General features: G+C 35.8%; 1 protein-coding gene across 3 annotated transcripts; it reads right to left on the bottom strand.

Annotated features, from left to right (window-relative positions):
• Positions 1-14,607: 14,607 nt before the first annotated feature.
• Positions 14,608-88,962, bottom strand: LOC136031667 (zinc transporter ZIP13-like). Of its 3 annotated transcripts, none has more exons than XM_065711346.1 (7): positions 88,826-88,962; positions 49,235-49,415; positions 36,286-36,393; positions 23,253-23,428; positions 22,000-22,175; positions 19,112-19,218; positions 14,608-17,579 (listed from the first exon to the last, which is right to left on the bottom strand). In XM_065711346.1, the coding sequence occupies exons 2-7, from the start codon at positions 49,359-49,361 to the stop codon at positions 17,404-17,406; spliced, it is 870 nt and encodes a 289-aa protein (XP_065567418.1). In that variant the 5' UTR covers positions 49,362-49,415; positions 88,826-88,962; the 3' UTR covers positions 14,608-17,403. The 3 variants fall into 3 exon arrangements, with proteins under 3 accessions (XP_065567418.1, XP_065567425.1, XP_065567433.1); XM_065711353.1 differs by lacking the exon at positions 88,826-88,962 and adding an exon at positions 57,920-57,943; XM_065711361.1 differs by lacking the exon at positions 36,286-36,393 and having other exon boundaries at positions 17,169-17,579.
• Between the last annotated feature and the right edge of the window lie 21,191 nt (positions 88,963-110,153).

The raw sequence follows: 110,153 nt of genomic DNA, 5'->3' as shown, positions 1-110,153 counted from the left end.
CAGCCAGCAAAGACATTTTATTTATTCTTCTTATGTTTCTTTTGACAGGCTTCTGCTGACGTTTCAATTGACGCGTGTTTGGATTTCTTCCCAGAACTCTTAATAACGGATTCTCTTGGGAAGAAAGCTAGAGTTAGTTAAAGGAAAGATTAATTTCTATTTGTAATTTTGTATAATAGAATTATCAATCAATAAATGAAAACATTTTAAGCGAAATGAAAATGGAAGATAAATATAATCGAAATATTAGGAAAGAATATTTAGATATTGGAATGGAAAACACGATTACAGGAATGAAATGTGTTACTACTAAATATGGAAATAAACTCGCTATTACGAGTGTTGCATAAACTCGTTATGAAGTGTGTTACAACTAAATATGGAAATAAACTCGTTATTACAATTGATTTTAAAGGTAAAATGGTTGATTTATTTGCAACTAAGAGCTTTGATTCTAAAGCAATGGATCATCTAAAGATATTTTAACGATTAGATAAAGAATTGATTTTAAAGGCTATTGAAAAAAAATAAAGAAAAAATTAATTATTTGGATATTGATTTTAAACTATCTACTAAATATTAGATTATCATCGGTAGTATAGGAAAAATGGAGTGTAATTAAATCCTTATTTCATAAGACCTGTTTTGATTTTAAAGCTCAGGATGAAAAATTATAAAAATGTCAAAAAATTTAATTTAAAATCGTTAGAATTTGATTGAAAAGGGTAAATTAATAGGGTGATGTAGAACCCATATTCACATTGTGAAAAGTATAATAAGACCAAATTTGATTACCAGGAACCTATATAACAAATGAAAAATTTGATTACCAACATCCTATATAACAAAAAAAATACCATCTAATAAACAATCACAAATTCTTCTTATAAAACACAAATAATTCTTACAAAACAAAAACTAATTCAAAAAGTTTAGATATTTTTCATACAAAATACTTCTCCTAAAATAAAAAAATATTTTTAGAAAACAATAATACATCCTAAGAAATCACAAATTCTTCTTACGAAGGAGAAAAAAATTCCTACAAAACGAAAATACATTCAAAACAATCACAAATGGTTCTTACAAAATACATTCTGTACAAAATACATGTTGAAAAATCAGAGATTATTCTTACAAGATGAAAAATATTTTTTTCAAAATAGAAATACATCCTAAGAAATCATAAATTCTTCTTACAAAACAAAAAATGCTTACCAAACAAAAATACACCCTAAACAATCATAAACTATTTTTACAATCAAAAAGAATGCGTAAAAAACAAAAATAAATTCTAAGCATTCACAAACTATTCCTATAAAATAAAAAATTCTTCTTACATCATACAAAATACTTCTTACAGAACAAAAACAATTCTTACAAAAATACTTATAAAGCAAAAAGCTTAGCGGGTTAGGCTAATTAAACTTAAATGATCCAAACTAGAATCCAATTATTTCAATTTTGATATTTTCCCACTTCATAAGTCTCTAACTCTGTACACTTGAGATAGCCAAAACTTGTCGTCATCTATGAGTGAAAATGAATTGATTGCATCGGTAGGAATGTGATATTGTGCAAGAACAATCTCGTATTATTTAGGATCTTTTTTTTATAGGATTTATTTTTCTTTTTTATGAAGTATTCCGTTTTGTAATTAGGATTTGTGACTGTTTAGGGTGTATTTTTTTTTGTGTGAATTAGTTTGTATTTTGTAAGAAGAATTCGCGATTTCTTAGGATATATTTCTGTTTTGTAAGAATTTTTGTTTTGTAGGAAGCATTTTATATTTTGAAGAAGAATTTGTAATCCTTTGAGATATATGTTTGTTTTGTAAAATTTTTTTGTGTCGTAAGAAGTATTTAGTGTGATGTAAGAACAATTTGTGATTTCTTATGATTTAGTTTCGTTTTGCAAGAACCATTTTTTACTATACAAGAAGTATTTTTTCTTTTTTAACAAGTATTTTGTATTTTGCAAGAACTGTTTGTGATTGTTTAGGATTTATTTTGTATTTCCTAAGAATCGTTTGTGATTGCTTAGGATGTATTTTCGTTTTGTAAGAATTGTTTTAGCTTCGTGTTTTGTAACAATTATTATTTTGCTTTATAAGAAATATTCTGTATGATGTAAGAAACATTTTGATTTTTATAGGAATACGTTTAGGATGTTTTTTTTGTAAGAATTATTTTTTCTTTGTAAGAATAATTTGTCATTGTTTAGGGTGTAGTTTTGTTTTGTAAGAATTTTTGTTTCGTAGGAAGAATTTGTGATTTCTTAGGATGTATTTGTGTAAGAATCATTTTTTTATGCAAGAACAATCTTTGATTTTTTTGGATTGATTTTGTAAGAACCATTTGTAATTGCTTAAGACGTGTTTTGGTTTTTTAGGAATTATTTTTGTTTCTTACAAAGAATTTGCGATTTCTTAGGATGTATTTTTGTTTTGTGAAAACTATTTTTTGTTTTGTTCGAATTTTCCTTTTTCACACGGTTTTCCACAATTGGCTATATATATCCTGTAAAAAGATATCAACAATAAACATTGATCTTTCCCAACTAGTTAAATCATTTGTATGTTATAAGGTATTAACGTAAAGATGCTACTCCTTCTTGGTTTTCGCCCGTAAGAATGTGATAATGATATTTTTCACAACAGTACATTATCATGCATAACATTCTGAATATCTAGAATAATAGAAACTAATAAATAAGATGGTAATAGATGGTAATAGATTAATAGATGGTAATAAATAATAAAAGAGGGTTACCATTTACATTCTCTTGTTCACTGATATTCAAGAAGATTCGGATGATTTACCATCCTAAATTTGTACTATTGCGAAAAACTGCAAATTATGCATCGAATTACAGAAAGCTTTGTATCATGCTTTACTAAATTTAAATTAATTCCTTCCGAAACTTAATGCTGGATTTATTACATAACTAGGAATGGCAATTTCGTTTTTTTTATTTTTATTACTCTAGACTGCAGTACGACCTTTACTAGAATGCGCTATCGCTACAATCATGATTTTCGACTAAGGCCAATTTTTTTTGTTGATATTGTTTTTACCGAATGTATGTAGCAGGTTATACCAAAGACGAAAAACCGTGTGAAAAAGAAAAGGTCAGAATATAGGAAACTAGTAAACTTGGAGCCCCGTTTAAAATCTTACTTACCCTTGTACAAATGAAATGAGCGAACGTGACGAATTTGCGTATAGTCACTTGGAAGAGGGCGAATTTAGCATGTCCGTTCGGGGTCTCAATTTTTTCTATTTTTCGAATCGGTTCTTATATTTTTTTAATATTATTACATCTTTTCTCGTCTTCTTGAGCACACTCCCCCTCTCAAAATAATTCATGTAAATGTGTCTACATCTAATATAATTTAATTCCGAGGCATTGATTTTAACCTGACTGTGTAGCAGGTAAAAAAGGGCCTAAAATAAATTTATACAAATATAATAATATTAATAACATACTCCACATTAGTAGTATCCCTGTCCGCAGTTAAAGCGCCTAGGTAACCCCCACTCTTTTCTTCCTTAGATCATGAGGATCACACGGAATAGAGGCTTAATGTCATGAAAAAGATTCAACAGCCATTCCTTCGATGCTGCTATCTGCGGGACCAAATTCATAGAGGGCGTTATTGTTAACTACGGCTAAAGGTGGTGACATGTTTTTTCTAACAATACATATTTTAGCTTCGAAGCAGTTTTGCATTGATTTTAAGTAATTTATATCCAATGTAAAATTCGTAGGTGAGACCCATGCTTTCCTTTGGTAAAAGAACGACATTTTACTTGACTGAGCTAGTAAGTCATTGATGATATTATGTTCTTAAAATACATTCTAAGCAATCAATGAATAGTTTCTGGGACACTGGCCAACTGATGTTAAACGTCACAATATCAAAACAAGCTATTCGCGCAATCAATTTCTCAATTCGATTTTTGGTAAGTGTTATCTTTAATTGGTTTCCAGGCACCATTTTTGGCATCACTCCAATGAATTCGCATACCAGAGTAATGTGATCTCCCTTCCAGGGACCCAGGATGCCCTCCAGGGATCCAGGTTTCCCTTGAAACCTCCAAAGGTTTTTGCCCTCCCCACTGTGAAATTTTACAACTTTTTTTTCAACACAATTTTTATACTTAGAATTTTTGGGGACTTTGAATTTGAAATTTTTGGGGACTTACTCAGAGTTGTTTGGGACACTGACAATTTCCTGATTCGTTTCTGAGAATTTCAAGAATAATGCGTTGTCCAGTATTGTTTAATTGGTCATGTTGTCATTAAAACGATAGCATACGTCCTGTGAAAGCCTTCACATCTGGTTTTCTTAGATACAGATGCTGTTGCAGCCCGTACCTTGGTGTATTATTGGAGCTAACAGCATCTTGTTTGACATCATTCCGAGAACATGCATCGTGGTTTCCGAGAATTTCCTGGCATCTTTCAGAGAATTTCGAGAATTATACGTTATCTGGTATTGTGTAATCATTCATGCTGTTAGTGAAACAATACAAAGTATACTGTGACAGCCCTCACATTTGGTCGTCTGAGATAACAACTGAGTCAACAACATTTTTACCTTCCAATCATTTTCCCATTGATTTTATGAAATCTGTGCGTTTTTTCAGGACTTATTTTGGGACACTGAGAATTTCTTGTTATGTTCCGAGAAGTTCAAGAATGATGCGTTATCTGATATTGCGTAATGATTCATGTTGTCAGTAAAACAAAAATACACATCCTGTGACAGCTCTCGCATTAGGTTATTTGAGACACGGATACTGTGGCAGGCCATACTCTGATATGATGCGTTATCTGATATTGCCCAAGATGTTCTACGTCCAAAAAAGAATTCTAAGTCTGAAAAAAACCCTAAATTCCAATAAATCAGTAGAAAACTGTTTAGAAGGTTAAAATTTTGTTGACTTAGTTCTTATATCAAAGACCGGATGTGAGGGCTATCACAGGATGTATTGTACTGTTTCACTGACAACTTGAATGATTACACAATACTAGATAACGTATCATTCTTGAAATTCTCAGAAATATGCCAAAAAATTCTCAGAAACTAGGATGGATATTCTTTGAATGATGTTCAAAAAGATGCTAGCAACTCCAATAATGCATCGGAGCATGGGCTGCAACAGTATCTGTTCCAGCCCACAGTATCTGTATCTCAAAAGACAAGATGCGAGGGCTGTCACAGGGTGCATTCTATTGTTTCACTGACAACATGAATAATCCCATGAATATTTCCCAAAAAACATGAATTTTATAAAATAAATGTAAAACTGTTTAAAAGGTAAAAATGTTTGGTAAAAAAACTTAAAAAAAAACTGACTAAAATAGAACACAAGTTAGCATAAGCACGTCAGAACAGTTACAATGATAGAACAGATACTAGGGGAAAAACATAAAACAAAAAGTTAAATCAATTATTAAAATACTAAACAAAATTGGGAACAAAAGAGTTTTTGTACCTCATGGTCAACATTTGGGGACACAAGTCAAGTTGAGCCTTTGGAGCTCAGCGAGCATTAAGTCTTGTTCTAGGAAGGATTGAGGGATTTTCTGTGAAGGGGGAATAATACGTCAATGATAGTCAGAACTAAGGCACTTGTAACCAAAGTTCATGGTAAGGATATGACGTCGTGATTATAATGTAGTAAGTTCAAGTCTAGCCAAACCTTTATCGTATGTAGAAAAGGACATCCTCTGTGTAATCTCTGTTGCTCTTCTTTGAATGCTTTCAATTTTAGAACATTGGTCTTTGATCAACCCAGGGTGCAAGACTGGGGAAGCATATTCAAGACAGGGTTTTATGCAAGAACAATAAATTATTTTAAGATCCTGGATTGACGCGGAGAACCATTTGGGAAGGGAGAAAGATTTAAAGAGAAAATTACCTGATTTAGATAAGTAAGAAATGTGGGACTTCCTATTAAGGTCATTCACCAACTGCAAACCAAGCAGTTTAACCGTATTTAAGTTTCGTATGCAAAGGTAATTATTGATAGGGGGTATATTTTTTTTTAAAAGAGAATAGTGTTATTAAAGAAGAAAAAGATAAAAAGAGTATTAAACTGCTTTTGGGTATGCTTAGGTTGAGTTTAACATTGACAAGACCATTCTTTAAGTTGTTAATGAGTGAGTCAATGTTAACGTCCGAAATATTAGAGATTTGACGAAGGCTAAGTAATGTCAAATCATCCGCAAATTTAAAACCGTTGTCAAAAGTTGGTAAAACATTATTGAAAACAATTAAAATTGTCAAAGACCCTTATTTGAGGTGTGTCACAGGAAATCGAGGTAAAACCTGATGAATCTCCGTTAGGGAGGACTACATACTGCTCACGACTTGACAAAAGTAGCTACCATACGTAAAGTAAATTCTCTGGCACCCAAAGCCCTTGCATTATCAATAACTGTCTAAAGATCCAAGTTTTCAAAATCTTTGCTAGTATGAGCAAAAACAGCCTCAACATAAGAACTATTTAACTTACAATGTTTGAAAACAACATCAAATGTATAAATTTAGCAATACGTGGTGCTATGATTCATTCTAAAGCCAAACTGATTTGGGTTGATTTTATCTTGAATATCATCAAAGGGGAAATTGTGAAAGAAGTACTTTCAAAAATATTAGAGAAAAATAGAGGTTTTCATGCCAATAACATAATTTCAAGAATGATAAAGTATCATTCTTGAAATTCTTAGGAACATGGCAAGAAATTCTCGAAAACCAGGATGCAATTTCTTGGGATATGTCAAAAAAGATGTTAGCAACTCCAATAATGCATCGGAGTATTGGCGGCAACAGTATCTTTGTCTCAAAAGACCGGATGTGAGGGCTGTCACAGGATGCATTCTATTGTTTCACTGATAACATAAATAATAATGAAATATGGGACATGTCCTAGAAAAATTCTGTAAAAAAAGTATTGAAAAAATTGAAAAACTTCGAAGTTCAAAAAATTGGGGGGAGGAATTGGGGATCTGGTAGGGACATGAAACCCTGGAGCGGAACTCGGGGGCCCAAACTCATGCTTAAGTCCCAATAATGAAAGACTGATGTGCTCAAGACCATCACATAATAAAATGAATACCTAGCCGGTTGTAGTCGAAACAATTTTTAGAGATAAAAAAAAGATTTACTTACCATCAAAAATAATTGTCTGTCCAGCAAGCATCTCAAATTACTGTGGCATGCAAATTCATTGGAGTGATGTCAAAAATGGTACCTGAAAACCAATCACTGATAAAACTTAGCAACGATCTAATTGATAAAAGAAATTACGCAAATAACTTGCTACGGTATTGTGACACTTAACATCAGCTGACTAGTGTCCTGGCTTGTTGGATCAGTCGAGCAACGTGATGTTCTTTTACCATAGGAAATCATGGGTCTTCACATCAGAATTTCAAGAATTTCTTAGGATGATAACATATCATTCTTGAAATTTTTGGGAACATGGCAAAAAATTCTCGGAAACCAGTATGTATTTTCTTGGAATGTGTCAAAAAAGATGTTAGCAACTCCAATAATACATCAGAGGATGGGTGGCAACAGTATCTTTGTCTCAAAAGACCAGATGTGAGGACTGTCACAGGATGTACTCTATTGTTTCGCTCACAACACAAATAATTACGAAGTACGAGACAAGTCCCAAACAAATTCTGTAAACAAATTGTATTGAAAAAAGCCGAAACATTCTAAAGTTCAAAAAAGGACATGTATCCTTGGAGGAGAACTTGGAGACCCAAACTCATACTTAAGTCCTCGTAATGAAAAACTGGTGTGCTCAAGACCATCACATTATGAAATGAGTGCGTATTATGAAATGCAGTCATTACAATTTTTGGAGATCCAAACTAGATTTATTTACCATCAGAAGAATATGTCTGTCCAACAAGACTCTAAAGTTACAGTGGTATGCAAATTCATTGCAGTGATGCCAAAAATGGTACCTGGAAACCAATCACTGATAAAACTTGGCGACAATCTAATTGATGAATCAATTACACAAATAACTTGTTACGATATTGTGACGCTTAACATCAGCTGACCAGTGTCCCAGAAACAATACATTGATTGCCTGTAATGTCTTTCTAAGAGCATAACATTATCAATGACTTGTAGGTAAAGTCGAGCAACGCGATGTTCTTTTACCATAGAAAATCATGGGTCTCGCGTTCGATTCATGCATCAGACACAAATTTCATAAAATCAATAGAAAACTGCTTAGAGCCTCAATAATATGTCGTTAGAAAAGAAAACATGTCACATTCTATAACTGTAGTTAACAACAACACCATCTATGACTTTGGTCATGCGGATGGCAGCATTAAGGGAATCACCTTTAAGCCTTCTTCATGATCTTAGGCCACTAAGAAAGAAAAGAGTAGGAGGTACCTGGGCACTTAAACTGTTTACAGGGATACTACTCACATTAAGGATTTGGAAATGCGATTTAGATGAAATCTTATTCGCCTTTTATTTTCAAATGGCCAAACTGAGTTCAACCATAGACAACTTGAAAAACAAAGAGGAAAATATGCAACAAATAGAATGTATAGTAGCATAAAACCTTTTACAATACGGGCAAACGGTGTTTGATTTTAAAAAGGTAAAAAATATCCCAAAAGTGAATGCTGGAACTGACCTGAATATCAACATCAAGGTTGAGATAATTCTGAGGACAGTATCAACACTGCGTGATTCGCAAACAGCAAAAGTGAACAAGTTGATTCGGACATGGAATGTGTCAAGAACGAAATGAGCCTGGAAGAAGAAAATGATACCTAAGAAAAGCAGAATACTGATGAAGTCCTTAAAAAGAACGGTAGAAACTCAAAGATGAAAAAAAAATTGAACTGGACCAAAGGTTACGATTTCTACGATAATTTCACCGAAAATGAGGCTCAACAAGATGGTTTGTATTTAAGCGAAAATAAAAGTGAGCCCATGGATGAGAAAAAGTGAGCCGGGATAGAGAAGCACCTTCAAATAATTGGTTGCAGCATGGTAAAAAACTGAGTTCAAGGAAAGAGCTTCCTTTTAGTGTTTAAGAGGATGAGAACGGCATCACCTTAAATCAAAAAAAGAAACAAAGAATAAATATTTCAGCAAAAACGTAAAATAATTCTGTCCAAGGTTCGTCGTCAGATAGTTGGTGGAGGCGCGGTTCAAGCCTAGCTCAGAAATAGATGCTCCTTCGTGTGATAAAAAAGGTGCCGGAGCCAAAAGTCTAGATGCAAAAAACCTGGGAAAGATAGATGATGCCACAAAAAAAAGACACTTTAATGGGACACTTTAATGCAATAACTTTAAAGTTATTGCAAATAGGCAGCAAAAGAGGGCCGGAAGGAAACAAAGGTTTTAAAAGAGTATTTTCATAGCTTTCAGCAAACACGTGATGGTGTGATGACGTGAGCTGGTTTCCGGAACAAAATTCTGTTAGATGAATTAGTTTGAATTAAATTTTCTGTTATTTTGTTTCTGTTGAAGTGGGTTTAAAAAATATATAAAAAACCCAAATGCTGTATATTATACAAATAATGAGTGGTAGAAACAGCAAGACTCATAAGAGTTAGAAGGTCAGATGTCACATATTTGAAAGAACCAAGCTTCTCGGTAAAACTTATGTCAGTTCGTCGGTTCTTAGGTTGGGCCCCTTATAAGTGGTGTCAATTGGAACAAAATTAGTAAAGAGCACAAAAATGTTCAAAATTAGGGGGTGGGTAAACTTGTTGTTTTTTCCAAGTTTTTCAGTGAAAATATCAGAAAAAAAGTTTTTAAATGAAAACACCGAAAAGAGGTATTTTTCAAAATCTATGGGGGGGAGGTAAAAAAATCTTGGAGGATGGTAACACCCTCTTTCTTCACCGACAAATTGATGCCATTGACTAGCTTGATATCAGGGCGATATCGATCGTTAGAGGCAAAACATTTAACGGGATTAAATTGCCACCTCGTACTTCATCTATTTATGGTAAGGCGAGATGACAACAGAGTGTCAGAAATTGAATTAGCTCTACTGATACAGATTGATGATACGATAACTATGATGATATGTAAGCAGGATTTCTCTTTCAGGAATAAAGACAGAGGAAGGAGCTTATTGTGGAACGGAAACGCCGATCCATTTTGCAATACCAGATGCAGCTCCAACCTTTTATACCCAGCTTATTTTTGGCAGAGCGATTAGTCTCATTTTAATTTTTTCATTACGGAAGAGAAGGCCAGAGGCAAATATAATAGAACTTAAGCTGGATTATCGGACTCCTTTATGATCTCGGTAGAGAATATTGTGAAAGTCCTGGAAACAATACAGTCCATCGATGAGAAGAGTGACGTGTTTAAGCATAATGTTGGACTAATTAGTACAACTTGTTTTTTCTGCGGTGATCGATGTTTGACAGAAAATAAAAATAATTGCTGGAAAATCAAGTGAAATCGATGAACATTGAAATTGCAATTGCTAGTTTTGAAGAATATTTTAGTGGACAAATGGGAGCTGCTGAATGTGAAGATAAGATGGATTAAGCGGTCAGTCAATCGTCCTGTTTAGGAAAACAGCGATAAGACGCACAACTTATTATTTTGGATTCTGAATAAGATACCTATTACGGATACTGAGTTTCTAATTTCGGACGTTTTGTGAATGGATTGTCATTCGATACCAAAACTTGGTCATATGTTATTGTTACTCACTGCTTGAAAAAGTGACTGAACTCCGATCGATTTTTATTTTAAGCAAAAAAAAGAGAGAGAGAAAAAAAGAAAAGAGCTTTCTATGTTTAAGTTTATTTTTAAAGTTGATGATGCTAAATCACGTTTGGGCAAGGCCCTCCTTGGTATCTAGTGGTAAAATGAGTTAAAGAATGGGTAACCCCAAACTTACCCCATTAAATTTACGAAGTAAGACAATACTCTTACTATGGTGTCTTGGTATGCTGCAGAGGATTTCTAGAAGAATTTCTGAAGTGGAATAAAGTGGTGTCATAACTTTGAATTTCTAAAGAGTAATAAATCGGTGCTCTAAATTAGAACTCTTCCTTATCGCTCAACGCATTATACGCAACTTCAACTAAAAATGATTCAACATATTAAATTGTTAAACCGATAGTTAATTCCAATGAGCCCGAATCACAAACACCCTTTAGGTTAGCTGCAAAGGCGGACAAGGAGCAAAAAGCTAAGAGGGCATTTTGGTTTGGAGATTCTACCTATGGGCCACCTTATAGAAGGAATTTGTGTTTTTTTTTTCATGTTGAATCAGAAAGGGAGTTCAACAATGAGAGAAAATTTCTCTCCGCGTCATTCACGGATTATAAATACCGGCCCACAAATATAAAAGACTGGCCAGAAGGGGCACAAAACCGACCAGTCCAGAGGTCAGTTCTCCGCTTGCCATCCCTTTCCAGCCCAGTCTACCTCTGGTTAGCTGCCGTTAAAGCAAGAATCACATTAAAAACCAGTTCCTCATTGTTTTTATCTGAATGAACTGCCTTGTTTCGGGTTTGTTTTTCAGTCCTGGTTGGACTTCCTTGAAGTTATGATGCTGGGACTGTTTTAATTTTGATTTTCCTTTTTAGTCTTAATGGTCGTGTATTTTTTGTAAGTCTTATTTTATATTTATATGTGATTTACTCTCAGTGGCTCTTAGATACAGAGCTGAAATAATCATTTATAAAAATATTCACTATCTTAGAATAATTCCTTATATTTACTGATTTTCTCCTGAAATGTAATGGCTGTATGTGATTATAATGGCAATTACCGCTGTACTAGCCGTCTTAAAAACCAGGAAGCTTCAAACGGAGTTTTTGGACGTTTGTCTACGGAGCGCCTTCGTTGGAGTAATGATCCTGGGATAGCTGGTCCGAATTATTTGCTTGAAGGTAGGACCCAATCTGAGCATGGAAATGGTGATCCGGGAGGCTTCATAGATTTCCACCGTAATAGCCAAGGCTATAAATTCTTCTTTTAATTTCGTAAATCAGATACGTGAATTTTCCATCTCTTCAGTCTTGCTGACAATTGGCTAAATGACCACAGCTCAGCTAAATGGGGACTGAGTTGAATGAGGTTCGAGCTGAATACGGTTGAGTTGCACGGACAAAGTTTTGAGCAAGGAATGAGTTGAATAAGGGTTGAGTCACAGGAGGGTTCAGTTGCACAAGGGCTCAATTAAAGTTGCACGAGGTTTCGGTTGCATGGGGGTTGAATTACACGGAGGTTCAGTAACACGAGGGTTCAGTTGCACCTGGGGCTAGGTTCACGAGGATTCAGTAGCAAGGGGTTCAGTTTCACGAGAGTTAGGTTGCAGTGGAAGCCATAAAAAGTGTTGTGTTAAGACAATATTTTTCACTAATATAAAAGAAGCCTAGAGGACGACCCAAAGGTACATACCAAGTTAATGGCCTTTTAAGCTTTCTTCAGATGAACAAACGTCAAATTTTGAACAACAAAATTTAAATATCACGACGAGGGCATCAGGATTTTAGAAATGTCTTGGTGGGACATGTCCCAAAATCGGTTATAACCACTGGGTTAGGGTGTTAAGTTCAAAATTTCCCGATAGGCTAAGGGGGATGTTTGAAATAGGCAAAATGTACATACTACTACAAATGCTAATACTGCTACTGCTACTATAATTGCAACTGCTACAACTACTGCCACGACGATTACTACTGAAGCTAAAGGTATTATAATGGAAATTTCAGGGGATGTTGAAGAGAACAGAGAACTAAAGTGAAACGCACTATCTGGATCCAAGTTATTAAAAGGCCGTAACAGTAATATATCAGAAATTCCTTAGAGTGCTACTATTATGGCTAATGATATTAAGGAGACATTTTCAGATAACGTTGGAAACACAATGTATGCACGTAGGCTGTCAAATGCCCGTATTAGCAATACATCGAGAACAGCTTGGAGTACTAGCTTGAAACTATCAGAGCATGCTGAGGGGTATATGGAGCTAATAAAAAAAAAATACTAGGAGGATACTATCAATATTAGTAGAAGTACGACTACTTCACTTTTAGGGACTGGTGAGGGAGATGTTGGGATAAATAAAAAAATAGTATAACTCCATTTACGTTGTCAAAATAGCGTAGATACAATTTTCTGGAAATGGTATTATGTTTAATTTTTCAGGAAAACTTGATGATGTATAAAATAAATTACACAGCCCCGTGTATCTCTGGATTTCAAAAGGTTGTATGTTAAAAAAATTGTTGAAAAAGTCTTTCCAGTATACAACTAGTGAGCCAAACAATGGATTTTTTTAGAACTAACCGAAAAAATTAAAAATATTCTTTTGTTTTCCAATGATAAAGCCTGTCAATAAAAAAGAGCAGAAATTAATTTGAAAAACATTTTCGCTAAATAAGTTGTTCAAAGAAAAACAAAGAGGTACATTAAATCAAAAATGATCTGTAATAAAATCAAATAATTTTCCAAGCATAAAACTACCAAAAAATAGCCATCATTATATAAATTACACCAAAAACGAAAAAAATCACTATAAATAACTGATTCAAAATAAAAAAAAGCCAAACTAAGATGATTGAGGCTGAACTCCCCCCCCCCCAGCCTTCTGAAGGCAAGAACATAATTTGCAGTTTAATGAAAACAAAATACATTTTAAACGTTTTCAGCTTTTTAACTTTAATAAATCCATAATATTTAAGACTTTAAGTAATAAATATAAGTATATGTAGCCTATATTAAACTGCCAATCCAACTCCATTTGTTTCGTTGAATAATCTTGGCATGATGTTTTTTTCGAAATTATGACAAATAGGAAAATTCAGCTTGAAATAAGAATAGTTTCCAGTAAAGTGCAAAGTATAGTCTGGTCTTTAGATAGCACGAGGGGCGTCACCAATACTCATCGTAGTTCCAGCTCATTTTGTATTTAACTTGGTTATTTTATGTAATTTCTGTTTCATTTATTTATTAATAGTAATTTGTTTTAATTTTATGGCGGGAAACTTTATTTTTGAATTTATTTCTGCTCTCGTTTGGTTGAAGTAGCTCTTCACTTTTCTTTTAAAAAAAAATTTCATGGAAGAAGTTTTTTTTTTAATTAATCAGCATAAAAACTCGATTCTTTTGATGTATCTAAAATTCAGTTTTTTAAGGGTTTTGTTTACTATTGAGCCAACTCACTCCTTGCTTACAGTTCGTTACCATGAGGTGTTAGATACTCTTAGCATTATCCATTTGTATGGTTCATCCCTTAACTTTTCTTGGACTTGCGGCCCATCAAGATTATTTTGTTACTGTATACACTATGACCAATCTGAGAGGTCAGGCGTTTGAGCGATAAACCTAAATTACAACTAAATCAAACTATTATTGACGCTAACTTGATCTTATTCTCTGCTCACAGCTTTGCTCTTAGGCTGTTAGCCAGTTCGACTGTATTTGTTTTCACTTTATTGACTTTGTTTTCTTTTAGTTTTTTTCTTTTGCTTTCTTTTTGAATTCGTAGAAGAATTTTTTTTTTCTTCAGACATAACTTTTTCTTACCATTGCTAACAACTAAGCCAAAACAAGAGAACGCAGACTTCCTTAAAAAATTGCTTAGGTTTATTTCGGATAGCAAAAGTAATACACTCCACGACAAAATTAAAAATGGAGGCAGTTAAGAGGCACAATGAATTAAGCAGCACGTTGTTCTTTATCGAAATTGATTCACAGCCTACATTTGCTTAATTACCATGGTAGAACACAGAACGAAATCAGAAAAACCTTACTCAACCTTACTTCAAAAATTTTACGAAGCCTCTTTACGATCGATTCTAGAGCCTTCAGCTTGGCAAAAGCGACTAAGGTGAGTTTACCCAAAATTATCGCGATAAAAAGGGGAAGAAAATCTTTAAAAAAAAAAAAAAAATAATGTATTCAAAATTTTGGCATTGATATTTATGCATTAAACCAGATGCGTACACAGAGATTTGCTGTTGCAGGTTTTTTGGAAGGGCGGGAATAATTGCAAAAAAAGTTGATAGTTGGAATAAATATTTTTAGGGAGGAAAGAGCGGCTGGCCAGCCCCCCCCCCCCCTGCCAATGTGCCTCTAAGAGACAGTTTACATACAATTTTCTTTCTTATCATCCCAAGACAAACATTTCAAAACATTCCACTTTAAAAAAAAGGCAAGGTCCTCACCCTAGTATGACCATAACTCAAAGCTTATGTTTTTTGTAAACATGTAATTTTGCAACATTCCATATAAATATATGGATCCCTGAAGGATCCATATATTTATACAATTGGATTTATTAATCTCGGCCGATCCTTCACCGGGCCCAAATTGTGATAATACTAAGTTACTTATACTGTCCTATTGAACAGTCTGGATCTACGTCATAAAAAGAAAATTTTCCTTTTTTGATTTGTTTTCGCAACCTTTTAATCATATTTTTAAATCTAAAACCAATGACAAACAAATAATTAAAATTTGGGATGAATAAGGCTGGATTTCACTTCTCTAAGGACAGAAAAACATAGGACCGGAGAAATATAATATACCAAAACCTTGCAAAGGGATATAAAACCTTTAAAAAAAATATTAAAAAAGGTATTTAAACAGAAAGAAGATGAAAAAAGAAAGAAAAATGCAATTTAAAATTGAAATTAAAGAGGGTTTCAACCCAAACCTTCTGATGCAACTGATTTTAAGAGAATGCGATAAAAACGAGGTGAATAAACCGAGCCATTTAAATTAAAAGAGAAAATCCAGCGATGTTTGAAAGCATTAAATTGTTATGCCCAACAACTTATTCTTTGCGTAGTACGACACGCAACATCTGATTAAAACATATCTACGAACTTCAGACGAGAAAAATATTCAGATATTTGCTATTGCCCTGGGATATCGTGCCAAGGCAAGATATCAGAAGGAACTAACTTGATTTAAAAATTGAATTGCCAAAAAAATAATCTGCAATATAGAAGATTATATTATCTAAAATGAATTCAGGAGACATATTTAAAACATACAAAAAAAGACAGGGAGGATGAGAACTCGACCTTAGGAGGAAAGAATTCGGCTTTGTTTAAACTAATACAAATATCTTGAAGTTCTCAAATTATGAAAGTGATAGTACTTTACATAAGTGCTTTGATTTTAAGAATAAACAAAATTTAGAAATCTGCATTTTTTCCAGTGATTATTTAATTTTGACTAGTCCTTCAAGTTATTTTGCGTGATGTACCTTATTAATGCAAATATTAAAAATTATGACTAACTGATTTTTCAACTATTTTGGCTGACTATACATTTATATGCAGAACTATTCTCAAATTCCTACATCACTTCATAGCTACTAAAACTAAACTGCTCCCAATGGATATCACATAAGAAACAGCGTACACATTTCAACAAGGAAGAAAAGTAAAAAAAATAGAATAAACAAAATTCCCAACATTGGTCAAAAATAACTTACAATATACAGTATAAGCAAGCAATATCAACTCTGAAAGTAAAAGACAACTGAACAAAAATACTAGTTGAAAAATATATTCGAAACAATGTAAAAAAAGGTTCGTACAATAGTTTTTGTGCAATAAAAATACTTCCTAAAGTATGCGTGTTATCAAATACAAGTTAAAATCCTTTTCTTAATATGCTATTATTTCATTTTTTAGTAGGGTAATGAAAGTCAATTTCAACAAAAATTTTGCTATTCCAATTTTAGCTTTTGTTTAACATATATTTTCAAATTTAAATATGAATTTTAAAATGTTTGATCAATTCTTTCTTCTGCTTCGATTACATCCCTAGTAATAGCAGGCTGAAAAAGAAATTTAATATCCAAAAACGTGCTAAACTTGAAAAAAGAATTGAGGTTAAATTGACAAGTAGATGCATTATTCCAAACTCTGCTGATCTCCTAAGGACTGAAGAAGGTTCCCATATAAAATGGGGCACATAATTTGTGCTATTGGAGTACTTTTGTGAACTCTGCTGATGTCCTAATGGCTAAAGAAGGTGACATAAGATCAGTGTTCTCGAGCAGGGCGCATAATTTGTGTTATTTGCGCGCCTCTGTGAGGTGGCTGCGCATTGAACTCAGCAAATTAGCGCATTTCTAAGAGAAATTTGTTTGAAAAATTGTGCTTTGACACATCGTCGGTGAGAAAATTACTGATAACAGCACATTTTCACTTAAACGATTATGCTATCTCTTATCAGGCATCTGGTAATACTATCTACTTGAAAATAAGTTCCATGTTAATATCAATTAAAACAATTCTTAATTAAGTGTCAGTATTCGTGTTTTGTCGAGATTTCTTTACTTTACCCTATTTCTTTTTATTGATAATGCGTGACTTAAAAACACTTTAAACTGAATCATACTATTCTAAAAAATAGGACACAGCTGCCATCACACTTAAACCTGAAATAAAACTAGATACGTCTGAGATAAGAGTGTTAGGATGAATTGTTTCAATCAATTCTGGCAGAACGTTAAATAAGGCTATATTCAAAAATCCACCAGCTGTAAACGGCAGAATCCAAGCTGTTCTTTCGCCTGAAAAAAAATTGATACAAGTATCAAAGATAAAGTTCAGGTACTTGGGTATAAAAAAAAGTCATAAAAAAACTGCAGCTATAAGGATGAAATATTAAATATCGGCAACGGAGCCAAGTGCATTCTCCTTTGCGGGAATGATTCTTAACATCCTTAAGAAGTTTACACCCACCTCGTGAGATACTTCGTAGTTGAAATATTTACTTAAGAAAAGAAAGGTAAAACAATAAAAAAACGGTCAGCTAGACCTTTTCTTTGCTTAAAGAAAAATTATGGAGGCTGGTCCACACCGCTTCACACGTAAAGACAAAGTGTCCTGATGAAAGTAAAGATCGTTTTAGTAAGCCAGTAGCTTGTAGAATAGATACGGTAAAATAAGCAGCCTACTAAATGCAAAAAAAAATATAGCATATAATAAGAATTTTCCACACAAAACAGGTAACATAAAACTACAGTGAATTCAACTACAAAAAAGAGAATTGTTTAAAATTGACAAAGTTTGCTGGCTGGAATAAAAAAGAACTAAAGAGTTGCAGTAAGGCCACTCTTTAGGTATTTTTCGTATTTTCGTATTTTAGGTATAGGTATTTTTCGTGACAATTACCGTGCTAATAGTGAGCATCGGAGCGGCTGAGCATCTTCTAGAGTTTAAGAGAAAGTTAAAAGATTATTTAATAAGGAATGGTTGAATTTTATTTATTTACGAGGAGATAGGAGGTTGTAGGGAGGTCTGGTTGATTGGGGGTAGTAAGGAGGAGTGGGTGGATGTGAGGGAGTAGGGTTGTTGGGAGTTTTTTTTTTTTTTTTTTTTTTTTAGGGGATATTGTGATGGAGATTGATCTTTTTTAGTAGTATGTTTTTTCTTTTTTTTTGTATATTTTTTTTCTTTTTTTTTAGTTATTTATCATGTTATTTTTTGGTGTATTTAGAAAATGGTTGATTTTTACTACTGCACGTCAACAAAAACGTATGTTTCTCTATCAATGCAATAGATGTAAAAAGTAAAGAGTTATAATTGTGTTTATTAATAGAGTATCGTGTTGTAAATGTGCTCACTTGAACCTGGAGGTGATATAGCTTATTATAAAACATGTTACCCAAAAATTGAATTTTTAAAATCTTACTAAAGGTTCACCAAATTATCTTTTCTTCTTCATTAGCGGTGATTTTTGTTGCTTTTGAACAACGCCAAGATACATTTTGCTTAAAAAAAAATTTCCCTTGCCAGTTTTTAGTCGATTAGGACGATTTTAAAGCTACATTCAGATGAAACAAGCTAAACGTAGATGTGTATGTTATTTTTTATTATCTGCATCTAAATTACAGTAAAAAATAGCGGAAAAATGGCTTTTGTTGTGATGACAGTAAAAGATGTCAGCTCTAAAATTTAATCTTACACAATTATCCTTTCTTAATTTTTTATTTCGAGAAGAGGTAGAAGATTGATGGAGAAAAGAAAATCTATTTGATATCCTCTCTAATGTTTATGATTGCGACTTCGAACCAACTAAAACTAAGAAGAATTCTTATACCTAATTTATCCCCCAAGTCAACTCCTAGAGCTGTTAGGGATCCAGCTAAACCAATCAAAGCTGTCGAGAACTGTGCTTGAGCTGCTTCCCACCTTGTGAAACCGGACCTAAAGAGAAAAATGAACAGAATTATAACCTGAAACGGGAGATTTAACAACAATATCAGTAAACTGAAACAGAAAAGTGGGATGAATAAAAGTGGATTTGACTACTTATACTTTAATCCTTTATTTTTCCGATGTTCAGGAAAATATCTCAAAAGTAAATTACGCTAAGATGAAAAACTTAATTGAACTTAAACAGTCTTTTTATCAATTTTCTTTTTTCTTCTTTTTCAGAATTAGCACGCATATTATAATGTTAAGATCAAAAATGCACTTGAAACGAAACATTTTTTTTACCTATTTTGATTTTAACTAATCCTTCTGGAGGAGGTAACCTTTAGTTAGCTTATTCAACCAGTTATTGAGCACCCCCGAAATATCAATGCGTGGAGACATGAATGCTTCGACCGGCACCTTCCTGACAGTATCTCGGCACCAATTCTGATTAAAAACTGTTAACATATTTCAAAATTGTAATATTTAATCAATCTTTACAGTTCAAAGCCACCTATCATTTGGTTTGTTTCCTTGAGGCAGACACATCAGAATTCTGTCACTAAATACAGCCACAGAAAAAAACAGAGAGTTTAATTGCAAAAGATGTTTTAATTCCCAAGTCGTTTTTTTTTATATTTACTGGCTAAATATGTTGTACAAAAATAAGCGGGGAGGGGAGTGTTCTTTTTACTGGTTCGAAATTTGAAATAGCAACAATAGATAACTCTAACAGGGGATTAATAAATTGGGTTATGTGGATTCCCTATTGAACTTTAACAAGAGGAATTATGTGACTGATTAAAGAAAAGACGTTACAAAAATAAACCATTGGGAGTTAAAGCACATTACATTAACGCAGACAATAGTCAGTCTTTTCCAGGGCCAGATTTAAAGCTTTAATGCTTCTAGGCCCAAGCGATTTTGCTCCTACGTTTTTGTGACTTTTCAGGGAAATCCCCAAAGATTCGGGGATAGTGGGGAAAATGAACAGAACGTAACTGATGAGCCAAAAGTAATGAAAGAGACTAAAGAGTGAGGTGATACCGAACTCTCGGCTGCCATTCTTGGGAGACATCTGACGATTTACAATTGGCCACGAAATTCCTGTGTTGTTTTAAAATCACTTTTCCGTGAGTAGGCAGTGCGGCGGCAGAGTAAACCTGGAACTTTGACGATAGATCGTATCAGTCCAATTTTTGTTAAGAAAAAAAAAATCATTCCATGATAATTTATCGCACCCCTGGCATTGGGCATCCCGAGGCCCGGGCCTATTGGGTCTATTAGTAAATCTGGGACAGCTCTTATTTTATTTGTTATAGCCCATCAAGTCCATTCCCAAACACCAATATGCTTACAATTTCTTTTAAGCGCTCCTCTCACAAATGTTAAGTGCTGAACAGACTTTTCCACCAGTGTTTTAAGAGCATATGTGTGAATGCAGCAATATGGGTAAAATACGGCTATTTTTAGTTTAAAAACGCTATGTATATCACCCCCCCCCCAAGCTGTTCAAAGGATGTATGTTTACACAGTCCTATTATATTGGCAGTGCTAAAGGTATTGCCCTAAAAAAATTACCCCTACAAGCAAAATTCAGCAACCAAAAACAATACATGACAAACAAAAATAATCAAGAAAAGAAGGAACTTTGGAATATTCTACCTATATTCCAAAATATAGACAGAATGTACATTGTATAATATCTTATAGTATTTATTTTTACATTTTCATTTGTTTTACTTTTTTCATGTTTTCGGGGGGGGGGGGGGGGAGGAGAGGCGACTTATCAAAATAGGGTAAAATAAAGGTTAAAGTAATAATTTGAAGTATGGAATTAGAGGTAACTGTAAAAGAGTTGTCTTATGATGGAAGTGCAAAGAGATAGCAGGCTGGAACAAAGAACTACGAGTAATTAATTCCCGAGGTCTAGTATCAAACCCGAGGCATCACTAGCCAAAATGTTTGGAGGGAGGGGCAATGAATTTCACCGACTGATTTGGGTGACATTGCTGTTATTACTTTGGATGAAATTGCTGCTAATTAACATTACATTACTGCTACTACAAATAACTCACTGCAGCAGAGAGCCACATGAGGTCAACAACGTTACGCCGCTTCTCCTCTATCCCAACCTATTCAAAGCCTTTCTCACTATACTCTTCCAAGAACTCCCATTTCCCATAAATCTTTCCGACACTCACCCATCCCATTTGCGGACGACCTACTTTTGATTCGGCCCTAGACCGTTGGCTGACAAGAACAATCTTTGGCAATCTGCTTTATGAAATGGCAATAGCATTGCTATTGCATAAAAACACACGTACTAGCTATCTTTCTTCTGAGAAAACAAAAAACAAAAACAGAGAGTTCTGCATTTTTGTAGACAGGAGCTTGAAACCTCAACAGCAATACTAACGTTCTGCACCTAATGGTGTTATTATCCTTTTTTGAGAAATTTTGTTACTATTGACCCGAATCACTCCTTACAGCGAACTGTTTGATTATGCACCATATATTCTACATGCATTTTAGAATATAAATATAATCCCCAAAATTTCTTAATTTCTTCATTCCATTTATTTGTCTTAATTTCCTTTGATTGCTCAGTTTTACATAAGAGGAGGATTTTATAGGGATAAATTTTAGGGGGGGATGGGATTTTTCACTGGGGGGGGAATGTTACGAGGGAATGCGCCGGACCCCATATTGATATAGTAGTCAGAAAAGAAAGGCAGGGTGAGAAATTTAAAATAAGCTATAATCATTTCTATTGAAAAGTTCGGATACCTTAAGAGAATTGCAAAGTCAGCAACTTCATGAGGAACTTCATGGAGAAGTATAGCTAGAGTTGTTAAACAGCCTACACGGGTGGACACGAGAAAACTACCTCCAACAGCCAATCCATGAGTGAAATTATCAATGCTATTTGCCACGAGGTTCAAGTAGCCAGCAACACGAGCTTTCTAAAAAAGAGCCAATATTACTTTAAGTCTCAGGTAAAGGGACAAAAAAAGAAAAAAAAAAGATGAAAATGGGACACACAACCAATGCATGCCTTATACGAAAAATAAAGGTGCAATAATAGAGAAATTTTAATCAGTCTTCATGAGAAAAGACGGTGAGTTAGGTAAGTAAACAGACTGTGTACCTCCAATCTTAGTTTGTTTACATTTTATTACACTTTTTATTGTTCGCCTTTCACTATTTACACAAACTTTGAATATAAAGTACTTTCTTTTTTACTAGTTAATAAGTCACGGCCTTTGGGTGCACTATTTTAATGTCTCTGGGCAGTTTAAATAAGCATTTAAGAAAAAAAAAATGTTAAAAAGTTATCTACAGGAGGAGTGGAATGTTTATAAAACAGACATCCTATGATGTAAGAAGTAATGGGTGCATTCACTAATAAATATTCAACATACACAGCGAAAATGAACTAACGAAAAAATAATGAACACATAATGAGACACTTCAATAGCTTAGGGCCTTCTTGGACTAATTAGAACTTGATTTCTAACTCTTTAACCTCGTATAAGTATTGTGAAAAACTAACTAAACTGTTCTTGTTTAAGGGTAGCATACGTGCATTTTCAAGCTCACGAGCAAGTCGATGTGACATCACGAAAAGCTTATACAAGGAACCATGTATTTTCTGCATCATGAATGTCAGATGCATAAATTTACGAACACATCGGAATTTCCCCAAGTGTAAAAAAAAGCTTTTCACACGCTGTGAAAAATAAGAAAAGTATCAAATTATCTTTTTCTTGTTGAACTTAGATTAAAAAGTTTAACGAGCACTAATCTAATATGAGCAGCTAAACGTTGATCACTTTTTACAAAGCTCCTTCACTGTTTGACTTCATTTAAAGGGTTAAAATATACATTGCGAAACAATAATTTGTCAGACAACATATTGCTACAGTAAAGACGCCACAAAGAAAGTGTCAGAACTAAAAATGACCAGGCAGTTAGTTTTTACCAATAAGCTTTAATTATATTTTGATGAAAATTTTTGGAAATTTAGAAAAAAAACAAACCTTGGAAATTGAATCAACTGCCAGTTTTTCTCCACTGTTATTATTTACACTTACATCCTCCTCAATTTTTTTCGAATCATACATATTTTCAGTGGAAGACAACATTTTTTCAATAATGCCAAAGGCTGTTAGTCCAACGAGGACCCAAAAAAGTATTTCATAACCGCCATTTTGACCTGAAAAAAAAAGAATTTTTTTTTTTTTAGCAATATAGCATATGTACTCAGATGCAGAAGAAAGTACAGACTCAAACTCGAGTCCAGCAATATCGACGAATCAGAAGGATTAATCAACAACACGATATTCATAAGACTTCACAAATAAAATAGCACTAGTTTTTATCTGAGTCAAAGTTGATGATGCCTGTGCAAAACTATATAAGGTTATTCATTTAAAGTGATGAAAAAGGTTATACAAGCAGGATGGGCCAAAAGTACGGTTAAGACAGATAATTGATCATCTACTTTACCTTCACAGTCAATGTAATTCAATATATTACCAGAATATTATCTAAATTAGAACCAGTCCCCCTTCCGCAAAAAAAACAACAAAAAACAACAAAGTTACAAAAACATTTATAGATGGCTGTCACCTTAAAGTCACGTTATATATACATACATGCAGACACACACACACACGTATATATGTCATATATATATATATATATATATATATATATATATATATATATATATATATATATATATATATATATATATATATATATACATAAACTTTAGAAAAAAAAATACTAAGCTTTAAATTGTTCGGGACATGTGAACAGGCATTATTGGGTGTATCGGAGTGATAAGTACCAACAGTTTACTTTTGAGTAACAACTCAACCTACCTGGCGTTACGGAGTGGGGTGCATTGTCCAGCAAAGGTGTTACTGGACGACTGTTCTTGATAGATCAGTCTTCATCTAGCCTCCAACGTGTGAGGATCTAGTGTTGTTAACTGTTGAGCCAAGTTTTTTCAGCTGGACCATTAACCTCTTAAAAAACAATGGTCAGACAAAGACTAGTTTGTCTTTTCAAACTCTGTGAAGTGTGGAGGGTGCAATCGCTCTTTTCACACAGGAGCGGAAAAATGTGCCAGAATTGATACAGCTAATTGGAGTGAGAGCTGGTGTTGTCCTGACTGCTCCTCTAAGAAAATGCCAATCAATAAGGTAAATTCTTTAAATTCACCTGTTTTACCTTCACCTCGCACCCCTTGTTCTCCAAATTCAAGAGCTAAGATGCTTAATATCTTAAAAGAGCTCAAATCGCCGGTGCTCCCCCCTTCGCAGAAGCCAACTCTAGCCTCTCCCTATTTACAACATAAAGTGACGTCCCCCCTCTTGAAGTTTCTTGTCAGACTGAGTGCCAGACCTTTTCTTCCGTCGACCCATCCTATACTCTGAACACCACCATTGGAAAATTACGCACCTGCTCACGTGAGGTATCAGTTCAGACCGAACCTTACTCTTATGTTACCAGAGAAAATTTAACGTATCCAAATCCCTGCGTTAAAGATTTTGCTTGCCAGACAAATCTTGATATTCTTAAACCATTAAAAGACAGACTAGAAGAGTTATTAAGCTACATTTTGACCGTAATTTCTGAACCCCTATCTGTAACTCAAAACAGTGATATAACAAAGAATAATGAAGTCAATCAAGTGAAATCAAAAAATTCAGAAAATGCTATATTTCCCTTCGTAAATTCATTTGAGAGGTCAAGGGCGTTTGAACCAGTGACAAACCAGGTGATTAGCAATGACATTGACCGGAACGGTCAAGTTAATAATGTTGAAATGAAATCAATTATTCATGAACGTAATCCTACTGACAAATCTTCTATTAGTATGGTGGAGGATCAGGCTCCTGAATACAGGAATAACTTAACGGCTTCCGGTTGTATGCTGAATTTGAAAGAGGATAATGACACCTTTGTTTTAAAGACTAATAAGGTTACTACGAAATCCGATGCAGATATTGAAATTGTTTATGAGAAACTTGTGGCATATGAAAGTGAAGGAAACAGAAGAATTAGCTGGAAAAAAAATGGTGGTCAGCGTGTAATTGAAAATAAAGAAAAAACGAAATCAGTTTGCAAGGATTTTTTACGTGCAAAATGTAACCACGGAAAAAGATGTAATCGGCTCCATATTTGCAAATATTTTTTTACGGGTTCTTGCAATAAAAGTTCGTGCTCGTTTGACCATGTTTCAATTTGTTCTGTTTTTATGTCGGGTCGTTGTTTCGGTTGTGACAAGTATCATGTTTTTATACCAAAGTCGTTTAGTAGGTTATTCTCTAAGCCACAAGCTATACCTTCGCATGTTTATGATGTTAGTTCTAAGAATTTGACAAAAAAACGGAGATGGATTTCGGAGGGAGGCCCCACCCTTTATAGGCCAGCGTCGAAAGCACTCACAACCCCATCCTCCCCTTGGTCAGGTTCCTGTCGACATCCATTCTTATCCCCCTGCATTTCCAGCTAAACAATTAATAAACTCTTCCCGATTACATACTCCCCCGCCTTACCCCTTGTTATCTCCTCCTCCTCTCCGTATACAGAAGTCCTATTTCCTTCCCCCTTACAGTATGCTGCCCCATACCCTCCCTACTCCGCTGCAAACCAGCAATTCCTTGACGGACATGACTCGCTATTCCCACCCAGCCCCCCTTTCCCGGCACCTTACGAAACCCCAGCCCATTCGTTTTATCCCTTGTGCCTACCCAGTAAACGTGACTCAGGTCTGAGACTTTTTGCGTTCAATAATTGTCATATAATAAGTCCTCGTGCTTCGTCCATATCCTTGCCCGTCCCCCCACATCCAAATCCCCAAAGCAAACCCTTCTCTTACCCCTCTTCTCCAAAGCATAATAAAATTAAATTAAAACCCAACCCCCCAGGAAATTCTCAAACCCATCAAGTTTCCCTGTCGCGATTCCCCAATCGGTTTGTTTTTCCTAAACTTTTAGTTACTAATGCTGAAAGTCTTAATTTTGAAAAGCTTGCTGAACTCGAGGTGGTTTCAGAATCACATTTGATAGATATTATAGCTGTTACTGAAGTTTAATCCCATGACCCAGGGTCCCTACACCTGACAAATTATTCAGAGTTTATTAAACTCCGTCCTTCAGACCACCCACTCGGGAAAAAAGGTGGCGGAGTTCTGTTTTTTACTAAGAGTCACCTTTACCCAAAGGTTATTCAAGTCCCTAACTTATCCGAGTATGATGAAATCCTCTGGCTAAGTGTTAGACCAAAAGTACTCCCTCGTCCATTTAGTATTATTGCAATATCTGTTTTCTATTACTCCCCAAATCAAAATATCGAGTCAAAACGTAATTTTATCCAGCAATTACAGGCAAGTGCTGATTTTGTTATTTCTAAGTACCCCAATGCTGGCCTTTTTTTTAGTTGGCAATGCCAACGACCTTAAAATGGATTCCTTTTGTGCTTCACTTAAAGTAAAGCAAATTGTTATAACACCGACGACTCTGGGAAATACCTCTCTTGATGTTATTTTAACTAATATGCATAATTTTTACAGCCCTCCCTCAACTTTGCCCCCATTAGGTGGGAGTTATCATCTTTCCATTCTTTTGTCCCCCTCCTCAACTTTTAAGCATACTTTCTCAAAGACTTATAGCACTTACCGCCCTCTTCAAAATTCTGGTCTTCTTTCTTTTGGTATGTGGCTGAGTACTGAAGATTGGTCCGACATTTATAGTTTACAAAACCTTGATGAGAAAACAGCCACGTTTCATAAAAAGCTAATTGATAAATATCAAATTTGTTTCCCAGAAAAAAGGTTTAAAAGGTGCTCAAGTGACAAACCCTTTATTAATCAAACAATAAAAACACTAATTAGAACCAAATTGAAGCTGTTTAAGAATGGTAAACTCGATCAAGCCAATATATTAAGAAAATCAATTAAAAGAGAAATTCGTAAATTGGCACGATCATACTACAAAAATAAGATCGAAGAATTGTTCACTAATAAGCCAACAAAACTGGTATTCCGAGGTTAAAAAGCTATGTGGCAGGAGTCTTGACCAGCTTAATTTCAACTTACCAGAGCCCCCTGATGTTACTGCAAATAGTCTAAATAAATTTCTCGCTTCCATTGTTCAGAGCCTTCCAGATTGCCAATCCAATTATCAACAGGAGCCCCATCCCCATTTTTCCCGACTGTTTCCCCGTCTGAGATCGAAAGAAGAATTGATAAACTAAGAAATACAAGTGTTTGTCCTTTGGATATCCCATTTCCTCTTATTCGAGCCTTCGGTGACTTCCTGTCTAAGCCCTTGTCTGTCCTGTTTAACGAAATTACTAAGTCTGGGCAAATTCCAACAATTTGGAAACAGGGTTTCATTACCCCTTTGAAAAAGAAAAAAGGAAAGCCTGGCTTTGATGGCGTTCGACCTATTAGGCTTACTCCCATTTTTTTCAAAATTGTATGAAGAATTCCTTGCGGATTTGCTAAAGGAAAAAATCCTACCTCTTACTGACCTGAAACAATTCGGAAACCTAAAATCAACTTCTACTTCCCACTACCTCGTTTCTCTTATTGACCACATCGGGAAAATCCTCGAAAAACCTGATTCCTGGCTAAACTTAATTTCTATCGACCTTCAGAAAGCCTTTGACCTTGTTAACCACAATATTTTAATTGAGAAACTAGAAAGCGAGTTCAATATCGATCCCTTGCTGGTAAAATTGGTTGCCTCATTTTTAACAAATAGATCACAGGTGGTTAAATACCAGAACCATTACTCAAATCCTCTCCCTATCTACAATGGCATACCCCAAGGAACTCTCCTAGGCCCCCTCCTTTTTTCAGTCATGGTTAACAGCCTTGCGAAGGAATTTCCTGACCGTTGGAAATTTGTTGATGACCTAACGATTGTTGAAAGTTGCTTCAGAAATTTAATAAGCGACCCTATGAGTATTCTCAATGATATTGGAAGTGAGGCTTTGGACCTAGATATGACCGTAAACCCCTCTAAGTCCATGATAATGCCGATTTGTTTCCTCAAATCCTCGCCCGGTTTTCTTAATCCTATTCCTCCTGAAATTTATGCATCCTCGGTTAAATTACTTGGAGTCACAATTTCTTCAAATTTAAAGTGGGATATCCACGTTAAAGATATCATCCATAAAGCTAATGCGTCTATCGCCCTCCTTAAGCTCCTAAATAAATATAGCGTCCCCCCTTCTCACTCCTTAAGGTTGTACACGTCTTTTGTCCGTCCGCATCTTGAATTTGTTTGTCCAGTTTGGCACCCTGGCATCTCCCGTGAAGAATCAGACAAAATTGAGTCAATCCAAAAAAGAGCCTTGCGAATAATTTTCAAAGAAGGCAAGGTGCCTTACTCTCTGCTCCTAAAAAAAGCTAGTTTGGAAACCCTTGAGCGAAGGAGGTCGTCGTTGTGCCTCCGTTTTTCAAAAAATGCAATAACGAACCCTCGGACGGCAAGTATTTTCCCCAAACGTCACTCACCATCCAGATTACGACAGCCTCGAGCTCTTTCTGAGCCTATCCCAGTTTTGTCCCCCATTCGCTGCGTTACTTCCAGATATGAAAAAACCTTTGTCCCCTTCATCACAGAAAAAATAAATAAAATAGCCAACTAGTTTCTCCTCCCCCCTCTTTTTTCATGTGAGGTGCTTTAGGTCGTTACACTAATTTGCTTGCCCCCGCTGTTTTGGTTTAGTTTCCCTTTTAATTCATATGTGTTTTTCGTGTGTTTTATGCTTCGTTCTTTTTTTTTGTGAGTTTTTGGACTTTTTTTTGTGTCCCTTTTAATTTGTAGTTATATATGTTTATTTCTTGTTCTTTTCTGTATTATTAGACTTTTTTTGTCCCCTTCCCTTTTTTTTCTGACTTATATATTTTTTTTGACTCATAATTTGATTATTCATTATTATTAGTGTTTTTTGCTTTGTTTGTTTTATTAGTCGACTCCGAAGTCCGAATTCGGCCCTTTGAGGGCTTGTGATAGTGATTTTTTTGAAATAAATATCTTATCTTATCTAAGAGGTTTTTGGCGGTATTTAAAAACCAGGTTTGTGAGAATAAAAATTCTCACATTATGTACGAACTGAAAGATTCCATTTCTCCTGTAATAGCTGACATTGTCTATCACTGTCAACTAAAAAAAGCAGAAGTGCAATCTTTTTGTTTGGAATTTGCGTCATGATGTATATCAGAGTGCTCTGGTCAGACTTGAAAATTGTTGCAAGTTTGAAATGAACACATTGAGTGCTTGAAAGATTGCAATAACAGGTCTGCATATATTTTAGGCAATACATTATTATAATGCAATTAGTTGTGTTCCAATAAATCGAATTTTTGGTGTTAGGTTGCCGGAATTAAGGATATGCTACTTGTTTTAAATGTATTTGTTGATTTTTCTCTATTTTAATATTTTTGGCACATGGTGAATTTACTAACATTTGTCTATTTTCCTATTTTGCCATAGTTAAGTCTCTTCAAGGGATAAAGACCTTCCCTTGAAGGCATTTTTGTTTGACTAAGTGTAATTCCTGATGCTGCAATTTCCTCCCCAAATGTAAGTAAAATCAGCCCTACATATATTAGCCAACAGTGCCTTCAGGAGATTTCATTCTAAGCTTTTTGTAACTTTGAGGCTGAATTTGAATATGGAATCAAACTTGTCCAGTAATCCACAGTTTTCGTGCACTAAAGCTTAAAGTTTGCTGTTTCGTGATTTTCGCACGCTACACCACTTTCCTCATATATGGAGGATGTGTGTGCGCGGGGGGGGGGCAAGGGTGTGTTTAAAACCTTATAATTTATTGCCCTTAGGAACGAAGCTATTTCTATGTTGTCGCCACAAAGTTAAGAACTGATGCCAAACACTCACCATCTCTCCTACTCAGTTTAGAGCATGTGCGTTGGCTACCTTCCAAGAAATTACCAAAGGCTTCTTACCACTTTTTATATCATCGTCGTGGTCTAATCTTGGGCATCTTACATCTTTCTAACACACTGACGGCAATATATTGGCATTAAATACATGTTTTTTTTTGTTTTTTTGTTTTTTTTTGTTTTTAGCTGAAAGCACGGAGTAAAATCAAAACTTCAAACGAACAAAACTTATCAAACAGACCCGGCTAAAGAGCTACCCGGCTCACTAGTAACCAAAACTCTAAAAAACCGAATTTTGATACCAATAGCTACATCAAAAGAATTACATTTTCATGCTAATTTCAAATATGTAAGTTTAATCAAGTTTAGTCTTACCCATCAAAAGTTACGAGCCTGAGAAAATTTGCCTTATTTTAGAAAATAGGGGGAAACTACAATTTAGTTATTATTGAAGATTTGTGCTTATGTATGGCAAACACACCTCTTCAGGATTTGGGAATGCCTTCACCTAATCGTAACGCTGCTGTTTCGACATGTGTAGAATTGGATCGTGAACAAAGTTACAACACGAGTGATCTATTATCGTATGTACAAAATAATATTTCTAAGTTAACGTCTGAGCAAAAGGACATTTATGATCATAACATAATGATATGATTATGACACAATGCATTGTGTCAATAACAATGTTGGAGAAATCTTCTTTTTGGATGCGCCAGTAGGTACTGGTAAAACATTTGTGATAAAATTGATTTTGGCATCAATTCGATTATTTGGGACGAGTGCAAAATGGCACACAAAAAATTGCTCGAGGCTCTGGATCAATCATTGAGAGATTTGCGAGGGAATTCGAAACCCTTTGGCAGCACATTAATATTGCTTGCGGGAGATTTCAGGCAAACATTACCTATAATACCTAGATCAACCCCTGCAGACGAAATGAATGCTTGCCTGAAAAATTCTAATTTATGGGCACACGTAAAGACATTAAAATTAATTATAAATATGTGTGTCCGATTGCAAAACGATGACTCTGGTCAAACATTTTCAGATCAATTGCTGGCAATTGGAAACGGAAAGCTCCCAGAAGACTCAATTTCAGGACGTATACAACTACCTGCTGAATTCTGTAATTTAGTGACGTCCAAAAATGAATCGGTTGAAAAGGTATTTCCGAATATTCTAACCAATTATAGAAATCATAAACAGCTAAGTGAACGAGCGATTCTGGCAGCCAAGAAAAAAGACGTCCACGAAATCAATAATATTATTTTGACCAAAATTCGAGACCAGGCAGTCCTTTAAAAGTCAGTCGACACAGTTCTGGAACAAAATGAAGCGGTTAATTATCCATCTAAATTTTTAAATTCCCTGGATCTCCCAGGGTTTCCATCACACGTGCTACAACTAAAAATGGACTTAGCAATAATACTTTTACGAAATATCAACCCAACAAAGCTTTGCAATGGCACGCGAGTTGCCGTAAAAAAAAAAACAGCGGAAAACGTAATAGAGGCAACAATCTTGACAGGGCCTTTTGAGGGCGAGGCAGTTCTTATTCCTCGCATTCCCATGATTTCAACGGATCTGCCTTTTCAATTTAAAAGATTGCAATTCCCAATTCGATTAGCATTTGCAATGACCATCAACAAAGCTCAAGGGCAATCATTAGAAAAATGCGGTATAGATCTTAATACAGATTGTTTTTCCCATGGACAATTGTACATTGCATGTTCGAGGGTCGGTAAACCTGCTAATCTATTTATATGCACAGACAATGGGACAGCGAAGAATGTTGTATATTCGCAATTTTTACGTAGTTTATTCGTATTGTATATGTATATCTATCTATCTATCTATCTATATAAAAATGATTTGTATGTATACATATTTGTTTGTAAAAAGAGTGTTTGCATATGTCGTCATTATAAGGCTTTGTATATGCACAGACAATGGGACAGCGAAGAATGTTGTATATTCGCAAGTTTTACGTAGTTAAAACCATATATATATATATATATATATATATATATATATATATATATATATATATATATATCTAAATTCAAAAGTGGGACACAGGGACACAACTACAATGGCACGTAACGACTTACGCGCGGGGGGGGGGCGAAGTGCCCCCCCCCCCCACTAGGGGTTAGTGCGAGGTACGACACCCCATACTAGGTGTTGGCGTGGCGCGAAGCGCCACACCAACAGCTAGTACGTAATAAAAACATACAAATATAGAAGTTCGTTACGTAAGCTAATTCGTAAGTTACGTATAAAACGTTCGTAAAAAATTAAAAGTTCTGGTTGCCTTTTTACGAAACCCAAAATTTGGAGGACAACTAGGCCTCCTCCCCCGCTTCTTTTTATCAAAATCATTCGATCAAAACTATGAGAAAGCCATTTAGCAAAAAAGTAAATATGCAAATTTCATTTTAATCATTCATCTGCGGAGAGCCAAAATCAAAACATGCATTAATTCAAAACGTTCAGAAATTAATTAAAAAACAAGCTTTTTTTACTGAAAGTAAGGAGCGACATTAAAACTTTAAACGAACAGAAATTACTTCGCGTATGAAAGGGACAGTTCCCTCCTCAACGCCCCACTCTTTACGCTAAAGTTTTTTACTGTTATAAAAAGTAGAGTTGAGAGAGAGTCAAACTTTAGCGTAAAGAGCGGGGTGTTGAGGAGGGAGCTGCCTCTTTCATATACGAAGTAATTTCTCTTCGTTTTAAGTTTTAATGTCGCTCCCTACTTTCATTTAAAAATTATTATTTTTTTAAAATTAATTCCGTAAATGAGGAGCGCTGCTCTTTTCTAAACCCTCGCGCCTTACGATAAGTCTTAGCGTTCTTTAAGAATTAAATAAAAAAAACAAGTTTTTTCAACTGAAAGTAAGGAGTGACATCAAAACTTAAAACGCACAGAAATTACTTCGTATATGAAAGAGGCTGCTTCCTCATCAACGCCCCGCTCTTTACGCTAAAGTTTGACTCTTTCTCTCAATTCTTCTTTCTAAAACAGTAAAAAACTTTAGCGTAAAGAGCGGGGCGTTTATGAGGAAGCAGCCTCTTTCATATACGAAGTAATTTCTGTGCGTTTTAAGTTTTGATGTCACTCCTTACTTTCAGTTGAAAAAACTTGTTTTTTTTATTTAATTTCTGAACGTTTTTGAATCAATGCATGTTTTGATTTTGGCTCTCCGCAGAGGAATAATCAAAACGAAATTTGCATATTTTTTTTTTGGCTCAATGGCTTTCTCATAACTTTGATCGAATGATTTTGAGAAAAAAAGAGCGGGGGACGAACCCTAGTTGCCCCCCGATTTTTTTGGTTAATTAAAAAGGCAACTAGAACTTTTAATTTTTTACGAATCTTTTTATTGGTAAAAGATTTACGTAACTTATAAATTAGCTTGCGTAAAGAACTTTTGTATTCTCATGTTTTTATTACATATATGAGGGTATTCGCCCCATCGTCAGTACCTCGCTCTTTACACTAAAGCTTAAATTTTATCCCAATTCATTAAGAATGACCCCCTGAATCACAAAAGCCGTAGAATAAGTAGTTGAAATTACCGAAAATACTTTAGCGTAAAGAGCGAGGTATTAGAAGGAGGTGAGCCCCTCATATGGGTAATAATTTCTGTTTGTTTTAAGTTTTATTGCTGTTCCTTACTTCCAGCTGAAAAAGCTTTTTCACTTTTATTTTTTAAATGTTTTTTTTTTAAATAATGCTAGTAAATCCTGCTCTCCCTTCATGGAAATTTTCTTCTCCCATTACAAATTCTCGAAGGAAAGTTCCCCCAGCATATCCCCCCCTTCTCAACCCCTCCCCCAAACCAAAAAAATCCTCCTGAAAACGCCTGTATACTTCCCAATAACCATTACTATATGTAAGCAGAGGTCAAAGTTTGTAACTTGTTGCCCCTCCCACGGGGACTGTGGGGGAGTAAGTCGTCCCCAAAGACATAGTTATAAGGTTTTTCGACTACGCTGAATAAAATGGCTATCTCAGAATTTTGATCCGTTGACTTTGGGAAAATAATTAGCGTGGGAGGGGGCCTAGGTGCCCTCCAATTTTTTTGGTCACTTAAAAAGGGCACTAGAACTTTTCATTTCCGTTAGAATGAGCCCTCTTACAACATTCTAGGACAACTGGGTCGATACGATCACCCCTGGGAAAAAAAAACAAAAAAAACAAAAAAACAAATAAACACGCATCCGTGATCTGCCTTCTGGCAAAAAATGCAAAATTCCACATTTTTGTAGATAGGAGCTCGAAACTTCTACAGTAGGGTTCTCTGATACGCTAAATCTGATGGTGTGATTTTCGTTAAGATTCTATGACTTTTAGGGGGCGTTTCCCCCTATTTTCTAAAATAACGCAAATTTTCTCAGGCTCGTAACTTTTGATGGGTAAGACTAAACTTGGTGAAACTTATATATTTAAAACCAGCATTAAAATGCGATTCTTTTGATGTAGCTATTGGTATCAAAATTCCATTTTTTAGAATTTTGGTTACTATTGAGCCGGGTCGCTCCTTACTACAGTTCGTTACCACGAACTGTTTGACACTTCTCATTCAAATGCAATGTATTTCAGGAGTCGTTCTTAAAGAATTGGGACATAAAGGCAAACTTTAGCGAAAAGAGCGAGGTATGAGGAAGGGGCGACCCCCCTCATATACGTAATCATTTATGTTCGTTTAAAGTTCTAATATTTCTCCTTACTTTAAGTTAAAAAAATGTATTTATATTTGACTTCTGAATGTCTTTCCAATCATACCAGGAGTCCCCCCCCCCCGTGTAGAATTTCCACTGAAAAATTACTCCACAAATTTTCGTTCCACGAGGAATTATCCCCACAGAAATCCCCCCGCCCCCAAAAAGGAAAACTTCCGTCTATTTCCCAGTGACAAAAATTATATGACAGAAACAATGGATCAATTGCATATCTTAAAGTCCTTTCCCAAGGGGGACCTTTCAACTTTGCTAAACCATATGGCTATCTCCAAATTTTGATTGGGTATTTTTAGGGGGAAAAGGGTATGGGAGGGGGACTAGCTACCATCCGATCTTTTTGGTCACTTAAAAAGGAAACTAGAGTCTTTGATTTTTTGTTGGAAAAAGACATCTTTCGATCTTCTTGAACCACTGATGCAATACGATCAAATTTTCGTTCCACGGAAAATGTTTTTTCCTGCAAATAATACAAAATTCCGCATTTTGTGAAAAGGAGCTTGAAACGTCTACAGTAGGATTGTCTGATATGCTGGATATGGTTGTGTGATTTTCATTAATAGCATTTGACTTTTGGGAGCGTTTCTCCCATATTCCAAAAATCAGGCTCATAGCTTTTGATGGGTAACATTAAACTTTATGAATTTTATATAGCTGAAATCAGAACAAAAAGCCAATTCTTTTGACGTATCAAAGGGCATGGAAACTTCTTGTTTTTAGAGTTTCAGTTACCATTGGGACGAGTCACTCTTTACTTATAGTTTTTTACAAAAAACTGTTTCACTAATAGAGAAATAAAGAACTACTGGGGAAATTTTTAAGCAATTCTCACAAAGGAGCGCTTTTCTATGACACACATATGGGGTGGGACGTCGTTAAAAAAGAGCAGTATTTTGAATCTTATCAAAAATATTCATACTTACTTCTCCTTCAGAGAATTACCTGAAAGATGGCAAGCATATTTACTCATGATGTTCATCGTCATCATCTAATTTTACCAAAAACTTTTTACCAGCTCGGGATCCACGTCCCAGGCTTTTGCGCAAGACGTATGTACACTCTTCAGAGCTGCATATGACATAAGCTTCATCTTCATTCAGCTCTTCTTTTTATCCATGCAGTTATTCATTGAACAAATCTCAAATCATACCTCAAATTTTTTGCTTCCCTTTGTTTTATAAAGTTGGCTTATCATACTTTAACAGATGCTTATGCAAAAAAAAAAAAAAAAAAAAAAAAAAAAAAAAAAAAAAAAAAAAAAAAAAAAAAAAAAAAAAACAAACACAAAACAAAACACTGCAGAATCTTCCCACCCACGATGAGAGTACCACTCAAGTGTCTCTCCAAAAATAACAGATGAGTAAATAAGAAAATGACCAAATGAAGCTTACGATATTGAGCTTTTTCCCAAGCTTCTGGGAGCAAATGAAGAAACACATCTCCAAGTAGCCCGCCTACGGCAAAACTTAAAAGCCGCCTCATCTTACGGCTATTATTACCTGAAAAAAATACGTTCAGAAATAAGGTACATTACCGTATTGGCTAGATTCCTCATAACTACAAACATATATATATCTGCAAAATATAGCAAACAAGCAATGAAAAGGCGGAGACAAACAAGAAGTACAGTTTGTCGGACAACTTTATAGCTGAGTCTTTAACTTGCATCCAGAATTGATTTAATTCTTCCTTCGAGGACTGTTTTGCCTTTGAGGGGAGAACTCAACAATTAAATATTCGACTGCGTAATAGTTTCCTTAGCCATAGGTACCAGTTGCACAGTTGCCAGTTGCATAGGTGCCAATAACTCCCATTTTCAAAATTGATATAAAGATTTCACTTGGTGTAATCAATAATTAAATGGACATATGAAGAAGAATTAATTTTTGCCAAATTAAATAGCAGGAGTTTTTTGTAAAAAATCAATGTGTAGGGAAGTATCCCTCACTTTTGAGAGCAAAAGTACCTTAAATGCTACTAGTGGAAGATCTTTTGAAGGAATCTCAAATAGGCGTTTTCTTCTCTAGTCTATTGGAATTGACAGCCTATAAGAACATGGTTGAATAAAAATTTTGTGGTTAAACTGCAATTATTCAACTTGGGATTAATGATACAAGTTCAAAATAAGCCATTTAAGTGCTGTTAAAAGCAGCTTGGCAATAATTCAAGTAGTAGAAAACAGTAATACATGAAGATTTTGATTGGTTGAAAAACAAACAATAACAAATTAATGTGAAGGAGAAAAAAGTGCTTATTGAATTTTGGTAAATGCAAAACAGTGAAGGGACTGTATGGTTGATATTCAGACCACCTTTTAGGCTCTTTTATCTCCTTGAGATCTTGTCCTTTAAGAAATATTGCTTACTTGTATGTATGTGCTGTATATAGTGCCCTTATCTGCTTGTATTTTTGCCTCTCTTTTTACTTTACTGGGGTCTGTTTAATAGTATTTGTGCATTCACTTTTTTTTTTCTCTGCAAAGTAAGCTTGTCACGTGAAAGACGTAATGGTTCCTGGTAGTCCTGGGAAGGGTGGAGGTTGTGGGGGAGTTAGAGGTGGACCCACTGTACCAAATTTGTTGGCTAAAGGTCATGATATGACAAAAACTACTGACACAAATGACAAGGGTAAGCTAGTCCCTCTATCAAAGACTTCTGCTGGATATCTAGGGCGTCGATTGGCTGTAGCTCTAAAAAATGACTATGGGAAAATACTCCCACGATTAGGTCCTGGAGGCTCACTTGAAGTTGTTCTAAAAAATCTAGACATAGCTAATAAGATCTTAGGCATAAGGGATCTCACATTGAATAATATAGTGATCAAATTTGAAATGAAGCCAGCAAATATGCTATACTCAAGCAGAAAAGGAGTACTATACGTTCCCAGGGATTTAGCTACTCCTGAAGAACTCTGTAAGGAGATTCAGCAAGTAGAACAGGTTACAAAGGCAACTGTACTAAACCCTCATCCCACATCTAGAGATGGTAAACCATACACTAGCTACACTATACATGTTGACTTCTCTCAAGAAATAGATTTTCCTACAATAATTCCTATATGGAGTGCCCTCACTGTGGTGAAACAGTTCATACCAAAACCGTTGAGATTTTTCAAGTGCCAGAAATTTGGCCATAACTCTCTAAACTGTTGGGGTAAAGATACTTGTGGTATTTGTGGAGATAATCACCCCATGATAGCTTGCCCTGAGATAAACAAAAACAGAAATGAACAAAAAGTAAGATGTGCAAACTGTAATGGACAGCACACTGCCCTCAGTAAAGAGTGCCAGGATTACAAGTTTAGAGCTGCAATACTGAAAACGTCAGTTACAAAAGGTATATCATTCAAAGATGCAGTTCAAGCTTTTACTGACACCAAAGGGAAGACTCTGCACACACCACGACCAGCTTTAAACTTTGAAAATTTTCCAGTCCTTGTTCACCCTTCAATCCCACCAGAAGCAAAAATACAGGAACCAATTAACAAGGAAGTTGTCTTACTGAGAGAAAAAATAGACCAACTAACCACAGTAGTGTCATCATTGTGCTCACTGATTGCTTCCAGTGTAAAGTTAAGCAAAAGCTCGAAGTCAGAGGTACAGAAGATCCTGTCTTCACTGAAGAAATCTGAATCCTTTGTTTCTAGAAATGAAACAGACTCAGAGGATGGTATGGATGAAGATAACTTTGTTCCAAAGAACATTTTGTCCTCTCCAGGGAAAAAGACAATAAATAAGCGTGTTCATAAACAAAAAATCCAAGAATGACTACAAGGGTAATCCAAATAAACATCAGGGGAATGGGAAAATCAAAGGTAGTAGAATTGAAAAACCTTCTAGTGAGGAGTAAGCCATATATTCTACTGATTCAGGAAACTTTATTGAATGAACAGAAAACTTCCCCAAATTTTAAGGGCTATAGCATGGCTAGATGGGATAGGATGACAGGACCAGGGGGAGGACTTATGACTTTAGTTAAGGATAATATCCCGTTTAAAATAGTAGATGCTTTTATCCCAGGAAAAAATGAAATTGGGATTATATCTATCAAAGAAGATGGAACGGACAACTGGATATCCGTTATCAACTATTATAACAGGACTGCAACTGACTTTGATTTTAAGCAGTTCAAAGATGCTTTTCAGAAATGTAAAGAGAGGAAAATAATTGCTGGTGACTTCAACCTTCACAACCCAATGTGGGACTCAACATCATCTCCAAATCATAATTCTAATTTACTGGCAGATTTTATTACTGATCCTCAAAATATGGTTTGTCTTATCACTCCAATAGATCTAGGTACCAGGCTAAACGCCTTAAATGGGAAGACTTCTACTATAGATTTAACAATTGCTTCTTTAGACCTTTCAGTTGACTTTGAGGTTGTTATACCGTCACCCTTTGACTCTGATCATTTCCCAATAATGTCAATGCTTAATTTTTCTGCTTATAGACTTCAGTTAATGAAGTCTGTGAGTTGGAAGTTCCGCAAGGAGTCCTGGCCTGAATGGCAGAGAGAGGTAGACTCGGATCTGACGGATGTTGAACTACCTACCTCTGTTGAGGAGCTTAATGAGAAGTTAACTCAAGTTATGGTGAATGCTAGTGAAAGGGTATTTGGGTATGTAAAACTTAAAAGAAAATCTAGAAACTCCACACCAGGGTGGAATGCTGCATGCCAAAAAGCTTATAAGGAAAGAAACACGGCGAGAACCAAGTTTAGAAGAAATCCTACAGTTACAAACAAAATTGAAATGAATGCAAAACAAGCCATCTTTAGGAAAATTGTTCCCCAAGAAATCAAGAATGGATGGAAGACTCTAATTGAGACAAAGTTTACGAAGACTACATCAATCAAAGAGTTGTGGAGGAACTGGAAAGTCTACACTGGACAAAGGTCTTCCCCAATATCTGGCATCACGATACACTACGGAACCACTGCCGCCACAACACCCGAGAAAATAAAACTTCTGAAAGAGTATCTAATTGCAAACATTCCTCCACAACTTTCTACTCAAAACCGACCCACTATGCAACCTACACAGGTCTTCCCTAAGAATGATATTGAACTTGTAGAACAGGATCTTGATACGATTATTAAAAATTTAAAACCAGGGGCTATGGGCCCAGACAGGATTCACAATGAGATGCTGTCCAACATGTCCCCCCTGCTAAAGGCTTCTGTCTTAACTTTGTTTAATAGGTCCATCAAGGAAGGTTATGTCCCATCGCTTTGGAAAAAAGCTGCAATAATACCAATCCTGAAACCCCAAAAGGACCCTACATCCCCAAAATCATATCGCCCAATTGCCTTGACTTCATGCCTCTGCAAGCTAATGGAGAGACTGATAAAAAAGATAGTTCTACCAGAAATTGAGAAAGTAGTTCAGCCAGAACAACTAGGCTTTCTGCCCCAACGCAGTACAATAGACTGTCTTGTGAGGCTTGAAAATCAAATAAAACAGGGATTCCGCCTAGGAAAAGAAACTCTAGCTGTTTTCCTTGATATGACTTCAGCATTTGACAGAGTGAATATCCCTACTCTAATGGCAAAACTAAAGAAGCTAAATATTAGCCCTCAAATCGTGGGATGGATTGGTAATTTCTTGACAGAGAGGAAAATAGAAATAACTTTAGAAAATCATTCGTCTGGCTTTTTTAGTACTCCAAATAATGTGGGTCTCCCCCAAGGAGGGGTACTAAGTCCTTTATTATTTTTAGTGTATTGTCACGATATAAACTTAGATACGATACTGGGTTGTAAACTATACTTATATGCTGATGACATTGCAGTAGCTGCCTCCTCTCGAGATAGGGGATGCCTTAAGGCTTCAGTCCAAAAAGCTCTGTATTACTTAGAAAATTGGACAATGGAAAACTACATGTCATTTTCAACAGAGAAGTCAGTAAGTGTTCTTTTCTCAAGGAAAAATCGAACAAATGTTCAACCCCCCATTGTGTCTTTAGCAGGAGTGGACATCCAACATGCAGAGAAATTTTGCTATCTAGGAGTCTTACTGGATTCAAAGTTGCTATGGACTAACCACATTGACTATCTTGTTGGTAACCTGAGGAGTAGGGCAAACTTTCTCAATGCAATCTGCCTCTCTAAAAGAGGAGCCCCATATTCTTGTGATTCAAAACTATTTGGAGCAACAATCACCAGCAAACTGGACTATGGTAGCATGTTCTATAGGGAAGCAACAAAGCACAACCTCCAGAAACTTGATTCAGCTTTTAATCAAGTTCTCCGACGAGCTCTAGACTGCTTAAAAACCACCCCCATCCCAGCCCTCTACTGTGAGCTTGGCGTCACATCACTTCAGAGGAGAAGAAATAATCTTCAAGCCCGTTACTTTCTAAAAAAAATGGGATCAACAAATCACATTGTGTATAAAGAATGCATTGCTACATGGAATCAAGATCTCCAGTTTAGACCAAGGTTTTCCCCTACAGTCTATAGATATTCTTGTCTGATGAGTAATGCTGGCTTTCCAGGCCTAGTTCCAACCCCAAACATAGATGACCTTTCCTCACGCTTCAACGGAATAGGTAATGTAATTAATTTAGCTCTAGATAATAGAAATAAGGATTTAGGAACAATAATTTTAAAATTAGAGTGGTATAGGCTGACTCTACAATGGACTGACTTTACTCACATATACACTGACGGATCTAAGTCGGAAATGGGTACAGGCTGCGCTTTTGTAGTCCCGTCAACTGGTACTTCTTGCGGATTTAAGCTACCTGACAAGCTTACTGTTTTTTCTGCAGAAATGATTGCTATTTATCATGCACTTCTTTATATTAAGTCAAACGGTATAGTTGGTAGCTTTTTGATTTGTTCTGATTCTCTATCTGTGTTAAATTACTTAGCTATGAAACAAAATGATGCCAAAGAAACTGCTGCACAAATTGAAAAAATAGTTGACGACCTTCTAAAACATGGTTATGATCTACAACTTACATGGGTCCCAGCACATGCAGGTATTCCTGGGAACGAGTCAGCTGATAAAATGGCAAAATGGGCTTGCAGAAATGGTGAATTGTTGGATGTAAACTTGTCCCTGAGTGAATATATTCAGAGTTATGAGGCCCAATCCGCAATTGATGAGAAAGCTGATTTCACAAGAAAGTCCACTAATACAATCTTGGATCTATATGATTTTAAGCCTCCTCCATTGGACTTAATTCACAGTGAGACGAAAATTGCCACAAGAATATTTCGAATCAGATCTGGCCATGCTAAAGTGAATTCTGTTCTCTTTAAATGGAATTTGGTTGACTCCCCAAACTGCAATGTACGTAATGTATATGAAGATATCCGCCATGTTATAATGTCGTGTATAAAGTATTATATCCAGCGTGAAATATTAAAAAGAAAAGTTCTAAAGCTCTTTGGTGCCTTTACTTTCCGTGCGGTGGTGGGTCATTCATCCGCCCCTCCATGGGCTCGTAGGGTATCTGTTTCTGCACTGGGTTGTTTTATTAGAAGTTCAAGTTTCTTTGATGTGCTTTAGTAGTCTTGGGTAATGTTGTATCAAGTCAAATGTTTATTAATGTATTTAATATATTGTATAAGTTTAATGTGTTTCCCACGAAATTTAATGTAAATTGTAATTTATGGCTGTAAATGCTTTAGAATTAATTAAGGTGGTCTGATGTAGGTGGCTATACTAGTGGAAAAAATGGTTTGCCACCAACAAAGAATCTGCCAATAACGATTCTAAGTGATTCACTAATCTGAAAGTAGTCATCGTTTCTTAAAAATTCTCCGTACACATTGTCTGGACAAGATTGATACGTACGTGACGGAGCTGATTCATGCTCCAAAAACGTTGGAATCAACAACAACAACAACAACAACAAGATTTCACTTGCAGCATCATAACCATAAAACTGAATCGAAATAAATATGGAAAAGCACTTAGTTTGACATCATAAAGTTTATATTGGCAAATTTAGTAGTTCGTCGAGTGTGGAATCAAGGGTTGAACATAGTTGTACCCAATCCCCGATTGAATAGAATATTTGAATAAACTTTTCCCTAAGAAGCAGGGTAAGGGCTATGGGAGAACATTGTGTCAAATGGAAAGGTATAACTCATAGACTTAAGGTTATTCAGAAATTTGGGTATTCAGATAATAATGGCAGTAAAAAACAACAAATCTTCGGGGTTTTGGGAGTTCAGTGTACAACAATAAGTTCAACAATGAGATTAAGTATACTCAAGAGGATATATTCATCTATATTTTCAGGGTGACCTTTACATTCCTGTCAAATTAGTGATACTCAACAGAGTAGTCTTTCTCCGAACTACTTTTGTTTTACGAAAATATTATTAAATTTAAAGCCGGTTTCGCTAAGAAAGCCATACTTTTTGCAATTTCATATTTTTGAAAGCATGAAACATTTTTGAAAAAAAAAATATGAAAAAGCCTGTGAATTTCCGTAAAAATGTCGACTACTGTATCTTCAATACAATAGTCAATGGAAATATCAGTAGCTCCTAACCAATCGCTTATTTGGAAACAATCGTCAATCTGTGATGTTACACAGCACGTACTCAAAGCGATTATTTCGCCATTGTATAGCCCGATTCAGTCCGTTTTCAATCCTCACAATAGTATTAATCCCTTTCCTGCATGTGATTTGACGGGTTTCTGCTGTTAGTTACAAATAACTATTAGCTCTTAAAAGAACAAACGAAATTACTCTTGCGCAAAGATTACAAATTTTACAAAAAAGCTCCATTAACCACAGCTAAATCTAGTAGTAAATAAATATAATTCAATGCCATGTATGCATTGCTAAATCTCTACAGCAAACACACAGATAAAAGTTTCAAGTTGGCAACGGGATTTACTAACCAAAAACCAATAATGTTCTTTGCCTAAATCGATGTAATGCGCACATGAGCAATTACTTGTTTCTTTGTGTTTTTACGGAATGAATTAACGTTTGTCATTCAGCAAACAAAACATTAGAAAACACTCTTTCCTTTCTAAGCACTAAAAATCATATCATCTACAACACAACAAAGGAAAAAAAAACCCATTCCAAATGCAAAAAACAAAAAACAACTTACATTAAATGTATGGAGGGTTTTTCTGAGTGTATAACCTCCTTTTATAGTACTATCTCATTACAGTATAATATTTGGTAGTAAATTGTACTACTAACAACCCACCACAACATCAAGCCAGCTGAGGCCCACATAGCTACGCACGCTCCTTGTCCACCCAAATTTATTCAAAGCCTCCCTCTTTACATCATCCCACGAAACTTCCATTTTACTTAAATCTTTCCTTACAACTTCCTTTCACCACAACCGAGGTTGACTTCTTTTTTGGTTAGCCCTGGACGGTTGGCCGAAAAGGACCATCTTAGGCAATCGTCATCCTCTATTCGCAGAACGTATCCTAGCCATCTTACCCTAGAAAGCAGCCCTAGAAACGTAAAAGTAAGCAGTAATGAAAGTAAGCAGTAAGCATGTAAAAGAAAGAAAGCAGCCCTCGTTATAGCCATAGAAAGCAGAATTGAACCACACTTTTTGTACAGCCTACTAATTGAAATACGGTCAGTCAGGTGAACAACCAAAACGTCCGTAGGCAATTTCTCAGGAAAACATCTAGCAAATCTTCTACCGTCTTTAAGAGCACTCATACTTTAGAAACGTACTTGACCGTTGTCATTACTATAGGCTCCAATGTTCTAACCTTGATTTGTAGAGTTCTTCCTATTCTTCCAAACGTTTTCTAACTGTGAAAAAAGCAAAAAACACTGGAATTTGGCTATTTTACTATTAACATTTTCACATCAACAAAAACCTTTACTAATAATTTGCCATAAGTAATTGAAGCTGTCCACTTGATCAATAGTTTCGTTACCCAACTTCACCTATTTCTAGCCTCAGCGACTTAGATTCTTTATATTATTTTTCAAACCTATTCTAGCACCCTGAAGTTTCATAACCTACAAAAGTTCATTTATTTTGCTCTTACTTTCATCTAAGATACTTAAATAATCAATCAGCATAATCAAAGTCCAAGAAAGTTTTACTTCTTCATTTGATTCCGTAGTCTCTAATTGTCAGTCCACAAAAATGATCCATGTAAATAGGGATGGAACGCAGCCTTCCTTAACTCCTGATTTAATATGAAACAAGCTACTAACCTCATTTCCAACCTTACCCGCAGCAGTGTTATTCTCGTACATAGCACTAATCACTTCAATGGAGTTGTCTGGTATACCATCAAAGGAATACCACAAAATTTAGAAAGTTCCTTTCCCTTTCTCGTAGAGATAACTGATTATATCTGTACACCTTAAGAACGAACCGAGGTGTTTATTTGTAACTTCCCTAAAAGTATAAAAACCTTCGCTAAAGTTCTTCTATCAGCTGAATCAGCCACTTGCTCGGAATCTATAGACCTGAGGACTAAAGGAACTCTCCCCCTAATTAGATTGGTTAATGCGTAAACTCTTAATAAAATAGAACTTTTACTAAACACAATGTTTATTGGTTAGTCTTACTAACACCCTCTGCACACAATGATCAGATTGGGCATGGATACCAAACAGCGCAGCTAGGGCACTTATTTTTACTTCCAACAACGATTGGTTGAAATCTGACGGCCCCTTCTGCTAAATGTCACGACGATATGAATTTAAATATCTTTTCATCGCAATACTTAAGGAGAGCTACAAGATTTATTCTTACATCTCATGAAGTTATACATATTCCGAAGTCAAAATTTAGAAAGTTCCTTTCCCTTTCTCTTAGAGATAACTGATTATATCTGTACACCTTGAGGACGAACCGGGGTGTTTATTTGTAACTTCCCTAAAAGTATAAAAAAAGATACCGACGACCTCTATCACTAGACATTCAAACGAATAATTTAGGGACCTATATACCCCCTTCCCAAACCCACACACACACACAGAGTTCGTATCGCATACAAGCCTGCAATTGATACAACTACAACACTTCCTCTAACTTACTACCTCCTGCGGTCAAGATCTGACGATTCTTTTGGTAGATTTGCTGATTAAAAAAAAGTCTCCCCTCCCCGTCTTTTGACTTCAAGTGCTAAATAAGAGATTATGTCTGGACAGAAATGTAGATATGTATGGAGAAGACTGTGGACCACTCCCATCCTTCCCTCCGACTCCAAGTCGTACCGCATGAGAGATTCGTTTTACTTCGCTTATGGATTCAAGCCTAAGAATTTTGGATTTCTAAATTTACCTTTTCGTAAAACCCCCAAAGAGTCACAGAATCTTCAATCCTGGGGATTGAAAAAATTATTTCATGTTTTACATGTATCTGACACTTAAAGAGTACCTAGGAAGCTTATTTTCGAATTTAAAGTAGTTTTGTTTATTCTTTACACATTTTCTTAGACTGGAAAAATACTTCAAATTCTATTTCTGAGGTAGTACTGGACATATTACAAACTTCAAGGGAGCCTTTATTCTCCGCTTCCCCATCTTCTGCCGAAAAAAAAAGAACTTTCCTCTCCAATAGCCACTGAGCTAAAGACCGATTATAAAGACACATAAGGAAAAAAGAGTAAAAACAGCACAAGCTTCAGCATTGTTCCACAACGGAACTGACAAGAAAAACAATGAAAATTTAAATTTTAGAATAAAGTTACTACAGTCTTACGTTCAATCAGACAAAAGTATAAGAATTCAATCAATATAAGGTACAACTCTGTTTATCTTTGAAATAATTTTATTTTCGAAAAATTTCTGACGCCAAGAAAATTTTCAATTATCTTTTCATACAAAGTTTGTTTATCGTCATTATACCAACCGGTATCGCACATTTTTCTAGTCCAGATTACTTATCTTCTGTAGAATTAAGGCAAAAATTAGTCCTTGATTCAGCAATTGTGTTTCAACTTAAATTTGTATGACGTTGGACTACGTTGTTAATTGTGCTGTGAGGTTTTGCTAAGGGTGTGATACTTTCTCCGCGACTAAGTTCAAGTAATATGGCATCTCATGATAATAGCAATCTGAAATCAAAACTTAATTTAACCTTCTAGAAACAAAAGACTAATAGCTACTTAATTTTTTGAGGAGCTAAGAGGACTTTGATGTTCGCTTTCAAACAAACAAAGATTATTCAAAAAAACAAAAATCAAGCAAGGTCATTCTACAATTTATCATATTCTCAGTTAGTTATGTATTTTGGCTGACCCTCCTCCCCTTTCCCTATTGCCTAACAAAAAAAAAAACTGTGTCCATTTCCTACATAGTTGTTAAGGTTGCAAATATCATATATTCATATCACGCATTTTCCTCATGCCAGAGCTTCGATTTCATTTGTCTTTGCTGATAACCAAACTTTAACAACGGACTTTGGATTTCCGCAAAACTAAATACATTGATTGGAATCGACGCACCCAATAGCCGAAATCCGTGTCCTTTAGAACTCTTGAAGTTCAATTAAATTTTTCCGAAACAGAAAACATATTTCTTGGATGTCGTCAAAATCATTAGAGTGTGAAGTACAAGGTCAACTCGGACCAACTCAATTCAACACGTATCACAACTCCGTACCCTTCATCCTTCTTAAATCTACTCCCAACTAAAGGTTAATTGAAAAATGTCTCATATTTTGCATTTATCCGTACTTAAATGATAAGGGAGCACCCCTCCCTCCAACAACACCATTCATCTCTCTAGGACTTCTCCAGCTTATGGAAAGAAAAAATGAGTGCCAATAAAAAAAAAAAATAATAATTTTTAAGATGTACTTTGTCAAAAACTACCCCCCCCCCAAAATGATCGATTTCGACAAAAATACCACTATTAATTTTTTAGAAAAAAAAAAAACAACAAAGGCTATGCCTTTTTTTAAATCTTGAGATAGAACGTACATTTTTCAATCATTATATCACACACAGGAAATTTAGGAATCTACAGATCTTCGTTGGAATCTAGTAAAGAAAAAATCAAGGAGAGAAAGACAGCAGAATAACTCGAATATGGCATCATATTCTTATTCAAAAGTTACGTGTTATATCATTTCTTGTCAAAAGAAACATGTGTTATATCATCTTTTAAATGAGGAAACAAATCGTTGTGTAAAATTGCATTACATTTTAAATACCAAGCTTTGTTAAGTACAAAAAGGCTGTAGATATAGTACTTTCCTTTCAAATGAACACTTAAACAGCTCTCCATGTTGCCTCAGTGCAGGGGCTAGCCTTAAAGAAGGTGAAAAAAAAGAGATAATTCAGCAATTTTTTCCCTTCATTTAGCTACTGCCTAAGGAATGTTAGCTATAATCTGGATTAATATTAATAGTAGTATGTTATTTTGAAAACCAATATATGGAAATTTAAAAAAAGCGTGATACCCCTAAGAAATTGCGTCAGATTGAAACAAAAAAGTACATCTTTGGAGTGTGTCACCCATAGAAAACACCAGGGGCATAGCTCCAGCAGGTTTAATTGGGGGAGAAGGGGTCCATATCCAGATAGTCAAGGGGTATGAGCTATATAATAGAATTTTACCTCTAAATTAATTGGGGGGGGGGCAACTACCCTCTTCCCCAAACGACGCCCCTAGAAAACAGCTGTTTTCCTTTTTGTTCAAGCCATTGGAGTTTAAGTTTCCTGCATATAAATTTTGGCAATGGCGATACCAATGGTGAGCTTTTTGTTTCGATCCGATGTCATTTTAAGGCGTTTCAGGCTAATTTTCGAAATTCCGTGTATTTGTTTTCGCAACAACCTTTTACTACTAAGATTACTCGAGATAATAGTTATCATTATTTAGTAAGCCACAAATGCTAATTTTGTCTCACTACATAGTTTGTTTGTTTTTTAAATTCATTTTTGGGCTTTTGGTTACTATGAGCCGTGGTGAGTTCTTTAATAGCTTAATTCGTTAATTACTAAATAATTATTTAGTAAGCCACAAATGCTAATTTTGTCTCACTACATAGTTTGTTTGTTTTTTAAATTCATTTTTGGGCTTTTGGTTACTATGGGCCGTGGTGAGTTCTTTAATAGCTTGCTGCTACCACTTCAACAATGAAAAGAACAAATGTGTATTCTGTCAAGAACTTCAGAGTATTTGGTTTTGTTTTAACTTGTTTTTTCACCTAAAAATTACTGAACTACAAACAAACTACGTTGATGATACCTATTACTAATTTAGCTCAATAATAAGAAACAGGAAAGACACAAATAGCCGAAGATAGCTTTGACAAAAATTTGGTATAAAATCAAAATTTTGAATCGAGAAAACTTATTCACTGGAAGAAAACTGAACTTCCGTTCAAAAACAAAAACTAAAAAAAAACTTGAAATATTCACCAGGATTTTTCAATTTCACTCCACTTTCCATTGGAATGACTAGCATAGGTAAAACTCCACTCAATCCAACAATTAAACTTGCAGCTATAGAGAAAATCCAAGGCTGGTAATAGCTCATTTCGTCCATTTTGAGCTTTCCTTACTATAGAGATGAAATCGCAGACTGAATACAGGGCATTATCTAAAAAAATACATAAGAAAATATCATCGGTATCTATATGGAAGTGAAAATATTTTGGAAGAAAGTTTGGAACAATAGCTGCTTTGTATTTAGTTTGGCCCTTATCAGATTTATCTTGTAAGCTTTCCATTAGTTAGTCACTTTTTTTAAATAAAGATTTTTGTTCAGTAGTAAAATAAACGAAAGGCAAATATGATGAAAAAAGTAGCAGAGATTAGAAACCAGAAAGCTGAATTTTCAAAGACTACAATAATTGCACAATTTGCGTAACAATTATTGGGCCCCATGAGAAGAAGAAAAAAAAAACAACCTGAAAACAGTGCGCGTTCACCGTACAAAAATCATCAACCGTTTTCGAAAGCCAAGTTTCATGTAGCTTGGAAAAATTTAATTGAAGACTTCCTGCTTTGAGAGGGTCATGAGGTAGATTACATCGTCCTGATAGGGCCTATAAACTTGGTATCTTACCTACAATTTTAATAGGCATTTAAGTCCATAACTAATTAGCATCTATGCAAAAACAACATTTTATTCTCTTTTTCGTGCCTTTTCCAATTGAGCCATTTCTGTCTGAGGCTTGACAGATCTTCATAAAAAGAACAAATACCAAAGTCAAGGTTTTCTTTACGCGAAAAGGGTTTTTCATGAATAGCTCATTATCACAAAAACAGACTGAATTAAAATCGAGACATAATTGTGATTAATTTCTGCAATAAAACAAAATCAGGCTAAAATTATCTTGCTTAATTGATATATTAGCGCAGAATTGTCATGTAATTTAAAATGTGTTAGCTTTCTTAGAACAAGATGTCGTCTTCTGTAAATTCAGCAATAACATTTCCCCTTAATTGAAAAATATTAGATTGTGGACATGGGATGATACCACATCAAACAGTTCGTGATAACGAACTGTAAGTAAGGAGCGACCCGGCTCAATAGTAACCGAAACTCTAAAAAACTGAAAATTGATACCAGTAGATATCAAACAGTTCGTGGTACATCAAAAGAATCGAATTTTAATGCTAATTTTAAATATATAAGTTTCATCAAGTTTAGTCTTACCCATTAGAAGTTACGAGCCTCAGAAAATTTGCGTTATTTTAGAAAATAGGGGGAAACACCCCCTAAAAGTCATAGAATCTTAACGAAAATCACACCATCAGATTCAGCGTATCAGAGAACCCTACTGTAGAAGTTTCAAGCTCCTATCTACAAAAATGTGGAATTTTATATTTTTTGCCAGAAGGCAGATCACGGATGCGTGTTTATTTGTTTTTTTGTTTTTTTTTCCCCAGGGGTGATCGTATCGACCTAGTTGTCTTAGAATGTTGCGAGAGGGCTCATTCTAACGGAAATGAAAAGTTCTAGTGCCCTTTTTAAGTGACCAAAACAAATAGAGGGCACCTAGGCCCCCTCCCACGCTAATTATTTTCCCAAGGTCAACGAATCAAAATTCTGAGATAGCCATTTTATTCAACGTAGTCGAAAAACCTTATAACTATGTCTTTGGGGATGACTTACTCCCCCACAGTCCCCGTAGGAGGGGTTACAAGTTCAAAACTTTGACCAGTGCTTACATATAGTAATGGTTATTGGGAAGTGCAGAAGAGGGGGATATGCTGAGGGAACTTTCTATCGAGGAATTTGTCATGGGGAAGAAAATTTCCATGAAGGGAGCGCGGGATTTACTATCATTACTTAAAAAAAAACAATGAAAAAATAAATATGAAGTTTTTTTTCAGCTGGAAGTAAGCAGCAGCATTAAAACTTAAAACGAACATAAATTATTACCCATATGAGGGGCTCACCTCCTCCTAATACCTTGCTCTTTACGCTAAAGTATTTTTAGTAATTTCAACTATTTATTCTGCGGCTTTTGTGATTCAGGGGTCATTCTTAATGAATTGGGACAAAATTTAAGCTTTAGTGTAAAGAGCGAGGTACTGAAGAGGGGGTGAACCCCCTCATATATGTAATAAAAACATGAGAATACAAAAGTTCTTTACGTAAGCTAATTTATAGGTTACTTTTATCTTTTACTTATAAAAAGATTCGTAAAAAATTAAAAGTTCTAGTTGCCTTTTTAATTAACCGAAAATCGGAGGGCAACTAGGCTTCCTCCCCCGCTCTTTTTTTCTCAAAATCATTCGATCAAAATTATGAGAAAGCCATTTAGCCAAAAAAACAAATGTATAAATTTCGTTTTAATTATTCCTCTGCGGAGAGCCAAAATCAAAACATGCATTGATTCAAAAACGTACAGAAATTAAATAAAAAAAACAAGTTTTTTAAATGAAAGTAAGGAGCGACATTAAAACTTAAAACGAACAGAAATTACTCCGTATATGAAAGGGGCTTTTCCTTCTCAACGCCCCGCTCTTTATGCTAAAGTTTTTTACTGTTTTAAAATGTAGAGTTAAGAGAAAGAGTCAAACTTTAGCGTAAAGAGCGGGGCGTTTAGAAGGAAAAGTCCCTTTCATATACGGAGTAATTTCTGTTCGTTCTAAGTTTTAATGTCGCTCCTTACTTTCATTTAAAAAACTTGTTTTTTTTTTTATTTAATATCACAAGAATCGGCTTGTTATGCTGGTTCCAGATTTATAAGTTTAATTAAGTTTAGTCTTACCCATCAAAGGCTATGAGCCTGAAAAAAATTACCAGATTTTCGAATAAAAGGGGGACACACCCCCTAAAAGTCATTGAATTTTGATGAAAATCACATCATCAGATTCAGCGTTCTAATGCCCAATTTAAGAGACCAAAAATATTGGAGGGCAAGTAAGCCCCTACAACGTCCCTTTTTTCTTAAAATCGCTCAATCAAAATTTTGAGATAGCCATTTTGTTCAGCAGAGTTGAAAGGCTGAATAAGTATGTCTTTGGAGATGACACAACCCTCCCGCAACCCCTGAGAAAATATTCCCATTTTTGACGTATAATATTTGTTATTGGGAAGTATGCATACATTTTTCGGTTGGGGGGGGGGGGGGGGCGAATTTTCGGCTGAGGGATTTTTCACGGGGAAATTTTCCACGGGGAAGGAAGTTTCCTTCCCCATGGAAGGAAACTTCCGAGGGTAAATTTCTAAGGGGAAATTTTAAACTGAGGGAATCTGCTGGAATTCCTGTACGAAATTCTTCTTATAACTTGTTTTCTCTTTGCCGACGCAATTTTACACGTAGAGATGTTAAGGGTAATTGACCGGAGTAAATTTTCACCGAAATTGAATTGTCTAGAGTATATATCTATTGGGAGGTGGGATTTTTCCGTGGAGGCGGAGCAAGATTTACTGGCATTATTTAAAACACGATCAGAAGTTAAACAAAAAAGAAAAAATTCCAACTGAAAGTAAGGAGCAACATTAAACTTAAAACAAACAGAAATTATTGGAAAAGAGAGGTGGTGAGGAGGGGGAATTCCCCCTCACATATGTAACAATTTCCTCTGGTTTTAAGTATAATGTTACTCCTTACTTTTAGCTGGAAACTTTTTTTTTTTAAATTTTCTACTCGAATTCCAAGACTGCTTCCATTCCTTAGTTCAGATTAAAACTGCCTTTGCAATTTAAATTCCGATTCTTGATAAATTTTAATTTAGTAAACTATATCTTTAATACGAAACATCAATAAAATTATTCACAAAAAAATACTGAAGATAACTCAAGGCTTATATAACTTCTAATTACATATAATTGAGCAAATACTACTCCATTATTCAATTTCCTATCATATATTTCCCTGTCATACAGTTTTGCGTCACGTGGTTCCCATTAAGTGTCCGAAAGGTCACCAACTTTAAGAAATCACGAATACAAGGTGAGGCGTGCCAAGTGTGGCAAAAATGTACCAAATGTCGCAGAGCCGTACGGCACATGGCGTTCCGAGATGTACACTAGGTGGCGGAAAGTAGACTACCCCTTGTATGTACCTTACGATTTGAACAAGCATCAAAATAACCAATCAACCTTGCTTTTTGTGAGATCGAGGTCAGGGGGATTATGTTCATCATACGTTTCTTCCATCGGTCGCCAAGACAGAAAAACATTGCACTTGAAATCACAATCTTTCAAATTTCTGCTAGAAAATTGTGGACAGGAGCATCCATTGTTTGTTAAGGCAGTGATAAGTTCCAAAATTTAATTTACAACTTAAAGAATTTGATTTGGAATGAGGAATTGTCCCCTTTTCTGGTACTATATATATATATATATATATATATATATATATATATATATATATATATATATATATATATATATATATATATATATATATATATATATATATATATATATAGTACTAATAATTTATTTATAACCCATAAAATACATTAAACTGTGGAGTAGACACACAAAAAAAGAAAAAAAAAATAACTACATAAATAACATAACAGCATGCAACATAAGTAAATTACCTCAATTCAAAAAATGGCCAAAGAGGGTCAAAAACACCAATCAGTTGCCGAGTTTTAAGAGATTAAATAAAAAAAAATTAATTTTTTTAGCTGAAAGTAAGGAGCGACATTAAAACTTAAAACGAACAGAAATTAATCCGTATATGAAATGGGTTGTCCCCTCCGCAATCCCTCGCTCTTTAGGCTAAAGCTTTTAATTGTTTTAAAAAGTAGAATTGTGGCAAAGAGTCAAACTTTAGCGTAAAGAGCGAGGGATTGCGGATGAGACAACCCATTTCATATACAGAGTAATTTCTGTTCGTTTTAAGTTTTAATGTCGCTCCTTACTTTCAGCTAAAAAAATTAGTTTTTTATTATTTAATTTCTGAACGTTTTTGAATTAACGCATGTTTGGTTTTGGCTCTCCGCACATAAATTATTAATAGAATTTGTATATTAATTCTTTTTTGGCTAAATGGCTTTCTCTTAGTTTTGATCAGACGATTTTGAGAAATAAGGGGTGGAGAAGGAGGCCTAGTTGCCCTCCAGTTTTTCGGTTACTTAAAAAGGCAACTAGAACTTTTAATTTTTAACGAACGTTTTTATTAGTAAAAAATATACGTAACTTAAGAATTAACTTACGTAACAAACTTTCATAACCTTATATTTTTATTATGTATACGAGGGGGTTTGTACCCTCGTTAATACCTCGCTCTTTACACTAAATCGTAAGTTTTGTCCCAATTCTTTAAGAATGACCCCTGAATCAGAAAGGCCGTAGAATAAATAGTTGAAATTACTAAAAATACTTTAGCATAAAGAGCGAGGTATTTATCTCCTCCTAAATACCTCGCTCTTTATGCTAAAGTATTATTAGAACCCCTCATATTCGTAATAATATCTGTTCGTTTTAAGTTTCAATGCTACTCCTTCCTTTCATTTGAAAAAAGTTTTCATGTTTATTTTTCATTGTTTTCTTATAGTAATGCTAGAAAATCCTGCGCCCTTTTCATTGAATTTTTCTTCCCCCATGACAGATTCCTCCAAGGAAAGATCCTCCAACATAGCCCCCTCTCCTCAGCCCCAACCCCAAACAAAATAAAATCCCCCTGAAAACGTCTGTACACTTCCCAATAACCATTATTATATGTAAACACTGGTCAAAGTTTGTAACTTGCAGCCCCTCCCCAAGGGATTGTGGGGGAGTAAGTCATCCCCAAAGACATAGTTCTTATGGTTTTCGACTATGCTGAACAAAATGGCTATCTCAAAATTTTGATCCGTTGACTTTGGGGTAAAATGAGCGTGGGAGGGGGCCTAGATGCCCTCCAATTTTTTTGGTCACTTAAAAAGGGCACTAGAACTTTTCATTTCCGTTAGAATGAGCCCTCTTGCGACATTCTAGGACCACTTGGTCGATACGATGACCCCTGGGAAAAAGAAAAAACAAACAAATAAACACGCACCCGTGATTTGTCTTCTGGCAAAAAATACAAAATTCCACATTTTTGTAGATAGGAGCCTGAAACTTCTACAGTAGGGTTCTCTGATACGCTGAATCTGATGGTGTCATTTTCGTTAAGATCCTACGACTTTTAGGGGGTGTTTTCCCCTATTTTCTTAAATAAGGCAAATTTTCTCAGGCTCGTAACTTTTGATGGGTAAGACTAAATTTGATGAAACTTATATATTTAAAATCAGCATTAAAATGCGATTCTTTTGATGTAGCTATTGATATCAAAATTCAATTTTTTAGAGTTTTGGTTACTATTGAGCCGGGTCGCTCCTTACTACAGTTCGTTACCACGAACTGTTTGATATATCTTTAGATAAATGTTTCAGTCGCGAGGGCGCATCAACGATGCCAAATTTAGAAACGACTGTATGATGCCGATACCACCGAGGCAGACGCAGCTAATACTTGCAATACTTAAAATATCCTGAGCGTATTTTCTTTGTATCCTTCTTGCGAAGGAGGAAAGCAAAACCAGAAAGATAAAAAACAACAGAGGCACAAAAACTAAAATAAAGACGGCATAGTCATTTCGGTTATACCGACCAGGATTTGGTGAAATTTTCGCGTAACTAACCCGCATTCTTTTCAGCACGCTGGACGTAATTGCGGAGCAAGTAGACGAAAGTGACGTGGAAAAAGAGATACCCAAACATTTAATACTTGCTGAACATGGTATAGTTGAAGAACCCAAGTAAAGAGGTGATGCTGGTGGAGGACTCCCAACACACAAAAACTCACATTTGGAGGCATTAACTGAAAGGCCTACTGTGGATAGTGCAACTGAAAGCCGGTAAAAGTTTGTAATTAGACTATGTTTTGTCCGGCTAAGAAGAGAACATCATCAGCATATGCAACGTGACTAATGTCTAAATTATCATTGTAAAAAATTGACGGTTGAAGACGTTGCAGACACGAAGCTAAAACACATTTAAATATGTTCGGGGATAACACGGCACCTTGCCTAACGCCTTTTTTAACAGGAATATACTCCCCTACAGTATCATTCCACTTCACCCTAACTGAAGAATTAGCATACCAATACTTAAGCACGGAAACAATAGAAAGGTTAACACTTGAGGCTGCTAGAGAAAACAAAACATTTGAAGCTTTTGAATGAATTACATTGTCAAAAGCACTAGATACGTCAACAGTCAAACAATACCGGGGAATTTTTTGAGCAACATTTTGTTTCATTAGCCGACCCACAATATGGTGAGCTTGAACGCAGCCCATACCTTTTCTAAAACCAAGCTGGAAGGGCGTAAAATTGCACTTGGACGGTAGCAGTACATATTCAAATAGCTTACTAACAAAACAAGACACAGTGATAGGAAGGTAATTAGAGCAAGCACTGGGGTCCTTACCCCTCTTGACTATGGGAGATATACAACCGGACAAAAAACTATCTGGCACAACGGACTGCGCCAAACACATCTGAAACAATAACTGCATATGCTTCAGTAGTTCAGGACAATCATAAGCAAAAAACTTGAAGCAAAGACCGTCACTATCTAGAGACTCAGACTTATTCACTTGCTTAAGAGCTCGGAGTTCTCGCACCAGATTCCAGCGATAACACTTGAGGCTGATTGATACGAATGGGAAGGATTGAGTTGACAAGCTTAGTATAATGATTTTAGAGACTAATATTAAATGAAAGCAAGATATTTTTATAATGAGAAATAAGTCACATAGCCGAAGAGACAAATTAATTGGAGGTGAACACTTTACACTGTTTATAACACGACCCCAGGATTTCTTGTCACATGGACCACCCCAGGCATTCAGTCTCGCTTTACGCAGGGAATATTTGTACTCTCATTTAAGGCACTTTAATAGATGATAATAACTGGGACAATGTCAATACATAAAGTGGAACATTGGTATTTTCCCAGTTTAACTTTAAGAGCCACTTAGGAGAGTTACGTTGCACAGAGCTCGCCATGGAGCAAGATAGTTGGCACGTGATTGGTAAATGATCGTCGTCGATTTTAGAATCGCCCACATGAACTATTGATGAAAGTAGAGTTGAATCTGACACAATTACATGACCAAGGCTGGAAGTACGACCATCACGATTGTGAATATGAGTAAATAGAAGATCTTTATCAGCAAGCTGGAATCCTCCGGGTAGTGAATCGAGAAAGATTTCAGATCGGTCAGATTTTACTTATTTGAAGAACCGCTTTGCTTTTACTTGAAAAAGAAGAACGTAAAAGGCCAAGGAGTTGCGATAAAACCATTTAAAGTCTTTTTCAACTTTTAAAGTATATTGGCTAATTTTCTAGGAGGACACTAAAAGTGTCCCTTTTTTGCTGAATTTGACACTTTAGTCCCAAAAAATGTTGGCACCCTGACTGACATGCCAAAAAGCGGGGTAGCAAAGTAGCAATGCTACTTGGCAGTTTTCAAATTTGTTGGCAGATTTTGTCTGTAATTATCATTTTTACATACGAAAATAATTTTTCCTCAAAGAAAAGCTGTCAAAACACAAGATTCGCCTAACTTTACATATTTTTCTTTATTACTTTCCAAAGTTTTTGTCTCATTTATTTACTAAACATCAAAAACCAGACATAGATCATAGAATTACAGACCTTTCTTCCTATGCTAATAAAAGCATAATATTTATAAGACTATGCCGTTTCATCAAAGATTCTATTGTGACTCCTGGAAAAGAATTTTATTTGAACATGTTTGCGCTCGACTGGCGGATCCATGGGGAGGAGAAGGGGCAGGGGGACCTCGAACCCCACTAAGATTTTCCCGGCATCCTCTTTCCCTGTTTTTTTCTTTTTTTCACTCTTTTTTAGAACAAATTTGCCAATTCGGTCAATTATTGGCGCCTTTGTCATATTGATCCCTCCCTAAGATTTTGCTCATTGGCACCCCTGTCACATTGGGCGTCCTCCAAGATTTTGCTCTAGATCTGCCCCTGTTGTGTTCAGTGTAATTCTGAGCATTGATGCAAAGAGGGTAATTTTAGACAGTCGGACCGTGAGTTTAAATTTTTGTTTTCTTTTGCTATTCTGTTTAATTTTCAAAGCTCAGAAAATGTAAGAGTTAGCTCAAAAAATTATTCTAAAATGGAAGAGGGAAAGTATGGTACCTACACAGGGGGGGAGGGGGGTAAATTTGGAGATATTTTCATAACCAAAATATTTCTTTCAAAACCATTGCTTTACTCAGAAATGAAATGGACCCTTTAAGATGATACCTTTTTCTCTTATTTTCTGCAATTTTAGTTCAACTCTTGTTTTTTTTTTACTCTAGGTTTTGTCTAAGTGTCTCAAAAGTTTTTACGACAACAAATGGCCATCTCGTAATTTTAATCAGGCACATTTTTGGGAAAATACGAGGTGTGTGTGGGGGGGGGGGGTATCCACAATGTGATCACTCTGAATCTCAAAAAGGGCACTAACACTTCTGATTAGCAATCCAATGAGCCCCCTACGAAGTTTATACCATCAACCTTTCTATTTAAACCTTAAATGCCCCAAGGGCATAACTTACAATCCTTACCCTCAGGGCCATGGGGTTGTCATCCTCAAAGACATAATTTCCGGATATTTCAACTACGTTGAACACAACGACTATTTCAAATTTTGACTGAATGTGTTTGGGGAAATGGTGGACACGTGGGGGGGGGGTAATTGCCCTCCTGACACTTTTGACTATTAAAAGGGCACCAGAACTTTTAATTTCCAATCAAAAGAGCCCTTTTCGAAGTTTCTATGACAAATCTTTCCATAAGAAGTGCCCAGGTCTAAACCAGAAAAAAATAATAATACGTTTGGCCCACATCGCTCTTTACTCAGGCAGCGCTATTGCACTGCCTGTGATTAGGCAAACCTTCCCAGGCACATAACTTCTGATGGGTAACTGCTAGTTTAATGAATTTTGTATACTCAGAATCATCATAAAAAAATTCTTTAGATGTATATACTGTTATATTTTTTTTTTTTTTTTACAGTTGATTACTGTTACTATGACTACAATAGCTAAGGCTAAAGGTAGGAAGGTAAAAATTACAACAAATGTTGAGGAGGAAGTTGAACTGAATCAAAACACACTGCATAAATGCATAATTGTTATAATTTTTTGTTTATAGTTGATTACTGTTACTATGACTACAATAGCTAAGGCTAAAGGTAGGAAGGTAAAAATTACAACAAATATTGAGGAGGAAGTTGAACTAAATCAAAACACACTGCATAAATGCAGGTTGTCAAAAGGATGTACTGCAATACCTTAGGAATAGCTAAGAGCATTAAGTTGAAACTTACAGGGCTTGTTTTGGGGGATTTTGAACTAACCAAAAGGTAATATTTGCTACTAATACTGCTTCTGCTACTATTCCTATTGCTACCACTATTACTACTGCTACAACTACTAAAGCTAAGGGTATTAAGGTGAAAATTTCTTGGAATATTGAAAGAATATTGAACTAAATCAAAACACACTATGTGCCGGCAGGTTGTCAAAAGGATGTACCAGCAACGTCCCGGGAACTGTTTAGGTTATTAAGCTGAAACTTTTATAATATGCCGAGGAGGATGAGAAAAAAAGAAAAATTGATGGTGTGTGCTTACTGCTAAAAATACTAATAATACTAAAACAACTATTGCTACTACTGAAGCTAAAGGTATTAAGATGAATCTTAGAGGGAATGTTTAGGGCGATATTGAACTAAATCAAAACAAACTACGTGCATGTACATCTTCAAAAGCTTAGGGACAGCTTAGAGCATTAAGTTGAATTTCAGGGTAGCTTGAGGGGCAATTTGAACTACACAAAAGGCTTTATATGCATACTACTAATACTGTTGTCATAGTTCTAAGTAATTGTGGTGACAGCTATATTTGCAAGTAGTCGCACTTGTAGTCTTAAGTAGCTCCTAACTCATGTAGCTGATGCAGTCAAAGTCACGTATACTGGCAATTGCAGTTACCATTAGTTGGGGTTGCAGTAGCAAGTTGTCGGAATTGCAATCATTCACAGTCACAACAGCTTGCAATTGTAATTAGTCACAAATACAAACAGTCAAAAGCAGTCACAGTTTGAAATAATCACAATAGCAGAGGTATTAACAGTAGAAGTAGTAGTTTTAGCAGTAATGTTCAAAATTCTTCGAAAAAGTATCTCAAATACATATCTCAAATACTTGGCGTAAGATGTAGTTAGTATTTAAATACTCAAATATGTATTTCAAATGCTCAAATAAATGACTTGCAGAATCTAAGAGTAGGGGATCAAATGCAACTAAGATTGCTACAGCGTTTATCCATTGAAAATAAACAGATTGTTCTATTAACATTATAATAGAAGCAAAGGAGCATCCACAAGGCAGAAACAAGATTACAAAGTTAGATTAGTAAATACTTTTATTGGCCATTATCAGAAGAAACTTTTCGAATCTTTTGTCTTCCAGCTTATTTCTTTTGCAAGTGAGGATCAAACCGCCGACAGAGAAGAGACGCTAAACCTGTGCAGATGACCCAATACATGCACTATATTTTCTAAGAGCCTTTAACACTGTTGAATATTGTGGGATAGAGATAGAATATTGTAGTCGATCACCAATGAACTGCAACAAAACTACTTTCAAAGGCTCTTGACTCCAGATAATAAGAAAAATTCAGAATTGTTTGGCTATGGTATGCTTCCAGCAGCTAGAGTGCATGGCGGGTTTCTATTGGTAGCTCTTTCTTGACCTATAACAAGTATTTTCATCTCCAGCAGTATTGCCTCCCTCAGATTACTTTTCTCATATTCAGGTACCCATCTTGCTTTGAAAGCTAGTTGAGTACCACTAGCAATGGCGAACTCTCTGAAGGTGTCATTATCAAGTCTGTGGAGAGAAGGCTTGGAAAACGATTCTTGAGGCCAGCAAAGATTGCATCCATATGAGTATTTGCATGATTCAGAGTACGGCAAAGTTTCATGTAACCCAGATTCTTTTTAGTCCTATCAGGACAGGCAATTCCATGCCTAAGAAACAATCCTTCTCACCTTAAAAGATGCCTAAAGCTACTGCCTGAGGCTCAGTGATTTCAGCACATTTAGCCAACAGCTCAACTTCAGCACTAAGAAATCTTGGCACCTTCAGTTCATCATATGTATTCATCAGTTTATCTATCTCCTCGATGGCTATGACTTGCTTTACAGCATTGTAGATTGAATTCCATCATGTGTTATTAAGAACAAGAGCTAAGAGGTCAAAGGGCACTTGTGACAAGTTCAGACAAACTAAGAGCTCATATGGAATGAGCTCTAGCAAAATTCTAAGATTCAATAGATTGATTTAAAAGGAAAATCAGAGGCTTAATGCCGTCGGGATTTAAAATAAGAGCTCTGAGACACAAGGTCCTTCTAAATATCAATATTCATTAAGATCCGATTACCCACTCGTAAGTTAAAAACGCCACATTTTTTCTAGTTTTTCCTCTCCTTTCAGCCTCCCACACGGTCGAATCGGGAAAAACAACTTTATCAAGTCAATTTGTGCATTTCCCAGACACGCCTACCAATTTTCATCGTCCTAGTACATCCAGAAGCACCAAACTTGCCAAAGCACTGGACCCCCCTAACTCCCCCAAAGAAAGCGGATCTAGGTCCGGTTTCGTGAATCACGTATCTACAACATTTGCTTATTTTACCCACCAAGTTTCATCCCGATCTCTCCACTCTAAGCGTTTTCCAAGATTTCTGGTTCCTCCTCCAACTCAACCCAATACCACTATATAAATATTTAAAATGAAAGCTCCGAGACATGAGTTCCTTCTAAATACAAAATTTCATTAAGATCTGGTCACCCGTTCTTACGTTAAAATACCTCAATTTTTCCGAATTAACCCCCCCCCCAACTCCCCCAAAGAGAGCGGATCCGTTCTAATTATGTCAATCACGTATCTAGAACTTGTGCTTATTCTTCCCATCATCCCGATCTCTCCACTCTAAGCATTTTCCAAGATTTCTGGTTCCCAAGATTTCTTTTTCCCCTCTCCAGCCCCCATGTCCCCGGATCCGATCGAATTGAAAATGGAACATCTGAGACATAAGATCTTTCTATATATAAATTTTGATTAAGATCCGATCACCCATTCGTAAGATAAAGATACCTCGATTTTCACGTTTCCCCCTAAAACTCCCCCAGTGTCACTGGATCTGGTCCGGATTTAAAGTGAGAGCTCTAAAGCACAGGATCCTTCGAAATATCAAATTACATTGACATATGATAACTCGTTCACAAGTCACAAATACCTAAATTTTTCTAATTTTTCCAAATTACCCCCCCCCCCCAACTAGCCCAAAGAAAGTGGATCCGGTCCGCTTTTGTCAGTCACGTATCTTGGACTTGTGCTCATTCTTCCCACCAAGTTTAATCCTGATCTTTCCACTCTAAGCCTTTTCCAAGATTTTGGGTCCTCCCCTCAACTCCTCCCAATGACACTGGATCCGGTTGGGATTTAGAATAAGAGATCTGAGTGCGGGATCCTTTTAAATATGATATTTTATTACGATCCGATCACTCCTTCATAAGTTAAAAATGCCTTATTTTTTAGAATTAATCCTCCCCTCAACTCCCCCAAAAAGAGCGGATCCATTCCGGTTATGTCAATCACGTTTCTAGGACTTGTGCTTAGTTTCTCCACCAAGTTTCATCATGATCAATCCACTCTAAGCGTTTTCCAAGATTTTAGGTTTCCCCCTCCAATTCCCCCCCCCCCCCAAAGTTACCGGATGCGGTTGGGATTTAAAATAAAAGCTCTGCGACACGATATCCTTCGAAATATCAAATTTCAATAACATCCGATTATCCGTTTGTAAGTTAAAAATACCTCATTTTTTCTAATTTTTCCAAATTAACTGTTCCCCAACTCCCCCAGATGGTCGAACCGGGGAAACGATTACTTCTAATTTAATCTGGTTTGGTCCCTGATATGCCTGCCAAATTTCATCGTCCTAGCTTATCTGGAAATGCCTAAACTAGCAAAACCAGGACAGACAGACCAACCAACAGACCAACAGAATTTGCGATTGCTATATGTCACTTGGTTAATACCAAATTCCATAAAAACAAACTCCTTTCTCATTAGTTCTCAAAACTTTTCTGATGCTTTTACACTCCATTAAGTTGTATTCCATAAGACCTAACATTTTGTAGATGCTGCTCTACTAACCCATGTGTATGGTTCACTCATAAGAGCCTACTCAACATCTGTAGCTGCTACTAAGTTCAGCATGTGGCTACAGCAGCATGGATAGTGTGATAAATGGTAGTCATCATCCATTTCAGTCTGATTAGTACTACTGGCTAGGATCTTCCTCATCAGCCCTATACTGACTGCTTCAGGAGCACCTTCTTCATAAGTATGTTGCTCAAAAGTGACAATGTGTTCTTCTTCAAAGTCAATTTCATAGACCTAACATGGAAATCATCACTTTCAACTACCCCAGGGCTGCATATTCTTTAAAAGCCTTTATAAAGTTATTTCTGTGGTCGGTGTAGTTTTACTTATTTTGTGTATGGGAGATTGTATTCTTTGCTGACACTATTCAGCTGAAATGCATAAGTAGTGTAATCTTGAGGCCGAATAAATCTACAGCATGCTATATTTGCAGAACCTCTTAAAAGGTATGCTTTGAGCCAGTGAGCTATGACACTAAGGTAGTTCTTGTTGTTTGCATTCCAAATATCAGCTATCATGCAAAAAAAAATCCAACATTTTGAACTTGCCAAGCAGACTCTGCTTCAAATTTTCAAATGTGGAATCTATTCTTAATCTGAACATATTGTGTGACCTAAGTACTCCACAAGGTGGCAGACAAACTACAAGAGCTCTGAAAGCTCTTCTTTCAATGGTAATCAGAGGCCTTTTTTCTTCAGCTATGTAATTGATAATTAGATTTTCCAGAGGAACATTCAGACATTACGATCAGTACTAAATGAAAAAGGTGGGTGTGCTGTTGCAGCATGTTTTTGACACATTTTAGACCCCCTCCTCCCAGAAATGGACTAGTTGCACTACTGATCAGGAATACTTCTTGCACAGGTTTTCTGTGTACTAACAACTGATACTTTGTACAGACAACATGAGCTGCCATAGTGTCACAGAACACTAACTTGAGGCATATCCTTCAAATGGTATAGTGGCCATAGCCTGACTCAGATTTGTTGGGACCTATTATTACATTGCACTTGCTTTTCTGCTGGATATTTTAAACAAAGAGTCCTATCTCCTGTACCCAAGGATAACAAAAATTTTTTCCACATGTCATTGGTGGAAAAGCAAATCTTGTCGAATATGAATAGGTTAAGCAAATTCATAATCAATAAGACTGTCAACCTCATAAATTCAATTCAGTTTCAATCAAGTCAACTGAAAATTTGAAAATGTCAACTTTTCAAATACCAACCCAACTGCACCACCTACATATGTGCTTAAGCTACCATACCTAACACACATACACGCACAAAAATAAGTACAAGGTAACAGTGCTTCCAGAATATCTATTTCTTGGGAAAATTTATATTAGAAATATAAAAACAATTTTAGAGCCTTAGCTAGATAATTTATCATTTTTCTGTTCTTAACCACATTAAAAAATATTTAGCACTTGCTGTCTCTTTTCTAGACTTTCTCCAGAAAATCTATCCACCCGCCAGTTTTCCATCCCATTTATCTGTTGAATATCTGAAAACAGAAGAACAGGATAGAAGTACAAGTCTATACTCCCAGTTTTCCATTTCATTTTTCTTGAAAGTACATAGTCTTGATGCACTAAAAGCTTGCTTATGGTTAAAAAGATACCTATCTGAGAAATTCATTAAAAATACCTTTCTTTGAAATTTAAGCAACAAAAACTATTACATTAAAGTTCTTCCAAAGAACCACTGAATTAGAGTAAAGGTGCAATATAGCTTCCCTGTTGTGTAGGGCACAGAATCCCTACAAACAGAACAAAAGAAGCACAGTAAGAAGTAGTTCGTTTATATCTGCCTCCACTGGAAAGGTATCTGTGCAACTTTACAACCCAAATAACTGAATAATATAAAGTAAATAACAATATGTTTTTACCAGAAAGTACTAATCTTCATATTTACTTTGAACTAGTGGGATTTTGTCAATAGTTCCAAGAAAATGAATTATAAGATTGCTCTCTTTTCAGTCACTTACCCTACTTAGGCCTACCTTCATATGCAAGGGAAAAGAATTTGGTCATTTTGAAATTTGTCAAATTTTGAAAGGTACATACATATTGTCCAGAACACACTCAAGAAGTGAAGTTAGGTTAATTATATTATACCGAAATATGATAAAATATAACACTTTAGTAACAAAATTGTTGAAACTACAACAAATAGTTATGGAAAGCAGGCCACCCAGAACGAAATATATCAAATTCGTAACCTAGCATACGTAACCGCCTCTATATATTAAATACTAGCTGTTAATGTGGCGCTTCGCGCCACACCAACACCTAGTTGGAGGGGGCGCTTCGCGCCCCCCAGCCCCCCGCGCGCGTAAGTCGTTACGCGCCAATATATATATATATATATATATATATATATATATATATATATACGTTTATAACTACATAAAACTTGCGAATATACAATATTCTTCCTTGTCCCATTGTCTGTGCATATAAATAGATTGTCAGGTTTACCGACTCTTGAACATGCAACATATAATTGTCCATGGGAAAACAATCCGTATTCAGATCTATACCGCATTTTTCTAATGATTGCCCTTTGGCTTTGTTGATGGTAATTGCTAATCGAATATTCCCTGTGTCCCCGTCGTCATTTATATATCCCTGATGTGCCCTTCCGGCGTCCCCATTGTAGTTGTGTCCCTGTGTCCCGGTCGTCATTTATATTCCCTGTGTCCTGGTCGTCATTTGTGTCCCGGTGTCTCGGTTTGTAGTTTCTCTTTGAGTGTCCCGGCCGTCATTTATATTCCCTGTATCCCGCTTGTCATTTGTTTTCCGGTGTCCCGGTCTGTAATTTCTCTTTGAGAGTCCCGGTCGTCATTTATATTCCTTGTGTCCCGGTGTCCCGGTCTGTAACATACGACATAGATCAATTGTGTTCTAACTTTGTTCACGATCCCATTCTACACATGTAGAAATAGAAGCAGTACGATTAGGTGAAGGCATTTCCAAATGCTTGAGAAGTTTGTTTGCAACAGATAAGCACAAATCTTCAATCATAACTAAAGTGCAGTTATAAATTTCTGTTGTAAAGTCCAAGGTCATATCTGACCTTTCTAGCCGTATTCGGTGGAGTATATTCTCGGCCATTTGCGATCTGTATTTTCTTACATACTTATAATGACGTCAAATACAAAGCCTTTGACGTCATATACAAATCACCGACCATCACGATTGCCACTTCGTTGATAGTTGCGTATCAGTAGGCATCAATTCGATTGCTGTTTTGAACAGAAGCACTTAATTATTATTGATGTGGAAAAGATGTTGCAACTGGGAAACGATAGTCCTTTCAACGTCGTTTTTTTTATCATCGGTATCACTTTCAAATTGTTTGGTTTGTTTTACCTTGACTTGTCTTTCGTCACTATGAAATACATATCGCCGAGCCTTTTTTTTAAAATTAAAATCTGGTAGGCATTGATGACCTTATCCAAGTCAAAATCCCAAACCCAATCATTATCGCTATCATTTTCAGTTTTGATACGTTTTGACTCTCGCTGTCCAGGTTGTTTCAGGTTGTTCTTGTGATTCCTCGGCACGCTTTCTTTTGGTGATTTCTCTTTGAGACGCAAGCCTGTTTTCACGCTGTTGTTGTGATTCCTCGGCACGCTTTCTTTTCATACTTTCTCTATTAGCTGCAAGCCTGTTTTCACGCTGTTGTTGTGATTTCTCGGCACGCTTTCTTTTCTTACTTTCTCTATTAGCCGCAAGCCTTTTGGCATTAGCTCTTTGAGCAGCTTCCTCGGCTGTTTCTTCTTAATGACGTCATATACAGTCGACAAACATGACGTAAGTCGACAAATAAACATGACGTGAGTCGAGAGTCGACAAACATGACGTCAGTACACAAAAAACTTATTTTTATATCTATAGATTTAATTAAAGTATACCTAAATTACAATTAAATATTAAAAATTATACATTTAATTAAAATGTACCTGCATTGTATTTTATTTCACAAAAGAATAAGCTAATTATAACCGTATACAACCGAATAATAACCTTGCCAATTTCTTGCACCTACCCTACTAGAGACTGCAAAGAACCTTGTTGAAACTCCAACAAAGAGTTGTGAAAAGCAGGCAAAATATAATTAGCAAAAATATATCTACGCTGAAAGAATTTTGGATTGCAAATATTACAAAAAATTATCTAAATACATATTTGAAATATACACAAAAACTGTAGTTAAATATTTATTTTGAAATAAATGAAGGTAGTTAAGTATGTATTTCAAATACGTATATTCCAATGCTTGAGCATCACTAAGTTTTAGTAGCCCTGAAAAGTTCAATTGTATGCTTTAACCTATTCCTCGGGTATTGTTGACACACCCTTTTGAAAACTTGCATAAATAGAGCATGTTTCAAGCATGCATAGTCACAGTCACAAGCATTTGCATGTAGTCACAAATGCAAACAGTCAAAAGCAGTTACAGTTAGAAACAACCACAATAGCAGTAGTGACAATAGTATAAGTAGTAGTTTTAATGGTTTTACCTATTCCTCAGATATTTTTAATATGCCCTTTTGAAACTTGTATGTATAGAGCGTGTTTTGTGCATGCAAAGTCACTGTCACTAGCATTTGCAGTTGTGTATAGTCAAGAATGCAGTCGTAGTTTGAAATAGCCACAATAGCAGTAGGGCCAAGAGTATAAGTAGCAGTTTTAGTAGCCTTGAAAGGATCAATTTAATGCTTTTACCTATTTCGCAGATATTGTAGATATGCCCTTTTAAAAACTTGCATGCATAGTGTGTTTTGAGTATGCACAGTCACAAGAATTTGTAGTTGTATGTAGTCACAAATACAAACAGACAAAAGCAGCAATAATTTGAAATAGCTACAATAGCAGTAGTGACAATAGTATAAGTAGTACTTTTAGTAGCCCTGCAAGGGTCAATTGTATGCTTTTACCTATTCCTCAGATATTGTTGATATGCCCTTTTGAAAACTTGCATGCATAGAGTTTGTTTCGAGTATGTGTAGTCACAGTAACAAGCATTTGCAGTTGTATGTAGTCACAACTGCAAACAGTCAAAAGCAGTCACAGTTTGAAATAGCCACAATAGCAGTAGTACCAATAGTATGAGCAGTAGTTTTAGGATCCCTGAAAGGTTCAATTAAGTGCTTTCAGCTGTTCCCCAGATAGGGTTGATATGTTCTTTTGAAAACTTCCATGCACAGAGTATATTTGACATGTCCCAGTGTGTACTATTTTTCCTGTCACATTATATACCAGATGACACCCATCAGCAAAATCTATTTGTTTCTTTTCTTAATATCTTGCTACAAAATAGGCACTGAACAGGTAATCTGGCTTTCATTTGGTACCACAAGCACTAGATCCCACTGAACAAAAAAAATACCAAATACCAAAATAATTAGTCTGGATGGTTGAATATCAAACTAACTATGCTAGATGGCAGAAACACCTTGACCAAGCATGTACTGCATCCTAGTATATAGCACTCTCTTCTATTGTTAAAAATAGCTACAAATTTCATCTAACACATAAGTATAAGGCCAAAATCTTGATTCTTAGATAGGAAAATCCAAAATGTTCAGAATATTCTTTTCTTAACCAATGAGAAAGAATATGCTAAATGGAAATGAACAGAAATTGATTTTAAAAACATTTTCTGCAGAATCAAAAGCTTGCTCATGATCTATAAAACTGAGGACCAAAGGTGTTTGACAACAAAGGCACTTCTCAATTATTAACCTAAGAGTAAAGATTTGGTCAACACATCCTCTACCTTTCCTAAAACCACTCTGTTCTTCTCTTAAAACTTTGTCTATAACATCTCTCAGTCTAAAAAGTATCATATTACTGAATAATTTGCTACCTACAAAGACTAGACTAATGCCTTGATAATTAGAACACTCACTCTTGTCACCTTTCCTATACAGTGGTTTAAGAGCCACCATATTTAATAAACTCATTTATCACACTATCAGTACCTGGAGCCTTTTTTTTTAATCCTTTTAGTACTGTTGCTAATTCTTCCGCACTAAGCAAATCTTCCTTCACATCCAAGATATCACAAACTTTTTCATTTTCATCTATATCTCTTCCTGCAACTGTATCTTGGTTTAGCACATTCTCAAACCGTTCTACTCATCTCTCTTTAACTCTTTCCATATCACTAATTGTGGCCACATTCATATTTTTAACTGGGACTAGTCTGGATTGACTACTCCCTCTCAATGTATTAACATGCCAGTATAATATTTTACTATTATGCTATCTAGCTGCATCTTCCAGATCCTTGGTAATTTTATCCATTTGGCAACTTTCTCCACTTTCTTTACATTTCTTTTTTTTTCATATGATCTATCACTCAGATAATTTTTTTACAAACCCCTTCTACTTTCTATCAATCATAAATCTTTTTCAGTAATATACCTAGATGCAGTCTTAACTTTCTTCCTTAAGAAACCATCAGCAACTTCACAAATTGTTTTTCTAAAAATCATCATTCCATTCATCTTCCACACTGTCAAATTTTAAACTCTCAAGTTTAGAATTCAACTGTCCCTGGAAAGCTTCTCTCAAATTTTCACCCTGGAGTCTACCAACATCATAACTCCCCAAGAGGCAGTTACCCTTCCAAAATTATAGCTTTAAATTAGCCTTAGACACTAGTAGATAATGATCTTTACTTTTAACATCATCAGAAGTACTCCTATATACCCTAGTATATTGTATAGATCCTGTTAGTCTTTGGTTAACAAAAACATAATCAATAAGGTTTGCTGTCTTACCATCACATGAATACCATGTCAACATATGGGCCATTTTATGACCAAACACCATATTGGTTATAACTAGGTTGTTATACCTACAAAATTGAAAAAATCAGTAGCCATTACTGTTTTTTTTTTCTATACCAAATTTACCTAGGCTAGGATACCAACTATACCTATTTCTACCAACCAGGGAATTAAAAGCTCCTAGTAAAAAAAAAACATATTTCTAACTGGTACACTGCCTATTTGCTCCTGTAACTGTTAGTAAAATTCATTTGAGTCAGTAACATCATTAGCAGTTGGTTCAACAGGGGCATAAACTACTATAACTGATACTCTGAACTTTTTAGTCATAAAATGAGCAATTAGTATCCTATTATTAACACCTTCCCAGCCTAAACAAAACTTAGCATTTTCCTTATTCATCATGAGCCCTACTCCCTGCCTATGTAACTCATCCTTCCTGCCTGAGTGAACAAATTCTATGTCACCTAATTTCATGCTTTCTACCCCTTAGATATTAGTTTCTAAAATTCCCTAATAAGTCCAGTTCAAACCAAATGAATTTATCAGTCAAAATGTTGAAACAATAGTCATTTTTTATAGAAGAGAATATGATTTATTGGCTAAAATAGCACACAAGCTAGCATAAGCATGTGAGAACAATTACAATGATAAAACAGATGTTAATAGATAAACATAATTGCAAAGCTAAATCAATTATTAAAATGCAAAACAAAATAGTGAACAAAAGAGTTTTTGTTATCTCATGGTCAACATATGGGGATACAACTCAAGTTGGGAATTTGGAGCTCAAGCATTTAGTCTTGTATTAGGAAGGGTTGGGGGATTTTCTTTGAAAGGGGGAAGAAGACGTTGATGATAGTCAGAACTAAGGCACTTGTGCCCAAAGTTCATGGTAAGGATGTGACATTGTGATTCCAAAGTAGTAAGTTCAAGTCTAGCCGAACCTTCATTGTAAGCAGTATAGGAAGTAGTTTTAATGTTGTATTATTCCAAGTTCCAATTTTCACGTTCTTTAAATCACTGAAATTATTTTGGCTTCAGGAAAAGCAATGATCCTAGATACCAGTACATGATTGGGACCAACATATCTTCTCAAGTCTAAGCCAAAGTGCTTAAGTTGGCTTCAAACCAGACAGCGAAAAGTCTGTAAGACCTTCAGTTTGGTTGGAGTCTTTGTGCAATCCTGAGCCCATCTTGGTCACAACATGATTTTCAGCACTTGGTGATACTCTTCTATCAACAAGAGTCAAAATCCTGCACAGACAGTCCCAAGCCTATTACCTCCAATCCTTCTCACCTTAAAAGATGCCTAAAGCCTCTGCCTGAGGCTCAGTGATTTCAGCACATTTAGTCAACAGCTCAACTTCAGCACTAAGAAATCTTGGCACCTTTAGTTCATCATATGTATTCATCAGTTTATCTATCTCCTCGATGGCTATGACTTGCTTTACAGCATTGTACATTGAATTCCATCATGTGTTATCAAGAACAAGAGCTAAGAGGTCAAAGGGCACTTGTGACAAGGTCAGAAAAGCTAAGAGCTCATATGGCATAAGCTCTAGCAGAATTCCAAGATTCAATGGACTGATTTAAAAGGAAAATCAGAGGCTCAATGCCGGTCGGAATTTAAAATAAAAGCTCTAAAACACAAGGTCCTTCTAAATATCAATATTCATTAAGATCCGATTACCCACTCGTAAGTTAAAGACGCCACATTTTTTCTAGTTTTTCCTCTCCTTTCAGCCCCCCAGATGGTCGAATCGGGAAAAACAATTTTATCAAGTCAATTTGTGCATTTCCCAGACACGCCTACCAATTTTCATCGTCCTAGTACATCCAGAAGCACCAAACTTGCCAAAGCACTGGACCCCCCCTAACTCCCCGAAAGAAAGCGGATCTAGGTCCGGTTACGTGAATCACGTATCTACAACATTTGCTTATTTTACCCACCAAGTTTCATCCCGATCTCTCCACTCTAAGCGTTTTCCAAGATTTCTGGTTCCCCCTCCAACTCAACCCAATACCACTATATAGATATTCAAAATGAAAGCTCGGAGACATGAGTTCCTTCTAAATACAAAATTTCATTAAGATCTGGTCACCCGTTCTTACGTTAAAATACCTCAATTTTTCCGAATTAACCCCCCCCCCAACTCCCCCAAAGAGAGTGGATCCGTTCTAATTATGTCAATCACGTATCTAGAACTTGTGCTTATTGCTCCCATCAAGTTTCATCCCGATCTCTCCACTCTAAGCATTTTCCAAGATTTCTGGTTCCCAAGATTTCTGTTTCCCCTCTCCAGCCCCCATGTCCCCGGATCCGATTCGAATTGAAAATGGAACATCTGAGACATAAGATCTTTCTATATATAAATTTTGATTAAGATCCGACCACCCATTCGTAAGATAAAGATACCTCGATTTCACGTTTCCCCCTCAAACTCCCCCCAGTGTCACTGGATCTAGTCCGGATTTAAAGTGAGAGCTCTAAAGCACAAGATCCCTCTAAACATCAAATTAGATTGAGATCTGATAACTCGTTCGCAAGTCACAAATACCTAATTTTTTCTAATTTTTCCAAATTACCCCTCCCCCCCCCCTACTAGCCAAAAGAAAGTGGATCCGGTCTGCTTTTGTCAGTCATGTATCTTGGACTTGTGCTCATTCTTCCCACCAAGTTTCATCCTGATCTTTCCACTCTAAGCCTTTTCAAAGATTTCGGGTCCTCCCCTCAACTCCTCCCAGACACTGGATCCGGTTGGGACTTAGAATAAGAGATCTGAGTTACGGGATCCTTTTAAATATGACATTTCATTACGATCCGATCACTCCTTCATAAGTTAAAAATACCTTATTTTCTGATTTTTCAGAATTAATCCTCCCCTCAACTCCCCCAAAAAGAGCGGATCCGTTCCGGTTATGTCAATCACGTTTCTAGGACTTGTGCTTAGTTTCTCCACCAAGTTTCATCATGATCAATCCTTTCTAAGCGTTTTCCAAGATTTTAGGTTTCTCCCTTCAATTCCCCCCCCCATCCAATGTCACCGGCTGCGGTCGGGATTTAAAATAAAAGCTCTGCGACACGATATCCTTCGATATATCAAATTTCATTAGCATCCGATTATCCGTTTTTAAGTTAAAAATACATCATTTTTTCTAATTTTTCCAAATTAACTGTTCCCCCACTCCCCCAGATGGTCGAATTGGGGAAACGATTACTTCTAATTTAATCTGGTTTGGTCCCTGATACGCCTGCCAAATTTGACTGTCCTAGCTTATCTGGAAGTGCCTAAACTAGCAAAACCAGGACAGACAGACCAACCAACAGACCAACAGAATTTGCGATTGCTATATGTTACTTGGTTAATACCAAATTCCATAAAAACAAACTCCATTCTTATTAGTTCTCATAACTTTTCTGATACTTTTACACTCCAGCAAGTTGTATTCCATAAGACCTAACATTTTGTAGACGCTGCTCTACTAACCCATGTGTATGGTTCACTCATAAGAGTCTACTCAACATCTGTAGCTGCTACTAAGTTCAGCCTGTGGCTACAGCAGCATGGATAGTGTGATAAATGGTAGTCATCATCCATTTCAGTCTGATTAGTACTACTGGCTAGGATCTTCCTCACCAGCCCGATACTGACTGCTTCAGGAGCACCTTCTTCATCAGAATGTTGCTTAACAGTGACAATGTGTTCTTCTTCAAAGTCAATTTCAGAGACCTAACATGGAAATCATCATTTTCACCTACTCCAGGGCTGCATATTCTTTAAAAGCCTTTATAAAGTTATTTCTGTGGTCTACATAGTTTTACTTATTTTGTATATGGGAGATTGTAGTCTTTGCTGACACTATTCAGCTGAAATACGTAAGTAGTGTAATCTTGAGGCCCAATAAATCTACAGCATGCTATATTTGCAGAACCTCTTAAAAGGTATGCTTTGAGCCAGTGAGCTGTGACACTAAGGTAGTTCTTGTTGTTTGCATTCCAAATATCAGCTATCATGCAAAAAATCCAACATTTTGAACTTGCCAGGCAGACTCTGCTTCATATTTTCAAATGTGGAATCTATTCTTAATCTGAACATATTGTGTGACCTACGTACTCCATAAGGTGGCAGACATACTACAAGAGCTGTGAAAGCTCTTCTTTCAATGGTAATCAGAGGCCTTTTTTTCTTCAGCTATGTAATTGATTATTAGATTTTCCAGAGGAACATTCAGACATTACGATCAGCACTAAATGAAAAAGGTGGGTGTGCTGTTGCAGCATGTTTTTGACACATTTTAGACACCCTCCTCCCAGAAATGGACTAGTTGCACTACTAATCAGCAATACTTCTTGCACAGGTTTTCCGTGTACTAACAACAGATACTTTGAGTACACGCAACATGAGCTGCCATAGTGTCACAGCTCACTGATTCGAGGCAGATCCTTCAAAGGGTATGAAACAGTTCGTGGTAACGAACTGTAGTAAGGAGCGACCCGGCTCAATAGTAAACGAAACTCTAAATAACGGAATTTTGATGCTAAAATATACATCAAAAGAATCGGATTTTCATGCTTATTTTAAATATATAAGTTTCATCAAATTTGGTCTTTGTCATCAAAAGTTACGAGCCTGAGAAAATTTGTCTTATTTTAGAAAATGGGGGAAAACACCCCGTAAAAGTCGCAGAATCTTAACGAAAATCACACCATCGCATTCAGTATATCAGACAACCCTGGAGCGAAATTTTCAAGCTCCTATCTACAAAAATGTGGAATTTCGTATTTTTTGCCAGAAGACAAATCACGGGTGCGTGTTTATTTGTTTGTTTTTTGTTTGTTTTTATTTCCCAGGGGTCATCGTATCGACCAAGTGGTCCTAGAATGTTGCAAGAGGGCTCATTCTAACGGAAATGAAAAGTTCTAGTGCCTTTTTTAAGTGACCAAAAAATTGGAGGGCACCTACACCCCCTCCCACGCTCATTTTTTCTCCAAAGTCAACGGATCAAAATTTTGATATAGCCATTTTGTTCCGCATAGTCAAAAACCTTAACAACTATGTCTTTGGGAATGACTTACTCCCCCACAGTCCCTGGGGGAGGGGCTGCAAGTTACAAACTTCGACCAGTGTTTACATAGAATAATGGTTATTGGAAAGTGTACAGTCGTTTTCAGGGGATTTTTTTTTGTTTTGGGGTGGGGTTGAGGGAAGGGGGCTATGTGGGAGGATCTTTCCTTGGAGAAATATGTAATGGGGGAACAGAAATTCAATGAAAAGGGCGCAGGATTTTCTAAAATTACTATAAAAAAACAATGAAAAAATAAACATGGAAAAGTTTTTTCAATTGAAAGTAAGGAGTAGCATTGAAACTTAAAACGAACAGAGATTATTTCGCATATGAGGGGTTCTAAAAATACTTTAGCATAAAGAGCGAGGTATTTAGGAGGAGATAAATACCTCGCTCTTTATGTTATAGTATTTTTAGTAATTTCAACTATTTATTATACGGCCTTCCTGATTCAGGCGTCATTCTTAAAGAATCAGCACAAAACTTACGGTTTAGTGTAAAGAGCGAGGTATTAACGAGGGTGCAAACCCCTCATATACATAATAAAAATTTAAGAATATAAAAGTTTGTTACGTAAGTTAATTCTTAAGTTACGTATATTTTTTACTAATAAAAAAATTCGTTAAAAATTAAAATTTATAGTTGCCTTTTTGTGTAACCGAAAAATTGCATGGCAACTAGGCCTCCTTCCCCCATCCCTTATTTCTCAAAATCGTCTGATCAGAACTAAGAGAAAGCCATTTAGCCAAAAAAGAATTAAAATGTAAATTTCATTTTAATAATTTATGTGTGGAGAGCCAAAATCAAACATGCATTAATTCAAAAACGTTCCGAAATTACATAAAAAAAACTAGTTTTTCTAACTGAAAGTAAGGAGCGACATTAAAACTTAAAACGAACAGAAATTACTCCGTATATGAAATGGGTTGTACCCTCCACAATCCTTCGCTCTTTACGGTAAAGTTTGACTCTTTACCACAATTCTATTTTTTAAACAATTAAAAGCTTTAGCATATAGAGCGAGGGATTGCGGAGGGGACAACCCATTTCATATACGGAGTAATTTCTGTTCGTTTTAAGTTTTAATGTGTTAGTTAGGTGAAGTTAGGTTAACAGGTTCGGACAGGTCGGTTTTTTTCAAATTATAGGCTCTGTCCTATTTTTATAGGATTTCCCGAGCCCAAATATAGGTCAAATATAGGATTTGGAAGTCTCCGGGGCCAGATCTGTGGTAGATGGCGTGGGATGCCTGGTCACATACTTTCATTATTTCTCGAGTTTTTTTTTTTTTTTTTTTTTTTTTTTTTTTTTTTTTTTTTTTTTTTTTTTTTTTTTTACTTCCAATACAAACTGTACAAATAGTAAAAAACAGTAAAAAATCACATACACATACTGTGCCAACGATTGACTGCTACAGGTAAATTACTTGGAATCACTCTTGCTGTTTCTTGGGCATCAATTTCTATATGAGATCAGTTTTTCTCTTTGCGGGAGACTGCTCCATTCTCGCAAATTACAAAATCTGCTCTCTCTCACTTATTCTGGACTTCACAGCTCTTTCAAGCAAAGAAACAGCTAGGCCAATGTCTATGGAACTGTTGGACTCGGCAGCCTTCTTCATTCTGTAGGTCGCTTCCTGAAGTAGAGTATCTGATACTGTTATCTTTTCTTACTCTGATGTTCGAAGTTTTTTCTTTTTGCTTTCCAGGTCTTCTATTTCTTTTTTTTGTTGTCAAGGACCTCCTGCAACTTCCACAGATTGTCCTCTTCGAAAGCTGCTTAGCCCTTCTCGGATAGCTCTTCTTTTTTCTTTTCATCCAGATATTGTTGATACCGAGACCGTGTGGAACGTGCCAGATTCAACAGTTCTTTTGAAATAAAAGCCGTTCTGGTTTTCCTCCATGAAGTCTCAACGTGTCATATACCATGAGTCTCGCATCAAGAACGCGTTCAGACAACAACGCCTGGTCTTCGCCGAGAATCCTAACAGAACGCGAGAGCCCACACTCAACATCTGCGCTGCCATGCGATAACGTCAGCACCGCTTTGATAAGCTTGGTAAGTTCCGGGTACTTGCTGTCCCCGCGCTCATTCGCCAGTCCAAAATAATGGTTCCAAAAATGATCGATTCGAGTAATGTCCTCCCGGGGTCCAGCTTCCGTTCAAAAAAGCTACGTCTACGTCTGCAATGCTTCTTGAATTCTTCATGTTGATCGGACTCAAGCAGCGTAAAGCCTCTAGAAAACCATCTTTTTACAGAGGACATTTGTTTAAAATATGGCGAATACCCGCAATAAAATGTTTTCGCACATTGACATAGAAAATGGCTTTGTCTTTCAGTGTTGCTTTTTGACAGGAAGCTCGTTCCACATTTTCTGAAGCTATGGGCTTTTCTGAAAATGTTTCAGCAAGATTCAACATTTCTGGTGATAGATTTTCAGTTTCGGTCACGAAATCTGGACTAAAGACCTGTCCGCAAAACGCCACAACTAGATTTTGATCTCCGAGTGCAGAACATGAATAAGAGGCTCTTCTCTCTGGAACAGTTGGGTGAAACTCGTGAACAGTTCTGCTGAGGCTAAAACAAACTCAAGTTGGGCCTCATCATCCCACTTCTGATGTAAGCCACAATCTTCAGAAATTTGGGAGTGGACAGAAGTTTCTTCGGTTTTTTATCTCTCGGCACGAAGTTCAGGAAAGATTGCCGGCCACTGCTGCATGATACTAGCAAGGGCACGTCCAATCGTCAGCCAGCGGCTTGGGACATGCTTTATGAAAGCATTCTCCGGTACTCTCACTTTATTTGGCGCTTTCGATAATCTTCACAACGTGCAGGCCAGCCGTCAAAAAATGAATGTACAAGAATAACAAAGTCGAAACTTTCCTTTCTGAGCACCTGAACACCTCTCAAGAAAGCGTTATGGATTATATGGATGTTGCAAGTACCAATGTTCAACATTCCATTTCCCGTCAATTTCTTTTTTTCGGCATTGAACTTGTTCCAAACGCTTTTATTGACGTTTGGTCCGGCACTTCCAAGCGTGACCAGTTTTTCAAGTGGCAGTTGATTCTGCTCAATGGCTGACATAATCTTCCTATACAGGTCATCACTTGTCGCTTGGCCCATGAAACTTGTGCATAAATGTCTGCTCTGGATTTCGTTTCCGTATGAGGACCAATATTGAGCACGTATCTGTAACTCTTTCATACCAGCGTTGTTCGTTGTCTCATCATATTCTAGTACAGAATAGGACTAAATGTCCTTCACAAGCATTTGCTTAAAGTAAGGATGCAGCGCATCGGTGATCAGATACGTGAGTTTCTTCGCACTTAGGCACATTCCGTCGGGGATCTTACCGGGGAAAATTGCATGGAAGGTTGTGACAATAAGGTCTGAAGAGTCAGCAGACATGGAACTCTGTACCGTCTGAAGTGCCCATATTAACTCAGCTTTATAAGCGGCATCACGCTCACAAAACATGTTTTTACCAACTAAGGGTTTATCCTTGGTTGTTTCATCAACTCAAGATTTTCCGGTCAAATGAAGCTGCAGTGGATGTAATTGAGCAGTAGCTACGGCTTTGTATTCTGTAGATTGCACATGTTGGCTTAGCTGAGCAATCCCAGCCTTGCAACCAAGATTTTTCAAGCAGAGTTTGCAAAAGGACGAGTACTGGTCATTCCCAGTCTTATACCATTTGCCAATCTTTCTACTGCTGCAATCCATCTTAGCAAGCCATGAACTATTAAACTTGGTAGGCCACATACTTAATTACCAAGCATCACCCGCGAAATAGCATCTAAAGATTAAAAGACCATAAAAAGAAAAAATGTGGATATGTCCGAAATTGGGCCATATCAGCCTTTTAAATAGCGTTCAGCCAGGAAACGCATAAGTCACAAGAACTCCAGTCTCATTAAGCAGAGACTGCTAGCCTATATACTGATCTTCGCTCATTTCGGACAAGCCCAACATGATAAAAACAAAAGTAGGCTATTAAGTCAACACAACAGCATAGCCGAGGCAGAAGCAGCTAACTAAGCCCAACACAAAGTGTAGTTAAGTTCGAACAGCTCAACTTTTGTAATTAATTATCAACCTACACCAAAAGACAGCACAGTCTACAAGCAGAGTCAAAAGCAAAGAAAGCACATCTTGGCTTACTTAATGAGCAGTGAAAATTCCCAATCTTGAACAATGTTCTTAGTGCTCTTCAGCCGAAAATATAGGAATAATAGGATTTTAGCCAAAATATAGGCATTTTATAGGAGTGCATCAAAATATAGGAATTTATAGGCGAGTCCGAACGCTGGGTTAATTATATTATACCGAAATATGATAAAAATATAACACTTTAGTAACAAAATTGTTGAAACTACAACAAATAGTTATGGAAAGCAGGCCACCCAGAACGAAATATATCAAATTCGTAACCTAGAATACGTAACCACCTCTATATATTAAATACTAGCTGTTAGTGTGGCGCTTCGCGCCACACCAACACCTAGTTGGTGGGGGTGCTTCGCACCCCCCCAAGCCCCCCGCGCGCATAAGTCGTTACGCGCCATTGTAGTTGTGTCCCTGTGTCCCACCTGTGAATATATATATATATATATATATATATATATATATATATATATATATATATATATATATATATGTTTTTAACTACATAAAACTTGCGAATATACAATATTCTTCATTGTCCCATTGTCTGTGCATATAAATAGATTGTCAGGTTTACCGACTCTTGAACATGCAACATATAATTGTCCATGGGAAAACAATCCGTATTCAGATCTATACCACATTTTTCTAATGATTGCCCTTGGGCTTTGTTGATGGTAATTGCTAATCGAATATTCCCTGTGTCCCCTTCGTCATTTATATATCCCCCATGTGCCCTTCCGGCGTCCATGTTGTAGTCGTGTCCCTGTCGTCATTTATATTCCCTGTGTCCTGGTCGTTATTTGTGTCCCAGTGTCTCGGTCTGTAGTTTCTCTTTGAGTGTCCCGGCCGTCATTTATATTCCCTGTGTCCCGCTTGTCATTTGTGTCCTGGTGTCCCGGTCTGTAATTTCTCTCTGAGTGTCCCGGTCGGCATTTATATTCCTTGTGTCCCGGTCTGTAACATTCGACAATACATCAATTGTGTTGTAGCTTTGTTCACGATCCCGTTCTCCACATGTAGAAATAGAAGCAGTGCGATTAGGTGAAGGCATTCCCAAATGCTTGAGAAGTATGTTTGCAATAGATAAGCACAAATCTTCAATCATAACTAAAGTGCAGTTATAAATTTCCGTTGTAAAGTCCAAGATCGTATCTGACCTTTCTAGCCGTATTCGGTGGAGTATATTCTCGGCCTGCATTGTATTTTATTTCAAAAAAGAATAAGCTAATTATAACCGTATGCAACCGAATAATAAAGTTGCCAATTTTTAGCACCTACCCTACTAGAGACTACAAAGAACCTTGATGAAACTTCAACAAAGAGTTGTGAAAAGCAGGCAAAATATATTTAGCAAAAATATATCTATGCTGAAAGAATTTTGGATTGCAAATATTACAAAAAATTATTTAAATACACATTTGAAATATACACAAAAACTGTAGTTAAATATGTATTTTGAAATAAATGAAGGTAGTTAAGTATGTATTTCAAATAGGCTACATATATTCCAATGCTTGAGCATCACTGAGTTTTAGTAGCCCTGAAAGGTTCAATTGTATTCTTTAACCTATTCCTCGGGTATTGTTGACATACCCTTTTGAAAACTTGCATAAATAGAGCATGTTTCGAGCATGCATAGTCACAGTCACAAGCATTTGCATGTAGTCACAAATGCAAACGGTCAAAAGCAGTTACAGTTAGAAACAACCACAATAGCAGTAGTGACAATAGTATAAGTAGTAGTTTTAATGGTTTTACCTATTCCTCAAATATTTTTGAGATGCCCTTTTGAAACTTGTATGTATAGAGCGTGTTTTGTGCATGCATAGTCACAGTCACCAGCATTTACAGTTGTGTATACTCACGAATGCAGTCGCAGTTTGAAATAGCCACAATAGCAGTATGGCCAAGAGTATAAGTAGCAGTTTCAGTAGCCCTGAAAGGTTCAATTTAATGATTTTACCTATTCCCCAGATATTTTAGATATGCCCTTTTAAAAACTTGCATACATAGTGTGTTTTGAGCATGCACAGTCACAAGCATTTGTAGTTGTATGTAGTCACAAATACAAACAGACAAAAGCAGTAATAATTTGAAATAGCTACAATAGCAGTAGTGACAATAGTATAAGTAGTACTTTTAGTAGCCCTGCAAGGTTCAATTGTATGTTTTTACCTATTCCTCAGATATTGTTGATATGCCCTTTTGGAAACTTGCATGCATAGAGTTTGTTTCGAGTATGTGTAGTCACAGTAACAAGTATTTGCAGTTGTATGTAGTCACAACTGCAAACAGTCAAAAGCAGTCACAGTTTGAAATAGCCACAATAGCAGCAGTACCAATAGTATGAGCAGTAGTTTTAGGATCCCTGAAAGGTTCAATTAAGTGCTTTCAGCTGTTCCCCAGATAGGGTTGATATGCCCTTTTGAAAACTTCCATGCACAGAGTATATTTGACATGTCCCATTGTGTACTATTTTCCCTGTCACATTATATACCAGATGACACCCATCAACAAAATCTATTTGTTTCTTTTTCTTAATATCTTGCCACAAGTAGGCACTGAACAGGTAATCTGGCTTTCATTTGGTACCACAAGCACTAGATCCCACTGAAAAAAAAAGAATCTAAAGGCAAAATATGTTTTTTTGGAGTATTTTGCAAACTTTGAGGTACCTTTACTCAAAAACAAAAATTAAAACATACCAAAATAATTAGTCTGGATGGCTGAATATCAAACTAACTATGCTAGATGGCAGAAACACCTTGACCAAGCATGTACTGCAGCCTAGTATATAGCACCCTCTCCTATTGTTAAAAATAGCTACAAATTTCATCTAAAACATAAGTATAAAGCCAAAATCTTGATTCTTACAGAGGAAAATCGAAAATGTTCAGAATATTCTTTTCTTAACCAATGAGAAAGAATATGCCAAATGGACATGAACAGAAATTGATTTTAAAACCATTTTCTACAGAATCAAAAGCTTGCTCATAATCTATAAAACTGAGGACCAAAGGTGTTTGACAACAAAGGCGCTTCTCAATTATTAACCTAAGAGTAAAGACTTGGTGAACACATCCTCTACCTTTCCTAAAGCCACTCTGTTCTTCTCTTAAAACTTTGTCTATAACATCCCTCAGTCTAAAAAGTATCATATTACTGAATAATTTGCTACCTACAAAGACTAGACTAATGCCTTGATAATTACAACACTCACTCTTGTCACCTTTCCTATAAAGTGGTTTAAGAGCCACCATATTTAATAAACTCATTTATCACACTATCAGTACCTGGAGCCTTTTTTTTCAAATCCTTTTAGTACTGTTGCTAATTCTTCCTCACTAAGCAAATCTTCCTTCACATCCAAGGAATCACAAACTTTCTCATTTTCATCTATATCTCTTCCTGCAACTGTATCTTGGTTTAGCACATTCTCAAAATGTTCTACTCATCTCTCTTTAACTCTTTCCATATCACTAATAGTGGCCACATTCCTATTTTTAACTGGGACTAGTCTGGATTGACTACTCCCTCTCAATGTATTAACATGCCAGTATAATATTTTACTATTATGCTATCTAGCTGCATCTTCCAGATCCTTGGTAATTTTATCCATTTGGCAACTTTCTCCACTTTCTTTACATTTCTTTTTTTTCATATGATCTATCACTCAGATAATTTTTTTACAAACCCCTTCTACTCGCTATCAATCATAAATCTTTTTCAGTAATATACCTAGATGCAGTCTTAACTTTCTTCCTTAAGAAACCATCAGCAACTTCACAAATTCTTTTTCTAAAATCATTCCATTCATCTTCCACACTGTCAAATTTTAAACTCTCAAGTTTAGAATTCAACAGTTCCTGGAAAGCGTCTCTTGAATTTTCATCCTGGAGTCTATCAACATCACAACTCCCCAGGAGGCAGTTACCCTTCCAAAATTATAGCTTTAAATTAGCCTTAGACACAAAAACATAATCAATAAGGTTTGCTCTTACCATCACATGAATACCATGTCAACATATGGGCCATTTTATGACCAAACACCATAATGGTTATAACTAGGTTGTTACACCTACAAAACTGAAAAAGTCCGTAGCCATTACTGTTTTTTTCTATACCAAATTTACCTAGGCTAGGATACCAACTATCCCTATTTCTACCAACCAGGGAATTAAAAGCTCCTAGTAAAAAAAAAAACATGTTTCTAACTGGTACACTGCCTATTTGCTCCTATAACTGTTAGTAAAATTCATTTGAGTCACTAATATCATTAGCAGTTAGTTCAACAGGGGCATAAACTACTATAACTGATACTCTGAACTTTTTAGTCATAAAATGAGCAATTAGTATCCTATTATTAATACCTTCCAAGCCTAAACGAGACTTAGCATTTTCCTTATTCATCACGAGTCCTACTCCCTGCCTATGTAACCCATCCTTCCTGCCTGAGTAAACAAATTTTATGTCACCTAATTTCATGCTTTCTACCCCTTAGATATTAGTTTCTAAAATTCCTAATAAGTCCAGTTCAAACCAAATGAATTTATCAGTCAAAAATGTTGAAACAATAGTCATTTTTTATAGAATAGAATATGATTTATTGGCTAAAACAGCACACAAGCTAGCATAAGCGTGTCAGAACAATTACAATGATAAAACAGATGTTAATAGATAAACATAATTGCAAAGCTAAATAAATCAGTAAAATGCAAAACAAAATAGTGAACAAAAGAGTTTTTGTATCTCATGGTCAACATTTGGGGATACAACTCAAGTTGGGAATTTGGAGCTCAAGCATTTAGTCTTGTATTAGGAAGGGCTGGGGGATTTTCTTTGCAAGGGGGAAGAAGACGTTGATGATAGTCAGAACTAAGGCACTTGTACCCAAAGTTCATGGTAAGGATGTGACATTGTGATTCCAAAGTAGTAAGTTCAAGTCTAGCCAAACCTTCATTGTAAGCAGTATAGGAAGTAGTTTTAATTTTGTAATATTCCAAGTTCCAATTTTCACGTTTTTTAAAGCACTGAAATTATTTTGGCTTCAGGAAAAGCAATGATCCTAGATACCAGTGCATGATTGGGACCAACATATCTTCTCAAGTCTAAGCCAAAGTGCTTAAGTTGGCTTCAAACCAGACAGCAAAAAGTCTGTAAGACCTTCAGTTTGGTTGGAGTCTTTGTGCAATCCTGAGCCCATCTTGGTCACAACATGATTTTCAGCACTTGGTGATACTCTTCTATCAACAAGAGTCAAAATCCTGCACAGACAGTCCCAAGCCTATTACCTCCAGCTCATTATATATTCATGCCTACAAATATTATGCTACAATGGGGAGGCAACCTATAATAGATAAATTAGCTAGGAAGAGGTTTTTCAGCCCCAAAACAACCATCAAAACAGATCAAGCCCAGAAGCGATATCCAATAATTAGAATCCCATGCAAATGCTGTGTTGCTTACTAGACTATAAGTTTCTTGAGGGGTACCATTCCTCAAGTGGGAAAAGTTGACTGCAAGATCCCCAGTCTTGCAGGTACCCCAAAAGGGTTGAGGCAACCCTTTGCAGGGGCCATTGTTCATAGATCTGGATCTCAAACCCTGCTGCAGTTGTCCTATAGAGGATTTTCCCACAATGATGTTCTGCACCACCATGCAATTTAACCCATTACTGGGAGAAGGTTTGTAACTCATGGGATGTGTGGACATGCCACTGGGCCCTGTTGAGTGTACATTTGAGGAGCCTTCCTTCTCCTCCACCTGTATTTATGGCCCCAGGCAAGGGTGCCCCAGTTTCCATTATAGACCCCTAGGGACAAAGGCCCCCTAGGTCAGTCCCTCCTATGGAGGTACTCAACATATTTGTAGGGTGTTCCCCTATCTATTGTCCTCTGACAAAACCTATCATGACTATAAGGTATTTTTTGTACTTTCAAAAGAGCTATTTATTTCAATTAAACAGCCTTTGAGATTCAGGGGCCATTCCTAAAGAAGTGTATCAAAATTCCAACTTTAGTGTAAAGAGCAAGGGAAATACAGTAGTTTGATATGCAATTTAATTTATAAGTTATGTATATTTGTTACTAATAAAAACTTTTGTAGGTAAAATTGAAAGTTCTAGTGGCTTTTTAGTAACAAAAAAAAATTAGAGGGCAACTAGGCCCCTCCCCTGCCCCTTCTTTCTCAAAATGTCTGATTAAAACTCCAAGAAAACTATTTAGCCAAAAAAAGGAAAATTAATATGCTAATTTCATTTTAATTATTCATGTACAGTGAGCCAAAATGAAAACATGTATTAATTCAAAATGTTAAGAAATTAAATAAACAAAAAAAGTATTTTTTAACTGAAAGTAAGGAGCAACATTAAAACCCAAAATAAACAGAAATTATTCTGTATATGAATTAACTATAGTAAAAAAAAAATGGTATTTTGCTGTTAGCAAAGCATGTATTGACATGCACACTGACTTTTTATCAAAAAGTTTGTGGTAACGAACTGTAGTAAGGAGCGACCCGGCTCAATAGTAACCAAAACTCTAAAAAATGGAATTTTGATACCAATAGCTACATCAAAAGAATCGCATTTTAATGCTGGTTTTAAATATATAAGTTTCATCAAGTTTAGTCTTACCCATCAAAAGTTACGAGCCTGAGAAAATTTGCGTTCTTTTAGAAAATAGGGGGAAACGCCCCCTAAAAGTCATAGAATCTTAACGAAAATCACACCATCAGATTCAGCGTATCAGAGAACCCTACTGTAGAAGTTTCGAGCTCCTATCTACAAAAATGTGGAATTTTGCATTTTTTGCAAGAAGGCAGATCACGGATGCGTGTTTATTTGTTTTTTTGTTTGTTTTTTTTTTTTTCCCCAGGGGTGATCGTATCGACCCAGTTGTCCTAGAATGTTGCAAGAGGGCTCATTCTAACGGAAATGAAAAGTTCTAGTGCCCTTTTTAAGTGACCGAAAAAATTGGAGGGCACCTAGGCCCCCTCCCACGCTAATTATTTTCCCAAAGTCAACAGATCAAAATTCTGAGATAGCCATTTTATTCAGCGTAGTCGAAAAACCTTATAACTATGTCTTTGGGGACGACTTACTCCCCCACAGTCCCCGTGGGAGGGGCAACAAGTTACAAACTTTGACCTGTGCTTACATATAGTAATGGTTATTGGGGAGTATACAGGCGTTTTCAGGAGGATTTTTTTGGTTTGGGGGAGGGGTTGAGAAGAGGGGGATTTGCTGGGGGAACTTTCCTTCGAGAATTTGTAATGGGAGAAGAAAATTTCCATGAAGGGAGAGCAGGATTTACTAGCATTATTTAAAAAAAACAATTAAAAAATAAAAGTGAAAAAGCTTTTTCAGCTGGAAGTAAGGAACAGCAATAAAACTTAAAACAAACAGAAATTATTACCCATATGAGGGGCTCACCTCCTTCTAATACCTCGCTCTTTACACTAAAGTATTTTCGGTAATTTCAACTACTTATTCTACGGCTTTTGTGATTCAGGGGGTCATTCTTAATGAATTGGGATAAAATTTAAGCTTTAGTGTAAAGAGCGAGGTACTGACGATGGGGCGAATCCCCTCATATATGTAATAAAAACATGAGAATACAAAAGTTCTTTACGTAAGCTAATTTATAAGTTACGTAAATCTTTTACCAATAAAAAGATTCGTAAAAAATTAAAAGTTCTAGTTGCCTTTTTAATTAACCAAAAAATCGGGGGGCAACTAGGCTTCGTCCCCTGCTCTTTTTTTCTCAAAATCATTCGATCAAAATTATGAGAAAGCCATTGAGCCAAAAAAAAAATATGCAAATTTCGTTTTGATTATTCCTCTGCAGAGAGCCAAAATCAAAACATGCATTGATTCAAAAACGTTCAGAAATTAAATAAAAAAAACAAGTTTTTTCAACTGAAAGTAAGGAGTGACATCAAAACTTAAAACGCACAGAAATTACTTCGTATATGAAAGAGGCTGCTTCCTCATCAACGCCCCGCTCTTTACGCTAAAGTTTTTTACTGTTTTAGAAAGAAGAATTGAGAGAAAGAGTCAAACTTTAGCGTAAAGAGCGGGGCGTTGATGAGGAAGCAGCCTCTTTCATATACGAAGTAATTTCTGTGCGTTTTAAGTTTTGATGTCACTCCTTACTTTCAGTTGAAAAAACTTGTTTTTTTTATTTAATCCTGGAAAAGATTAATTGCCTCTTCTTCAGTCTTTAGCAAATCCAAAATTTTTATTTGAACATCCATGGCTGCAGTATTATACAGTATTATATGCAGTATTATACTATATATTATTATGCAGTATTATAGCCACTTTCCATTATCACTTCATACTAAATGAGTTTTATGGTAACTATTTAATTTTCTTTGAAAAACTTTTTTATAGAATTTTTATAAAAATTAATAATAGATGGAAACAGGGTAAAATGAGTAGGCTACTAATGTAAGGATGCTGCATTATTATAAAGTAAGAATTTCAATGTAGGCTACTAGGGTTTTATTCTCAGTTTGAATACCTATAGGCTATATTCTAGGGCTATATACAGGAACATCAGGAGGAGGGGTCTGTAGATGAATTGTCACAAACACAACTTCAACCATAAACAGAGCATAAGCTTAATAATCTAAAAATCCAAGTAAGGTTTATATTAACATACTATTTAGGTAGCTAAAGATAAACTTACTTCAATAGTCACAATTGCATCCTGAATCAAATTTAATACTCATTTGTGTTGGAAATGAACCTTACACCACCCAATATGCATATCAAATCAGGTTAGCCTATATATTTGCATATTAGAGAGGTGGGGGATAAAATTTATTTTGGGTGCAAATGAATGTCAAATTAGAATTCAGGGTGCAATTCTGACTGTAGAGGCAAGTTTGAACTTTACCCCCACCTTCACCACCCTAACGTGCAAATATATACCCTGAATTAGTATATAGGCCTATTGGGGTAGGTGTAAAGTTCATCTCCAATGCAAATGCATATTAAATTTGGATTCAGGATACCATTCTGACTATATAGCTCAGTTTATTTCTTATCTACCTGAATAGTCCATTAATATAAACCTTACCCAAAAATCCTCTTTTTTTATGAGCATATGCTATTCAAGAGAAACACAATTTTGAAATTTTACCTGCCTATGTTTTACTATGGGGAGGAATATGTAAAATGAAGTAGGGAAGCCTACTTTTAGGAATAGTAACCTCTAAGTATGAGCCTTGAGCACTAGTCAACCAAAAAAACTTACCAACAATCAGAACTACAGTGCTTTTAGCAAAACTAGGCCAAATCTCAAACAGCTTTCTAGTTCTGATGATGATGATGACGAATTTAATCCTCCTTCTCACTGTCGTGACTTGAGGATCGTGCACTTTGGATGAACACTGCTGAAATAAAGAAAGTCAATCGTAGGGATTTATCCCTTGAGATCTTGTATAATTCAACTGTTGCTGAAATCACTGTTAAATTCTCATCAGTTGCTGCTGAAGTACCAAGAAGATCATGGTAGTCTTTAAGTTTGTTTACACACATAAGATCATGAAGTTTTGTCTATGCCAGTCAGTGACTGGGCACTGTAGTAGAAGGTGATTTACTGTTTCCACTTGATCACAGTAGCTACACTTTGATCACAAATATAGGAATAATAGGATTTTAGCCAAAATATAGGCATTTTATAGGAGTGCATCAAAATATAGGAATTCATTGGAATTTATAGGCGAGTCCGAACGCTGGGTTAATTATATTATACCGAAATATGATAAAAATATAACACTTTAGTAACAAAATTGTTGAAACTACAACAAATAGTTATGGAAAGCAGGCCACCCAAAACGAAATATATCAAATTCGTAACCTAGCATACGTAACCACCTCTATATATTAAATACTAGCTGTTGGTGTGGCGCTTCGCGCCACACCAACACCTAGTTGGTGGGGGTGCTTCGCACCCCCCCAAGCCCCCCGCGCGCATAAGTCGTTACGCGCCATTGTAGTTGTGTCCCTGTGTCAGACCTGTGAATATATATATATATATATATATATATATATATATATATATATATATATATATATATATATATATATATATATATATATATATATATATATATATATAGCATTTATATATATATATATATATATATATATATATATATATATATATATATATATATATATATATATATATATATATATATATATATATATATATATATATATATATATATATATATATATATATATATATATATATATATATATATATATATATATATATATATATATATATATATATATATATATATATATATATATATATATATATATATATATATATATATATATATATATATATATATATATATATATATATATATATATATATATATATATATATATATATATATATATATATATATGTATATATATATAGCATATATATATATAGCATATATATACAGCATATATATATATATATATATATATATATAGCATACGTACCCACCTCTATATATTACATACTAGCTGTTGGTGTGGCGCTTCGCGCCACACCAACACCTAGTTGGTGGGGGTGCTTCGCACCCCCCCCAAGCCCCCCGCACGCATAAGTCGTTACGCGCCATATTAGTTACGCGCCATTGTAGTTGTGTTCCTGTGTCCCACCTGTGAATATAGATAGATATATATATATATATATATATATATATATATATATATATATATATATATATATATATATATATATATATATATATATATATATATATATATATATATATATATATATATATATATATATATATATATATATATATATATATATATATATATATATATATATATATATATATATATATATATATATATATATATATATATATATATATATATATATATGTATTCACAGGTGGGACACAGGGACACAACTACAATGGCGCGTAACTAATATGGCGCGTAACGACTTATGCGCGCGCGGGGCTTGGGGGGGTGCGAAGCACCCCCACCAACTAGGTGTTGGTGTGGCGCGAAGCGCAACACCAACAGCTAGTATTTAATATATAGAGGTGGTTACGTATGCTAGGTTACGAATTTGATATATTTCGTTCTGGGTGGCCTGCTTTCCATAACTATTTGTTGTAGTTTCAACAATTTTGTTACTAAAGTGTTATATTTTTATCATATTTCGGTATAATATAATTAACCCAGCGTTCGGACTCGCCTATAAATTCCAATAAATTCCTATATTTTGATGCACTCCTATAAAATGCCTATATTTTGGCTAAAATCCTATTATTCCTATATTTTCGGCTGAAGAGCACTAAGAACATTGTTCGAGATTTGGAATTTTCACTGCTCATTAAGTAAGCCAAGATGTGCTTTCTTTGCTTTTGACTTTGCTTGTAGACTGTGCTGTCTTTTGGTGTAGGTTGATAATTAAATACAAAAGTTGAGCTGTTCGAACTTAACTAACGCTTTGTGTTGGGCTTAGTTAGCTGCTTCTGCCTCGGCTATGCTGTTGTGTTGACTTAATAGCCTATGTTTGTTTTTGTCATGTTGGGCTTGTCCGAAATGAGCGAAGATCAGTATATAGGCTAACAGTCTCTGCTTAATGAGACTGGAGTTCTTGTGACTTATGCGTTTCCTGGCTGAACGCTATTTAAAAGGCTGATATGGCCCAATTTCGGACATATCCACATTTTTTCTTTTTATGGTCTTTTAATCTTTAGATGCTATTTTGCGGGTGATGCTTGGTAATTAAGTATGTGGACTACCAAGTTTAATAGTTCATGGCTTGCTAAGATGGATTGCAGCAGTAGAAAGATTGGCAAATGGTATAAGACTGGGAATGACCAGTACTCGTCCTTTTGCAAACTCTGCTTGAAAAATCTTGGTTGCAAGGCTGGGATTGCTCAGCTAAGCCAACATGTGCAATCTGCAGAATACAAAGCCGTAGCTACTGCTCAATTACATCCACTGCAGCTTCATTTGACCGGAAAATCTTGAGTTGATGAAACAACCAAGGATAAACCCTTAGTTGGTAAAAACATGTTTTGTGAGCGTGATGCCGCTTATAAAGCTGAGTTAATATGGGCACTTCAGACGGTACAGAGTTCCATGTCTGCTGACTCTTCAGACCTTATTGTCACAACCTTCCATGCAATTTTCCCCGGTAAGATTCCTGACGGAATGTGCCTAAGTGCGAAGAAACTCACGTATCTGATCACCGATGCGCTGCATCCTTACTTTAAGCAAATGCTTGTGAAGGACATTTAGTCCTATTCTGTACTAGAATATGATGAGACAACCAACAACGCTGGTACGAAAGAGTTACAGATACGTGCTCAATATTGGTCCTCATACGGAAACGAAATCCAGAGCAGACATTTATGCACAAGTTTCATGGGCCAAGCGACAAGTGATGACCTGTATAGGAAGAGTATGTCAGCCATTGAGCAGAATCAGCTGCCACTTGAAAAACTGATCACGCTTGGAAGTGCCGGACCAAACGTCAATAAAAGCGTTTGGAACAAGTTCAATGCCGAAAAAAAGAAATGGACGGGAAATGGAATGTTGAACATTGGTACTTGCAACATCCATATAATCCATAACGCTTTCTTGAAAGGTCTTCAGGTGCTCGGAAAGGAAAGTTTCGACTTTGTTATTCTTGTACATTCATTTTTTGACGGCTGGCCTGCACGTTGTGAAGATTATCGAAAGCGCCAAATAAAGTGAGAGTACCGGAGAATGCTTTCATAAAGCATGTCCCAAGCCGCTGGCTGACGATTGGACGTGTCCTTGCTAGTATCATGCAGCAGTGGCCGGCAATCTTTCCTGAACTTCGTGCCGAGAGATAAAAAACCGAAGAAACTTCTGTCCACTCCCAAATTTCTGAAGATTGTGGCTTACATCAGAAGTGCGATGATGAGGCCCAACTTGAGTTTGTTTTAGCCTCAGCAGAACTGTTCACGAGTTTCACCCAACTGTTCCAGAGAGAAGAGCCTCTTATTCATGTTCTGCACTCAGAGATCAAAATCTAGTTGTGGCGTTTTGCGGACAGGTATTTAGTCCAGATTTCGTGACCGAAACTGAAAATCTATCACCAGAAATGTTGAATCTTGCTGAAACATTTTCAGAAAAGCCCTTAGCTTCAGAAAATGTGGAACGAGCCTCCTGTCAAAAAGCAACACTGAAAGACAAAGCCATTTTCTATGTCAATGTGCGAAAACATTTTATTGCGGGTATTCGCCATATTTTAAACAAATGTCCTCTGTAAAAAGATGGTTTTCTAAAGGCTTTACGCTGTTTGAGTCCGATCAACATGAAGAATTCAAGAAGCATTGCAGACGTAGACGTAGCTTTTTTGAACGGAAGCTGGACCCCAGGAGGACATTACTCGAATCGATCATTTTTGGAACCATTATTTTGGACTGGCGAATGAGCGTGGGGACAGCAAGTACCCGGAACTTACCAAGCTTATCAAAGCGGTGCTGACGTTATCGCATGGCAGCGCAGATGTTGAGCGTGGGCTCTCGCGTTCTGTTAGGATTCTCGGCGAAGACCAGGCGTTGTTGTCTGAACGCGTTCTTGATGCGAGACTCATGGTATATGACACGTTGAGACTTCATGGAGGAAAACCAGAACGGCTTTTATTTCAAAAGAACTGTTGAATCTGGCACGTTCCGCACGGTCTCGGTATCAACAATATCTGGATGAAAAGAAAAAAGAAGAGCTATCCGAGAAGGGCTAAGCAGCTTTCGAAGAGGACAATCTGTGGAAGTTGCAGGAGGCCCTTGACAACAAAAAAAAAGAAATAGAAGACCTGGAAAGCAAAAAGAAAAAACTTCGAACATCAGAGTAAGAAAAGATAACAGTATCAGATACTCTACTTCAGGAAGCGACCTACAGAATGAAGAAGGCTGCCGAGTCCAACAGTTCCATAGACATTCGCCTAGCTGTTTCTTTGCTTGAAAGAGCTGTGAAGTCCAGAATAAGTGAGAGAGAGCAGATTTTGTAATTTGCGAGAATGGAGCAGTCTCCCGCAAAGAGAAAAACTGATCTCATATAGAAATTGATGCCCAAGAAACAGCAAGAGTGATTCCAAGTAATTTACCTGTAGCAGTCAATCGTTGGCACAGTATGTGTATGTGATTTTTTACTGTTTTTTACTATTTGTACAGTTTGTATTGGAAGTAAAAAAAAAAAAAAAAAAAAAAAAAAAAAAAAAAAAAAAAACAGAAACTCGAGAAATAATGAAAGTATGTGACCAGGCATCCCACGCCATCTACCACAGATCTGGCCCCGGAGACTTCCAAATCCTATATTTGGCCTATATTTGGGCTCGGGAAATCCTATAAAAATAGGACAGAGCCTATAATTTGAAAAGAACCGACCTGTCCGAACCTGTTAACCTAACTTCACCTAACTAACACATTAAAACTTAAAACGAACAGAAATTACTCCGTATATGAAACGGGTTGTCCCCTCCGCAATCCCTCGCTCTATATGCTAAAGCTTTTAATTGTTTTAAAAAGCAGAATTGTGGTAAAGAGTCAAACTTTACCGTAAAGAGTGAAGGATTGTGGAGGGTACAACCCATTTCATATACGGAGTAATTTCTGTTCGTTTTAAGTTTTAATGTCGCTCCTTACTTTCAGTTAGAAAAACTAGTTTTTTTTATGTAATTTCGGAACGTTTTTGAATTAATGCATGTTTGATTTTGGCTCTCCACACATAAATTATTAAAATGAAATTTACATTTTAATTCTTTTTTGGCTAAATGGCTTTCTCTTAGTTCTGATCAGACGATTTTGAGAAATAAGGGATGGGGAAGGAGGCCTAGTTGCCATGCAATTTTTCGGTTACACAAAAAAGCAACTATAAATTTTAATTTTTAACGAATTTTTTTATTAGTAAAAAATATACGTAACTTAAGAATTAACTTACGTAACAAACTTTTATATTCTTAAATTTTTATTATGTATATGAGGGGTTCGTACCCTCGTTAATACCTCGCTCTTTACACTAAACCGTAAGTTTTGTGCTGATTCTTTAAGAATGACGCCTGAATCAGGAAGGCCGTATAATAAATAGTTGAAATTACTAAAAATACTATAGCATAAAGAGCGAGGTATTTATCTCCTCTTAAATACCTCGCTCTTTATGCTAAAGTATTTTTAGAACCCCTCATATGCGAAATAATCTCTGTTCGTTTTAAGTTTCAATGCTACTCCTTACTTTCAATTGAAAAAACTTTTCCATGTTTATTTTTTCATTGTTTTTTTTTATAGTAATTTTAGAAAATCCTGCGCCCTTTTCATTGAATTTCTGTTCCCCCATTACATATTTCTCCAAGGAAAGATCCTCCCACATAGCCCCCTTCCCTCAACCCCACCCCCAAAACAAAAAAAAATCCCCTGAAAACGACTGTACACTTGCCAATAACCATTATTATATGTAAACACTGGTCGAATTTTGTAACTTGCAGCCCCTCCCCCAGGGACTGTGGGGGAGTAAGTCATTCCCAAAGACATAGTTGTTAAGGTTTTTGACTATGCGGAGCAAAATGGCTATATCAAAATTTTGATCCGTTGACTTTGGAGAAAAAATAAGCGTGGGAGGGGGTGTAGGTGCCCTCCAATTTTTTGGTCACTTAAAAAAGGCACTAGAACTTTTCATTTCCGTTAGAATGAGCCCTCTTGCAACATTCTAGGACCACTTGGTCGATACGATGACCCCTGGGAAATAAAAACAAACAAATAAACACGCACCCGTGATTTGTCTTCTGGCAAAAAATACGAAATTCCACATTTTTGTAGATAGGAGCTTGAAAATTTCGCTCCAGGGTTGTCTGATATACTGAATGCGATGGTGTGATTTTCGTTAAGATTCTGCGACTTTTACGGGGTGTTTTCCCTCATTTTCTAAAATAAGACAAATTTTCTCAGGCTCGTAACTTTTGATGACAAAGACCAAATTTGATGAAACTTATATATTTAAAATAAGCATGAAAATCCGATTCTTATGATGTATATTTTAGCATCAAAATTCCGTTATTTAGAGTTTCGTTTACTATTGAGCCGGGTCGCTCCTTACTACAGTTCGTTACCTCGAACTGTTTAATACCCTTTGAAGGATCTGCCTCGAATCAGTGAGCTGTGACACTATGGCAGCTCATGTTGCGTGTACTCAAAGTATCTGTTGTTAGTACACGGAAAACCTGTGCAAGAAGTATTGCTGATTAGTAGTGCAACTAGTCCATTTCTGGGAGGAGGGTGTCTAAAATGTGTCAAAAACATGCTGAAACAGCACACCCACCTTTTTCATTTAGTGCTGATCGTAATGTCTGAATGTTCCTCTGGAAAATCTAATAATCAATTACATAGCTGAAGAAAAAAGGCCTCTGATTACCATTGAAAGAAGAGCTTTCACAGCTCTTGTAGTATGTCTGCCACCTTATGGAGTACGTAGGTCACACAATATGTTCAGATTAAGAATAGATTCCACATTTGAAAATATGAAGCAGAGTCTACCTGGCAAGTTCAAAATGTTGGATTTTTTTGCATGATAGCTGATATTTGGAATGCAAACAACAAGAACTACCTTAGTGTCACAGCTCACTGGCTCAAAGCAAATCTTTTAAGAGGTTCTGCAAATATAGCATGCTGTAGATTTATTGGGCCTCAAGATTACACTACTTACGCATTTCAGCTGAATAGTGTCAGCAAAGACTACAATCTCCCATATACAAAATAAGTAAAACTATGTAGACCACAGAAATAACTTTATAAAGGCTTTTAAAGAATATGCAGCCCTGGAGTAGTTGAAAATGATGATTTCCATGTTAGGTCTATGAAATTGACTTTGAAGAAGAACACATTGTCACTGTTAAGCAACATTCTGATGAAGAAGGTGCTCCTGAAGCAGTCAGTATCGGGCTGGTTAGGAAGATCCTAGCCAGTAGTACTAATCAGACTGAAATGGATGATGACTACCATTTATCACACTATCCATGCTGCTGTAGCCACATGCTGAACTTAGTAGCAGCTACAGATGTTGAGTAGACTCTTATGAGTGAACCATACACATGGGTTAGTAGAGCAGCATCTACAAAATGTTAGGTCTTATGGAATACAACTTGCTGGAGTGTAAAAGCACCAGAAAAGTTATGAGAACTAATAAGAAAGGAGTTTGTTTTTATGGAATTTGGTATTAACCAAGTAACATATAGCAATCGCAAATTCTGTTGGTCTGTTGGTTGGTCTGTCTGTCCTGGTTTTGCTAGTTTAGGCACTTCCAGATAAGCTAGGACAGTGAAATTTGGCAGGCGTATCAGGGACCAAACCAGATTAAATTAGAAGTAATCGTTTCCCCAATTCGACCATCTGGGGGAGTGGGGGAACATTTAATTTGGAAAAATTAGAAAATATGATGTATTTTTAACTTAAAAACGGATAATCGGATGCTAATGAAATTTGATATATCGAAGGATATCGTGTCGCAGAGCTTTTATTTTAAATCCCGACCGCAGCCGGTGACATTGGGGGGGGAATTGAAGGGAGAAACCTAAAATCTTGGAAAACGCTTAGAAAGGATTGATCATGATGAAACTTGGTGGAGAAACTAAGCACAAGTCCTAGAACCTTGATTGACATAACCGGAACGGATCCGCTCTTTTTGGGGGAGTTGAGGGGAGGATTAATTCTGAAAAATCAGAAAATATGGTATTTTTAACTTATGAAGGAGTGATCGTATCGTAATGAAATGTCATATTTAAAAGGATACCGTAACTCAGATCTCTTACTCTAAGTCCCAACCGGATCCAGTGTCTGGGAGGAGTTGAGGGGAGGACCCGAAATCTTTGAAAAGGCTTAGAGTGGAAAGATCAGGATGAAACTTGGTGGGAAGAATGAGCACAAGTCCAAGATACATGACTGACAAAAGCAGACCGGATCCACTTTCTTTGGGCTAGTTGGGGGGGGGGGGGGGGTAATTTGGAAAATTAGAAAAAATGAGGTATTTGTGACTTGCGAACGAGTTATCAGATCTCAATCTAATTTGATGTTTAGAGGGATCTTGTGCTTTAGAGCTCTCACTTTAAATCCGGACTAGATCCAGTGACACTGGGGGGAGTTTTAGGGGGAAACGTGAAAATCGAGGTATCTTTATCTTACGAATGGGTGGTCGGATCTTAATCAAAATTTATATATAGAAAGATCTTATGTCTCAGATGTTCTATTTTCAATTCGAAGCGGATCCGGGGACATGGGGGCTGGAGAGGGGAAACAGAAATCTTGGGAACCAGAAATCTTGGAAAATGCTTAGAGTGGAGAGATCGGGATGAAACTTGATGGGAGCAATAAGCACAAGTTCTAGATACGTGATTGACATAATTAGAACGGATCCGCTCTCTTTGGGGGAGTTGGGGGGGGGGGGGGGTTAATTCGGAAAAATTGAGGTATTTTAACGTAAGAACGGGTGACCAGATCTTAATGAAATTTTGTATTTAGAAGGAACTCATGTCTCAGAGCTTTCATTTTAAATATCTATATAGTGGTATTGGGTTGAGTTGGAGGGGGAACCAGAAATCTTGGAAAACGCTTAGAGTGGAGAGATCGGGATGAAACTTGGTGGGTAAAATAAGCAAATGTTGTAGATACGTGATTCACGTAACCGGACCTAGATCCGCTTTCTTTCTGGGAGTTAGGGGGGGTCCAGTGCTTTGGCAAGTTTGGTGCTTCTGGATGTACTAGGACGATGAAAATTGGTAGGCGTGTCTGGGAAATGCACAAATTGACTTGATAAAATTGTTTTTCCCGATTCGACCATCTGGGGGGCTGAAAGGAGAGGAAAAACTAGAAAAAATGTGGCGTCTTTAACTTACGAGTGGGTAATCGGATCTTAATGAATATTGATATTTAGAAGGACCTTGTGTTTCAGAGCTTTTATTTTAAATTCCGACCGGCATTGAGCCTCTGATTTTCCTTTTAAATCAGTCCATTGAATCTTAGAATTTTGCTAGAGCTTATGCCATATGAGCTCTTAGCTTTTCTGACCTTGTCACAAGTGCCCTTTGACCTCTTAGCTCTTGTTCTTGATAACACATGATGGAATTCAATGTACAATGCTGTAAAGCAAGTCATAGCCATCGAGGAGATAGATAAACTGATGAATACATATGATGAACTAAAGGTGCCAAGATTTCTTAGTGCTGAAGTTGAGCTGTTGACTAAATGTGCTGAAATCACTGAGCCTCAGGCAGAAGCTTTAGGCATCTTTTAAGGTGAGAAGGATTGGAGGTAATAGGCTTGGGACTGTCTGTGCAGGATTTTGACTCTTGTTGATAGAAGAGTATCACCAAGTGCTGAAAATCATGTTGTGACCAAGATGGGCTCAGGATTGCACAAAGACTCCAACCAAACTGAAGGTCTTACAGACTTTTCGCTGTCTGGTTTGAAGCCAACTTAAGCACCTTGGCTTAGACTTGAGAAGATATGTTGGTCCCAATCATGTACTGGTATCTAGGATCATTGCTTTTCCTGAAGCCAAAATAATTTCAGTGATTTAAAGAACGTGAAAATTGGAACTTGGAATAATACAACATTAAAACTACTTCCTATACTGCTTACAATGAAGGTTCGGCTAGACTTGAACTTACTACTTTGGAATCACAATGTCACATCCTTACCATGAACTTTGGGCACAAGTGCCTTAGTTCTGACTATCATCAACGTCTTCTTCCCCCTTTCAAAGAAAATCCCCCAACCCTTCCTAATACAAGACTAAATGCTTGAGCTCCAAATTCCCAACTTGAGTTGTATCCCCATATGTTGACCATGAGATAACAAAAACTCTTTTGTTCACTATTTTGTTTTGCATTTTAATAATTGATTTAGCTTTGCAATTATGTTTATCTATTAACATCTGTTTTATCATTGTAATTGTTCTCACATGCTTATGCTAGCTTGTGTGCTATTTTAGCCAATAAATCATATTCTCTTCTATAAAAAATGACTATTGTTTCAACATTTTGACTGATAAATTCATTGTGTTGCGAGAGCAACACTTTGGTTTTGTCCCGGTTTTTTTTTTTTTTTTTTTCCTATGCCGCCGATCTCAGCTTATTCCTGGAAACTGGTAAGGGTCTAACCTGTGCGGTTTTTACGGAAAGTGTGGACCTCAGGCCGGATTGATGAATATGACATTACATTTTGGAAAGCTCCGTAGAACTCTTGCCTGGGGCTAAAAAGGATGGTTTTTGCTTGTCCTCGAGCCAGAGCCTATGGTGTGCGAAGTGAAGTGGAGTTATATAGCCTATGTCAGAGAGAAGTATCTGAAGTTGTGCAGCCAAGCTTTCGTTTCATCAAACCATGTTTCTGCTTTCGAGTGGAAAGCTCCGTTCTAGCAGGCAAGCAGGCAGGCACCAGTTTCAAATTGAAGAAGGACTAAAATCTATAAGTGTCAAATATATGCGGTAGTTCCCCGGCCCCACAGCCAATATATCTTCTTTGAGTGATAAATAGAAAAATTTACAGAAACAAAAAAGTGCGATTTTCCCACGGGTCAGAAAGTGCTGCCATCTATTGTTTCTAGCCATTTCTGTTCGTGATTTCAGCTGACTTTACCATTCTTTTTTTTCTACTTGGGATTGCAATAGAGAAATGGTATCAGATATACCTCTTAAACTTTAAAAGTTCTCTCATTGCTAAAGAAATTAGAGCTTATCCTTTGCTCCTTTCTAAGTGGTGGTGTTAGAAAGTTGGCCTCCGGCGAAAAAGTCAACTTTTGAACTAAGACAGATAGAATTTTTTTTTTCAATGACAATCGATAGACCTCGATGAGCTGATCAAAGTATATGTCATCCATTTTTTGTTACAAAAATTCCTTCATGACATACACCAGTTTGAAAGTTTCAAGGGGTTGACAACTTCAGTGGTAAGGTACACACTTGAACCAAAAATAGGCCGATACCAATCGACAGTCGATTATTAGCTTATAATCATCTTTGGCAATGAGAGGTTTGCAACTTTTGCTGATTGGTGTACCTATTATCTGTTTCTGGTGTAATTGATGGTAAGAACAACTTGGTTCCCGATTGTAATACATGTAGGGGAGTTGTAAGTAATAATCGGCTGTTAGGCTACAATGACTTCAGCGACAAGGGGTTTGGAACTTTTGCTAGTTGGTGTACCCATTATTTGTTTCCGGTGAACTTGGATGTATATCCCGGGAGAGGGACTTGTAAGTAAGAATCGGTTGCTAGAGGAGGCTCTCGAGGGGCTACAAATTTGTGCAAATTGGTACACATCTATGGAATCAGGGACCCATAAATTTCCTGTAATGACTCGCCATCCAATAATAAGCGATCCTGGATGGCGAGTCATTACAGGAAATTTATGGGTTCCTGATGGTATTTTGATCCTGAAAAGTTACAGATAGCTTTATAATACCAACTAGATTACATAAGATAATGTTCCAAGTTTCCATTCGTCACGATGTCTACGATTGAAAAGGATAAAGTTCAACCGGCTGCAAAGTGACACTTAGGGGCCTAGTAAGTAATAATCGGCTGTTAGGTTACAATCATTTTCAGAGATGAGGAGTTTACAACTTTTGCTTGTTGGTGTACCCATTATTTGTTTCCGGTTGAACTTGATGTCTATCTCGGGAGAGGGACTTGTAAGTAAAAATCGGTTCACTTTAGGCTAGAAATTTGTCCAAATTGGTGCACATTGTATTCGATCCCTGTAAATCTGTCGGTAAGAAAGTTCATATCGATGGTCTATCAATCACTGTAACCTAGAATTAAGATGTTACGCAACGGGTACAAACGATAATACAAAACAATGAGGTAGTTTCGTAATAATTAATAGAATGTCATCTATGGTATTTTGATCCTGAAAAGCTCCGGATAGTTTTATAATTAATACCAACTAGATTATACAAGATATTGTTCCTAGTTTTCATCCGTTACGATGTCTACGATTGAAAAAGATAATGTTCAACTGGCTGCAAAGTCAATTTAGTCCTTTCTTTCAATATTCTTTTGTTGTTGTTTTTTCAACGCTGGGGTGTGATCATGTGATTACTGATTGCGTTCTTCTTTGAACATACTGTTTTAAAAGCTTCGATAGGCTGACAACTTCAGCATTTAACCGATAGCGAAGAAACAAAACCAAAGTGTTGCTCTCGCAACACTTTAATCGGCAAAGCCGGACAAAGGTTGCCGCAACACTTCACGTTGCCCAGGCAACGTAGGTCTAGTTTGGTTTGAACTGGACTTATTAGGGAATTTTAGGGTGCGTTTGTTTACTTGTCCAATGGGATTTTTACTAATCGAGGTTTAACCCCTAAAAGATAGCAACAAATACTTGTCTGGCCACGTGTCACTTAAAACGGCAAGATTAATTGCGAATAATAACAACTTTGGTCACGTGTAATTATTGTTTTAATGCTATGTGAAGTTTTGACAAGGAAGAGGCTAGGACTTTGGGCCTGTTTCAAATTTTACAGGCAAATACAGCTTCAGCAATTATTTCAGAGCTGGGTAGCCTAATACAATTTGTGTGGCCAGAAGTTTAATTGTAAGATTTCAAATTGTGGTTGTCATTTGCCTTTTTAAGTCATTCCATTCAAGATGCTTTGGATATTTTTTATTGTGATAAATTGTCTTAATGCTCTGAAAAGGGAAAATTATTTCAATTGCATAGGATAAGAAAATTTTGGTAGGCTAATTAAGTCAAAGTCCTAAATTAGCCAGGGAAGTGTTTTTTTTCACTAAAAAATCACCAGGTTCTTTGAACTCCAATTATATAGCCCTGTTTTTGGCCCCCTTGATCCAGTTCCTGATTGTCATTTACACTAAATTTCACTTTTTCTGTTACCTATTTATGTTTGCACCAGTTTTACCATTGGGTAAAACTGGTACAAACAGTATTACTGGCTTTCATATAAAGTGAATATACCACTTGATGCCTTTTTTAATGCTGTTTACAAATATAATAATTGCTTCTACCGCAAGTTCAGATTTAAGCACTTTTTGACCTCTTAAAAATGACCTATATATGGGGTCATTACAAATCTGTAATAGTTTAGAAACAAATTTGGGCTATATATTTGCACATCAGGGGGTGGGGGTAAAGTGTAGCATATATTAAATATGTAAACTAACCATTGCTTGAATTTTTTTGTTTGTGCTGTAGCACTGGTGATTTCTCTTTTCATTAAAATTTGATGTGCACAAACACATTAAAAAAAAAACAGCAATGGTTAGTTTACGTATATAATATATGCTATGCTTTACCCCCGCCCCCCTGATGTGCAAATATATAGCCCAAATTTGTTTCTAAACTATTACAGATTTGTAATGACTCCATTTATAGGTCATTTCTAAGAGGTCAAGAGGTGAAAAAGTGCTTAAATCTGAATTTGCAGTAGAAGAAATTATTATATTTGTAAAGAGCATATAAGAAGGCATCAAGTGGTATATTCACTTTATATGAAAGCCAGTAATTCTGTTTGCACCAGTTTTACCCTTGTTTCTTGTTAATATTACTAAGGGGTCATAGTTAAGCACTAGAGAAGTCATTGTTAAATAACATGTGCTTATGTATATATAGCTTTTTGCTACTTTTCTTCTTTGGTTATATAATGCTTGATGTGGTATAAGCCAAGAGAAGGACCTGTAGACCTATAGAAGAAAACCTGTTAAAAAAAGATGATTCTTTGTAATTTACATAATAATTATAGCTTTCTACATGCAGCCCTGCTCTACTTTAGCCCCAACCCTCCTAATATGGAAATCTATAGCTGAAATTACATATTTTCTACTGATTCTGCCAATCTATCCCTCAACCCTTGTACCTGTTAATTGAGGCAACTGTGGCAAAACAAGAACTGGATAAACAAGTAACAGGTGGCAGAAAACATTGGAAATATATAATTTGGGCTATATGTTTGCAAATTAGGCATGTTAGAGGTGAATTTCTTGTTGTTCATATTTTGATTTACAAATAAAGTGAATATACCACTTGATGCCTTTTTGTATGTTCTTTACAAATATAATAATTGCTTATTTTGCTAGTTCAAGTTTAAGCACTTTTTGACCTTACTTAACCTAACAAATTTTGGCAGTGAAAAATACATTATTTTGTCAAAAATGACCAAAAACACGTACCTTAATTGAAAATTTGGCATCAAAGAAGAAGAAATACAGCATAATATTGTAAAATTTATTAATCCAACTTAATTGTGGAAAATCAGTGCTCATAGATTATACAACATGTAAAAAATGGATTAATAATGAAACAGTAAGTTTGAGACCAATATTTTAAGCTTTCTTATACCCAAAAACTATTTGAGTATACTTTGGTCATTTTCAAGAGCTCAAAAACTTGTACTTGAAGCACTTATTATGTTTGTAAAAAATAAAAGAGGGCATCAAGGAGTATGTTCACTTTATTTGTACATCAAACATATGAACAACAAAAAATTTACCAATTATTAGTATAGCTGCACAATTTTCCCCTGGGTATGTAGGCTTAGTGGAAGGTCACTTACACCTGATCATGTCCCTACTGTTTTTACTTGGTTGAAAAAAAATCCAAAGAAAGTTCCTATTGAAAAGGAAAGAGATCAAAAGTGAGATTGAATTTGTCATAGCTTGGAGGTTTGTCCCTTCAGTCTGTTTAAAGAAAACAGATTCATAATTGAAGCTTTGTTCATTTCAATCTTAGGGATAATCTACATTTGTTACACTTAATTAAATGGTTGTAAAGGGATACTTTTATTTATTTGTCTTGTTTGTTTTCTACATAATTTTTTAATCTTTAAATTGATATACATTTCTTACAAATTAATTAGTCATATCATAGTTCCACTTGCAAGTTTTGACCTAATTTGTAACCCTGGTCTCAAAATTGCATATAAATTTATTGAAGCTAGGAAACATAGAACTCCTCTCTGTTTAAAAGAAAATGGATGGACATAGGTAGGTTTTAATACACTTAAGTCCTAGGGCCATGGAAATTAAAAAAAAAAAAAAAAAACAATGAAGATTAACTTTAAAATTCTGGACATGACATAAATATAACATTCACAAAGAAAAACCATTCACAAAATTTTCCTTTTGTGCTCAGTTGCCAACCTGAGCAATTGCCCTAAATTTTTAAACCTTGCAAAACATTCACCAGCCAATTCTTATGACCTACACTGTTGTCTGTACATCAAAAATTCATGGAAAAGGAAGGACCACCTTACTGACATTTCTTCCTTTGTACTTATATTTAATGGGTTTAAAAGAAAGCTCCTATGGCTAAGTCAGAAGCCTAGTAAATGACCAGGTAATCCTTTAGACAGGAAGTGCAATAGGAAGCTAGGGGCCAGTCATCCTATGCTTTTGCATGTCCTTCCTGCTTACTGACCCCAGATTTCTCTAGGTAACCTGTTAAGTTTGGGCCAATTCTGGCTGAACTTACAGAGTTACATCACTGACCTTCGTCCCAAACCAAATAAACTGCTAATGCCAGAAATTAAACCTGTGCCCTTTGGATAAAGGATTCTCAACCTAGAGTGCCAGCCACTTAGGAAGGAACACAAATGTCATCAGAGAACAAAAATTATTTGGAAAAAAGAAAATATTGAAAAAAAAAATAACTCAAGTCATAGTTGCTCATTGCTGTCCCACAAACAATATGTATTTCATTAAGACAAATAAATTTTTAAACAGCTATCAACAAAACTCCATCAGGGATTGTATTTACTTAAGGTACAATCAGCAATATTAATGCTTAGTTTTGTGATATTCTGGTTTTGAAATAATAAAAAAAGAGAAATTATATGTTCTACTTGTTTTCCACAAGCCCATTTGAGAAAAATCATTTTTCAAATGGGATTGTATATACCCATGGTTGGCTCAGAATCTCTTTAAAATGCTTTAAACAGAAGAAATTTTGAAAACAATTATACTCATCAGCAAGAAAAATATTAACATAACTCTCTAAACTTGGCACTTTTTAAGACAATTTTTAGCAAAGCAAATGCAAAACTTTAATGGTGTCCTATATCATCTAAAAAAAAAAAAAAACATTAAAATGTGTCAAATGAATTTTGATGTAAGATGCCTCAAATACTTTCAGTTGAATCTGTGAAATGAAGGGCCAGGTATTCCTTTACATTTTATACAATATATAAAAAGAAAAACAGTTCAAATTTTTTCACAAAAGAAGAAGCTTGATGTAAAAAAATAAATATATTTTTAACAGAAAGCAACTGACATCAATGAAATCAAATAAAACAAAAATTCATGGAGAATAAATAATATAAGCCATATATTTAACCTATAATGAGGTGGCATAAAAGATTATTTCTAGAATTAGAAAAAAACAGTGTTATGGCTTAAAGTTTTGCTCAATCAACAGGAGTTGTCTAAGGCCAGAATAATTAAGAATTAAGGCCAGAGAAAAAGAAACTGATAACCAAAAAATAAGGCACCCAAAAATTTCAGGACCCTTTAGAGGAAAAAGAAGTAGAAGTAGGTACTTCAAAATACCTTCCAGGGAAATACTTTAGCCTGTAGACACATCCCTGAAAGTTTCATTTTCCTAGCCTAACCTCTTTAAAAGATAGCCAAAAGTAGCTAAAGTAAAATTTTACCCCTACTGTATCTTAAAAATCCAGTTTAAATAGCAATCTCAACAAACATAGACTATATAAAAGGCTATAGGTATTGGCCTAATCATTCTAAATTTTTTCCAACTATAGGATGGTTTAGAAACTAGGCATGTTTGATATAATAACATTTGACTCACCAATGTGATAGCTGCCTCCCTAAGAATCAACCTTTTTAATAACAAAAAAACTTTTCTTCTACTCCTTATGAAGCTTAGCCTATGCAAGACAGGCCTAGAACACCAAAAACCCTTTAGATACTAAGTAATATGCATAATATTACTTAAAGGTCACTGAAAAGCTAAGATTATTTCTATTATTTACAGTTTCCTTGTCTTTTCTCTAGACTTAACGATTTCACATGTTTATCCATTTAAAAAAAATATAGCATTGACGTCACAATCCTCAAATAATCTTTTTATTTGGGGGTTATAAAGTGCCAGCCCACGGACGTAATCCTGAGCGTTTGTGGGGATAATTCGACTAACCCCTGACGTCATATGTGTCTCAAAAAACGCTTGGATTAATCAGATTAGTAATCGGACAAGTAAACAAACGCACCCTTAGAAACTAATATCTAAAGGCCTTTTTTCGCGTCAACCAGCTGGTTTAACCAATGACAGCTTTGGTTTAACCAGCTTGTATGTTTAACGCAAAAACGGAAAAAATTACATATGGTTGAGCTCAAACAAAACTGGTTCGCGAAAACACTTTTTACTTGTCGGTTTGGGCAAAAAATTTCAAACATAAAACATCCGTATAGTGTTAAGAGTGTCATTCTATTATAATTAAATGATTTAGCACTGGCTTAATTTCCTCCGGATTTGACATATTTCACATTAGTTTGAGGTCAGAGAGAATTGAAAAATGATCTAGCATACTCTCTGGTATATTCGGAGAGAAAGGAAGGGTCTGAATTAGTGGAATCTTGGGTTAAATTGTTCAGGTAATATATTGGAAAATGTTGTATTCATACTGTAAAAGCAAAATTATCTATTAAAAAGTCCTAAATGATAAGACTTTAGCTTTGTTGAGCTACCCTAAACAGAGGATAAAATTCTAGTTTGACTTCTTTTTGTTTTGATTTGGAATTCTACTAGCCTACCAGGCTATAGATTAAATTTCCAGTCAAATTCCAGTTTAGCTACTTTTTGCTATCTTTGATTGGGGTTATGTTAGGTGAATGAAACTTTCAGTGATTAATCCATAGCTAAAAACATACTCTGAGAAGCTATTGCTAAGCTTATGTGATTACCCTCTTCTGTTTTTAAATCTTGGAATTTTGCATACTGGACTGGTCTGTAACTATTAAAATTTTGGTAAAACAACATCTTACCTTAATTTTCAGCTAGCAGTTTCTGTTTCTCTGGTTTTAGCTCTGAAAATGCAATTCTTGTTATTTGAGTAGAATTTTAAGCCATATCAGTGTTTCGTATTTAAATATAGGGAAATGTATATCCTGAAAGTTTCCAAATCTTGGAAACTTCATAAATTGAAATTGAGCAAAGTTAGGACACTAAAAACGCTTTTTTCTTGTCATTTAAGTAGAAGATTTATTTTGCAAGGGTTTCACTTTTATAACACAAGCATTTCTAAGGGTGTGGACCAAATATTGAGATTTCCAGCTGTCATCATCACTAACCAGCAATTCTATGGGATTTAATCCTTATTTCATTAGACAATGTGATTTAAGGTAATTTAAGGCAAACGTTTTTAAGAGAGAGAGAAAGAGTAGAGTTAGATGCTCCAAAATACTTTCCCATGATATAGTTTAGTCTCTAGACCCATCCCTAAAAGTTTCATTTTCCTAACCTAAACCTTTTTCAAGATAATACAAATTTATCTAAAATAGAATTTTACCAAACAGAAGTTTAACCTAATAATTTGTAATAACATATTGTTCAGGCTAGCCTTTGCAATCCCTACAAATTTTGGCTCTTCACAATAAAGCACTATTACAGGCTTAGCCTAACAAAAGAAAGTAGCAAACTGCTTAATCTTAATAAAAAATAATCCAAAGGACTTTATATTTCTTCAATACAAAATATATATTAATTTTTGTTTTCAGTAGAATACTAGTTAAGTATAAACCAGCAAATGTTTAAGAATTTTTTGAGGGGGGACAGCTGCCTAAAATTAATAAAATATTTCTGATAAGCACAAAAATATAACAAATTAAGCTAAACTAGGAAAATAGTTTTTTTCTCACTGAACAGTTACCATAACACATAATGTGTTGTAAGATTTTTGCAGTACTTGTGCATTATAGCCACCACATTCAAGTTCTATTGAGAAGTTTAGTTTGGCTAATGTTAATGACATAAAATAAAATATGATGAATATATAAAACTTTATCAACAAAATTATGAAAACTACAACAAAGAATCCTGGAATTTGTAAATCAGCATCATATCTAAATATATTGTATCTTACATTGTGATAAATTGTTTTAATGCCCTACTGTACAGGGGTAAATATTTAAATTATGTATCATAGGCAATTATCTGAAGAGTAATCTATTAAAAGTCTCCTGAGCTAACTAGGGAAGTTTTTTCTTTCTTTTTTACTTGCTTTCGCCTGTATCCAGTTCCTGATTGCCATATAAATTCCATATTCATAGTTAAATAACATAAGCCTTTGTATATAGACTATACCTTGTTGCTAATTTTTCTGGGCATAGAATGTTTGATTTGGTGAAGCCCTAGAGAAGGACCTGAAGAGAAAGAAACATAATAAAAAAAAATTCATGCTTCATAATTTTTAGAATAATAGCTGGTAACACATTTTATATTCAACTTTGCTCTACTTTACCCCTCAATCCTCCCAATATAAAAATGTATTGCTGAAATTTCCTATTTTCCATTTGTTTTGTCAATCTGTCTCTCTAACTTCATCCCATGTAGCTGTAAATTAAACAAATGTGACAAACAATAACTAGAAAAACAGGTGACAGGAGGTTAAATGCATTGAAAATATGAAATTTGAGCCATATTTCTGCACATTGGGAGGGGGATTGAGATAAAGCATAGCCTAACTTAATGATTTTCTCTTGCTATGTAGGGTAATTGGAAAGTCACTTGTATATCATGCTGTCCTTTTCAGTTTTAGTTGGATAGAAAAAATCCAAAGAAAGTCCCCTTTGAAAAGATAGGAGCCACAAAGTGAGATTGTATTTGTCAAAGCTTGGAGGTTTGTCCCTTCTGTCTGTTTAAACAAAACAGAATCTTAATTGAAGCTTTGTTCATTTCTATCTTAAGGGTGCACAACAATTATGATATAAGGTACTTTTCTTTATTCAATTGTCTTCTTTGTTGTCTAAACGACTTTTTTTAATCTAGATGTTTCATAAATTGCTCATTTTTACCAGAAGTTCATTTGACCTAATTTGAAATCCCTGGTCTTAAAATTACATTTGACTTTGTTAAAGCTAGGAGACATAGACCTTGTGTTTGTTTAAAGAAAGTGAATAAACATTAGTAATTTGTATTGCACTAAAGCCCTAGGGCCATCACAATTCCAAACAAAAAATAAACTTCACTTTAGAATATTCAATATTGTCTACCATAACAGAAACAAAGAAAAAAAATTACCAAATTTTACTTCTGCACTCTACTGTCAACATGAGACATTGTCCAAAATTTTAAAATCATGCAAAACATTCATCCCTCATCACATTCACCAGCCATCTCTCATCAAGCCTACACTTCATTTCTCATCTCACTCAATCCTACAAATGCATCAAATAACCCACTCTCTCATTAGTGCTTCCATAGATATGGTCAAAGTAAGAGCCATCTTGCTTACATTTTATTATATCTAGAGGTTTTCTGTAGCTAAGTCAGTACTTAAATATTTCATACACCTTTGTAAACAACCTTAAGATGGTAAAATAGGTTGGATTATCCAAATTT

This window comes from Artemia franciscana, chromosome 1, assembly GCF_032884065.1.
Source record: "Artemia franciscana chromosome 1, ASM3288406v1, whole genome shotgun sequence".
NCBI lineage: Eukaryota > Metazoa > Arthropoda > Branchiopoda > Anostraca > Artemiidae > Artemia > Artemia franciscana.
Note: the sequence above shows the minus strand (reverse complement) of the source record. Positions and strands in the feature narration are given on the sequence as shown.

Coding starts and splice junctions, on each gene's coding strand:
- LOC136031667 (XM_065711346.1), bottom strand. CDS start 49,361: ATGGACGAAATGAGCTATTACCAGCCTTGGATTTTCTCTATAGCTGCA. Junction 23,429..36,285: donor TTGGGAAAAAGCTCAATATC/GTAAGCTTCATT, acceptor TTTTTTTTTCAG/GTCAAAATGGCGGTTATGAA. Junction 22,176..23,252: donor CAGTTGATTCAATTTCCAAG/GTTTGTTTTTTT, acceptor GCTCTTTTTTAG/AAAGCTCGTGTTGCTGGCTA.